General features: G+C 40.1%; 1 protein-coding gene and 34 non-coding genes across 35 annotated transcripts in view; all 35 read left to right on the top strand.

Moving 5' to 3' along the window:
* The window catches only part of LOC123726154 (trace amine-associated receptor 6-like), a 107538-nt gene extending 45797 nt beyond the window's left edge, over window positions 1–61741 (top strand). Inside the window, exons 2-3 of the mRNA XM_082970641.1 lie at window positions 6509–7078; window positions 61493–61741. Of these exons, the coding sequence (XP_082826767.1) occupies window positions 6509–7078; window positions 61493–61741 (819 nt within the window). The remainder of the gene's footprint in view (window positions 1–6508; window positions 7079–61492) is intronic.
* Window positions 61742–76083: 14342 nt separating this feature from the next.
* trnav-uac (transfer RNA valine (anticodon UAC)) lies at window positions 76084–76156 on the top strand. Its single transcript has one exon. It is a non-coding gene; the product is annotated as a tRNA-Val (tRNA).
* Window positions 76157–82423: 6267 nt separating this feature from the next.
* Window positions 82424–82496, top strand: trnav-uac (transfer RNA valine (anticodon UAC)). Its single transcript has one exon. It is a non-coding gene; the product is annotated as a tRNA-Val (tRNA).
* Window positions 82497–90020: 7524 nt separating this feature from the next.
* Window positions 90021–90093, top strand: trnai-aau (transfer RNA isoleucine (anticodon AAU)). The gene has a single exon. It is a non-coding gene; the product is annotated as a tRNA-Ile (tRNA).
* A 141-nt stretch (window positions 90094–90234) lies between these two features.
* Window positions 90235–90307, top strand: trnav-uac (transfer RNA valine (anticodon UAC)). The gene has a single exon. It is a non-coding gene; the product is annotated as a tRNA-Val (tRNA).
* Window positions 90308–91280: 973 nt separating this feature from the next.
* Window positions 91281–91353, top strand: trnav-uac (transfer RNA valine (anticodon UAC)). The gene has a single exon. It is a non-coding gene; the product is annotated as a tRNA-Val (tRNA).
* A 141-nt stretch (window positions 91354–91494) lies between these two features.
* trnai-aau (transfer RNA isoleucine (anticodon AAU)) lies at window positions 91495–91567 on the top strand. Its single transcript has one exon. It is a non-coding gene; the product is annotated as a tRNA-Ile (tRNA).
* Window positions 91568–91708: 141 nt separating this feature from the next.
* Window positions 91709–91781, top strand: trnav-uac (transfer RNA valine (anticodon UAC)). Its single transcript has one exon. It is a non-coding gene; the product is annotated as a tRNA-Val (tRNA).
* A 973-nt stretch (window positions 91782–92754) lies between these two features.
* On the top strand, window positions 92755–92827 carry trnav-uac (transfer RNA valine (anticodon UAC)). The gene has a single exon. It is a non-coding gene; the product is annotated as a tRNA-Val (tRNA).
* Window positions 92828–92968: 141 nt separating this feature from the next.
* Window positions 92969–93041, top strand: trnav-uac (transfer RNA valine (anticodon UAC)). Its single transcript has one exon. It is a non-coding gene; the product is annotated as a tRNA-Val (tRNA).
* A 6545-nt stretch (window positions 93042–99586) lies between these two features.
* On the top strand, window positions 99587–99659 carry trnae-cuc (transfer RNA glutamic acid (anticodon CUC)). Its single transcript has one exon. It is a non-coding gene; the product is annotated as a tRNA-Glu (tRNA).
* A 981-nt stretch (window positions 99660–100640) lies between these two features.
* trnav-aac (transfer RNA valine (anticodon AAC)) lies at window positions 100641–100713 on the top strand. Its single transcript has one exon. It is a non-coding gene; the product is annotated as a tRNA-Val (tRNA).
* A 141-nt stretch (window positions 100714–100854) lies between these two features.
* Window positions 100855–100927, top strand: trnav-cac (transfer RNA valine (anticodon CAC)). The gene has a single exon. It is a non-coding gene; the product is annotated as a tRNA-Val (tRNA).
* A 347-nt stretch (window positions 100928–101274) lies between these two features.
* On the top strand, window positions 101275–101347 carry trnav-cac (transfer RNA valine (anticodon CAC)). Its single transcript has one exon. It is a non-coding gene; the product is annotated as a tRNA-Val (tRNA).
* Window positions 101348–103592: 2245 nt separating this feature from the next.
* trnav-uac (transfer RNA valine (anticodon UAC)) lies at window positions 103593–103665 on the top strand. Its single transcript has one exon. It is a non-coding gene; the product is annotated as a tRNA-Val (tRNA).
* An 802-nt stretch (window positions 103666–104467) lies between these two features.
* trnav-cac (transfer RNA valine (anticodon CAC)) lies at window positions 104468–104540 on the top strand. The gene has a single exon. It is a non-coding gene; the product is annotated as a tRNA-Val (tRNA).
* Window positions 104541–104887: 347 nt separating this feature from the next.
* trnav-cac (transfer RNA valine (anticodon CAC)) lies at window positions 104888–104960 on the top strand. The gene has a single exon. It is a non-coding gene; the product is annotated as a tRNA-Val (tRNA).
* Window positions 104961–105693: 733 nt separating this feature from the next.
* On the top strand, window positions 105694–105766 carry trnav-aac (transfer RNA valine (anticodon AAC)). The gene has a single exon. It is a non-coding gene; the product is annotated as a tRNA-Val (tRNA).
* A 141-nt stretch (window positions 105767–105907) lies between these two features.
* trnav-cac (transfer RNA valine (anticodon CAC)) lies at window positions 105908–105980 on the top strand. The gene has a single exon. It is a non-coding gene; the product is annotated as a tRNA-Val (tRNA).
* Window positions 105981–106268: 288 nt separating this feature from the next.
* trnav-aac (transfer RNA valine (anticodon AAC)) lies at window positions 106269–106341 on the top strand. Its single transcript has one exon. It is a non-coding gene; the product is annotated as a tRNA-Val (tRNA).
* Window positions 106342–107124: 783 nt separating this feature from the next.
* trnav-cac (transfer RNA valine (anticodon CAC)) lies at window positions 107125–107197 on the top strand. Its single transcript has one exon. It is a non-coding gene; the product is annotated as a tRNA-Val (tRNA).
* A 347-nt stretch (window positions 107198–107544) lies between these two features.
* trnav-aac (transfer RNA valine (anticodon AAC)) lies at window positions 107545–107617 on the top strand. Its single transcript has one exon. It is a non-coding gene; the product is annotated as a tRNA-Val (tRNA).
* A 141-nt stretch (window positions 107618–107758) lies between these two features.
* Window positions 107759–107831, top strand: trnav-cac (transfer RNA valine (anticodon CAC)). Its single transcript has one exon. It is a non-coding gene; the product is annotated as a tRNA-Val (tRNA).
* A 561-nt stretch (window positions 107832–108392) lies between these two features.
* trnav-aac (transfer RNA valine (anticodon AAC)) lies at window positions 108393–108465 on the top strand. The gene has a single exon. It is a non-coding gene; the product is annotated as a tRNA-Val (tRNA).
* Window positions 108466–110265: 1800 nt separating this feature from the next.
* Window positions 110266–110338, top strand: trnav-aac (transfer RNA valine (anticodon AAC)). Its single transcript has one exon. It is a non-coding gene; the product is annotated as a tRNA-Val (tRNA).
* A 561-nt stretch (window positions 110339–110899) lies between these two features.
* Window positions 110900–110972, top strand: trnav-aac (transfer RNA valine (anticodon AAC)). Its single transcript has one exon. It is a non-coding gene; the product is annotated as a tRNA-Val (tRNA).
* A 5828-nt stretch (window positions 110973–116800) lies between these two features.
* On the top strand, window positions 116801–116873 carry trnav-uac (transfer RNA valine (anticodon UAC)). The gene has a single exon. It is a non-coding gene; the product is annotated as a tRNA-Val (tRNA).
* A 140-nt stretch (window positions 116874–117013) lies between these two features.
* trnav-cac (transfer RNA valine (anticodon CAC)) lies at window positions 117014–117086 on the top strand. Its single transcript has one exon. It is a non-coding gene; the product is annotated as a tRNA-Val (tRNA).
* A 777-nt stretch (window positions 117087–117863) lies between these two features.
* On the top strand, window positions 117864–117936 carry trnav-aac (transfer RNA valine (anticodon AAC)). Its single transcript has one exon. It is a non-coding gene; the product is annotated as a tRNA-Val (tRNA).
* A 347-nt stretch (window positions 117937–118283) lies between these two features.
* Window positions 118284–118356, top strand: trnav-cac (transfer RNA valine (anticodon CAC)). Its single transcript has one exon. It is a non-coding gene; the product is annotated as a tRNA-Val (tRNA).
* Window positions 118357–118703: 347 nt separating this feature from the next.
* Window positions 118704–118776, top strand: trnav-uac (transfer RNA valine (anticodon UAC)). The gene has a single exon. It is a non-coding gene; the product is annotated as a tRNA-Val (tRNA).
* A 141-nt stretch (window positions 118777–118917) lies between these two features.
* trnav-cac (transfer RNA valine (anticodon CAC)) lies at window positions 118918–118990 on the top strand. Its single transcript has one exon. It is a non-coding gene; the product is annotated as a tRNA-Val (tRNA).
* Window positions 118991–120819: 1829 nt separating this feature from the next.
* trnav-uac (transfer RNA valine (anticodon UAC)) lies at window positions 120820–120892 on the top strand. The gene has a single exon. It is a non-coding gene; the product is annotated as a tRNA-Val (tRNA).
* A 6049-nt stretch (window positions 120893–126941) lies between these two features.
* trnav-aac (transfer RNA valine (anticodon AAC)) lies at window positions 126942–127014 on the top strand. Its single transcript has one exon. It is a non-coding gene; the product is annotated as a tRNA-Val (tRNA).
* Window positions 127015–127600: 586 nt separating this feature from the next.
* trnav-uac (transfer RNA valine (anticodon UAC)) lies at window positions 127601–127673 on the top strand. The gene has a single exon. It is a non-coding gene; the product is annotated as a tRNA-Val (tRNA).
* Window positions 127674–144179: the final 16506 nt, after the last annotated feature.

Genomic DNA, 144179 nt, shown 5'->3' with positions numbered 1-144179 from the left:
GAAAATCGTGCCACGGGATTCAACTGGCTGTTGCGTAGGTGGGACAAATTCGTCCCGCCTAGCCCAGAGAGGCTAGCTAACATTCACTTATGTGTATGAAGTGTGTGTAATGTTAGTGTAGTTTTCTCAGAATGGCATTTTGCATTGCTAGTTATAGCCTAATGTTAGCTAGCTAACATTGAACCATTGAACCTTCATTTAGTTAGCTATGACAATCGGTTTGTATTGCTAGTTAAAGCTTGCTGTTAGCTAGCCATCTGTTAGATGGCTGGTTAGCTACAGTAGCTAACATTCCCTGTATGAACTGTGTGTAGTGATATCTCAGAACTAATTAATTTGATTATACCTTTATTTAACTTGGCAAGTCAGTTAAGGATAAATTCTTATTTTCAATGACGACCTAGGAACAGTGCCTGTTCAGGGGCAAAACGACAGATTTGTAACTTGTCATCTCGGGATTCGAACTTGCAATCTTTCGGTTACTAGTACAACGCTCTAACCACTAGGCTACCCTGCCTTTTCGCAACTATTGTATAATAATGCTAAAATATTTGTATCTGGAATTTGTCTTGTAAATTATGTCTGAGTGTTGGAGTGTAGTCCTGGCTATCGTCAATAAAAAAATAATTGTGTCGTCTGGTTTAATATAAGGAATTTGAAATTATTTATACTTTTACTCTATGACAATTTAGTACTTTTTCCAACACTGGATGTTATAGCATTTATTTAACATGACCCATCAATTTAAAGAAGTGTGTCTGTGTAAGTGTGTAATATTTATTTAAAAAATATCTGGACACTATGTTTACCTGGAATTGTTCCTTATTGTAGGCTACTACCACTTTTAGTCTTTATCTTTACTATACTACTCACTGTTTAGCACATGACCTCACACGTGAATCCTTGAAGAGATGGGTGGGGCTGGCTTAAGAGGTTGTGAACAATGCTGAATGGGTATAGACAAAGGAGAGCACCCCAGTAGGTACCAAAACTTTCAAAGGCCCTTTTCTCAAAAATGAGTATACAAGTTGATCAACTTTCAAGGCAGAATTACTTTCCTATTCTTCCTCAATTGCGATGTATGATATACCATTTTCTAGAGTCGCTCCTTTTATCCAATGTAAAAAAAATATATTTCAAATGTTGCAACTTAAGACCGATTTGAGCTGGTCAGTCACAAATAAACGTTGATTTGATGTCATTTTAGGCGGAAATTTAAGGGTCTGATCCTTAAGAGGTAAATAAATATGTGAATGACCACCTTACTAGTTATAACTTATTAATACATGTGTGAATAACTAGCTTACTAACAGTTACAGATGTGGGAGTAATGATACATTTATGATGAATAAACAACTTACTAATCCATTACAAATGCTTTATTACATGGTGTTATTTTAAAGTGCTACTACTGACTCTCTATATGTGACTCATTTCAGGAAACTAGGCATATGTCGCACGTCATTACTTCCCAGAAGAGGCATTTGACCGTAAACATTTACTTTAATCAATATGCGTTTTTTGGGGTTGGCAGAAATGCGTTCTGGAACATATGTGCAACTTTCATGTGCAACTTTCATGTAACAAAAGTGTATGCTATCTGTAAATACGAAAGACAAAAAATTACGAGCTTAGTTGCTTTAGTCACGGAGAAAGACAGGAACCTTGCCGCTAGCCATGATTGGCTGAGATAATGGATTGGCTGGACATGTCGAGAGATGAGTTTGGATTGGTTTTCCATGTAGCATGCTTCTGACTATAACATGAGCTGCTCAGTATGTGTAGATAATCCTTTCTACCTCTGCTTTTTTGAAAGATATCATGAAGAATTGCAAGTGTTACTACTGCTGCCCAGTTTCTGGAGGACGATCATGCCACGTTGACTCTCTCTGATTCTGAAAATTAATCAGACTATGAGGAAATCCATGATTTATGTAAAAACATTTTCATTGAACCAGACATTGTAGAGTCTTCTGATGACAATGATGGGGAAGAAACGACAATCAACAGTGTTGTTGTCATGGAAGAAATTGACCGAGATGCCCGGTGGAAGCAGAGTATGATAGCTGAGGAGATGGAGAAAAATTGTGGCTTTGATTGCAAATATGTAGAGGGATTCAAAAAGAGAGCAGAGAAGGATGTTGTATAAAACACCTATCTCCGGATTACAACCATGGTTTCCATGACAGTGTATGCTATCTGCACTCATCCATGTACTATAAATGGGTAAGAGTCTAGCAAGTAAAATTTACAGATAGTATACATTTCTAATTTTGTCAAAAGGTAGTTTTCATTGCTGGCTTGCTAGATAACATTACATCCATGATCTTTGTAGTTATATTACTCGTATCTCAGAAAGCCATTTGCATTGCTAGTTATAGCCTAATATTAGCTAACTAATATTTTTAGCAACTCGGAAATCTCTGCCTTACAACTTCAGTGCATTGATAGGCCCAGGACTAGATAAAGAAAACTAAAGCACGAAGTACCAGTGACTCGCTCAATAAGGAAGTGGTCAGATGGCGCAGATGCTACGCTACATGACTGTTTTGCTAACACAGACTGGAATATGTACCGGCATTCATCCAAAGGCATTGAGGAGTATGTCACCTCAGTCATCGGCTTCATCAATAAGTGCATCGAAGACGTCGTCCCCACAATGACCGTACGTACATATCCCAACCAGAAGCCATGGATTACAGGCAATATCCGCATCAAGCTAAAGGCTAGAGCTGCCGCTTTTGTAAGGGGCTGCGATCTGAGCTGGACAGGAGACTTCAGACATGGCAGCTAACTTATGGCCTAGCATGGCAGGATACACTAGACCTACTTGAGGGTCAGAACATACTTGGCCTTCTGGGAAGGCAGGGGACTATAAACCTGACCCTACCAGGAAGGAAGGAACCTCTCACCCTACAAGGAAGGAAGGGAACTCTGACCTTACCAGGAAGGAGGGGAACTCTGACCCAACAGGGAAGGAGGGGAACTTTCACCCTACAAGGAAGGAAGGGAACTCTGACCTTACCAGGACGGAGGGGAATGACAAAGATCTGTTAAATAGCTGTTGTCCCATTCAGGACAGGAGGTATCTCTAGTGTCTGTCAGGGGAGTAGACTGGCGACTTGGGGAGTCCCGGCTGTGATGACGCTCCAGTGGCGGAGACGATGGCTCCAGCCGGGGAGGCCTGGAGCTGTGGTGGTCATTATCTCTGGTTAGAAGGACAACGTAAAAAAGGTTGGCTGGTATGCCCTCACCCATCTGAGCGGTCGGCTGTGAATTCCCTCACACGCTATATACTTATAACTGATTGGTCTGGTTCTGTCCTCTATGGTGCTGTCCTGTTAGAACATGATGTTTAGGCCCATCACTGTACTCTTGGTGGTCACCACCACACACACAGACACAGATGTTTCCATTTGAGGATGTTTGTATGATTTTGGTCATCCGAATGACTTAGAATCATATTGTTGTGGTTCTGTAAGGCACAAATATACACACATGTAAACAGTATAAGTTCAATCAAATATGCCGAATACTGTCAAACACTTACTTCCAAGCCCTTAACCAACAATGCGGTTCAAGAAATAGATTTAAGCAGTTGCAGTTGCCTTACCAGGTGGTGATGATAAGGGTTATGACTATGCAATATACATATATGTACATGAATAATTGGGAAATAGAATTACACTTACAACATGACTATGAAGGGCTATAAACACAGCATCAATATAAACATAAACTTAAAAATTCACCTCTTAGAGAGAGAGAAACGAATTACTTGGATTGACAAAGGGTCAAGATTCATGGCACCCTCTCTCTCCAGCCTTGTGTCAGAATCTGCCAGGCTGAGTTCTTATCAGATCTGCCCTGGCACCACGGGGTCATAAATTACTCTGCACATGCGCAAGCTCCAAGAACCGTCTGGGGTGACTCTGTGATGACTCTAGAAGCTCGCCCATGGCAGCGAAATAAAACACCTTAATAAAGGCCACTATGGAAAACGCTGTGGTAGTTGGTGCATGCAAAATACTATGTTGACCATTACAACAAGAGTGAAGGAAAAGCAGCCAACAAGTTCTCAGCATATGTGGGAATTAAGAGAACTTTGGCAGTATGTCGGTTGGACGTACTGCCAAATTCTCTAAAATGACATGGGGAGGCAGCTTATGGTAGAGAAATTAACATTACATTCTCCAACAACAGCTCTGGGGTACATGTAACAGTTTTGCTTCCGTCCCTCTCCTCGCCCATACCTGGGCTCAATCCAGGGACCCTCTGCACACATCAACAATTGTCACCCACGAAGCACCGTTACCCATCGCTCCACAAAAGCCGGGTCTCAGAGAGAGTGACATCACCGATTTAAATGCTGTTAGCGCCCACCCCGCTAACTATCTAGGCATTCCTCACCGGTTTAATACATACTTGCGGAAAGCATGCCAGCATTCCAATTCTCATGCTCCCTTAAAACTTGAGACATCTGTTGTGTTGTGTGACAACACTGCATATTTTAGAGCAGCCAGATGGAAGCCACACCACAGTAAAAGGCACATAATAGCCTTGGAGTTTGTCAGAAGGCACCTAAAGGACACTCAGACCATGAGAAACAAGATTCTCTGGTCTGATGAAACCAAGATTGAACTCTTTGGCCAGAATGCCAACCGTCATTTCTGGAGGAAACCTGGCACCATCCCTACAGTGAAGTATGGTGGTGGCAGCATCATGCTAAGGGGATGTTTTTCAGTGGCAGGGACTGAGAGACAAGTCACGATTAAGGGAGCAAAGTACAGAGAGACACTTGATGAAAACCTGTTCCAGAGAGCTCAGGATCTCAAACTGGGTCGAAGGTTCACCACCCAAGAGAACAACGACCCTAAGCACACAGCCAAGACAATGCATGATTGGCTTCAGGACCATTCTCTGAATGTGCTTGAGTGGCCCAGCCAGAGCCTGGACTAGAACCTAATCGAACATCTGTGGAGAGACCTGAAAATAGCTGCAGCAACACTTCCCATCCAACCTGACAGAGCTTGAGAGGATCTGCAGAGAAGAATGGGAGAAACTCCCCAAATACAGGTCTGCCAAGCTTGTAGCGTCATACCCTGCAATCGCTGGCAAAGATTCTTCAACAAGGTACAGAGTAAAGGGTCAAAATACTTAGGGCTCTCCAGAGGGTGGTGCGGTCTGCCCAACGCATCTCCGGGGGCACATTTCCTGCCTTCCAGGACACCTACAGTACCCAATGTTACAGGAAGGACAAAAACATCATCAAGGACATCAACCACCCGAGCCACGGTCTGTTCACCCCGCTACCATCCATAAAGCGAGGTCAGTACAGGTGCATCAAAGCTGTGACCGAGAGACTGAAAAACAGCTTCTATCTCAAATCCACCAGACTGTTAAATAGCCATCACAGGCCGACTACCACCCGGTTACTCAACCCTGCACCTTAGAGGATGCTGCCCTATGTACATATACACGGAATTACTGGTGACTTTAAATTGAACACTAATCACTCTAATAATGTTTACATACTATTTTACCCATTTCATATGTACATACTGTATTCTACTGAATTTTTTGTCAATACCACTCAGACATTGCTTGTCCTAATATTTATATATTTCTTAATTCCCTTATTTTACTTTTAGAATTGTGTGTATTATTGTGAATTGTTAGATACTACTGCACTGTTGGAGATACTGTAGGAACCAAAGCATCTCGCTTCACCCGCAATAACATCTGACAAATATGTGTATGTGACCAATAACATTTGATTTTAATTTGATTTTGTAGTGTATTAATAAAACAGTTCAGATGGACATTTTAATGTCTATGGAATGTTCCTATGAAATGTCACAATTTTGATAGCATTTGCTATACGTTTGTACACCATAAACTTATGGCTTATCAACTTCCCTACTGTCAACTTTCCTACACACTGGCCAGCTGACATGTGACGTGTCGTCATGTGTCCTGAGGTTGTGGATTTTGGTCCAAACTGAGCTTTGACATCCCATGTAAAATAGCCTTTGAGTGACAAAAACATCACCCATGTTGTATTTTCCCCATTAAAATGCTCAATTGGGTAAATGTACCTTTTCTCTCAGCTCTATCAGTAAGGCTGAAGGACAGGCTAGGTGGGCACAGCAACATCCAATCCTGTCATACATTACATCATGCTTTCACAAAAAATGTGTTTAACAAACCGTTTGTTCAATTCTGTGCTCACTTGTGTATGTTTTGTTGGTGTGTGTGTGTGTGTGTGTGTGTGTGTGTGTGTGTGTGTGTGTGTGTGTGTGTGTGTGTGTGTGTGTGTGTGTGTGTGTGTGTGTGTGTGTGTGTGTGTGTGTGTGTGTGTGTGTGTGTGTGTGTGTGTGTGTGTCTGTGTGTGTGTGTGTGTGTGTGTGTGCGTGAAGATAGATCCTGAGGAGGGGAGTTTCTGTCAGTAACTCAGGGATAAATAGAGAGGCAGAGCTCAGAGCTTGTCAGACGGTGGACCTGACAGGGTCACACACAGGACCAAGCAGGAGAAGGACCTCAGCATTTTTACCTTTTATTACAAATGGAGGAAAACAAAGATGTTCAGTACTGTTTTCAAGACGGAAACTCTTCTTGCAGAAAGGCTTTGCTAAAGACATCTATCTACATAACACTGTACATCTTCTTCTCATTGATTTCAGCAGTTACAGTATTTTTGAACATACTGGTGATCATCTCCATCTCTCACTTCAAGCAGCTCCACACTCCAACCAACCTGCTCATCCTCTCTCTGGCTGCGTCAGATCTCCTGGTGGGACTGATTGTGATACCAGCAACGACTGTAGCAATAATGGAAGCATGCTGGGGTTTTGGGGAATATTTCTGTGCGTTTCAGATCTACAGTACTTTGTTATGTACTTCTTTATCTCTAGGCAATTTGGTCTTGATATCTATTGACCGCTATGTTGCTGTGTGTGACCCCTTAATGTACCACTCTAAAATAACAACAACAAGAATGATGTGTTGTATATCCGTTACCTGGTGTTGTTCTATCATATACGATGCTGTTATTATAAAAAACGTAGTAAATGTACAGGTACCAAGTAGATGTTTGACAGAATGTTTTATTGTTGAAGGAATAACCTGGGGTAATATCATTGACGTTGTATTTACAATGGTTGTCCCGTGCTCTATTATTATAACACTTTATATGACAATCTTTGTGGTGGCCAGATCACAGGCCAGAAAGGTGTTTTCTAAAGAGGCTGCCAGTGTGTCTGGTGTTAAAACTGTACGGGCAAATAAATCTGAGAGAAAAGCAGCAAAAACTCTTTCTATTGTTGTTTTGAACTATTTCATTTGTTGGATTCCAACTCTATTTATTAACTTTTTTTCATTTTTTTTAATTGACAATTTTTTATCATATTTCATAATTTTTCTGCCACTAGTTAATTCCTTAATTAATCCAATAATTTATGCTTTCTTTTATCCATGGTTCAAAGTGACAGCTAAACTTTTATTAACTTTGAAGATAAGACGTTCATAGTTCCTAAAATTTTATTCCCTACGTTGGCAATCATAGGTTTGATAGTTTTTTTTCTACAATTGTTGTAAGTATTTATTTCATGTAGCAATACACTGACATTACTTACCTCAGTGTTGTCATCATAGATACATGTGGTGTTGATACAGATTGATTTGGATTGGAATGGAATGACTTGGAGAAGGCCCTTGTTTTATAAAGGATACTGTAGTCATTATGGATTGTGTACTCCAAATACCTAAGGCTGTGGTTGTTCCGTGTTACTTAATGATAAATAGTAAGCCTTCTAATAGTACATTTTGAGGACGTCATGAGTCATTCTATATGTTGTTTAACATCTCCCTCTAGTGGCTCAATTGTGACACAACGTCTTCATCAAGTTTATTAAAGTTGAAATGTACAACACTGCATGATATCAGATGACGTCCAGATCTAAATAAATTGTGTATTGTGTAAGTAGTTGATGGTAAAATGTAAGAATATGCAATTATGGGTAACACTTTATAATAACATTCAGTAATAAACCGTCTGTAAGGCATTTACAGTTTGCTCACCATTTAATATTAAGGCCACATTTGTGAAATGTTACTCAGCTAGGTATTATCACATTTATAAATAACTACTATAGTATATACATTAATTATTCAACACAACAGAGCAGGAGACCACAGCATACACTTGAACCTCAACATACTGGTTATGAACACTACCACTACTCTCACTACCACTACTCTCACTACCATTACTCTCACTACCATTACTCTCACTAGCACTACTCTCACTACATCACTGCTGCTAGGTCAGGGGTCACACCAGAGCAGCTCTCTCAGAAGCTGTTTACTCTGAATGAATATAGAGATTGGGCAACACACTAAATAGTTTATAATGGATTAGTAAATTGTTTATTATCATTTCTCTTATATTTATTTTAGTAAGCTAGTTATTCACACATTTATAAACAACTTTTATAGTCTGTAACAATGATTCAGAAGATCATTCGTCAGATGTTTAATAAATATTCTTATGAACCGTGATTGTTAGTGATTGTTAGTAAAGTAGTTTTGCAGTCCCTCATCTAATGTGAGGACTATTCATACTTTCTTAATACTTTATAAATGTTTTGAACAGTGACCAGTGTAATTTATCACAAAAAGATGGACATGCTATTGGTAGACATTCCAGCAGTACCTGATGCTCCTTAAGTTCCCAAAATGACCTAGAACATATCAGTGGTTAAACAATAAGCAACACAACTTGAATATGAAAAAAGATATATTGAACATTTATTTGAAAACAGTCACACTGTTGTAATAGTGTGCTGAAGGAAGTAACGTGTTTGTCTGAAAATGATAACATTCTTGTTTCTAGGAAGTGACTGATTGCACTCATTAGTATCAAATCAAATCAAATTGTATTGGTCAAAAACATGTGTTTAGGAGATGTTATTGCGAGTGTTGCTAAGTGCTATGCATCTAGTTCTGACAGTGCAGCAAATCTAACAAGTAATATCTAACAATTGCACAACAAATACCTAATACACACAAATCTAAGTAAAGGACTGGAATTAAGAATATATGAATATACGGATGAGCAATGTCAGAGTGGCATAGACTAAGAGCAGTTCATAGACTGCTCACAGGGTAAGGGAACCAATATCTAAATACATAATTTAACTTAACATTACGTTTCAAGGGTTATTACCTTTAATATACTACAAAATCAAATCAAAATCAAATTTTATTGGTCACAAACACATGCTTAGCAGATGGTATTGCGGGTGTAGTGAAATGCATTTCTTCCTAGCTCCAACAGTGCAGTAGTATCTAACAATTCACAACGATTGTCACGTCCTGACCAGTAAAGGGGTTATTTGTTATTATAGTTTGGTCAGGACGTGGCAGGGGGTATTTGTTTTATATGGTTTGGGGTGTGTGTGTATGTAGAGGGGTGTTTGATTTATGTATTCCGGGGTTTTGGTCATTGTTCTATGTTTGTATATTTCTATGTCTGTTCTAGGGTGTTTAGATCTGTGTTTAGGTAATTGGGATTGGGGCCTTCAATTGGAGGCAGCTGTCTATCGTTGCCTCAGATTGAAGGTCCTATAATTAGGAATGTGTTTGTCATGGGATTTGTGTGAGATTATTCTTTGCATAGATAGCTGTGTGTTGCCTGCAAGACTGTTTGTCGTCCGTTCATTGTTTTCGTGTTTTATTTTGTAAAATAAACATGAGCATTCACGTACCCAATGCGTCTTGGTCCATTCACTACGACGACCGTGACAACAATACACACAAATCTAAAAGTAAAAGAATGGAAATAAGAAATATATAAATATTTGGACAATCAATGTCTTAGTGGTATTGACAAAAAATACAGCAGAATACAGTATATACACATATGAGATGAGTAATGCAGTATGTAAACATTATTAAAGTGACCAGGGATTCCATGTCTATGTACAGACTGTAGGACAGCATCCTCTAAGGTGCAGGGTTCAGTAACTGGGTGGTAGTTGCCTAGCGATGGGTATTTAACAGTCTGATAGCTTTGAGATAGAAGCTGTTTTTCAGTCTCTCGGTCCCAGCTTTGATGCATCTGTACTGATCTCTCCTTCCGGATGATAGCGGGCTGAACAGGCCGTGGCTCGGGTGGTTGATGCCCTTGATGATTTTTTTGGCCTTCCTGTGACATCGGGTACTGTAGATGTCCTGGAGGGCAGGCAGAGTGCCCCCGGTGATGCGTTGGTCAGAGCGCACTACCTTCTGGACATCCCTAAGTTTTCTGACTCTTTACTCAGTACCTTGTTGAAGCATCTTTGCCAGCGAATACAGGGTATGACGCTACAAGCTTGGCACACCTGTATTTGGGGAACTTCTCCCATTCTTCTCTGCAGATCCTCTCAAGCTCTGTCAGGTTGGATGGGGAACGTCGCTGCACAGCTATTTTCAGGTCTCTCCACAGACGTTCGGTCAGGTTCTAGTCCAGTCTCTGGCTGATCCATTCAAGCACATTCAGAGACTTTTCCCGAAGCCACTCCTGCATTGCCTTGAATATGTGCTTAGGGTCGTTGTTCTGTTGGAAGGTGAACCTTTGACCCCGTCTGAGATCCTGAGAGCACTGGAGCAGGTTTTCATCAAATCATAAAATCAAATCAAATTTTATTTGCCACATATACATGGTTAGCAGATGTTAATGCGAGTGTAGCGAAATGCTTGTGATTCTATTTCCGACCATGCAGTAATATCTAACAAGTAATCTAACCTAACAATTTCACAACAACTACCTTATACACACAAGTGTAAAGGAATGAGTAAGAATATGTACATAAAAATGTATGAATGAGTGATGGCCGAACGGCATAGGCAAGATGCAGTAGATGGTATAGAGTACAGTATTTACACATGAGATGAGTATTGTAGGATATGTAAACATTATATAATGTGGCATTGTTTAAAGTGGCTAGTGATACATTTATACCATCTCCTGCATCTTGCCATCTTGATGTAATAAATGTATCACTAGCCACGTTAAACAATGCCATTTTATATAATGTTTACATACCCTACATTACTCATCTCATGTGTATATACTGTACTCTATACCATCTACTGCATCTTGCCATCTTGATGTAATAGAGTACAGTATATACACATGAGATGAGTAATGTAGGGTATGTAAACATTATATAAAATGGCATTGTTTAAAGTGGCTAGTGAATCATTTATTACATACATTTTTCCATTATTAAAGTGGTTAGAGTTGAGTCAGTATGTTGGCAGCAGCCACTCAATGTTAGTGATGGCTGTTTAACAGTCTGATGGCCTTGAGATAGAAGCTGTTTTTCAGTCTCTCGGTCCCCGCTTTGATGCCCCTGTACTGACCTCGCCTTCTGGATGATAGCGGGGTGAACAGGCAGGTGGCTCGGGTGGTTGTTGTCCTTGATGATCTTTCTGGCCTTCCTGTGACGTCGGGTGGTGTAGGTTTCCTGGAGGGCAGGTAGTTTGCCCCCGGTGATGCGTTGTGCAGACCTCACTACCCTATGGAGAGCCTTCCAGTTATGGGCGGAGCAGTTGCCATACCAGGCGGTGAAACAGCCCAACAGGATGCTCTCGATTGTGCATCTGTAAAAGTTTGTGAGTGTTTTTGGTGACAAGTCGAATTCCTTCAGCCTGCTGAGATTGAAGAGGCGCTGCTGCGCCTTCTTCACCACGCTGTCTGTGTGGGTGGACCATTTCAGTTTGTCCGTGATGTGTACGCCGAGGAACTTAACCTCTCTTAACCTCTACTCAACAGCCAGTTGAATCCCGTGGCGCGTTATTCAAATACCTTAGAAATGCTATTACTTCAATTTCTCAAACATATGACTATTTTACAGCATTTTAAAGACAAGACTCTCGTTAATCTAACCACACTGTCCGATTTCAAAAAGGCTTTACAACGAAAGAAAAACATTAGATTATGTCAACAGAGTAACCAGCCAGAAATAATCAGACACCCATTTTTCAAGCTAGCATATAATGTCACATAAACCCAAACCACAGCTAAATGCAGCACTAACCTTTGATGATCTTCATCAGATGACAATCTTAGGACATTATGTTATACAATACATGCATGTCTGTTCAATCAAGTTCATATTTATATCAAAAAACAGCTTTTTACATTAGCAGGTGACTAGCATGTGACTAGCATTCCCACCGAACACTTCCGGTGAATTTACTAAATTACTCACGATAAACGTTCACAAAAAACATAACAATTATTTTAAGAATTATAGATACAGAACTTCTCTAAGCACTCGATATGTCCGATTTTATAATAGCTTTTCGGTGAAAGCACATTTTGCAATATTCTAAGTAGATAGCGCGGCATCACAGGGCTCGCTATTTAGACACCCAGCAAGTTTAGCCCTGACCAAAGTCAGATTTACTATAAGAAAAATGTTATTACCTTTGCTGTCTTCGTCAGAATGCACTCCCAGGACTTCTACTTCAATAACAAATGTTGGTTTGGTCGCAAATAATCCATTGTAATATCCAAATAGCGCCGTTTTGTTCGTGCGTTCAAGACACTATCCGAAAGGGTAAATAAGGGTTACGAGCACGACGCATTTCGTGACAAAGAAATTCTAAATATTCCATTACCGTACTTCGAAGCATGTCAACCGCTGTTTAAAATAAATTTTTATGCCATTTTTCTCGTTAAAAAGCGATAATATTCCGACCGGGAAATCGTTTTTTATTACAAAGAGAGTGAAAGTAAAAGCATGCTATCCCCCCATGCACGAGCCTCAGTCTAATGGCCCTCTGATAGAGCACTTGCCAAACGCGCTAGTGTGTTTCAGTCTGGGCCTTGAATTACGTCATTCAGCTTTTTCCCGGGTTCTGAGAGCCTATGGGAGCCGTAGGAAGTGTCACGTCATGCCAGAGATCCCCTGTTTTTGTTAGAGATTATCAAGGAGGGAAAGAAATGGTCAGACAGGCCACTTCCTGTAAGGAATCTTCTCAGCTTTTGGCCTGCCAAATGAGTTCTGTTATACTCACAGACACCATTCAAACAGTTTTAGAAACTTTAGGGTGTTTTCTATCCAAAGCCAATAATTATATGCATATTCTAGTTACTGGGCAGGAGTAGTAACCAGATTAAATCGGGTACGTTTTTTATCCGGCAGTGCCCTCTCCACTACTGTCCCGTCAATGTGGATAGGAGGCTGCTCCCTCTGCTGTTTCCTGAAGTCCACGATCATCTCCTTTGTTTTGTTGACATTGAGTGTGAGGTTATTTTCCTGACACCAAACTCCGTGGGCCATCACCTACTCCCTGTAGGCCGTCTCGTCATTGTTGGTTATCAAGCCTACCACTGTAGTGTCGTCTGCAAACTTGATGATTCAGTTGGAGGCGTGCATGGCCAAGCAGTCGTGGGTGAACAGGCAGTACAGGAGAGGGTTGAGAACGCACCCTTGTGGGGCCACAGTGTTGAGGATCAGCAGGGTGGAGATGTTGTTACCTACCCTCACCACCTGGGGGCAGCCCGTCAGGAAGTCCAGGACTTAGTTGTACAGGGCGGGGTCGAGACCCAGGGTTTCGAGCTTAATGACGAGTTTGGAGGGTACTATGGTGTTAAGTGCTGAGCTGTAGTCGATGAACAGCATTATTACATAGGTATTCCTCTTGTCCAGATGGGTTAGGGCAGTGTGCAGTGTGATTGAGATTGCGTCGTCTGTGGACCTATTGGGGCGGTAAGCAAATTGGAGTGGGTCTAGGGTGTCAGGTAGGGTGGAGAGTATATGGTCCTTGACTAGTCTCTCAAAGCACTTCATGATGATGGAAGTGAGTGCTACGAGGCGGTAGTCATTTAGCTCAGTTACCTTAGCTTTCTTAGGGAACAGGAACAGTGGTGGCCCTCTTGAAGCATGTGGGAACAGCAGACTGGGATAAGGATTGATTGAATATGTCTGTAAACGCACCAGCCAGCTGGTCTGCGCAAGCTCTGAGGATGCGGCTGGGGATGCCATCTGGGCCTGCAGCCTTGCGATGGTTAACACGTTTAAATATTTTACTCACGTTGGCTGCAGTGAAGGAGAGCCCGCAGGTTTTGGTAGCGGCCGTGTCAGTGGCACTGTATTGTCCTCAAAGCGAGCAAAGAAGTTGTTTAGTCTGTCTGGGAGCAAGACATTGTGGTCCGCGATGGGGATGGTTTTTCTTTTGTAGTCCGTGATTGAGATCAAGGATCTCTCTGTACTTTGCTCCGTTCATCTTTTCCTTTATCCTGACTAGTCTCTCAGTCCCTTCCACTGAAAAACATCCCGACGGCATGATGCTGCCACCACCATGCTTCACCGTAGGGATGGTGCCAGGTTTCCTCCAGATGCGACGCTTGGCATTCAGGCCAAAGAGTTTAATTTTGATTTCATCAGACCAGAGAATCTTGTTTCTCATGGTCTGATAGTCCTTTTCGCAAACTCCAAGGCTGTTATGTGCCTTTTACTGTGGTGTGGCTTCAGTCTGGCCACTCTACAATAAAGGCCTCATTGTTGGAGTGCTGCAGAGATATTTGTTATTCTGAAAGGTTTTCCCTTCTCCACAGAGGAACACTGGAGCTCTCTCAGAGTTACCATCTGGTTCTTGGTCACCTCCCTGACCAAGGCCCTTCTCCCCCGATTGCTCAGTTTGGCTGGGCGGCCAGCTCTAGGAAGATTCTTTGTGGTTCCAAACTTCTTCCATTTAAGAATGATGGACGCCATTGTGTTCTTGGGGTCCTTCAATGCTGCAGAAATGTTTTGTTACCTTTCCCCAGATCGGTGCCTCGACACAATCCTGTCTAGGAGCTCTACAGACAATTCCTTCCTGTCTTGGTTCAGGCTCTGACATGAACTGTCAAATGTGGGACCTTATATAGACAGGTGTGTGACTTTTCAAATCATGTCCAATTAATTGAATCAACCACAGGTGGACTCCAATCAAGTTGTAGAAACATCTCAAGGATGATCAATGGAAACAGGATGCTCCTTAGCTCAATTTCGAGTCATAGCAAAGGGTCTGAATACTTATGTAAATGAGGTATTTCTGTTTTTATTTGCAAATACAATTGCAAGAAATTCTAAAAAACAGTTTATGGGGTATTGTGTGTGGACCGATGACAGAAAAAAATATGTTAATCAATTTTAGAATAGTGCTGTAACGTAACAAAATGTGGAAAAAGTCAAGGGGTATAAATACTTTCTGAATGTACTGTATGTATGAAAATACCCTCAAATAAAAGGTGACATTCTATCATGTCGCCTCATATTTAACATTTGATCTCATATCCAATGTGCTTGAGTAAAGACAAAAAAATGTAATTGTTTTCCTGCGGATTGAAACAGGGGCCAGGGATTATTTTCAGTATGTACAGTGACCAGAGGAAGTCACTATCAATCACAATCTGTGACAGAGGGATAACTTGACTTATTCTATACTGAACAAAAATATAAATGCAAGATTTTGCTGAGTTACAGTCATATAAGGGATTCAGTCAAATTTCTGCCCTGTTAGAGCTGTCCCGGTCAACTGTAAGCACTGTGAAGTAGAAACATCTAGGTGCCCGCACAAGCTCACAGAACTGGAAGGCTGAGTTCTGCAGCGCATACCGAGTAAAAATCCTCTGTCCTTGGTTTCACATCTCACTACCGAGATCCAAACTGCCTCTGGAAGCAACATCAGCACAATATCTGTTAGTCGGGAGCTTCATGAAATGTGTTTCCATGGCCAAGCAGCCGAACACAAGCCTAAGATCACCATGCTCAATGCCAAGTGACGGCTCGAGTGGTGTAAAGCACACCGCCATTGGACTCTGGAGCAGTGGAAACACGTTCTCTGGAGTGATGAATCACGCTTCACTATCTGGCAGTCTGACAGACGAATCTGGGTTTGGCGGATGCCAGGGGAACTCTACCTGCCCCAATGCATAGTGCCAATTGTAAAGTTTCCAGTAAGTTACTGAACATTTTACAGGAAATGTTTTACGGTGTGGTTCCAGTTGCACCTACTGGGACAGCACCAGTCTGCAGTTTGCCTCGTGGCACTATATACAAGGAAATGCTGAGGGCCTGTGGGACCAGGAGGAATCTTGGTTCCCACTGGATTTTCATTTCCAACTGAAAGAGAAAGCTGCTCCACTGGCTGCAGGACGGACACGTTGAAGAACAGATGTTTCTCTACACAGCCATGGCAGCGGCCGCATCGGATTGACAAAACCAGACATATTAGCTTCACACTCCTGAAGTAGGAACCTAGGTTTCAATTTACAATATTTGGAATGTCAAAGTCAATATAGACCTCGATCTGCATAAACAAACCAAATGTTGTCTGACTTTGTCCCTCTGGCTTTCTATTTTATTGGTCAATTTTGGCCCAAAATCAATGGGAGTGAAGGAACTCAAGATGCAACTGTTTTCAAAAAAGTATCTCTTAAATATCAAACATGTTCAAATATGGATTGTGTAGGCCCATGTAGCTCAATAATTACTTTGTCTCAAATTGTAATTCAGAAAACATAAAAAAAAACATATTCCTCTATCATTCACGAATCCTAAAGGGGCAATCTGCAGTTCAAACAACAACAAAGCGGTCACCCCACCACCTTTTTAGGTAAACATTTTAGGGATGGACTGAAGAAATGTAACTATTCTCCTGAGTGGCGCAGTGGTCTAAGGCACTGCATCTCAGTACTAGAGGTGTCACTACTGGATGGAAAAATACTGAGGATAATAGTGGATGATATTTCCACTCCTATTTGCAATATTTTCCATTTAAGCCTACTCGAATGTGTGTGCCCCCAGGCTTGGAGGGAAGCATAAGTCATTCCGCTACCTAAGAATAGTAAAGCCCCTTTTACTGGCTCAAATAGCCGACCAATCAGCCTGTTACCAACCCTTAGTAAACCTTTGGAAAAAATTGTGTTTGACCAAATACAATGCTATTTTACAGTAAAGAAATTGACAAGAAACTTTCAGCATGCTTATAGAGAAGGACATTCAACAAGCAAAGCACCTATTCAAATGACTGATGATTGGCTGAGAGAAATTGATGATAGAAAGATAGTGGGGTCTGTCTTGTTAGACTTCAGAGTGGCTTTTGACATGATCGGTCATAGTCTGCTGCTGGCAAAACGTATGTGTTACGGCTTCACACCCCCTGCTATATTGTGGATGAAGCGTTATCTGCCTAACAGAACACAGAGGGTGTTCCTTAGTGGAAGCCTCTCCAACATAATTCAGATAGAATCAGGAATTCCCCAAGGCAGCTGTCTAGGCCCATTACTTTTTTTCAATCTTTACTAATGAATTGCCACTGGCTTTGAGAAAAGCCAGAATGTCTATGTATGCGGATGACTCAACACTATACATGTCAGCTACTACAGTGACTGAAATGACTGCAATACTTAACATAGAGTTGTGGTTAGTTTCAGAGTGGGTGGCAAGGAATAAGTTAGTCCTAAATATTTCTAAAGCGAAAAGCATTGTATTTGGGACAAATCATTCACTAAACCCTAAACCTCAACTAAATCTTGTAATAAATAATGTGAAAATTGAGAAAGTTGAGGTGACTAAACTGCTTGGAGTTACCTTGGATTGTAAACTGTCATGGTCAAAACATATTGATACAACAGTAGCTAAGATGGGAAGAAGTACAGTTGAAGTCGGAAGTTTACATACACTTAGGTTGGAGTCATTAAAACTCGTTTTTCAACCAATCCACAAACTTCTTGTTAACCTGTTAGGGCTAGGGGGCAGCATTGACACGGCTGGATAAAAAACATCCCCGATTTAATCTGGTTACCACTCCTACTCAGTAACTAGAATATGCATATACTTATTACATATGGATAGAAAACACCCTAAATTTTCTAAAACTGTTTGAATGGTGTCTGTGAGTATAACAGAACTCAAATGGCAGGTCAAAACCTGAGAGATTCCTTTACAGCAAGTGGCCTGTCTGACCATTTGTTGAACTTCTTTTCCATCTCTATCATTTACTAAGGATCTCTGCTCTAACGTGACACTTCCCACGTCGTCCATAGGCGCTCAGAGCCCGGGAAAAAACAGAATGTCGTCATTCCAGCCCCAGGCTGAAACACATTATCGCCTTTCTCAAGTGGCCCATCAAGAGACACTAGCTTATGCGCGTGACCCCGACCGCCCCCGCCTTTGGGATTTTTTCCTCTGTTTGCCGAAAAGGAGATTCCCTGTCGGAATATTATCGCTTTTCTACGAGAAAAATGTCGTAAAAATTGATTTTAAACAGCGGTTGACATGCTTCGAAGTACTGTAATGGAATACTTAGAATTTTATTGTCACGAATTGCGCCAAGCGCGTGACACTTCTTTACTATTTCGGATAGTGTCTGGAACGCACGAACAAAACGCCGCTATTCGGATATAACGATGGATTATTTTGGACCAAACCAACATTTGTTATTGAAGTAGCTGTCCTGGGTGTGTATTCTGACGAAGACAACAAAAGGTAATGACATTTTTATAATAGTAAATATGATTATGGTGAGTGCTAAACTTGCCGGGTGTCTAAATAGCGAGCCCGTGATGCCTGGGCTATGTACTTAGAATATTGCAAAATGTGCTTTCACCAAAAAGCTATTTTAAAATCGGACATATCGAGTGCATAGAGGAGGTCTGTATCTATAATTCTTAAAATAATTGTTATGCTTTTTGTGAATGTTTATCGTGAGTAATTTAGTAAAATGTTAGCGAATTCCCCGGAAGTTTGCGGGGGGTATGCTAGTTCTGAACGTCACATGCTAATGTAAAAAGCTGTTTTTTGATATAAATATGAACTTGATTGAACAAAACATGCATGTATTGTATAACATAATGTCCTAGGGTTGTCATCTGATGAAGATCATCAAAGGTGAGTGCTGCATTTAGCTGTCTTCTGGGTTTTGGTGACATTATATGCTGGCTTGAAAAATGGGTGTCTGATTATTTCTGGCTTGGTACTCTGCTGACATAATCTAATGTTTTGCTTTCGTTGTAAAGCCTTTTTGAAATCGGACAGTGTGGTTAGATTAACGAGAGTCTTATCTTTAAATGGCTGTAAAATAGTCATATCTTTGAGAAATTGAAGTAATAGGATTTTTAAGGTTTTAAAAATCGCGCCACAGGATAGCCGTGGCTGTTACGTAGGTGGGACGAATTCGTCCCGCCTAGCCTAGAGAGGTTAAAACCTGTTGGGGATCTTATCCCGATATCGGGATTCATTGTCAAGAGACCACGGCGGGAAATTCAAAAACTGCAAGAATCTAATAATTTCAATTTCTCAAACAATCAACTATTTCTCACAATTTGAAAGATAAACATCTCCTAAATCCAACCACATTGTCCGATTTCAAAGAGGCTTTACGGCGAAAGCATAAAGTTAGGTTATGTTAGGAGAGTACATTGAAAATAGCTGTGTGTAATGTTTTGTCAATTCAAACACAGGCGTCACCATAAGCGGATAACCAGCTAGAATTATACACCAACCTTTGACAATCTTCCTCAGATGACACTCCTAAGACATTATGTTACACAATACATGCATTTTTTGTTCCATCAAGTTGATATTTATATCCAAAAACAGCATTTTACCGAAGCGGTGAAAATCTGATTTTTTTTTCTCTCAAATGCTTCCGGTGAACAACGTTACAAATCACAAAATTACTATTCGATAACATTGGTAAATTATATTATTGTCATTCAAATATTCATAGTTTAACATTTCGTAAATGCTACTGCAATGCCAGATTTCAAAATAACTTTACTGGGAAATCACAATTTGCAATAAACCGGGTGCTGTGCTAAGAACAATAGGCTAGGCTATACAGGTTAGCACCATATGTAACCATGTAATATCAAAATTACTATTGTCAATATTCCCTTACCTTTGATTATCTTCATCCATTGGCACTTCTAGAAATCCCAGGTCCACTACAAATGTGGTTTCTTTTGACAAAGTTCATAATTGATGTCCAAATAACTCCAAGTTGTTCCATGTTGTTAGCGCTTCGGTAGGCTACTAAAAAGTAGCGCGGGGGGGGGGGGGATTCACGGCGAAAAGTAAAAAAAATTATCTATTTACATTGTTCAAACATGTCAAACGTTGTTTAGCATCAATCTTTAGAGCCATTTTTAACGTGAAACATCAGTAATGTTTCAACCCGACCTCTCCTGTGTCTTGAAAAACGTCTTTGAAAAATGTATCGCATCACATGATTGCGCAGGTGCAGCCAATAATGAAGTGACGACATCCCAGGGAGGTCAACTTCTCTTCGTTGCCATCCGGTCTCTGTTCATCATAGACGCTTCAAACAACTTTATAAAGATCGTTGACATCTAGTGGAAGCCGTAGGAGTTGCGAAATGAATCCTTTCTCACTATGGTATCTATAAAACATTGACACTAAATAGTACAGTCACAAAATTCAAAAAATTTTTTATCTATTTTTCACAGGTTTTTGCCTGCAATATGAGTTTTGTTATACTTACAGACACCATTCAAACTGTTTTAGAAAATTCAGAGTGTTTTCTATCCGAATGTGTTAATAATATGCATATCCTAGCTTCTGAGTTGGTGTAGGAGGCAGTTAAAAATGGGCACATATTTTTTTCAAAATGTCTCAATACTGCCCCCGAGCCTCAACAGGTTAACCTGTTGGGTCTAGGGGGCAGCATTTGCACGTCTGGATAAAAAAAATGTACCCGATTTAATCTGGTTACTAATCCTACCCAGTAACTAGAATATGCATATACTTATTATATATGGATAGAAAACACTCTAAAGTTTCCAAAACTGTTTGAATGGTGTCTGTGAGTATAACAGAACTCATTTGGCAGGCAAAACCCTGAGACATTTTCTGACAGGAAGTGGATACCTGATGTGTTGTATTGAGTTTAAACCTCTCCCATTGAAAAACACAGGGGTTTAGGAATATTTTGGCACTTCCTATTGCTTCCACTAGATGTCACCAGCCTTTACAAAGTGTTTTGAGTCTTCTGGAGGGAGATCTGACCGAACAAGAGCCATGGAACGGTGATGTCCCATTAGACACCTGGCGCGCTACTTCATGTTGGGTACCCTCGTTCCAATACGTTATAAAAGGCTATGCATTCGTCCACCTTGAATATTATTCATGTTCTGGTTAAAAAAGGCCCTAATGATTTATGCTATACAACGTTTGACATGTTTGAACGAACGGAAATATATTTTTTCCCCTCGTTCATGACGAGAAGTCCGGCTGGCTTACATCATGTGCTAACGAGACGGAGATTTTTGGACATAAATGATGAGCTTTTTTGAACAAAACTACATTCGTTATGGACCTGTGATACCTGGAAGTGACATCTGATGAAGAGAATCAAAGGTAATGGATTATTTACATAGTATTTTCGATTTTAGATCTCCCCAACATGACGTCTAGTCTGTATCGCAACGCGTATTTTTCTGGGCACAGTGCTCAGATTATTGCAAAGTGTGATTTCCCAGTAAGGTTATTTTTAAATCTGGCAAGTTGATTGCGTTCAAAAGATGTAAATCTATAATTCTTTAAATGACAATATAATATTTTACCAATGTTTTCTAATTTTAATTATTTAATTTCTGACGCTGACTTGACTGCCGGTTATTGGAGGGAAACGATTTCCTCAACATCAATGCCATAGTAAAACGCTGTTTTTGTATATAAATATGAACTTGATAGAACTAAAAATGCATGCATTGTCTAACATAATGTCCTAGGAGTGTCATCTGATGGAGATTGTAAAAGGTTAGTGTATCATTTTAGCTGGTTTTATGGTTTTGGTGACCCTGTCTTTGACTTGACAAAACATTACACACAACTCTTGTAAATGTACTGTCCTAACATACTCTAAATTTATGCTTTCGCCGTAAAACCTTTTTGAAATCGTAAAACGTGGTTAGATTAAGGAGATGTTTATCTTTCAAATGGTGTAACATAGTTGTATTTTTGAAAAATTTGAATTTTGACATTTATTTGGATTCAAATTTGCCGCTCTTGAAATGCACCTGCTGTTGATGGAGTGCACCACAGGTGGCACGCTAGCGTCCCACCTAGCCCCAAGAGGTTAACAAACTATAGTTTTGGAAAGTCGGTTAGGACATCTATTTTGTGCATGACACAAGTAATTTTTCCAACAATTGTTTACAGACACATTATTTCACTTAATCACAATTCCAGTAGGTCAGAAGTTTACATACACTAAGTTGACTGTGCTTTTGAACAGCTTGGAAAATTCCAGAAAATTATGTCATGGCTTTAGAAGCTTCTGATAGGCTAATTGACATCATTTTTGTCAATTGGAGGTGTACCTGTGCATGTATTTCAAGGCCCTACTTCAAACTCAGTGCCTCTTTGCTTGACATCATGGGAAAATCAAAAGATATCATCCAAGACCTCAGAAAAGAAAATTGGTGACCTCCACAAGTCTGGTTCATCCTTGAGAGCAATTTCCAAACACCTGAAGGTACCATGTTCATCTGTACAAACTATAGTAGGCAAGCATAAACACCATGGGACCACGCAGCCGTCATATCGCTCAGGAAGGAGACGCGTTCTGTCTCCTTCTTGCAAAAAGTGCAAATCAATCTCAGAACAAGAGCAAAAGACCTTGTGAAGATGCTGGAGGAAACTGTAACGGTTGTCTTCATAAATGGACCAAGGCGCAGCAGGTATGTGAATACTCATGGTTATTTATTACCAAAAAAGAGTAAAGCATCCACTTGAAAAAACAATGAAGGTGACAACAGTAACAGTTTTACAGGCTATAAACGCAGTGTAAAAACAACCACCCACAAACCCCAGTGACAAACATACTCCTACATATATGACTCCCAATCAGCAACAACGATCCCCAGCTGTTCCTGATCAGGAGTCACAAGACACACAGAACATTCAAACACACACACAAGACTGCCACGTCCTGACCCCCAAACTACTACAACAGCTCCATCTGCTGGTCAGGACGTGACAGTACCCCCCCTCAAGGTGCAGACCCCGGAATGCACCTAACCACAAAAAAAAAAACACCAACAAACAAAAATCCCCAACAAAACCCATAAACACTAACCCTTAAACAAGAAGGGAGGGAAGGGAGGGTGGCTGCCATCACCGACGGCACTGTGCTACACCCTCCCTCCCCAACCCACCTATCCTGGAGGTGGCTCAGGTGCAGGACGTGGACCTCGCTCCACCTTCGGCGTCGCCCACTTTGATGGCGCCCATAGCTGCGCCAGGCAGACGGGCCACTCGGGCTGACCCTGGCAGACGGACCACTCGGGCTGGACCGGGGGACAGGAGGGCCCCTCGGGCTGGGCCGGGGGACAGGAGGGCCACTCGGGCTGGGCCGGAGGGCCCCTCGGGCTGGGCAGGAGGGCCCCTCGGGCTGGGCCGGAGGGCAGGAGGGCCACTCGGGCTGGGCCGGAGGGCAGGAGGGCCACTCGGGCTGGGCCGGAGGGCAGGAGGGCCACTCGGGCTGGGCCGGAGGGCAGGAGGGCCACTTGGGCAGTTCAGGGCAGTCTGGCCACTCTGGCAGTTCAGGGCAGTCTGGCCACTCTGGCAGTTCCGGGCAGTCTGGCCACTCTGGCAGTTCCGGGCAGTCTGGCCACTCTGGCAGTTCCGGGCAGTCTGGCCACTCTGGCAGTTCCGGGCAGTCTGGCCACTCTGGCAGAACCGGGCAGTCTGGCCACTCTGGCAGAACCGGGCAGTCTGGCCACTCTGGCAGCTTCTGACTAGCGGGCAGCTCTGGCGACTTACGACTGGCGGGCAGCTCTGGCGACTGTTGACTGGCGGGCAGCTCTGGTGACTGTTGACTGGCGGGCAGCTCTGGTGACTGTTGACTGGCGGGCAGCTCTGGTGACTGTTGACTGGCGGGCAGCTCTGGTGACTGTTGACTGGCGGGCATCTCTGGTGACTGTTGACTGGCGGGCAGCTCTGGTGACTGTTGACTGGCGGGCAGCTCTGGTGACTGTTGACTGGCGAGGCTGGGCTGACACACTAGACTCCTGATACGTGGGGCTGGTATTGGACGTGCCAGCCTGGAGACACGCACCTCCATGCTAGTGCGTCTAGCGGGAAACACCAGACCGAAACGGCGCACTGGCGGTCTTGAGTGCAGGGTTGGCATCACCCCTTCCGGCTCGATGCTCCCCTAGCCCTGGCACCTCCGGGGCGCTGGTACTGGGCGAACTGGGCTGTGCTTCCGTATAGGCGAGATGGTGCGTACCACAGCGTAACATGGCGCCCTCCACCTCATATGCACCTCCCTGTAGTCACGGGTAGCTGGCTTACGGATCTTCCCTGGCCTGGCCAAGCTACCCGTGTGCCCCCCAAAAAAAATTTATTGGGGGTGCCTCTCGGGTTTCCTTAGCTCCCTTAACTTGTCCGCCCAGAATTTTCTTTCGTCCTGCCAGGTCCATTCCTCCATTTTCTTCTCCTGTGGCTTCCTCCTCTTCTGCTGCTTGGTCCTTTGGTGGGTGGTTCTGTAACGGTTGTCTTCATAAATGGACCAAGGCGCAGCAGGTATGTGAATACTCATGGTTATTTATTACCAAAAAAGAGTAAAGCATCCACTTGAAAAAACAATGAAGGTGACAACAGTAACAGTTTTACAGGCTATAAACGCAGTGTAAAAACAACCACCCACAAACCCCAGTGACAAACATACTCCTACATATATGACTCCCAAACTCACACTTTGCCAAATTGATAGTCAACCTGGCCCACACCAGTCTTTCGAACAGGGCTTGCACTCTCCAGACATGCTTCTCCCAGGAGTCTGAGTAGACGACCACGTCGTCCAAATACACGGCACACCCTTCCAGACCTGAGACCACCCGATTCATCAGCCTCAGGAAGGTGGCTGGACCATTCCGCAAGCCGAAAGGCATCACTGTATAAGAGAACAAACCAGATGGAGTTATAAAGGCAGCAATCGCACAAGCTCTTTTGGTAAGGGGTACTTGCCAATATCCCTTTAAAAGATCAAATTTGCTGACATACTTTGCTGACCCAACTTGATCAATACAGTCCTCCATCCTAGGAAGAGGGTAAAGGTCTGCTTTAGTAACATTGTTAACTTTTCTATAATCAGTGCAAGGTCTGAAAGTGGAATCAGACTTTTTGACCAGAAGACAGGGTGAAGCCCAATTTGAATAACATGGCTCCGCAATACTATTGTCCAACATATACTGCACCTCTGTTTCCAATTGCAGTCTCTTCTTCTGAGATGCACGATAACATCTCTGTTTGATAGGCTTAGCATTTCCGATGTCGATGTCATGCTCAATTAAATGGGTTTTCGATAGAGTGTCAGAAAACACAACAGGGTAGCTTCTAATAAGAGCTACCAATTCATCACGTTTCTCAGAGTCTAAATGATCTACCAAAAAAAAAAAGATCTTTGCAAAGTCTGGGAGTTTTTCAACCGACCTTGTAAGATCTCATCCGAAACCCTAACTTCCTTCTCTTCTCAACCCTCCACAAAGTTAAAGCCACAAGATGCAGTGACTGGAGCAGCAGTCAACGCTGACCTCACCGCTGGAGTGCCTTCCACTTTGCTTAGACCACTGGAGTGATAACATTTTAACAGGTTCACATGGCATAATTTAGAGGACTTCCTATGACCAGGGGTTTCAATAAGATAGTTCAAATCTGACACTGCGCAACACAGTGAAAGGACCACAGTATTTTGCCTGAAAAGGTGAACTTACAAGAGGCAAAAGAGCAAGTACACAATCACCGGGACTAAACTCACGCAGCTCAGCCTGTCCGTCAGATTTCAGTTTCATTTTCTGTTGAGAACATATTTGTTTTTCTTTCGCCAGTTCACCAGCCCTATACAACTTCAGCCTAAAACCATTTACATAGTCAATAAGGTTCCGAGGTGGTTCTTCAGGCAAACTACCATCCTGCAGCACTGCTAAAGGCCCACGCACCTTATGCCCAAACATTAAGTCATTTGGGCTAAACCCTGTGCTTTCCTGCACTACTTCACGAGCAGCTAGTAACAACCAAGGTAACCTCTCCTCCCAATCTGCAGACAGTTCTGTACAGTATGCACGAAGCAAGGATTTTAATGTTTGATGAAAACGTTCCAAAGCTCCCTGACTCTGAGCATGGAACGCAGTAGACTTATTGTGTTTAACTTTAAGCTGTTTGAGAACCTGAGCAAATAAATGGGAGGTAAAGTTAGACCCCTGATCTGACTGGATGATTTTTGGAATCCCAAATGTTGAAATAAATTTAGTTAACACTTTAACTACTGATTCGAAGTGATGGAACGCAAGGAAAAAGCTGCCAGATATCTAGTTGCTTGACACATAACAGTTAATAAGTAGCTATGACCTGACTTGGACCGTGGTAAAGATCCAACACAATCGATAATAAGATGCTCAAAAGGTTGCCCTATGGCTGGTATTGGTTACAAAGGTAATGGCTTTACAACCTGGTTTGGCTTGCTTGTGCGCTGACACGTATGACAACACAGTATGTATCTATAATGACAACACTGAGATGAATAATGTCACTATGTTGTTACATGAAATAAGCATCTACAACAATTTTATAATGTACCTATATCAAAACTATGTTTGTCAAACAAATACAAATACAGGAACTATGAACACCTTAACTTCAGAATTAAAATATGTTGCACTGTCATTTTGAACCATGGATAAAAGAATGCAACAATTATTGGATTAATTAAGGAATTAACAAGAGGAAGAAAGCTGATGAATGATACTAAATTGTCACCAACATAGCGGTCAATAGATATCAAGACCAAATTATCTTTTCCTCGATCCTGACTAGTCTCCCTGTCCTGCTGCTGAAAATCATCCCCACAGCACGATGCTGCCACCACCATGCTTCATCGTAGGGATGGTGCTAGGTTTCCTCCAGACGTGACTCTTGACATCTCGGCCAAAGAGTTCAATCTTGGTTTCTTCAGGCCACAGAATCTTGTTTCTCATGGTCTGAGAGTCATTTAGGTGTTTTTGGCAAACTCCATGCGTGCTGTCATGTGCCTTTTACTGAGGATTGGCTTCCGTTGGGACACTCTACCATAAAGGCCTGATTGGTGGAGTGCTGCTGAGATGTTTGTCCTTTTGGAAGGTTATCCCATCCCTGGCCAAGGCCCTTCTCCACCGATTGATCAGTTTGGCCGTGCGGCCAGCTCCAGGAAGAGTCTTGGTGGTTACAAACTTCTTCCATTTAAGAATGATAGAGGCCAATGTGTTCTTGGAGACCTTCAATGCAGCATCATTTTTTGTTACCCTTCCCCAGATCTGTGCCTCGACACAATCCTGTCTCGGAGGAATATGACAATAAATAGTTCAAATGTAAAAAGGCTATAAAACACGATTTTTGTAAAAATGTTCTTAACCAGGTGGTTGATATGTCAGTAAAAAATATGGTGGACTAAGAGTAGATAACATTTTTTTTTAATATAATTATTTTTGGTGTAAAAATTGATTGAATTGTTGACAACCACGTTTCATGACCCACGGGATTAATGAATCAATATTCAGACATAACGTTGCCAATAAAATAAGGCCTATAATTGTAATAAAAATGCATTTTGTCATATCATAGCTCAAATCTTACTTATGTAGCAAAATTTGAAATTGTGTTTGTTACATTGGACAAAAGTAGAGATTCTGAGCTACAAATGGCCTTTGAGAAAATGGCCTTTGAATGTCCTGGTACTTCTACTGGAGGGCTCTCTTTGTCTACACCCATTCAGCATCGTTCACACCCTCTTAAGGGTTGATCCGAGCATTCTGTATTAACAACAGCAGTCAAGCACCCCTATAAAGAGTTATTATACACAGATTCAAAAAAGCTATTGATAACAAATGTGTATGTTGTGGTAGTGACCAAGAGACTCTTGACCATTTATTTTGGGACTGTTCTCATGTCAGAAGATTTTGGAGTGAGTTAGAAGATTTTATTACAAAATCAACTACTATTAATGTTAATTTGAAACACTGATATTGTGTTTTATTTTGATCAAAATTATATGAACCGTGATTTAACCTGTTGGGGCTAGGGGGCAGAATTTGCACGGCCGGATAAATAAAGTACCCGATTTAAACTGGTTACTACTCTTGCCCAGAAACGAGAATATGCATATAATTAGTAGATTTGAATAGAAAACACTCTAAAGTTTCTAAAACTGTTTGAATGGTGTCTGTGAGTATAACAGAACTCATATGGCAGGCCAAAACCTGAGAAGATTCCATACAGGAAGTGCCCTGTCTGACAATTTGTTCTCCTTCTGTGGCATCTCTATCAAAAATACAGCATCTCTGCTGTAACGTCACATTTTCTAAGGCTTCCATTGGCTCTCAGAAGGCGCCAGAAAGTGGAATGGGGTCTCTGCAGTCTCTGGGCGAAAAACAGCAGGAGTTTTTGTGAGTGGTCAGACAGGGAACAATGACACTGGAGATGCGCGTCCACGAGACGACTGCATGTTTTTCTTTCAGTCTTTGAATGAATACAACGTTGCCCGGTTGGAATATTATCGCTATTTTACGAGAAAAATAGCATAAAAATTGATTTTAAATAGCGTTTGACATGCTTCGAAGTACGGTAATGGAATATTTTGAATTTTTTTGTCACGACATGCGCTCGTGCGTCACCCTTCGGATACTGACCTGAGCACACGAACAAAACGGAGCAATTTGAATATAACTATGGATTATTTGGAACCAAAACAACATTTATTGTTGAAGTAGAAGTCTTGGGAGTGCAGTCTGACGAAGAACAGCAAAGGTAATCCAATTTTTCTTATAGTAAATCTGAGTTTGGTGAGGGCCAAACTTGGTGGGTGTCAAATTAGCTAGCCATGATGGCCGGGCTATCTACTCAGAATATTGCAAAATGTGCTTTCGCCGAAAAGCTATTTTAAAATCTGACACCGCGATTGCATAAAGGAGTTCAAAAAGGCTGTGTGATTATTTTTGACAGGGTACTCTCCTGACATAATCTAATGTTTTGCTTTCGCTGTAAAGCTTTTTTGAAATTGGACAGTGTGGTTAGATTAACGAGAGTCTTGTCTTTAAAATGGTGTAAAATAGTCATATGTTTGAGAAATTGAAGTTATAGCATTTATGAGGTATTTGTATTTCGCGAAATACAAATACCTCATAAATTCTATAACTTCAATATATATATATATTTAAAATATATTTAAAAGCAGTCAGGCAACCAAGCTAACTTGCTAGCTCCTTCCAAACACAAGTGAGAGAACAGCTCACTGAACATTACTCACCCTAGCAGAGCTGGTTAGGCTGTTATGTTATCCAAAGCGTTGGTGACTGGAATCCAGGCTGTATCACAACCGGCCGTGATTGGGAGTCCCATAAGGCGGTGCACAATTGGCCCAGTGTCGTCTGGGTTTGGCCGGTGTAGGCTGTCATTGTAATTAAGAATTTGTCTAAACTGACTTGCCTAGTTAAATAAAGGTTACATTTTAAAAAAAGTAAAAAAACTGTGCAGTCAGATTGTCTATTTGTAAATTCAGAACGTTTCGCTTTCGGAGCTTTCAAGCGCACACTGGACACTGGAGTATGGTTGATCCGAGATTCTGACCTCACAATGGCAGTCAAGCACCCAATCTAACTGGCTAATATTGGCTAGCTTGCTAGCTACTTCCAGAAACATAATGAGAGAACACCACACTCTGACCATTTTACTCGCCCTAGCAGAGCTGGTTAGCCTGTTTTCATGTTATCCAGAGCAGGGGTGCCAGGTAGCCTAGTGGTTAGAGAGTTGGGCCTGTAACCGAAAGGTTGCTAGAACGAATCCCCAAGCTGACAAGGTAAAAATCTGTCGTTCTGCCCCTGAACAAAGAAGTTAGCCAACTGTTCTTAGGTCGCCATTGTAAATAAGATAGTGTTCTTAACTGACTTGCCTAGTTAAATAAAAACTGTGCTAATAGTAAAAACATTATTACGCTTTTATGCAACATTTATTGACACCGGCCATATTTCACAGGTTTTGAGCATTCGTAAATTCATCAGTTATTCTGCGCTCTGGCACACTCAGACGAGAGACTTTTGTTAAGACATGTAGCTAGCTAGCTAGCTAGTTAGGTAAACAATGAACCATAATCCCAACTCATGGTGATACTACCCTGCATGAATCTGCAGGTAGCTAACCAACCAGGCTCAATGTTAGCTAGCTAACATTAGGCTATAACTAGTCAAGCAAATGGGTCTAAGGTGCGAATAATAAGATCATACACGTAATGTTAGCTCCCGAGCCAGCCAGTTAATGTTAGCTAGCTAGCTAACAGTACACTTAACCCTCCTGCTGTGTTCCGGACAAATTGGACCAACTTACATGTTTTCTCTCAGAAGATGTAGTTAATTTAATCTGATTGTCATAAGGTTGCATGACTTTGTCGACACAGGGCATCTGAACAGACAAAATACATTTTGATGATTTTCGTTACATTTTGGGTGTTTCTTTTTAAACTTTTGTACACTTGTGGTGTTCCTGGTAAAAAATGACCGGTCATTAGAAATGAATGGGTGAGAGTACAATTAGTGTATAAAATTGAATTCAGGCACATGCCCATTCATCAGATGGACACACTTCATCTCCCAGACCTCCACATGCATTTGAGCACATACACACTCACACACACACACACACACACACACACACACACACTTCACTCCCCGTCTTGGCTTCCATGGCAACCCCCACAAGAACCTTTCCCAATAGAATCTTTCCCCCACGGGAACCACACCTGTTGGCATTCTCCCATACAATGGCAACATTGTTTCAATAATATTTAGAACTTTTCTCACAGCTCTGGTATATAAAGCTTTTTTGAAGCCTTGCTCACAATTCATTCTGTGGCAGCACAATGACCAAACTGTCACGTCCAGACCAGCAGAGGGAGTAATTGTATTAGTTTTGGTCAGGACGTGGCAGAGGGTTTGTGTTTTGTATGTATTTCTACGTTCTGTCTAGTTTAGGTTTTCTATGTTTAGGTTTGGGTGTTGGACTCTCAATTGGAGGCAGGTGTTTCTAGTTGCCTCTGATTGAGAGTCCTATTTTTACCTTGTCAGCTTGGGGATTCGTTCTAGCAACCTTTCGGTTACAGGCCCAACTCTCTAACCACTAGGCTACCTGGCACCCCTGCTCTGGATAACATGAAAACAGGCTAACCAGAGCCTCACATAGTATATTGTTTGTGTAAGGGCTGTCGTCGGAGAGAGACCAAGGTGCAGCGGAGTTAGTGTTCATCATAAAAGGTTTTAATTAAAAAACAAGAGAACACTACCAACATGAACAAAAACGACAGCAAACAGATTTGCAGGCTAAACAAACAGCAGTGCAAATACAACTACCCACAAAAACCCAAACCAAACACACACCTATATATAGGACTCTCAATCAGAGGCAACTAGAAACACCTGCCTCCAAAAACCACCTCAAGCTGAACCTCGACAAGACGGAGCTGCTCTTCCTCCCGGGGAAGGACTGCCCGTTCCATGATCTCGCCATCACGGTTGACAACTCCCTTGTGTCCTCCTCCCAGAGTGCTAAGAGCCTCGGCGTGACCCTGGACAACAACCTGTCGTTCTCCACTAACATCAAGGCGGTGACCCGATCCTGTAGGTTCATGTTCTACAACATTCGCAGAGTACGACCCTGCCTCACACAGGAAGCGGCGCAGGTCCTAATCCAGGCACTTGTCATCTCCCGTCTGGATTACTGCAACTCGCTGTTAGCTGGGATCCCTGCCTGTGCCATTAAACCCCTACAACTCATCCAGAACGCCGCAGCCCGTCTGGTGTTCAACCTTCCCAAGTTCTCTCACGTCACCCCGCTCCTCCGCTCTCTCCACTGGCTTCCAGTCGAAGCTCGCATCCGCTACAAGACCATGGTGCTTGCCTACGGAGCTGTGATGGGAACGGCACCTCCGTACCTTCAGGCTCTGATCAGGCCCTACACCCAAACAAGGGCACTCCGTTCATCCACCTCTGGCCTGCTCGCCTCCCTACCTCTGAGGAAGCACAGTTCCCGCTCAGCCCAGTCAAAACTGTTCGCTGCTCTGGCACCCCAATGGTGGAACAAGCTCCCTCACGACGCCAGGACAGCGGAGTCAATCACCACCTTCCGGAGACACCTGAAACCCCACCTCTTTAAGGAATACCTGGGATAGGATAAAGTAATCCTTCTAACCCCCCCTTAAAAGATTTAGATGCACTATTGTAAAGTGGTTGTTCCACTGGATATTATAAGGTGAATGCACCAATTTGTAAGTCGCGTCTGCTAAATGACTTAAATGTTAAATGTAAAATATCTTTGATCATGACACTGGTGAGGAGGAGAGAGTCCTTGTTCAACTTTGACACAAAGTAGTCTGTGATAAATAGTACAATACGTTTCAACTGAGCATTTGTTATAGTCAAAATAATCCATACATTATGCTTTTTTTACTCAAAAACGAGTTGTATGAGCTCAGGTCAATGAGGCCTACAGGCCATAAATAGCAAATAGAAGTTCAAAACTTGTAATGTTCACAAGAACTTAAGTTGATAAAAAGATCTAACACAGTATTAGGTGATAATAAATTAATTATTATGGATTTATAATCAGCTATAATGGGGTGGTCCTTTTGGACCGGGAACACAGAATAAATTAACATGAAACAGGAGGGTTAAATTTGAAATGAAAGCGCTTTCTGTCAAAATTAGACAGGTGTAATATCTGAAAATGTAGCTAGCTAGACTATCTTACCCGTGGTCTGAAATCTGAGTAGACACCAAGAGTGAATTTACCAGCTAGTACGTCTATCAACAGTTGTTGCGATGACATTCTATTGAAATGAATACTTGCATAGTGTAGTCTTTTATTAAGACATGTAGCTAGCTAGCTAAAATTTTTTACCATAATCCCAACTCATGACAATACTACTCTGCATGAATCTGCAGGTAGCTAACCAACCAGGTTCAATGTTAGCTAGCTAACATTAGGCAATAACTGGTTAAGCAAATGGGTCTGAGATATGAATAATAAGATAGTACACGTAATGTTAGCTAGCTGTCACAGCGGTCATATTGAGTGGACCAAAACGCAGCGGGTAAAGTGCTCATCTTCTTATTTTATTAAAGAAAAAACACTTAAACATAACAAACGACGAAAACAGTCCAGGAAGGTGCACAGACTATACTAGAAACAACCACCCCATAAAACACAATAAAAAAAACCCTACTGAAATATGATCTCTAATCAGAGGCAATGAGGATCAGCTGCCTCCAATTAGAGATCAACCCCAAACAATCCCAACATAGAAATAGACAAACTAGATTTAAACATAGAATTAGAAAACATAGATAGTAAACCAAAAACCCCAATACACACAAAACAAACACCCCCTGCCACGCCCTGACCATACTATCAATACAAATAACCCCTTTTACTGGTCAGGACGTGACACTAGCGAGCCAGCCAGCTAACGTTAGCTAGCTAACAGTACACTTTAACTTGAAATGAAACCACTTTATGTAAAAATTTGGTAGGTGTAATATCTGAAATTGTAGCTAGCTAGACTATCCTACCCGTATACATCATTAATGGACACGTCTCCTGTCGGATGCCATGGTTGCCCTTAGTTTGAACATGTAATCCAGAGACAGGTGTTTTCTCCATCTCATTAGCTATCATACTCGAAATCCACTGATTTCAAAACTCAGTCCTCCAGAAAGTGGAGCGCTTACACATAACGAGCGAGCCAGCCAGCTAACGTTAGCTAACTAACAGTACACTTTAACTTGACAATAGGCTTATGCAATTTCACTACGCGATAAACAAAAATAAAAGCCGCCATAGGGATATTACCTAGACATACAGACCAGCTCAAATATAGGCTTTATATACCCTCGCCATCCTTTCGGCAAATTTGACCACGACTCCATTTTGTTGCTCCCAGCCTATAGACAGAAACTAAAACAGGAAACGCCTGTGCTCAGGTCTGTTCAATGCTGGTCTGACCAATCTGATTCCACGCTTCAAGATTGCTTTAATCACGTGGACTGGGATATGTTCTGGATAGCGTTGAACGACAACATGGATGTATACGCTGATTCGGTGAGCGAATTTATTAGCAAGTGCATTGGTGATGTTGTACGAACAGCGACTTTTAAAACCTTCCCCAACCAGAAACTGTGGATTGATGGCAGCATTTGTGCAAAACTGAAAGCGCGAACCACTGCTTTTAATCAGGGCAAGGCGACTGGAAACATGACCGAATACAAACAGTGTAGCTATTCCCTCCGCAAGGCAATCAAACAAGCTAAGCATCAGTATGGAGACAAAGTAGAGTCGCAATTCAACGGCTCAGACACGAGAGGAATGTGGCAGGGTCTACAGTCAATAATGGACTACAAAATGAAAACCAGCCCATGTGGACAAACTAAACAACTTCTTCGAGGGCTTTGAGGACAATACAGTGCCACCGACAGGGCCAGCTACCAAAACCTGCAGACTCTCCTTCATCGCAGCCAACATGAGTAAAACATTTAAACGTCTTAACCCTCGCAAGGCTGCCAGCCCAGACGGCAGCCCTAGCGTGTCCTCAGAGCATGCGCAGACCAGCTGGCTGGTGTAAAGTATTCAATCAATCTCTATCCCAGTCTGCTGTTCCCACATGCTTCAAGAGGACCACCATTGTTCCTGTTCCCAAGAAAGCGAAGGTAACTGTGCTAAACAACTATCATCCCCGTAGCACTCACTTCTGTCATCATGAAATGCTTTGAGAGACTAGTCAAAGATCATATCACTTTCACCCTACCTGACACCCTAGACCCACTCCAATTTGCTTACCGCCCCAATAAGTCCACAGACGACGCAATCGCAATCTCACTGCACACTGCCCTAACCCATCTGGCCAAGATGAATACCTATGTAAGAATGCTGTTAATCGACTACAGCTCAGCATTTAACACCATAGTGCCCTCCAAACTTGTCATTAACCTCGAGACCCTGGGTCTTGACCCTGCTCTGTGCAACTGGGTCCTGGACTTTCTGACGGGCCGCCCCCAGGTGGTGAGTTTAGGAAACAACATCTCCACCCCGCTGATCCTCAACACTGGGGCCCCACAAGGGTGCATTCTCAGCCCTCTCCTGTACTCCCTGTTCACCCATGTCTGTGGCCATGCACGTCTCCAACTCAATTATCAAGTTTGCAGACGACACTACAGTAGTAGGCTTGATTACCAACAACGACGAGACGGCCTACAGGGAGGAGCTGAGGGTTTTCGGAGTATGGTGTCAGGAAAACAACCTCACATTCAACGTCAACAAAACAAAGGAGATGATCGTGGACTTTAGGAAACAGCAGAGGGAGCACCCCCCTATCAACATCGACAGGACAGTAGTGGAGAAGGAGGAAAGTTTTAAGTTCCTCGGCATACACATCACAAACAAACTGACGTGGTCCACCAACACGGACAGCGTGGTGAAGAGGGCGCAGCAGCGCCTCTTCCACCTCCGGAGGCTGAAGAAATTTGTCTTGTCACCAAAAACAGTCAAACTTTTATAGATGCGCAGTCGGCGGTGCGGCAACTGCTCCGCCCACAGCCGCGGGGCTCTCAAGAGGGTAGTAAGTTCTGCACAACGCATCGCCGGGGACGGGCTACCTGCCCTCAAGGACACCTACACCATCCAATGTCCCAGGAAGGCCAAAAAGATCATCGGGGACCGCAATCACCCAATAGGGGGGCCTGTTCACCCCGCTATCATCCAGAGGGCGAGGTCAGTGCAGGTGCATCAAAGCTGGGACCGAAAGACTGAGGGACAGCTTCTATCTCAAGGCCATCAGACTGTTAAACAGCCATCACTAACATTGAGTGGCTGCTGCCAACATACTGACTCAAATCTCTAGCCACTTTAATAATAAAAATTGGATGTAATACATGTATCACTATTCACTTTAGACAATGCCACTTTATATAATGTTTACCCTACATTACTCATCTCATATGTATATACTGTACTCTATACCATCTACTGCATCCTGCCTATGCCATTCGGCCATCGCTCATCCATATATTTATGTGTACATATTCTTATTCATTCCTTTACACTTACTTCTGTGTATAAGGTAGTTGTTGTGAAATTGTTAGATTACTTGTTAGATATTACGGCATGGTCGGAACTAGAAGCACAAGCATTTCGCTACACTTGCATTAACATCTGCTAACCATGTGTATGTGGCAAATACATTTGATTTGATTTGATTTGAAATAGACAGAAGCGTGCTATATGGCAGACCAATCCAAACACATCTCTCGGCATGTCCAGCCCACTCATTATCTCAGCCAATCATGGCTAGCGGGAAGGTTGTGGACTTTTCTGTGGCTAAACCAACTAGGCTCCTAATTGAACAATATTATTAGTATTTACAGATGACATACAGGTCTGTTAATAAGGCACATGAAAGTTCACATGTTTGAGAACGCATTTGGTAGAAAAACAAGTTTACGTTCAAACGGCTCTCCTGTGTAGTACTGACCCGCGACATACGCCTAGTTTCCTGAAACATGTCACATATATTAACTCCAAATGTAGTCTGAACATTGTAATATGGCATAGCTGGTATGACTCTCTTGACATTAGTTAACTGCCTGGTAGAGTTCGGTTATTTCCAAAATATAAAGTGGAATAAAAAAAATATATACTTTTGGAAATTCATTTTTGAGTTGTAAGTAATAGGAATTTAAGATGAAATCATTTTTTCAACATGTTTTTCAAGAAGAGACAGTTAAAGGTGTAAAGAACCATGATCGTAAGGTTCTAATTGAAACCTTTCATGGTGCCATAAAGAACCCTTTCATAAGGTTCTATAAAGGTTCTGGGAACTGGTGACAGGTTGCCGCTTATCAAACCAATCAACTTTTTTGCATAGGTGGAGCTCCAAACAGAGGTTTTGTTTCTGAAAAATGTTCAGCATCAAGCTAGGTATCACAAGATAAGAAACTAATGGTGAGTGTTATATGCAAGCCCTGCCACTCAAACACAAACTCTCCTACTGAAGTTCTTTAGACTTCCAATAGTCAAGACAACGAAATGACATTTGGAAGGATGGCCTTGTGAAACTACATCACGGCATATGTCCTTTTGCCAGTGCATATGAAAATTGACAGTTGGGCAGTTGATAAGATGGTATATCTTCATGCAGTATGCGCTAATGGCATACCATAGGAACATTCCATAGACTTGTACAAATGTCCATCTGAACTGAATTATGAAATAATTATTCAAGTTGAGGGAGACAGTTACATCATTGGGACACATAATATTTGTCAGACATCACCTTGCAGTATTCTGACCCAATCATATTGTTTGTATAGTTTGTTATTGTCTCAGATTCCAGAGAGACCTGTTAGCACTAACATGCAAGGCTCTGTAATAATGACACGTCACTCTAACAATTAAAGGTATCAAACAAGATCACACACACACACACACACACGCACACACACACACACACACACACACACACACACACACACACACACACACAATCACACACACACACACAATCACACACACACACACACACACACACACACACACACACACACACACACACATCTAGTATACTGTGATTTCATATTACATCAGCAAAACTCAACCTGTGCTCTGTGAATGACGTTCAAAACTCTAAGGAATTCTACCAATTTAAGGTGTTGGAGACACACAAATGCTTTACTCCAGGGACCTAATAAGGCCCTAAAACAGCATAAACATTCAAAGTGAACGTGAGTACAGCTCTATTGTTATTTGTGTGAGTACAACTTCCATTAGGCCTCAGCCACAGTACAACCCTCACCCCTAAACTAGTCTTCCCTGCACAGGTCAAGAATCATGACTCTGTCACAGGTGGGATCTGAACCGTGGTTTCCTGAGTGGAAAACCAACATCTTAACCAATAGTCCTAGAGGAAAGTCCCTCTTGGACTGAGGGTGACACTGATTTAGAAGTACCTCTGCTACACATTTTAGAAGTACCTCTGACTCACCTCTGCTACACGTTTTCCATTTAAGTCATTTAGCAGATGGGCGGGTGGCATTAATTATTAAAAGTCTCAGCCTTTGGGGGTTGGGGGGGGGGTTGTTTTAAGATAAACAATTTGAAGTCAGTTCCAAAAGATATTTGATTTGGCCTTTACTACTATAGCCCATAGAAACACATTGAATAACACATTCATAAATGGCAAAAAAGACAGTCAAATAAAAATCATAAGGAATACGTTTTTGAAGTGTCTGTCCTATATAAGAAAGTTCAGGAAATATATATAGATAATTTATTTACACTTTTATTGGGGTAGGCACAAAACCTCCATACTTTCATCCATTTTTTAAACCGGTTACCTTTAGATGAGTCCCGTGACACTTGTGGGGGTTGTAGAGTAAAACGGAGAACGCCATGGTGTTCATGAGAATCCTCCCTTTTCACAACAGTTTGTAGCCAACTGGTTTTCACTGTCATTTTACAGTTTTTTTTATTTTGTATTTCCTTATCTGTTGTTTCCCTAATAACTATTTTTTTTACTTAAAAATTGCACTGTCGTTGGCCTGTAAGTAAGCATTTCACTGTAAGGTCTACACCTGTTGTATTCGGCGCACGTGACAAATGTGACCCGATTTCAGGAAACTAGGCGTATGTTGCAAGTCACGACTTCACAGGAGAGCCTTATGAACGTACATTTTTGTAGCTTATGAAAATGCAATTTTTTATAAATTTTTGCTGAAATTCCTTCTCGAACATGTGAACTTTCATGTGCCTTTATATCAAACTTGTACGTCATCTGTAAATACGAATAAAATGGTTAAATTACAAGCCTAGTTGGTTTAGCCACAAAGAAAGTCAGCAACCTTCCCGCAAGCCATGATTGGCTGAGATAATGAGTGGGCTGGACATGCCGAGAGACGAGTTTGGATTGGTCTGCAGTCTATAAAATGAGCTGCTTGTAATGCAGTCTTTTATATATATAACTTTAGCCATGGAGAACTGCAAATATGTTGCTACTACTCTCAATAATATTGCTGCCCTGAATTTATCAGGTGCTATTGACAAAGGTCAGTGGGAAAAAGTTGTGATGGACTACTTTCTAGATGACTATCGTGCCATACAATGCTGACTCTCTCACTCTGAAAATAACACGTTTTGAAATCAGTGAAACACTACCGTACATTCAAGCTATGCAAACTAAACGGAAACAACACAGGAGGTCTTATAAAAGGGGTTGCAGTCTCTCATGAAGCTTCCATGTATACAGGTAAGAATCTAGCTACAGATTCAGATATTAAACATTTCTATTTTTGTCAAAGTTGTTTTCATTGCAAGCTAAAGCTTGCTGTAAGCTAACCAGCTGGAGTTCGATGGCTGGCTTGCTAACTATCAATGAACCTAACATTATTTGGTTGACTTTAGCTTGCTATGACAATTGGTTTGTATTGCTAGTAACATTACTGTCACGACTTCTGCCGAAGTCGGGTCCTCTCCTTGTTCGGGCGGCGCTCGGCGGTCGGCGTCGCCGGTCTTCTAGCCATCGTCGATCCACTTTTCATTTTCCATTTGTTTTGTCTCGTTTTTCCACACACCTGGTTTCAATTCCCTCATTTACTTGTTGTGTATTTAACCCTCTGTTCCCCCCATGTCTTTGTGTGGGATTGTTTGTTGTAAGTGCTTGTGCCCATGTTTACTGGTGCGCATGAGGTTTTGTACCCATGTTGATTATTTTCTTGATGCCGTTGGTTTTGATATTAACCTGTTAGTGCTAGGGGGCAGTATTGACACGGCTGGATAAAAAACATACCCGATTTAATCTGATTACTACTCCTGCCCAGTAACTAGAATATGCATATAATTATTGGCTTTGGATAGAAAACACTCCAAAGATTCTAAAACTGCTTGAATGGTGTCTGTGAGTATAACAGAACTCAAATGGCAGGTCAAAACCTGAGAAGATTCTGTACAGGATGTACCCTGTCTGACCATTTCTTGGCCTTCTTTGCCATCTCTATCCATTACAAAGGATCTCTGCTGTTACGTGACACTTCCTACGGCTGCCATAGGCTCTCAGAAGGTGGCAAAAAGCTGAATCGTGGCTTTGCAGGCTCTGGCTGAAAAAAAGTAGCGCGTTTGGGTAGTGGCTGGTTACAGTACTGTGAGACTCAGGCTCGTGCCCGTGTCGACCGAATGCTTTGTTTTCTTTCCTCTGTTTACCTAAACGGAGATTCCCGGTCGGAATATTATCGCTTTTTTACGAGAAAAATGGCATAGAAATGGATTTTAAACAGCGGTTGAAATGCTTCGAAGTACGGTAATGGAATATTTCGAATTTTTTTGTCACGAATTGCGCCATGCTCATAACCCTGATTTACCATTTCGGATAGTGTCTGGAACGCACGAACAAAACGCCGCTATTTGGATATAACGATGGATTATTTTGGACCAAACCAACATTTGTTATTGAAGTAGCAGTCCTGGGAGTGCATTCTGACAAAGACAACAAAGGTAATCAAACTTTTGTAATAGTGAATCTGACTTTGGTCAGGGCTAAACTTGGTGGGTGTCTAAATGGCTAGCCGTGATGGCTGGGCTATCTACTGAGAATATTGCAAAATGTGCTTTCACCGAAAAGCTATTTTAAAATCGGACACCTCGATTGCACAAAGGAGTTCTGTATCTATAATTCTTAAAATAATTGTTATGCTTTTTGTGAACGTTTATCGTGAGTAATTTAGTAAATTTTTAGTAAATTCCCCGGAAGTTTGCGGGGGTATGCTAGTTCTGAACGTCACATGCTAATGTAAAAAGCAGTTTTTTGATATAAATATGAACTTGATTGAACAAAACATGCATGTATTGTATAACATAATGTCCTAGGTGTGTCATCTGATGAAGATCAAAGGTTAGTGCTGCATTTAGCTGTCTTCTGGGTTTTTGTGACATTATATGCTAGCTTGAAAAATGGGTGTCTGATTATTTCTGGCTGGGTACTCTGCTGACATAATCTAATGTTTTGCTTTCGTTGTAAAGCCTTTTTGAAATCGGACAGTGTGGTTAGATTAACGAGAGTCTTGTCTTTAAAATGCTGTAAAATAGTCATATGTTTGAGAAATTGAAGTAATAGCATTTCTAAGGTATTTGAAAATCGTGCCACGGGATTCAACTGGCTGTTGCGTAGGTGGGACAAATTCGTCCCGCCTAGCCCAGAGAGGCTAGCTAACATTCACTTATGTGTATGAAGTGTGTGTAATGTTAGTGTAGTTTTCTCAGAATGGCATTTTGCATTGCTAGTTATAGCCTAATGTTAGCTAGCTAACATTGAACCATTGAACCTTCATTTAGTTAGCTATGACAATCGGTTTGTATTGCTAGTTAAAGCTTGCTGTTAGCTAGCCATCTGTTAGATGGCTGGTTAGCTACAGTAGCTAACATTCCCTGTATGAACTGTGTGTAGTGATATCTCAGAACTAATTAATTTGATTATACCTTTATTTAACTTGGCAAGTCAGTTAAGGATAAATTCTTATTTTCAATGACGACCTAGGAACAGTGCCTGTTCAGGGGCAAAACGACAGATTTGTAACTTGTCATCTCGGGATTCGAACTTGCAATCTTTCGGTTACTAGTACAACGCTCTAACCACTAGGCTACACTGCCTTTTCGCAACTATTGTATAATAATGCTAAAATATTTGTATCTGGAATTTGTCTTGTAAATTATGTCTGAGTGTTGGAGTGTAGTCCTGGCTATCGTCAATAAAAAAATAATTGTGTCGTCTGGTTTAATATAAGGAATTTGAAATTATTTATACTTTTACTCTATGACAATTTAGTACTTTTTCCAACACTGGATGTTATAGCATTTATTTAACATGACCCATCAAGTGTGTAATATTTATTTAAAAAATATCTGGACACTATGTTTACCTGGAATTGTTCCTTATTGTAGCCTACTACCACTTTTAGTCTTAATCTTTACTATACTACTCACTGTTTAGCACATGACCTCACACGTGAATCCTTGAAGAGATGGGTGGGGCTGGCTTAAGAGGTTGTGAACAATGCTGAATGGGTATAGACAAAGGAGAGCACCCCAGTAGGTACCAAAGGCCCTTTTCTCAAAAATGAGTATACAAGTTGATCAACTTTCAAGGCAGAATTACTTTCCTATTCTTCCTCAATTGCGATGTATGATATACCATTTTCTAGAGTCGCTCCTTTTGTCCAATGTAAAAAAAATATATTTCAAATGTTGCAACTTAAGACCGATTTGAGCTGGTCAGTCACAAATAAACGTTGATTTGATGTCATTTTAGGCGGAAATTTAAGGGTCTGATCCTTAAGAGGTAAATAAATATGTGAATGACCACCTTACTAGTTATAACTTATTAATACATGTGTGAATAACTAGCTTACTAACAGTTACAGATGTGGGAGAAATGATACATTTATGATGAATAAACAACTTACTAATCCATTACAAATGCTTTATTACATGGTGTTATTTTAAAGTGCTACTACTGACTCTCTATATGTGACTCATTTCAGGAAACTAGGCATATGTCGCACGTCATTACTTCCCAGAAGAGGCATTTGACCGTAAACATTTACTTTAATCAATATGCGTTTTTTTGGGTTGGCAGAAATGCGTTCTGGAACATATGTGCAACTTTCATGTGCAACTTTCATGTAACAAAAGTGTATGCTATCTGTAAATACGAAAGACCAAAAATTACGAGCTTAGTTGCTTTAGTCACGGAGAAAGACAGGAACCTTGCCGCTAGCCATGATTGGCTGAGATAATGGATTGGCTGGACATGTCGAGAGATGAGTTTGGATTGGTTTTCCATGTAGCATGCTTCTGACTATAACATGAGCTGCTCAGTATGTGTAGATAATCCTTTCTACCTCTGCTTTTCTGAAAGATATCATGAAGAATTGCAAGTGTTACTACTGCTGCCCAGTTTCTGGAGGACGATCATGCCACGTTGACTCTCTCTGATTCTGAAAATTAATCAGACTATGAGGAAATCCATGATTTATGTAAAAACATTTTCATTGAACCAGACATTGTAGAGTCTTCTGATGACAATGATGGGGAAGAAACGACAATCAACAGTGTTGTTGTCATGGAAGAAATTGACCGAGATGCCCGGTGGAAGCAGAGTATGATAGCTGAGGAGATGGAGAAAAATTGTGGCTTTGATTGCAAATATGTAGAGGGATTCAAAAAGAGAGCAGAGAAGGATGTTGTATAAAACACCTATCTCCGGATTACAACCATGGTTTCCATGACAGTGTATGCTATCTGCACTCATCCATGTACTATAAATGGGTAAGAGTCTAGCAAGTAAAATTTACAGATAGTATACATTTCTAATTTTGTCAAAAGGTAGTTTTCATTGCTGGCTTGCTAGATAACATTACATCCATGATCTTTGTAGTTATATTACTCGTATCTCAGAAAGCCATTTGCATTGCTAGTTATAGCCTAATATTAGCTAACTAATATTTTTAGCAACTCGGAAATCTCTGCCTTACAACTTCAGTGCATTGATAGGCCCAGGACTAGATAAAGAAAACTAAAGCACGAAGTACCAGTGACTCGCTCAATAAGGAAGTGGTCAGATGGCGCAGATGCTACGCTACATGACTGTTTTGCTAACACAGACTGGAATATGTACCGGCATTCATCCAAAGGCATTGAGGAGTATGTCACCTCAGTCATCGGCTTCATCAATAAGTGCATCGAAGACGTCGTCCCCACAATGACCGTACGTACATATCCCAACCAGAAGCCATGGATTACAGGCAATATCCGCATCAAGCTAAAGGCTAGAGCTGCCGCTTTTGTAAGGGGCTGCGATCTGAGCTGGACAGGAGACTTCAGACATGGCAGCTAACTTATGGCCTAGCATGGCAGGATACACTAGACCTACTTGAGGGTCAGAACATACTTGGCCTTCTGGGAAGGCAGGGGACTATAAACCTGACCCTACCAGGAAGGAAGGAACCTCTCACCCTACAAGGAAGGAAGGGAACTCTGACCTTACCAGGAAGGAGGGGAACTCTGACCCAACAGGGAAGGAGGGGAACTTTCACCCTACAAGGAAGGAAGGGAACTCTGACCTTACCAGGACGGAGGGGAATGACAAAGATCTGTTAAATAGCTGTTGTCCCATTCAGGACAGGAGGTATCTCTAGTGTCTGTCAGGGGAGTAGACTGGCGACTTGGGGAGTCCCGGCTGTGATGACGCTCCAGTGGCGGAGACGATGGCTCCAGCCGGGGAGGCCTGGAGCTGTGGTGGTCATTATCTCTGGTTAGAAGGACAACGTAAAAAAGGTTGGCTGGTATGCCCTCACCCATCTGAGCGGTCGGCTGTGAATTCCCTCACACGCTATATAGTTATAACTGATTGGTCTGGTTCTGTCCTCTATGGTGCTGTCCTGTTAGAACATGATGTTTAGGCCCATCACTGTACTCTTGGTGGTCACCACCACACACACAGACACAGATGTTTCCATTTGAGGATGTTTGTATGATTTTGGTCATCCGAATGACTTAGAATCATATTTTTGTGGTTCTGTAAGGCACAAATATACACACATGTAAACAGTATTAGTTCAATCAAATATGCCGAATACTGTCAAACACTTACTTCTAAGCCCTTAACCAACAATGCGGTTCAAGAAATAGATTTAAGCAGTTGCAGTTGCCTTACCAGGTGGTGATGATAAGGGTTATGACTATGCAATATACATATATGTACATGAATAATTGGGAAATAGAATTACACTTACAACATGACTATGAAGGGCTATAAACACAGCATCAATATAAACATAAACTTAAAAATTCACCTCTTAGAGAGAGAGAAACGAATTACTTGGATTGACAAAGGGTCAAGATTCATGGCACCCTCTCTCTCCAGCCTTGTGTCAGAATCTGCCAGGCTGAGTTCTTATCAGATCTGCCCTGGCACCACGGGGTCATAAATTACTCTGCACATGCGCAAGCTCCAAGAACCGTCTGGGGTGACTCTGTGATGACTCTAGAAGCTCGCCCATGGCAGCGAAATAAAACACCTTAATAAAGGCCACTATGGAAAACGCTGTGGTAGTTGGTGCATGCAAAATACAATGTTGACCATTAAAAAAAGAGTGAAGGAAAAGCAGCCAACAAGTTCTCAGCATATGTGGGAATTAAGAGAACTTTGGCAGTATGTCGGTTGGACGTACTGCCAAATTCTCTAAAATGACATGGGGAGGCAGCTTATGGTAGAGAAATTAACATTACATTCTCCAACAACAGCTCTGGGGTACATGTAACAGTTTTGCTTCCGTCCCTCTCCTCGCCCATACCTGGGCTCAATCCAGGGACCCTCTGCACACATCAACAATTGTCACCCACGAAGCACCGTTACCCATCGCTCCACAAAAGCCGGGTCTCAGAGAGAGTGACATCACCGATTTAAATGCTGTTAGCGCCCACCCCGCTAACTATCTAGGCATTCCTCACCGGTTTAATACATACTTGCGGAAAGCATGCCAGCATTCCAATTCTCATGCTCCCTTAAAACTTGAGACATCTGTTGTGTTGTGTGACAACACTGCATATTTTAGAGCAGCCAGATGGAAGCCACACCACAGTAAAAGGCACATAATAGCCTTGGAGTTTGTCAGAAGGCACCTAAAGGACACTCAGACCATGAGAAACAAGATTCTCTGGTCTGATGAAACCAAGATTGAACTCTTTGGCCAGAATGCCAACCGTCATTTCTGGAGGAAACCTGGCACCATCCCTACAGTGAAGTATGGTGGTGGCAGCATCATGCTAAGGGGATGTTTTTCAGTGGCAGGGACTGAGAGACAAGTCACGATTAAGGGAGCAAAGTACAGAGAGACACTTGATGAAAACCTGTTCCAGAGAGCTCAGGATCTCAAACTGGGTCGAAGGTTCACCACCCAAGAGAACAACGACCCTAAGCACACAGCCAAGACAATGCATGATTGGCTTCAGGACCAGTCTCTGAATGTGCTTGAGTGGCCCAGCCAGAGCCTGGACTAGAACCTAATCGAACATCTGTGGAGAGACCTGAAAATAGCTGCAGCAACACTTCCCATCCAACCTGACAGAGCTTGAGAGGATCTGCAGAGAAGAATGGGAGAAACTCCCCAAATACAGGTCTGCCAAGCTTGTAGCGTCATACCCTGCAATCGCTGGCAAAGATTCTTCAACAAGGTACAGAGTAAAGGGTCAAAATACTTAGGGCTCTCCAGAGGGTGGTGCGGTCTGCCCAACGCATCTCCGGGGGCACATTTCCTGCCTTCCAGGACACCTACAGTACCCAATGTTACAGGAAGGACAAAAACATCATCAAGGACATCAACCACCCGAGCCACGGTCTGTTCACCCTGCTACCATCCATAAAGCGAGGTCAGTACAGGTGCATCAAAGCTGTGACCGAGAGACTGAAAAACAGCTTCTATCTCAAAGCCATCAGACTGTTAAATAGCCATCACAGGCCGACTACCACCCGGTTACTCAACCCTGCACCTTAGAGGATGCTGCCCTATGTACATATACACGGAATTACTGGTGACTTTAAATTGAACACTAATCACTCTAATAATGTTTACATACTATTTTACCCATTTCATATGTACATACTGTATTCTACTGAATTTTTTGTCAATACCACTCAGACATTGCTTGTCCTAATATTTATATATTTCTTAATTCCCTTCTTTTACTTTTAGAATTGTGTGTATTATTGTGAATTGTTAGATACTACTGCACTGTTGGAGATACTGTAGGAACCAAAGCATCTCGCTTCACCCGCAATAACATCTGACAAATATGTGTATGTGACCAATAACATTTGATTTTAATTTGATTTTGTAGTGTATTAATAAAACAGTTCAGATGGACATTTTAATGTCTATGGAATGTTCCTATGAAATGTCACAATTTTGATAGCATTTGCTATACGTTTGTACACCATAAACTTATGGCTTATCAACTTCCCTACTGTCAACTTTCCTACACACTGGCCAGCTGACATGTGACGTGTCGTCATGTGTCCTGAGGTTGTGGATTTTGGTCCAAACTGAGCTTTGACATCCCATGTAAAATAGCCTTTGAGTGACAAAAACATCACCCATGTTGTATTTTCCCCATTAAAATGCTCAATTGTGTAAATGTACCTTTTCTCTCAGCTCTATCAGTAAGGCTGAAGGACAGGCTAGGTGGGCACAGCAACATCCAATCCTGTCATACATTACATCATGCTTTCACAAAAAATGTGTTTAACAAACCGTTTGTTCAATTCTGTGCTCACTTGTGTATGTTTTGTTGGTGTGTGTGTGTGTGTGTGTGTGTGTGTGTGTGTGTGTGTGTGTGTGTGTGTGTGTGTGTGTGTGTGTGTGTGTGTGTGTCTGTGTGTGTGTGTGTGTGTGTGTGTGCGTGTGTGCGTGAAGATAGATCCTGAGGAGGGGAGTTTCTGTCAGTAACTCAGGGATAAATAGAGAGGCAGAGCTCAGAGCTTGTCAGACGGTGGACCTGACAGGGTCACACACAGGACCAAGCAGGAGAAGGACCTCAGCATTTTTACCTTTTATTACAAATGGAGGAAAACAAAGATGTTCAGTACTGTTTTCAAGACGGAAACTCTTCTTGCAGAAAGGCTTTGCTAAAGACATCTATCTACATAACACTGTACATCTTCTTCTCATTGATTTCAGCAGTTACAGTATTTTTGAACATACTGGTGATCATCTCCATCTCTCACTTCAAGCAGCTCCACACTCCAACCAACCTGCTCATCCTCTCTCTGGCTGCGTCAGATCTCCTGGTGGGACTGATTGTGATACCAGCAACGACTGTAGCAATAATGGAAGCATGCTGGGGTTTTGGGGAATATTTCTGTGCGTTTCAGATCTACAGTACTTTGTTATGTACTTCTTTATCTCTAGGCAATTTGGTCTTGATATCTATTGACCGCTATGTTGCTGTGTCTGATCCCTTATTGTACCACTCTAAAATAACAACAACAAGAATGATGTGTTGTATATCCGTTACCTGGTGTTGTTCTATCATATACGATGCTGTTATTATAAAAAACGTAGTAAATGTACAGGTACCAAGTAGATGTTTGACAGAATGTTTTATTGTTGAAGGAATAACCTGGGGTAATATCATTGACGTTGTATTTACAATGGTTGTCCCGTGCTCTATTATTATAACACTTTATATGACAATCTTTGTGGTGGCCAGATCACAGGCCAGAAAGGTGTTTTCTAAAGAGGCTGCCAGTGTGTCTGGTGTTAAAACTGTACGGGCAAATAAATCTGAGAGAAAAGCAGCAAAAACTCTTTCTATTGTTGTTTTGAACTATTTCATTTGTTGGATTCCAACTCTATTTATTAACTTTTTTTCATTTTTTTTAATTGACAATTTTTTATCATATTTCATAATTTTTCTGCCACTAGTTAATTCCTTAATTAATCCAATAATTTATGCTTTCTTTTATCCATGGTTCAAAGTGACAGCTAAACTTTTATTAACTTTGAAGATAAGACGTTCATAGTTCCTAAAATTTTATTCCCTACGTTGGCAATCATAGGTTTGATAGTTTATTTTCTACAATTGTTGTAAGTATTTATTTCATGTAGCAATACACTGACATTACTTACCTCAGTGTTGTCATCATAGATACATGTGGTGTTGATACAGATTGATTTGGATTGGAATGGAATGGAATGACTTGGAGAAGGCCCTTGTTTTATAAAGGATACTGTAGTCATTATGGATTGTGTACTCCAAATACCTAAGGCTGTGGTTGTTCCGTGTTACTTAATGATAAATAGTAAGCCTTCTAATAGTACATTTTGAGGACGTCATGAGTCATTCTATATGTTGTTTAACAGCTCCCTCTAGTGGCTCAATTGTGACACAACGTCTTCATCAAGTTTATTAAAGTTGAAATGTACAACACTGCATGATATCAGATGACGTCCAGATCTAAATAAATTGTGTATTGTGTAAGTAGTTGATGGTAAAATGTAAGAATATGCAATTATGGGTAACACTTTATAATAACATTCAGTAATAAACCATCTGTAAGGCATTTACAGTTTGCTCACCATTTAATATTAAGGCCACATTTGTGAAATGTTACTCAGCTAGGTATTATCACATTTATAAATAACTACTATAGTATATACATTAATTATTCAACACAACAGAGCAGGAGACCACAGCATACACTTGAACCTCAACATACTGGTTATGAACACTACCACTACTCTCACTACCACTACTCTCACTACCATTACTCTCACTACCATTACTCTCACTAGCACTACTCTCACTACATCACTGCTGCTAGGTCAGGGGTCACACCAGAGCAGCTCTCTCAGAAGCTGTTTACTCTGAATGAATATAGAGATTGGGCAACACACTAAATAGTTTATAATGGATTAGTAAATTGTTTATTATCATTTCTCTTATATTTATTTTAGTAAGCTAGTTATTCACACATTTATAAACAACTTTTATAGTCTGTAACAATGATTCAGAAGATCATTCGTCAGATGTTTAATAAATATTCTTATGAACCGTGATTGTTAGTGATTGTTAGTAAAGTAGTTTTGCAGTCCCTCATCTAATGTGAGGACTATTCATACTTTCTTAATACTTTATAAATGTTTTGAACAGTGACCAGTGTAATTTATCACAAAAAGATGGACATGCTATTGGTAGACATTCCAGCAGTACCTGATGCTCCTTAAGTTCCCAAAATGACCTAGAACATATCAGTGGTTAAACAATAAGCAACACAACTTGAATATGAAAAAAGATATATTGAACATTTATTTGAAAACAGTCACACTGTTGTAATAGTGTGCTGAAGGAAGTAACGTGTTTGTCTGAAAATGATAACATTCTTGTTTCTAGGAAGTGACTGATTGCACTCATTAGTATCAAATCAAATCAAATTGTATTGGTCAAAAACATGTGTTTAGGAGATGTTATTGCGAGTGTTGCTAAGTGCTATGCATCTAGTTCTGACAGTGCAGCAAATCTAACAAGTAATATCTAACAATTGCACAACAAATACCTAATACACACAAATCTAAGTAAAGGACTGGAATTAAGAATATATGAATATACGGATGAGCAATGTCAGAGTGGCATAGACTAAGAGCAGTTCATAGACTGCTGACAGGGTAAGGGAACCAATATCTAAATACATAATTTAACTTAACATTACGTTTCAAGGGTTATTACCTTTAATATACTACAAAATCAAATCAAAATCAAATTTTATTGGTCACAAACACATGCTTAGCAGATGGTATTGCGGGTGTAGTGAAATGCATTTCTTCCTAGCTCCAACAGTGCAGTAGTATCTAACAATTCACAACGATTGTCACGTCCTGACCAGTAAAGGGGTTATTTGTTATTATAGTTTGGTCAGGACGTGGCAGGGGGTATTTGTTTTATATGGTTTGGGGTGTGTGTGTATGTAGAGGGGTGTTTGATTTATGTATTCCGGGGTTTTGGTCATTGTTCTATGTTTGTATATTTCTATGTCTGTTCTAGGGTGTTTAGATCTGTGTTTAGGTAATTGGGATTGGGGCCTTCAATTGGAGGCAGCTGTCTATCGTTGCCTCAGATTGAAGGTCCTATAATTAGGAATGTGTTTGTCATGGGATTTGTGTGAGATTATTCTTTGCATAGATAGCTGTGTGTTGCCTGCAAGACTGTTTGTCGTCCGTTCATTGTTTTCGTGTTTTATTTTGTAAAATAAACATGAGCATTCACGTACCCAATGCGTCTTGGTCCATTCACTACGACGACCGTGACAACAATACACACAAATCTAAAAGTAAAAGAATGGAAATAAGAAATATATAAATATTTGGACAATCAATGTCTTAGTGGTATTGACAAAAAATACAGCAGAATACAGTATATACACATATGAGATGAGTAATGCAGTATGTAAACATTATTAAAGTGACCAGGGATTCCATGTCTATGTACAGACTGTAGGACAGCATCCTCTAAGGTGCAGGGTTCAGTAACTGGGTGGTAGTTGCCTAGCGATGGGTATTTAACAGTCTGATAGCTTTGAGATAGAAGCTGTTTTTCAGTCTCTCGGTCCCAGCTTTGATGCATCTGTACTGATCTCTCCTTCCGGATGATAGCGGGCTGAACAGGCCGTGGCTCGGGTGGTTGATGCCCTTGATGATTTTTTTGGCCTTCCTGTGACATCGGGTACTGTAGATGTCCTGGAGGGCAGGCAGAGTGCCCCCGGTGATGCGTTGGTCAGAGCGCACTACCTTCTGGACATCCCTAAGTTTTCTGACTCTTTACTCAGTACCTTGTTGAAGCATCTTTGCCAGCGAATACAGGGTATGACGCTACAAGCTTGGCACACCTGTATTTGGGGAACTTCTCCCATTCTTCTCTGCAGATCCTCTCAAGCTCTGTCAGGTTGGATGGGGAACGTCGCTGCACAGCTATTTTCAGGTCTCTCCACAGACGTTCGGTCAGGTTCTAGTCCAGTCTCTGGCTGATCCATTCAAGCACATTCAGAGACTTTTCCCGAAGCCACTCCTGCATTGCCTTGAATATGTGCTTAGGGTCGTTGTTCTGTTGGAAGGTGAACCTTTGACCCCGTCTGAGATCCTGAGAGCACTGGAGCAGGTTTTCATCAAATCATAAAATCAAATCAAATTTTATTTGCCACATATACATGGTTAGCAGATGTTAATGCGAGTGTAGCGAAATGCTTGTGATTCTATTTCCGACCATGCAGTAATATCTAACAAGTAATCTAACCTAACAATTTCACAACAACTACCTTATACACACAAGTGTAAAGGAATGAGTAAGAATATGTACATAAAAATGTATGAATGAGTGATGGCCGAACGGCATAGGCAAGATGCAGTAGATGGTATAGAGTACAGTATTTACACATGAGATGAGTATTGTAGGATATGTAAACATTATATAATGTGGCATTGTTTAAAGTGGCTAGTGATACATTTATACCATCTCCTGCATCTTGCCATCTTGATGTAATAAATGTATCACTAGCCACGTTAAACAATGCCATTTTATATAATGTTTACATACCCTACATTACTCATCTCATGTGTATATACTGTACTCTATACCATCTACTGCATCTTGCCATCTTGATGTAATAGAGTACAGTATATACACATGAGATGAGTAATGTAGGGTATGTAAACATTATATAAAATGGCATTGTTTAAAGTGGCTAGTGAATCATTTATTACATACATTTTTCCATTATTAAAGTGGTTAGAGTTGAGTCAGTATGTTGGCAGCAGCCACTCAATGTTAGTGATGGCTGTTTAACAGTCTGATGGCCTTGAGATAGAAGCTGTTTTTCAGTCTCTCGGTCCCCGCTTTGATGCCCCTGTACTGACCTCGCCTTCTGGATGATAGCGGGGTGAACAGGCAGGTGGCTCGGGTGGTTGTTGTCCTTGATGATCTTTCTGGCCTTCCTGTGACGTCGGGTGGTGTAGGTTTCCTGGAGGGCAGGTAGTTTGCCCCCGGTGATGCGTTGTGCAGACCTCACTACCCTATGGAGAGCCTTCCAGTTATGGGCGGAGCAGTTGCCATACCAGGCAGTGAAACAGCCCAACAGGATGCTCTCGATTGTGCATCTGTAAAAGTTTGTGAGTGTTTTTGGTGACAAGTCGAATTCCTTCAGCCTGCTGAGATTGAAGAGGCGCTGCTGCGCCTTCTTCACCACGCTGTCTGTGTGGGTGGACCATTTCAGTTTGTCCGTGATGTGTACGCCGAGGAACATAACCTCTCTTAACCTCTACTCAACAGCCAGTTGAATCCCGTGGCGCGTTATTCAAATACCTTAGAAATGCTATTACTTCAATTTCTCAAACATATGACTATTTTACAGCATTTTAAAGACAAGACTCTCGTTAATCTAACCACACTGTCCGATTTCAAAAAGGCTTTACAACGAAAGAAAAACATTAGATTATGTCAACAGAGTAACCAGCCAGAAATAATCAGACACCCATTTTTCAAGCTAGCATATAATGTCACATAAACCCAAACCACAGCTAAATGCAGCACTAACCTTTGATGATCTTCATCAGATGACAATCTTAGGACATTATGTTATACAATACATGCATGTCTGTTCAATCAAGTCATATTTATATCAAAAAACAGCTTTTTACATTAGCAGGTGACTAGCATGTGACTAGCATTCCCACCGAACACTTCCGGTGAATTTACTAAATTACTCACGATAAACGTTCACAAAAAACATAACAATTATTTTAAGAATTATAGATACAGAACTTCTCTAAGCACTCGATATGTCCGATTTTATAATAGCTTTTCGGTGAAAGCACATTTTGCAATATTCTAAGTAGATAGCGCGGCATCACAGGGCTCGCTATTTAGACACCCAGCAAGTTTAGCCCTGACCAAAGTCAGATTTACTATAAGAAAAATGTTATTACCTTTGCTGTCTTCGTCAGAATGCACTCCCAGGACTTCTACTTCAATAACAAATGTTGGTTTGGTCGCAAATAATCCATTGTAATATCCAAATAGCGCCGTTTTGTTCGTGCGTTCAAGACACTATCCGAAAGGGTAAATAAGGGTTACGAGCACGACGCATTTCGTGACAAAGAAATTCTAAATATTCCATTACCGTACTTCGAAGCATGTCAACCGCTGTTTAAAATAAATTTTTATGCCATTTTTCTCGTTAAAAAGCGATAATATTCCGACCGGGAAATCGTTTTTTATTACAAAGAGAGTGAAAGTAAAAGCATGCTATCCCCCCATGCACGAGCCTCAGTCTAATGGCCCTCTGATAGAGCACTTGCCAAACGCGCTAGTGTGTTTCAGTCTGGGCCTTGAATTACGTCATTCAGCTTTTTCCCGGGTTCTGAGAGCCTATGGGAGCCGTAGGAAGTGTCACGTCATGCCAGAGATCCCCTGTTTTTGTTAGAGATTATCAAGGAGGGAAAGAAATGGTCAGACAGGCCACTTCCTGTAAGGAATCTTCTCAGCTTTTGGCCTGCCAAATGAGTTCTGTTATACTCACAGACACCATTCAAACAGTTTTAGAAACTTTAGGGTGTTTTCTATCCAAAGCCAATAATTATATGCATATTCTAGTTACTGGGCAGGAGTAGTAACCAGATTAAATCGGGTACGTTTTTTATCCGGCAGTGCCCTCTCCACTACTGTCCCGTCAATGTGGATAGGAGGCTGCTCCCTCTGCTGTTTCCTGAAGTCCACGATCATCTCCTTTGTTTTGTTGACATTGAGTGTGAGGTTATTTTCCTGACACCAAACTCCGTGGGCCATCACCTACTCCCTGTAGGCCGTCTCGTCATTGTTGGTTATCAAGCCTACCACTGTAGTGTCGTCTGCAAACTTGATGATTCAGTTGGAGGCGTGCATGGCCAAGCAGTCGTGGGTGAACAGGCAGTACAGGAGAGGGTTGAGAACGCACCCTTGTGGGGCCACAGTGTTGAGGATCAGCAGGGTGGAGATGTTGTTACCTACCCTCACCACCTGGGGGCAGCCCGTCAGGAAGTCCAGGACTTAGTTGTACAGGGCGGGGTCGAGACCCAGGGTTTCGAGCTTAATGACGAGTTTGGAGGGTACTATGGTGTTAAGTGCTGAGCTGTAGTCGATGAACAGCATTATTACATAGGTATTCCTCTTGTCCAGATGGGTTAGGGCAGTGTGCAGTGTGATTGAGATTGCGTCGTCTGTGGACCTATTGGGGCGGTAAGCAAATTGGAGTGGGTCTAGGGTGTCAGGTAGGGTGGAGAGTATATGGTCCTTGACTAGTCTCTCAAAGCACTTCATGATGATGGAAGTGAGTGCTACGAGGCGGTAGTCATTTAGCTCAGTTACCTTAGCTTTCTTAGGGAACAGGAACAGTGGTGGCCCTCTTGAAGCATGTGGGAACAGCAGACTGGGATAAGGATTGATTGAATATGTCTGTAAACGCACCAGCCAGCTGGTCTGCGCAAGCTCTGAGGATGCGGCTGGGGATGCCATCTGGGCCTGCAGCCTTGCGATGGTTAACACGTTTAAATATTTTACTCACGTTGGCTGCAGTGAAGGAGAGCCCGCAGGTTTTGGTAGCGGCCGTGTCAGTGGCACTGTATTGTCCTCAAAGCGAGCAAAGAAGTTGTTTAGTCTGTCTGGGAGCAAGACATTGTGGTCCGCGATGGGGATGGTTTTTCTTTTGTAGTCCGTGATTGAGATCAAGGATCTCTCTGTACTTTGCTCCGTTCATCTTTTCCTTTATCCTGACTAGTCTCTCAGTCCCTTCCACTGAAAAACATCCCGACGGCATGATGCTGCCACCACCATGCTTCACCGTAGGGATGGTGCCAGGTTTCCTCCAGATGCGACGCTTGGCATTCAGGCCAAAGAGTTTAATTTTGATTTCATCAGACCAGAGAATCTTGTTTCTCATGGTCTGATAGTCCTTTTCGCAAACTCCAAGGCTGTTATGTGCCTTTTACTGTGGTGTGGCTTCAGTCTGGCCACTCTACAATAAAGGCCTCATTGTTGGAGTGCTGCAGAGATATTTGTTATTCTGAAAGGTTTTCCCTTCTCCACAGAGGAACACTGGAGCTCTCTCAGAGTTACCATCTGGTTCTTGGTCACCTCCCTGACCAAGGCCCTTCTCCCCCGATTGCTCAGTTTGGCTGGGCGGCCAGCTCTAGGAAGATTCTTTGTGGTTCCAAACTTCTTCCATTTAAGAATGATGGACGCCATTGTGTTCTTGGGGTCCTTCAATGCTGCAGAAATGTTTTGTTACCTTTCCCCAGATCGGTGCCTCGACACAATCCTGTCTAGGAGCTCTACAGACAATTCCTTCCTGTCTTGGTTCAGGCTCTGACATGAACTGTCAAATGTGGGACCTTATATAGACAGGTGTGTGACTTTTCAAATCATGTCCAATTAATTGAATCAACCACAGGTGGACTCCAATCAAGTTGTAGAAACATCTCAAGGATGATCAATGGAAACAGGATGCTCCTTAGCTCAATTTCGAGTCATAGCAAAGGGTCTGAATACTTATGTAAATGAGGTATTTCTGTTTTTATTTGCAAATACAATTGCAAGAAATTCTAAAAAACAGTTTATGGGGTATTGTGTGTGGACCGATGACAGAAAAAAATATGTTAATCAATTTTAGAATAGTGCTGTAACGTAACAAAATGTGGAAAAAGTCAAGGGGTATAAATACTTTCTGAATGTACTGTATGTATGAAAATACCCTCAAATAAAAGGTGACATTCTATCATGTCGCCTCATATTTAACATTTGATCTCATATCCAATGTGCTTGAGTAAAGACAAAAAAATGTAATTGTTTTCCTGCGGATTGAAACAGGGGCCAGGGATTATTTTCAGTATGTACAGTGACCAGAGGAAGTCACTATCAATCACAATCTGTGACAGAGGGATAACTTGACTTATTCTATACTGAACAAAAATATAAATGCAAGATTTTGCTGAGTTACAGTCATATAAGGGATTCAGTCAAATTTCTGCCCTGTTAGAGCTGTCCCGGTCAACTGTAAGCACTGTGAAGTAGAAACATCTAGGTGCCCGCACAAGCTCACAGAACTGGAAGGCTGAGTTCTGCAGCGCATACCGAGTAAAAATCCTCTGTCCTTGGTTTCACATCTCACTACCGAGATCCAAACTGCCTCTGGAAGCAACATCAGCACAATATCTGTTAGTCGGGAGCTTCATGAAATGTGTTTCCATGGCCAAGCAGCCGAACACAAGCCTAAGATCACCATGCTCAATGCCAAGTGACGGCTCGAGTGGTGTAAAGCACACCGCCATTGGACTCTGGAGCAGTGGAAACACGTTCTCTGGAGTGATGAATCACGCTTCACTATCTGGCAGTCTGACAGACGAATCTGGGTTTGGCGGATGCCAGGGGAACTCTACCTGCCCCAATGCATAGTGCCAATTGTAAAGTTTCCAGTAAGTTACTGAACATTTTACAGGAAATGTTTTACGGTGTGGTTCCAGTTGCACCTACTGGGACAGCACCAGTCTGCAGTTTGCCTCGTGGCACCATATACAGGGAAATGCTGAGGGCCTGTTGGACCAGGAGGAATCTTGGTTCCCACTGGATTTTCATTTCCAACTGAAAGAGAAAGCTGCTCCACTGGCTGTAGGACGGACATGTTGAAGAACAGCTGTTTCTCTACACAGACGTGGCAGCTGCCGCTTCAGATTGACAAAACCAGACATATTAGCTTCACACTCCTGAAGTAGGAACCTAGGTTTCAATTTACAATATTTGGAATGTCAAAGTCAATATAGACCTCGATCTGCATAAACAAACCAAATGTTGTCTGACTTTGTCCCTCTGGCTTTCTATTTTATTGGTCAATTTTGGCCCAAAATCAATGGGAGTGAAGGAACTCAAGATGCAACTGTTTTCAAAATGGTATCTCTTAAATATCAAACATGTTATAATATGGATTGTGTACGCCCATGTAGCTCAATAATTACTTTGTCTCAAATTGTAATTCAGAAAACATAAAAAAAAACATATTCCTCTATCATTCACGAATCCTAAAGGGGCAATCTGCAGTTCAAACAACAACAAAGCGGCCACCCCACCACCTTTTTAGGTAAACATTTTAGGGATGGACTGAAGAAATGTAACTATTCTCCTGAGTGGCGCAGTGGTCTAAGGCACTGCATCTCAGTACTAGAGGCGTCACTACTGGATGGAAAAATACTGAGGATAATAGCGGTCGATATTTCCACTCCTATTTGCAATATTTTCAATTTAAGCCTACTCGAATGTGTGTGCCCCCAGGCTTGGAGGGAAGCATAAGTCATTCCGCTACCTAAGAATAGTAAAGCCCCCTTTACTGGCTCAAATAGCCGACCAATCAGCCTGTTACCAACCCTTAGTAAACCTTTGGAAAAAATTGTGTTTGACCAAATACAATGCTATTTTACAGTAAAGAAATTGACAAGAAACTTTCATTATGCTTATAGAGAAGGACATTCAACAAGCAAAGCACCTACTCAAATGACTGATGATTGGCTGAGAGAAATTGATGATAAAAAGATAGTGGGGTCTGTCTTGTTAGACTTCAGAGTGGCTTTTGACATTATCGGTCATAGTCTGCTGCTGGCAAAACGTATGTGTTACGGCTTCACACCCCCTGCTATATTGTGGATGAAGCGTTATCTGCCTAACAGAACACAGAGGGTGTTCCTTAGTGGAAGCCTCTCCAACATAATTCAGATAGAATCAGGAATTCCCCAAGGCAGCTGTCTAGGCCCATTACTTTTTTTCAATCTTTACTAATGAATTGCCACTGGCTTTGAGAAAAGCCAGAATGTCTATGTATGCGGATGACTCAACACTATACATGTCAGCTACTACAGTGACTGAAATGACTGCAACACTTAACATAGAGTTGTGGTTAGTTTCAGAGTGGGTGGCAAGGAATAAGTTAGTCCTAAATATTTCTAAAGCGAAAAGCATTGTATTTGGGACAAATCATTCACTAAACCCTAAACCTCAACTAAATCTTGTAATAAATAATGTGAAAATTGAGAAAGTTGAGGTGACTAAACTGCTTGGAGTTACCTTGGATTGTAAACTGTCATGGTCAAAACATATTGATACAACAGTAGCTAAGATGGGAAGAAGTACAGTTGAAGTCGGAAGTTTACATACACTTAGGTTGGAGTCATTAAAACTCGTTTTTCAACCAATCCACAAACTTCTTGTTAACAAACTATAGTTTTGGCAAGTCGGTTAGGACATCTATTTTGTGCATGACACAAGTAATTTTTCCAACAATTGTTTACAGACACATTATTTCACTTATAATTCACTGTATCACAATTCCAGTAGGTCAGAAGTTTACATACACTAAGTTGACTGTGCTATTGAACAGCTTGGAAAATTCCAGAAAATTATGTCATGGCTTTAGAAGCTTCTGATAGGCTAATTGACATCATTTTTGTCAATTGGAGGTGTACCTGTGCATGTATTTCAAGGCCCTACTTCAAACTCAGTGCCTCTTTGCTTGACATCATGGGAAAATCAAAAGATATCATCCAAGACCTCAGAAAAGAAAATTGGTGACCTCCACAAGTCTGGTTCATCCTTGAGAGCAATTTCCAAACACCTGAAGGTACCATGTTCATCTGTACAAACTATAGTAGGCAAGCATAAACACCATGGGACCACGCAGCCGTCATATCGCTCAGGAAGGAGACGCGTTCTGTCTCCTTCTTGCAAAAAGTGCAAATCAATCTCAGAACAAGAGCAAAAGACCTTGTGAAGATGCTGGAGGAAACTGTAACGGTTGTCTTCATAAATGGACCAAGGCGCAGCAGGTATGTGAATACTCATGGTTATTTATTACCAAAAAAGAGTAAAGCATCCACTTGAAAAAACAATGAAGGTGACAACAGTAACAGTTTTACAGGCTATAAACGCAGTGTAAAAACAACCACCCACAAACCCCAGTGACAAACATACTCCTACATATATGACTCCCAATCAGCAACAACGATCCCCAGCTGTTCCTGATCAGGAGTCACAAGACACACAGAACATTCAAACACACACACAAGACTGCCACGTCCTGACCCCCAAACTACTACAACAGCTCCATCTGCTGGTCAGGACGTGACAGAAACAGGTACAAAAGTATCTGTATCCACAGACATAACCTGAAAGGCCACTCAGCAGGGAAGAAGCCACTGCTCCAAAACCGCCATGAAAAAGCCAGACTACAGTTTGCAACATGGGGACAAAAATCGTACATTTTGGAGAAATGTCCTCTGGTCTGATGAAACAAAAATAGAACTGTTTGGCCATAATGACCATTGTTATATTTGGAGGAAAAAGGGGGAGACTTGCGAGCCGAAAAACACCATCCCAACCGTGAAGCACAGGGGTGGCAGCTTCATGTTGTGGGGGTGCTTTGCTGCAGGAGGGACTGATGCACTTCACAAAAAAGATGGCATCATGAGGATGGGAAATTATGTAGATATCTTGAAGCAACATCTCAAGACATCAGTCAGGAAGTTAAAGCTTGGTCGCAAATGGGTCTTCCAAATGGACAATGACCCCAAGCATACTTCCAAAGTTGTGGCAAAATGGCTTAAGGACAACAAGGTCAAGGTATTGGAGTAGCCATCACAAAGCCCTGCCCTCAATCCTATCGAAAATTTGTGGCAGAACTGAAAAATTGTGTGTGAACAAGGAGGCCTACAAACCTGTCTTAGTTACACCAGCTCTGTCAGGAGGAATGGGCCAAAATGCACCCAACTTATTGTGGGAAGCTTTTGGAAGGCTACCCGAAACATTTAACCCAAGTTAAACAATTTAAAGGCAACGCTACCAAATACTTATTGAGTGTATGTAAACTTCTGACCCACTGGGAATGTGATGGAAGAAATTAAAGCTGAAATAAATCATTCTCTCTACTATTATTCTGATATTTCACGTTCTTAAAATAAAGTGGTAATCCAAACTGACCTAAGAAAGGGGATTTTTACTCGGATTAAATGTCAGGAATTGTGAAAAACTGAGTTTAAATGTATTTGACTAAGGTGTATGTAAACTTCTGATTTCAACTGTACGTTTATAATAAAGCACTGCTCTACCTTCTTAACAGCAAAACCTAGTTTTGTCGCACCTGGACTACTTTTCAGTCGTGTGGTCAGGTGCCACAAAAAAGCACTTAGGAAATGTTGCAATTGGTTCAGAACATGGCAGCACGGCTGGCTCTTGAATGTACACCGAGAGCTAATATTAACAATATTCATGTCAGTCTCTTCTGGCTCCAAGTGGAGGAGAGATTGACTTCATCACTACAGTACTTGTATTTATGAGAGGTATTGACATGTTGAATGCACCCGAGCTGTCTGTTTGAACTACTGGTGCACAGCTCTAACACCCATACATAACCCACAAGACATGCCACAAGAGGTCTCTTCACAGCCCCCAAGTCCTGAACAGACTATGGGAGGTGATCCAGCCTCTCTCCTGACTGACGTCCCTCTAGGCCCCCCCGGCCAGAGGCACAGGAGCGTCGGGATCACTTCTGTTCCCCAGAGCATCCTAACTCCCAAGTATATGAAATCAAGAGTGCACATTCCACAACACCATGGTCTGCACCCTCCTCAGCCAGCGTCTTGACTAGCCAGAGTCAAGGAGACTCCCGCTCCAGTCGTGGAACCACAGCTAGCCTCTGTCAAGGGCCTGTTCTGGTTGCCGTCGCAGTTGTCTTTTCCTCCCTGTGTGGCTGACAGTCGGGTGCCCGAGGTTCGACTGTCTGCTACCCTGGAAACTTCAGCCACAAAGACTCCACCTGCTCTCCCTCAGGAGCCCCTCACTGCTCCTGGCCCAGAGTCCAAGCCCGCACTGAAGTCATTACCTGCTCCTTTGTTGGAGCTACAGCCTGCAGCTACAGCAGAGGTCAAGCACAGGGGTCTCTCCAGTCACAGCCTGATGGGACCGGCCAGTCCCAGGCCTGGAGTCCTGCTGGCCCAACCTTCTAGGACTGTGATAGTTCCGGCCTCCGAGGGTTCTAGCCCATGTGGGTCATCAGGCTCTTGCCCAGCTAGGTTCAAAGATACCAGTTGCTCTAGTAGGGCCAGCGCTCTACTATTCTCCAAGTCCAGCGACAGTATCCCTGGTAGGTCCAGAGTCGTTCTCTCTGTCAGGTCCAGAGTCATTCTCCCTGTCAGTTTCAGAGTCATTCTCACTGTCAGGTTCAGAGTTGTTCTCACTGTCAGGTTCAGAGTTGTTCTCCCTGTCAGGTTCAGAGTCGTTCTCCTTGTCAGGTTCAGAGTCGTTCTCCCTGTCAGTTTCAGATTCATACTCCCTGTCAGTTTCAGAGTCGTTCTCCCTGGCAGGTCTAGCGTCGTTCTCCCTGTCAAGTTCATAGCATTTTTCCCTGTCAGATTCAGAGTTGTTCTCACTGTCTCCAGCTCTAGTCGGCCCTCAGTCCGCTGCTCTGCCAGGCTTTAGGTTATCTGCCCCACTAGGTTTGCAGCATCTGCCCTCAGTTGGTCGGCAGCACACAGCCTCAGTCAGCAAGCAGTCAGCTACCTCTGTGTTACATGCCAAACCACCTGCTCTAGTTCTAGGCCCTGGGTCTCCCGTCCCGCTAGACCCAGAGTTATCTGCTCCTCTAGGTGTGCAGTTAGACAGTTCACAGCCCTCAGCCTGCACCCAGTCACCTATACTAGCACTAGGCTATATACGTTCCCTGCTTGGCTAGATTTGCGGCCTCCCACTATACCTGGCTTGCAGTCCTCAGATTTAGTAGTGTGTTCCAAGTCCTCTGCCCTGCTAGGCCCTCAGCTCCCTGACATACATGAAGGGACCTCACGTGCGCAAGCCGTATGGTTAGTGAGAAAGTCCATATTGCAAATGTACGCTCCCTTACTAGACGTCCGACTACGTCCGATAAATCCGCGGACGGCGTCGGGGCCGGATCTTCCAGGAAGTCATCGAACGGAGTCTCTCGGACCTTCCATTTCCGTTTAACCTCTATGGGCTATGTGGGACGCAAGCGTCCCACCCCTGGTACACCCTATCAACAACAGGTGAAATATCAAGAGCGCCAAATTTGAAAACAATTAAATGTCATAATTCAAATTTCTCAAACATACAACTATCTTACACCCTTTGAAAGATAAACATCACCTTAATCTAACCACGTTGTCCGATTTCAAAAAGGCTTTACGGCGAAAGCATAAAGTTAGATTATGTTAGGACAGTACATTGAAAATAGCTGTGTGTAATGTTTTGTCAATGCAAAGACACGTGTCACCAAAAGCAGAAAACCAGCTAAAATTATGCACTAACCTTTGACAATCTCCATCAGATGACACTCCTAGGACATTATGTTAGACAATACATGCATTTTTTGTTCTATCAAGTTCATATTTATATCCAAAAACAGCGTTTTACTATGGCGTTGATGTTGAGGAAATCTTTTCCCTCCAATAACCGCCAGTCAATCAGCACAACAAATTAAATAATTACTATTCGAAAACATTGGTAAAATATTATATTGTCATTCAAAGAATTATAGATTTACATCTCTTGAACGCAACCGGATTGCCAGATTTAAAAATAACCTTACTGGGAAATCACACTTTGCAATAATCTGAGCACTGCGCCCAGAAAAATACGCTTTGCGATACAGACTAACCGCCATGTTGGAGAGATCTAAAATCGAAAATACTATGTAAATAATCCATTACCTTTGATTCTCTTCATCAGATGTCACTTCCAGGAATCCCAGGTCTATAACAGATGTAGTTTTGTTCGAAAAAGCTCATTATTTATGTCCAAAAAGCTCCGTGTCGTTAGCACAAGAACTAAGCCCGCCGGACTTGTCTTCATGAAAGACGGGAAAAAAAATATTTACGTTCGTTCAAACATGTCAAACGTTGTATAGCATAAATCATTAGTGCCTTTTTCAACCAGAACATGAATAATATTCAAGGCGGACGATTGCATTCTCTTTTAAAACGTATTGGAACGAGAGTACCCAACATGAACTCGCGCGCCAGAGTCTTATCGGCCACCACCGTTCCAAGGCTCTTGTTCGGTCAGATCTCACAGTAGCAGATTCAAACCACTTTGTAAAGACTGGTGACATCTAGTGGAAGCCATAGGAAGTGCTCAACGATTAATAAGCCCCTGTATGTTTCAACGGCATAGGCTTAAAGGTAATTCAACACATCAGGTATCCACTTCCTGTCAGAATTTGTCTCAGGGTTTTGACTGCCATATGAGTTCTGTTATACTTACAGACACCATTCAAACAGTTTTAGAAAATTCAGAGTGTTTTCTATCCAAACCTGATAATATGCATATTCTAGCTTCTGAGTTGGTGTAGGAGGCAGTTAAAAATGGGCACATCTTTTTTTCAAAATTCTCAATACTGCCCCCTAGCCCCAACAGGTTAATAAAATGTTCAAATTTTGGTCATTTCTCTGCAGTTCAGGATTATTCCACAAGAGGGCGAATGGAATCATATTGCAAATGTAACATATATCACCAATCACGACACGGCTTTTTCTCCTAAATGGAAAATAATTTGAAGACGAAACTCGGTCTGCGTGGGTTTGGCATAATGGGCAGTTGGCCCCGAACAGGATGGAGTCGAGGCCTCAACGCTTTTCGAGTTAAGGCTATTTTTCTGGGATTGAAAGTCAAACAGGAAAATAGAGTGCTGATTTGACCGCTTCACATCAAAATACATGAGCCTACGGTGTCAGGAGAAAAGGAACCATGCATTTACCAATGTTCATTTCAGAGAAATTGTACAATGACACATTGGTGATATTCAACAACAGGAAGTTTTCTTTCCCAAAAAGTTACATATCCAGTTGCAGCGTGTTCAGATGAGTGCGTTAAGGCAGGTTTCGGAGCTCTGCGAGATTCCTGTGATTTTCTGAAACAACACACACTTGTTCAACCCTCTGTAAATAAGTCAGTTCTTAACAGAAAGACTTAAAACTCAATATTCTATAAGAGCCTAACGTTCAGATTCCTGTGTCAACCAGAAGTGCCTTAAAATGGTGTCATAGGGGCTGTTTTGAAGGGTTAAAAAGGTCAGATCTTTCCACAACTTCATATGTGTGACTAGGCAACCCTCATGAACTGTAAATCAGTCATTTAACCTATCAGATGTCAAAGAAAAGCTCTCTCACACACACAGCAAGGACGGAGTGACACAGTGCGGTGCTTAAAGACACAAAGAGCCTGCAATGGCATTACCATTATCTCTAGGCTGAGACGAGTTCAACGAGATGCCCCGCTTGACCGTAGCTCGCTCGGTCTGAGCGCAGCGACCGTGAGAAAACTAGGCCCAAAATGATGCCTGCACCAATATGTCAAGTGCTTTTGGGTGACAGTGAGAGAACCGTTAGGGTTAGAAGCACAATTCAACCTCAGGAGCGTTCCTGAGGTCCTCCCGATCTGTGCAAGCATAACCTTGACCCTGTGGCATTAACCCTTCACAGTGAAAAGAAGGTGTTTAGATCAAAACGTGTGCAATGACTTCTCTCCCCATAGGAATACATTGACTATTCTGCTAAATTCAACCTGAAGTCTATGTGGGTTATGAATGCCTTATGAACCTGTCTTCTATAACAATCCATCAGGCTAATGTGAGGTCTACCTGTGTCGATTCTAAGGTTCCTGGAGCAACCGGAAGTTGTTAAAATCACCCTAGAGCTATTGTCATATAACCTGCACATAGTGAAAATCACGCAACTCAACCATCTGTCATTCAGTCAATTCTTAAGGTAGAGACTTCATATTCAGGATTCTGTTTATGTGTACCCCAAAGACAACGTGTGTGGAGCAAGAGCTTCCTGTGACAACCGGAAGTGGTTAAAAACAGCCTAGAGCTATTGTCATATAACCTGCACATAGTGAAAATCACGCAACTCAACCATCTGTCATTCAGTCAATTCTTAAGGTAGAGACTTCATATTCAGGATTCTGTTTATGTGTACCCCAAAGACAGCGTGTGTGGAGCAAGAGCTTCCTGTGACAACCGGAAGTGGTTAAAAACAGCCTAGAGCTATTGTCATATAACCTGCACATAGTGAAAATCACGCAACTCAACCATCTGTCATTCAGTCAATTCTTAAGGTAGAGACTTCATATTCAGGATTCCGTTTATGCCTACCCCAAAGACAACGTGTGTTGAGTATGAACTTCCTGTGACAACCGGAAGTGGTTAAAAACACCCTAGAGCTATTGTCATATAACCTGCACATAGTGAAAATCATGCAACTCAACCCTGTGTCATTCAGTCAATTCTTAAGGTAGAGACTTCATATTCAGGATTCTGTTTATCCTTACCCCAAAGACAACGTGTGTCTATTCTTTTTGCAAAAAAAACTAAAACACACACACACAGCTTGGCCATAGGGACATAGTGTGGGGCTTAGAGGCTTATACCGCCTTCAATAGTTACTTTCGTTCAAACGATTCAAGAACCGTCAGACCTAGAGCTCCGAAATTTTAGAAACCTGTTCTAGAGCTCAAGTCGATAGTGCACGGTGATTTATGTGGCTCTAGAAGGTTCTCAGACTGAGAAACCGCCTCGTGCATTTGCAATATGTTCAATTCATTTTGAATATCACGGACATGGCGACATGTAGAAATGTCCCAGAGTCGCAAGACTAGGTGCATTGAAACCGCCTCGGCCCATAGAGACGGACCCCAATGTCTCTGTCCGATAGCTCATTCAGGGACCCCGTAGTAACGCCCTGAAAAAGTGGATTTTCAGCACCAATTAAGGCCATTGCTCGGGCACCGAATGACCTATCGAGCCGAAACTTGGGATTCGGGGTCGCCTCACATAGGCCTACACATATTGTCAGAGCTGGACCCGCAGCTATAACGTAACTATGTGTTTTATGTTTTTTTATGGTTAAAATTGAAAGCACTGTGAATTATGGGCCTTCTCTGACATATGTGATAGTTGGCTTCTATACGAGTTGGTAAAAGTGGATTTGGTGTCAGATGGTATCAGTTTGGTGTCAAAATGACATCTAATTGACTGATGGACGCTGACTGCTGGGTGACGAGCAATGGAGAGGAACCACAGTCACTGCCCGGCCATCCCGAGTTCATCGGGCCAGTCAATTATGCATTTCTGCAGTATTTTTGAGCATGCCTAAATTCGTGATGCTAAATGCCCATTGAATCATATTGCAAACGTAACGTGCAATATTGCAAATGTAACGCGCATTTGCAATATGATTCAACAGCAAAAAATATCACCAAAGTTGACATGATGAAATCAACACAACGAGCGATGGAGAGGAACCACAGTCACTGCACGGCCATCCTGAGATCATCGGGCCAGTCAATTATGCATTCTGAGCATGTCAAATTCGTTAAAAATGTTAAAAGCAACAGAGTCCCACTTCTCCCTCATCATACATGACAAGTAGACCGTCTGCGTTGATTAATGGCTTAACATAGGGCTATATATCATTTGAGCAGTATAAATGCCATTTGGACCATGGTTCACTGACTTTTGGGTTTGGAAACTGACTTCCTATGATCGTACATGGCAAACGGACAAACATCCTGATTTGGCACATCCAATACTTTCATACATGTATAATTGACAAAAAAAGAATTGGACATTTCATTTGCACATTTCTAATGGCATTTGGCAAAAAAAAGAAAAAAAAATGTCACTTTTGACTTCCTATGAAATCATATTCCAAATGCACAAATCATATGCCTTATGCACAAGCAAATATGTCACTTTTGACTTCCTATGAAATCATATTCCAAATGCACAAAACATATGCCTTATGCACAAGCAAATATGTCACTTTTAACTTCCTATGAAATCATATTCCAAATGCACAAAACATATGCCTTATGCACAAGCAAAAACAACCCAAACAATTATGTCAATAAAATATGTCAAAAGTATGTCCATACAGCTCTTATACATGTGTAATTGACATAAAAAACGGTCCAGAAACCACTTTTTAAGGGGTTGAAAAGTTTTCCAAAAATATGTCATTTTTTCAAAATTTGACTCTTGGGTCTTGAATTGTGTTACATTTGCAATATGAAAATTCACTGCGGAGAGCTCTAGCTATCTATTGGATATTTGCTGTGATTTGGCACATGCAATACTTTCACAATTGACAAAAAAAAGCATTGGACAATGCATTGGACAATGTCACTTTTTTCCTATGAAATCATTTTCAAAATGCACAAAACATATGCCTTGTGCACAAGCAAAAGCAACCCAAAAAACGATGTCAATAAAAAACGTCATAAGCATGTTCATACAGCTCTTATACATGTGTAATTGACATAACAATCGGGAAAAAAATCGAAAAACGGTCCAGAAACCACTTTTTTAAGAGGTGATAAGTTTTCAAAAAAAATTTCATTTTATCAAAATCTGACCCTTGGGTGTAGACTTGGGTATCATTTGCTGTATGACAATCCACGGTGGAGCGCGCTCGCCATCTAAAGGAAATTTGGGGTGTTACAATTGGCAATTGCCATCGCAAAATTGCCATATGATTGGCCCGGAGATGGGCCGCTTTCGGTGGTATTTACAATCGTGTGTATGATTCGTGCTATGACAATATGTTCCCATGTTATTTTGTCCAAATCAGGGGGGTTTTCCCTTACATAGGCTTCCAGGGCTATACACACTTGTCAATATGCCTGAAAAGAGGCACTCTGATACGGATTCAGAGATTAGTGTACTGCCCTTGAAGGCCCAAACCCATAGGCCCTAATGCCCTTTGACGGCCCAAATCCTTAGGGCATAATGCCAAAGCCAGACAGCCATGCCCTGGTACTTTCATAGGCTTCCAGGGCTATACACACTTGTCAATATGCCTGAAAAGAGGCACTCTGATACGGATTCAGAGATTAGTGTACTACCCTTGAAGGCATTTGGTTAAGTAACCACCAATCGGGCGCCGAAGGGATATGGACCAAAGGAACCATGGTTCTGAGGGGCAAGCAACCCTCAAAAGTGTCCATAAAGCACTCCCTATTCGGCCTGAGTAGTAACGACCAATCAGGCGCCGAAGGGATATGGACCAAAGGAACCATGGTTCTGAGGGGCAAGCAACCCTCAAAAATGTCCATAAAGCACTCCCTATTCGGCCTGAGTAGCAACCACCTATCGGTCACCGACGGAATGTGGTTCTCCAGTTGTCAAAAACCAGGTTTCTGAAATTGCGCCGGTACTACTGTCACTCACACCGTTTCAAGGCTTTTCCGATGTCACGGTAGGACACTTTAAACTTGAATAAATCGAAAAGTACAACTCCAATCAGGATGGGGTTTTTTTTTGCACGAAAGGGCACACACAGACGAACATTTCCATCTAATTTAAACCGTTTTTCCATAACAATTTATAATAGAAAATCGAGTTTTAAGTTTGCGAAAAAAAGTTCCGTTTACCGAAGGTTAGATAATGGGCTAATTGTTGCCCATCACGAGAGAGGGTATGAGCCAAAATTTGGGACCTCTAGCCCCCCGGGGAAGTATTTTTAATCATTATTTGAAATTTTGACAAATTGGTCAAAAAAATGACAGTGCCCACTTTTCATTTCGCTACAGAGACAAAGTCCAACTGTGGGCCTGGTATTATTTTGGGTTATCAGGACTCATTTTTTAAAACGGTTTTAAAGACATATAGTGTGTATACAGATGTCCACGCCCGGTATAGGATGGCACCAGTACAGGAAAAAGTCACTTGAGGGCGCCATAGGACAACTTATGGAGCTTTCAAAAAACGACTCAGAGAAACGACTATGTTCAAACTGGTCAGAAAATCGGCTATGTTTTTCTTCTCAGAAATTGCACTATGTTTTATTTTTGGGTTACCAGGGGTGACATTTTTAAAAGGGTCTGAAATACTTTTAAAGGGTATAGGGACCTACATACCCACCCTTAGAGCACCATCCTAAGGGCCCAACTCAATGGGATACAGCAAGAGGGAATTATATAGCTTTTCAAAAAATGCTATATATTTCACCCCTGGTAACCCATTTATTTTTGGGTTACCAGGGGTGAAATTTTTTAAAGGCTCTAAAATACTTGTAAAGGCCATCACCACCCCCAGGACCCCTGTTTCAGGACCCCACTGCTGTCCCATGTCAGTGGGATAAAGAATGAGTGTTTTATGGAAGTTTTAAGGTTTGGTGGGGACGTGTCCGTAGCATATATGCACCTGGTTTTATTTTGGGTTACCAGGGGTGAAATTTGAAAAACGGTTTTAAATACTTATAAAGGGTATACAGACCTACATACCCACCCCTAGAGCACCATCCTGCGGGCCCAGTCAATGGGATACAGCAAGAGGGAATTATATAGCTTTTCAAAAAAGTTACCAGGTGTGACATTTTTAAAGGGTATACAGACCTACATGCCCACTCTGAGACCACCATAGGGGGGTTAGGGAGACCCCATAGGGGGGCCCCACACCCCCCACCTAGGTCACCTGGTAACCCAATATAATTCAATGACAGAGTCATACTTCTCTCTCATTGCACTAAGTCCAGCATGTGTACCTGGTGATTGAACTGGTTACCAAGGGAGCTCCATATCTCCATTCCTCTGGGCTTACTCTCTCTACCCTGCCTGCCCACCTGCATGCCCTCTATCTCGGCCTGTCTCTTCAGCTCAGTGCACCTGGTACCCCATAACACCCTGGTATTTCAGACCCTCAGGCCTCCATACATTCTCAACCGTGACCAAATGACACACAAAGACATGGGTGAATTTCAAATAAATGTTCTTTATTTATCAGTGAATCATGGGTTGATTTGTCCCTCAATTAGTGACCGCGCTCGGCTGGCGTTACGAGGCAAATCATGGTACCGGTAGTACCGTGCCTGCGTTTCCAGAAAATGACACATGGTCAGCCACAGTTCCCCGGTCTGTAACCGAGCCTTGATTAAAGTTCAATGTAGCAACGCTTCGTCGAATTGTACCGAAGGTGACTTTACTTCCAATGCCAAACTCTGCAAATATCTGGCCCACATACTCACAGAGATTGCCGTACGGTTGACCGCAGGACGTGAAAAAGAAGAGTGTTGTGTCTGAGGTGATTCCACTCAGATTAGGCCTGATCTGATGGAATCGTTTAAGCCAAGTGTATTCCTGCTCAGATAGAACAACTCTGCACTCACCGAAGCTATAGTTCGTTTTGTGGCTTGAAATGCACATCTGATAACCCCCACTTTCCGGGGTTACTTCAGTAAATTCCCTCTCACTGAAGGTGGTGACTGGGGATCGTCGAGTGCCATTAAAGATGGCCAACCGGCTGGACATGAGAGCCGCAAACCTACGTCTATCAGCGCAGGTGGCTCGGACCTCCAGCCTACTGAGAACCGAAGGAATAGCTTGATTACTTAGCTCAACAAACCGGCTTAACTCCGCAGCGCTGAGCACCTCGTCCCTGCACCGTTTGCGGAATTTTGCCCTGTGTGTTGCCTGGCTCTGCCGCGAATCCCTGTCCATCTTTGCCAAGCAGAGTAACACCTTTCGAATTCCACTGGCTTTAGCCTGCAGACCTTTTGGTCGGAACTGAATAAGATAATTCAGGAAACTTCGAACATCAGCTCGGTACATTTTTAATGTGGATGGTGCCAAACAACGGTCTTCACATTCACCATACCACTCAGACACACGTCTGTAGTTATCCAGAGAACACAGTCCTTCATCGGCCTTGCCCTCTGACATATAGCGGAGGAATTGTCGTACTCTGGATAGACTGGTGCGACTATTGTCAATTTGTTTAACCTGTTGGGTCTAGGGGGCAGCATTTGCACGTCTGGATAAAAAAAATGTACCCGATTTAATCTGGTTACTAATCCTACCCAGTAACTAGAATATGCATATACTTATTATATATGGATAGAAAACACTCTAAAGTTTCCAAAACTGTTTGAATGGTGTCTGTGAGTATAACAGAACTCATTTGGCAGGCAAAACCCTGAGACATTTTCTGACAGGAAGTGGATACCTGATGTGTTGTATTGATTTTAAACCTATCCCATTGAAAAACACAGGGGTTTAGGAATATTTTGGCACTTCCTATTGCTTCCACTAGATGTCACCAGCCTTTACAAAGTGTTTTGAGTCTTCTGGAGGGAGATCTGACCGAACAAGAGCCATGGAACGGTGATGTCCCATTAGACACCTGGCGCGCTACTTCATGTTGGGTACCCTCGTTCCAATACGTTATAAAAGGCTATGCATTCGTCCACCTTGAATATTATTCATGTTCTGGTTAAAAAAGGCCCTAATGATTTATGCTATACAACGTTTGACATGTTTGAACGAACGGAAATATATTTTTTCCCCTCGTTCATGACGAGAAGTCCGGCTGGCTTACATCATGTGCTAACGAGACGGAGATTTTTGGACATAAATGATGAGCTTTTTTGAACAAAACTACATTCGTTATGGACCTGTGATACCTGGAAGTGACATCTGATGAAGAGAATCAAAGGTAATGGATTATTTACATAGTATTTTCGATTTTAGATCTCCCCAACATGACGTCTAGTCTGTATCGCAACGCGTATTTTTCTGGGCACAGTGCTCAGATTATTGCAAAGTGTGATTTCCCAGTAAGGTTATTTTTAAATCTGGCAAGTTGATTGCGTTCAAAAGATGTAAATCTATAATTCTTTAAATGACAATATAATATTTTACCAATGTTTTCTAATTTTAATTATTTAATTTGTGACGCTGACTTGACTGCCGGTTATTGGAGGGAAACGATTTCCTCAACATCAATGCCATAGTAAAACGCTGTTTTTGTATATAAATATGAACTTGATAGAACTAAAAATGCATGCATTGTCTAACATAATGTCCTAGGAGTGTCATCTGATGGAGATTGTAAAAGGTTAGTGTATCATTTTAGCTGGTTTTATGGTTTTGGTGACCCTGTCTTTGACTTGACAAAACATTACACACAACTCTTGTAAATGTACTGTCCTAACATACTCTAAATTTATGCTTTCGCCGTAAAACCTTTTTGAAATCGTAAAACGTGGTTAGATTAAGGAGATGTTTATCTTTCAAATGGTGTAACATAGTTGTATTTTTGAAAAATTTGAATTTTGACATTTATTTGGATTCAAATTTGCCGCTCTTGAAATGCACCTGCTGTTGATGGAGTGCACCACAGGTGGCACGCTAGCGTCCCACCTAGCCCCAAGAGGTTAACTGAAGGGTTTTTACCCATAGCAAAGTGTTCATATTCAGTCAAAATTCCATTCCTCCAACCTTCAATTCTGGAGGACACACCGCCGCCTTCATCACTCTCGCTCTCCGTGGAAGTCACCATGACGCAGACTTGCTCCCTCGGTTCCGAGCATGGTTCACCACCGATCTGACTGGTTGACTGCACCGGCGCAGTCGCCGCCGCCTGCTCACTCTCGTCCCACAGCTGCTGATCCACCACCGCGGACTGCTCACCCTTGTCTACCAGCTGCTGCTCCACGGACAACTCACTTTCAACACACTGGAAATACCCAGGGTTCTCCCAGGGCTCCAGCTGCGGTGCAACACCGTTGTTAGGCTGCATACACTGCCATGATTCGGGCTGCTGTCTCTCAGTTGAACGCCGGCTAGATTGCATAGCACGCTTCCATTCTGTAGTAGCAGGCTTAAGTGCATGGACAGACTTGAAATGTCGGTCTATCCGCACAATATTCCGCTTGGAACAAAGCCCACAATCACGTTTTAGTCTGCTGTTCATAGCTTCTCCCTCCTGCCTTCCTGCGTGCGTGTATGTCTCTTTGTTTGCTCCACCAAACAACAACCTAACCCTAACCCTAACCTCTAACCCTAACCCTAACCCCAACCCCAACCCCAACCCTAACCCTAACCTCAACCCTAACCCCTAACCCTAACCCTCTAACCCTAACCCTAACCCTCTAACCCTAACCCTCTAACCCTAACCCCTAACCTAACCCTAACCCTAACCTAACCCTAAACCCTAACCCTAACCCCTAACCCTAACCCTTAACCCCTAACCCTAACCCTACCCCTAACCCTACCCCTAACCCTAACCCTACCCTAACCCTAACCCTAACCCCTAACCCCAACCCCAACCCTAACCCTAACCCTAACCCTAACCCTATCCCCAAGAGGTAAAATATATAGTGAAGACAATAGTGGTCCTAAAACGGAACCTTGAGGAACACTGAAATTTACAATTGATTTGTCAGAGGACAAACCATTCACAGAGACAAACTGATATCTTTCCGACAGATAAGATCTAAACCAGGCCAGAACTTGTCCATGTAGACCAATTTGGGTTTCCAATCTCTCCAAAAGAATGTGGTGATCGATGGTATCAAAAGCGGCACTAAGATCTAGGAGCACGAGGACAGATGCAGGGCCTCGGTCTGACGTCATTAAAAGGTCATTTACCACCTTCACAAGTGCAGTCTCAGTGCTATGATGGGGTCTAAAACCAGACTGAAGCGTTTCGTATACATTGTTTGTCTTCAGGAAGAAAGTGAGTTGCTGTGCAACAGCTTTTTCTAAAATTTTTGAGAGGAATGGAAGATTCGATATAGGCCGATAGTTTTTTATAATTTCTGGATCAAGATTCGGCTTTTTCAAGAGAGGCTTTATTACTGCCACTTTTAGTGAGCTTGGTACACATCCGGTGGATAGAGAGCCATTTATTATGTTCAACATAGGAGGGCCAAGCACAGGAAGCAGCTCTTTCAGTAGTTTAGTTGGAATAGGGTCCAGTATGCAGCTTGAGGGTTTGGAGGCCATGATTATTTTCATCATTGTGTCAAGAGATATAGTACTAAAACACTTTAGTATCTCCCTTGATCCTAGGTCCTGGCAGAGTTGTGCAGACTCAGGACAATGGAGCTTTGGAGGAATACCCAGATTTAAAGAGGAGTCTGTAATTTGCTTTCTAATGATCATGATCTTTTCCTCAAAGAAGTTCATAAATTTATTACTGCTGAAGTGAAAGCCATCCTCCATTTGCGAAGGCTGCTTTTTAGTTAGCTTTGCGACAGTATCAAAAAGAAATTTCGGATTGTTCTTATTTTCCTCAATTAAGTTGCAAAAATAGGATGATCGAGCAGCAGTGAGGGCTCTTCGATACTGCACGGTACTGTCTTTCCAAGCTAGTCGGAAGACTTCCAGTTTGGTGTGGCGCCATTTCCGTTCCAATTTTCTGGAAGCTTGCTTCAGAGCTCGTGTATTTTCTGTATACCAGGGAGCTAGTTTCTTATGACAGATGTTTTTAATTTTTAGGGGTGCAACTGCATCTAGGGTATTGCGCAAGGTTAAATTGAGTTCCTCGGTTAGGTGGTTAACTGATTTTTGTCCTCTGACATCCTTGGGTAGGCAGAGGCAGTCTGGAAGGGCATCAAGGAATCTTTGGGTTGTCTGAGAATTTATAGCATGACTTTTAATGCTCCTTGGTTGGGGTCTGAGCAGATTATTTGTTGCAATTGCAAACGTAATAAAATGGTGGTCCGATAGTCCAGGATTATGAGGAAAAATATTAAGATCCACAACATTTATTCCATGGGACAAAACTAGGTCCAGAGTATGACTGTGGCAGTGAGTAGGTCCAGAGACATGTTGGACAAAACCCACTGAGTCGATGATGGCTCCGAAAGCCTTTTGGAGTGGGTCTGTGGACTTTTCCATGTAAATGTTAAAGTCACCAAAAATTAGAATATTATCTGCTATGACTACAAGATCCGATAGGAATTCAGGGAACTCAGTGAGGAACACTGCATATGGCCCAGGAGGCCTGTAAACAGTAGCTATAAAAAGTGAGTGAGTAGGCTGCATAGATTTCATGACTAGAAGCTCAAAAGACGAAAACGTCATTGTTTTTTTTTTTTGTAAATTGAAATTTGCTATCGTAAATGTTAGCAACACCTCCGCCTTTGCCGGATGCACGGGGGGTATGGTCACTAGTGTAACCAGGGGGTGAGGCCTCATTTAACACAGGAAACAACGCTCATTGACACATTCAAGAAGTACCATAGTGTTAACAAAGAATTTCATTAATCCCTTATTTTGGAAATTCGGATACGTGCCATGAATATTTTTTACATTTGGTTTACTCCTTGCAGCCAATTGTAGCAGTAGTTTCTGTGGTGTAGTGGTTATCACCTTCGCTTCACACGCGAAAGGTCCCTGTTTCGAAACCGGGCGGAAACAACGCTCATTGACACATTCTGGAGTACCATAGTGGTAACAGAAAATTTCTTGAATTGTTTATTTTGGAAATTCGAATACGTTCCATGAATATTTTTTAAATTCGGTTTACTCCTTGCAGAAAAATCAAGCAGCAGTTTCTGGAGTGTAGTGGTTATCATGTTCGCTTTACACGCGAAAGGTCCTCGGTTCAAAACCGGGCGGAAACAGTGCTCTTTGACACGTGCAGTAGGTACTGTACTTTCAACAAAGAATTGTTATTTTCATAAATTCTGTATTTTGGAAATTCGAATACGTTCCCTGAATATCTGTAAAATTCGGTTTACTTCTTGCAGGAAAATCAAGCAGCAGTTTCTGTAGTGTAGTGGTTATCACGTTCGCTTCACACGCCCCTTTTTGGAGTTTCAGGAAGTGGAAGAGAAGCAGGTGTCTGAGTGCTTGAGAGAGAATATCGTTTTTTTTGGAGGTCTAGTTGACTTATAAGTTTGAAAGTTTGTGAGTGACTGTAGTGAAGTTTCTGTGAAACGTTTTTGCTATTGTCCCCCATCAGCATGAGCTGTTTGGGGGATATTGCTTAAAATAACCGGACGGACAACATGGCTTCGACATCAAGAATACAAACGACGACGAGAAAGGACAACAGTGAAATCAGAATGTTAAACGAAGAACTGAAAAAAAGAACATATGAGAAGGAACTGACGGTGAACGTGGAAATAAGTGGAGAAGGGAAAATAACAACGATGGAATTGCTGAGAGGAATAAAGGAAGTTTGCGGAACAATACTGGGATGTCGAATGAAAGACGGGAATAAGTATGAAGTAACAATGTCTCATGTAAATGGAAAAGAAAGACTAATAGACGGGCTAAAGATAAAGAACTGTCAAATCATGGCTAAAGAACTAGGGAACGATGAGCTGGTGGTGTCCTTTTTGAACTTGCCCGCATACATTACGGATGAGGAGATAGAAGAGAAACTAAAAGGCTGGAAGGTGAAGGCGACCACGCCAATCAAGAGGAGGATGTGGCCAGGAACGGACATTGTAGATGGGACAAGATTTTGCAAGGTAAAGTTTACAGACAATGTGCAATCCTTGCCATATTCTACTAAATTTAACACTGTCGAGGGATTTGAATATTTTCGTGTAATCCACGACAATCAAGTGAAGGTATGTAGATTATGTATTCAGCCGGGGCACATACTTAAGGAATGTCCGGAATTCACATGCCACAAATGTAGTGAACAAGGGCATTATGCCAGAGAATGTCGGAACATAGGAAATGTGTGCAAAATGTGTGACAGACCTAAAGTTAGATGTAGCTGTAATAAGGGAGAAAATCACTTACTTTTGCAAACAATGGACCTCACTTCTGAGGAAGAGGGGAGTGTGCCTATGGAGAGGGAGGATGAGAGTGACATGGAGAGTGTGACTCCAGAGACAGTGGCAGATAAGCTTGAAGAGCCTGTAATGTCTCCTGGCAAAGCACGAGACGCCGTTTTAGTCTCTGCTGCTGACAAGGTGGAACAGCAGCACATGATGGGTGAAAGACATACACAGGTGGAGATGGTGCAAGGTGCTTCTCAGGTGCCTGAGCCAGCTTTAAGCCTGTGTAAAAATTACACCAAAGAGTGGGCTGGGTCCACTGAAGTCACGGGCACTGTTAAAGCGCACTTTTCAAAAGGCTTCCCCGCCGATCCCCCCAAAAATCAAAATAAAGAGACGGATGATGAAATAGATAGTGAGGATCTTCAGTTGTTTGTAAAAAATAAGAGGTCATTGTCGAAAACCAGGGAGATGATGGGTTTTGGAAAAAAGAAAAAGTAGGATTTTTAAGGACTTGTTTGGCTCTGATTATACTTCTGCACACATTCATAATGATTACAGTCGCATCCCTAAATGGTAACAGTTTGAGAAACATGAGCAAATTTGAGCAGGTATTAGTGTCTGTTAAGGCAGACATGTTGTGTTTTCAAGAGACCAATTGGACAGACTCCAAAATGCAGGAGATTAAGAGTAAATGGTCAGATTTAATTTTTTGTAGTCATGGAGGGGATAAAACATGTGGTGTGGCTATTTTGATAAAAAATGATGTGGTGCAAAATGTAAAAGAAATATATGCTGACAATGATGGCAGACTTATTGTAATTGAATTTGAAGTTCAAAATGTAGTTTTTCGTTTAATTAATGTTTATGCTTCAAACATTGAATCTGAAAGGAGAGAAATGTTTCACAAATTAAAAACACTGTGCTCAGAAAACTGTATACTGATAGGAGATTTTAATGTGAGGTGTAGTAGAATGGATGCCTCTAGTTGTGCTAAATTCAGATATGACTCTTCTAGAAATGCATTATGGAAACTTATGAATGAGGAGAATCTAGTAGATATATGGAGGGCTGAAAATCCAAACAGAAGAGTATTCTCTAGAAGGCAGGTGGTTCTAAAGGAATTAAAACAAAGCAGAATTGATTTATGTCTAGCAAAACAAGAATTGGTGCAGAATGTTAAGAAGGTGTCATATACCTTTACAGCATATAGTGATCATGCAGTAATGTCATTTCAAATGGGTTTTGGTGTGGAGAGGAGAGGGGGAGGTGTCTGGTGTTTAAATGCCAGTCTGTTAAAGGAGGAAGGATATAGAAATGAAATTGTTGAATGTATTAATGATGAAATGTCTAATGTACTGTTAAAAGAGAATGTGTGTTTATGGTGGGAGGAAGTGAAAGTAAAAGTAAAAAATAGGAGTATTAGGTACGCAAAAAATCATAACCGTTTAGATAAGCAGAAAGAAATAATGCTTAGGAATAGGATGTTGCATGAACTTGAAAAGGCTGATACGGATCCAGACTATGATGTTGTGAATTATTTGAAAATCCATGCAGAGCTGGGTCGTTATGAAAAAAATAAATGTTTGGGTGCTATTGTTAGGAGCAGGGCACAGTACGCTTTGGAGGGAGAGAAATGTACATCCTTTTTTTGGGGTCTGGAAAAAAGAAAACAAACTAAGAGTTACATTGTAGAGTTGGAAGATGAAAGAGGTGTAAAGGGAAACGATTTTGTTGGGATCTTAGAGACAGTTGAAACCTTTTACAGAAATCTTTACAAAAAGAATGATGTAGATAAAGTGTGTGTTGTAAAAGTGTTGGATACAATTAGTGCCAAAGTATCGCAGGCAGATAGAATGATGTGTGATGAAGAGATTTCGATTATGGAAATCAAGGAAGCAATTGTTAGCACGCAAGGTAATAAAAGTCCGGGTTTGGATGGTTTAACAAATGAGTTCTATAAAGTCTTTGTAGATATTTTGGCACCCATTTTAGTGAGGGTGTTTCATTATATGGAAGAGAATAAGGAAATCCCTGAGTCTATGTCAACTGGAATGTTAACGATCTTATTCAAAAATAGGGGCAGTAGATTAAAGTTAGAAAATTATAGGCCTATTAGCCTTCTAAATTCGGATTATAAGATACTGACTAAAGTGTTAGCGAATAGGATGAAAAAGGTGATTGGGAGTATTATTGAATCAACACAAGCCTACGGCATACCTGGAAGAGATATTGCAGATGTAATTTGTACAATTAGGGATGTTGTTAATCAAATGAAAAATGAAGGTGGTATAGTTTTAAGTTTGGACTTTAACAAAGCTTTCGATAGAGTGGAGCACAGCTTTTTATTACAGACTTTGGAGAGGTTTGGGTTTGGGCCAAAGTTTGTATCTTGGATCAACCTGTTGTATAGTGGGGCTAAAAGTTGTGTTAAATGTAACGGAGTGTTAACAGATACTTTCCCTGTGGAGAGGTCAGTAAGGCAGGGCTGTCCTTTGTCAGCTCTGCTGTACAGTGTTTCTACAGAACCGTTAGCTACATTGATAAATAGTAATAAAGAAGTAAGGGGTGTTGGAATCCCAGGTGGTGGTGTCAGTGTTGTACATCAGTACGCTGATGACACTACTTGTACTGTGAAGGATATAGAAAGTATTGGAAGCATTATGGGGATCATAGATATATATGGCAAGGCATCGGGTGCTAAAGTTAATATAGAGAAGACTGAAATAATGTTTGTTGGGTATATCAATGTAAACGGGTGTGAGATTCCATTCAAGAGCGCAAAGGATTTTATTAAAGTGCTGGGAGTAAACATTGGTGTAAAGGAGAAAGAGGCAAAAGATATAACTTGGACTGGGATCCTTAATAAAGTCAAGCTAACGTTGAATTTCTGGAAAAATAGAAAACTAAAGTTACAAGGGAAAGTAATTGTTGCAAATGCTTTGGTATTATCCAAATTTGTGTATGTTTTGGGAGTCCTGGACATGCCGGAGTGGGTCCTAAATGAATTGAATAATGTGGTGTCAAATTTTATATGGGATGGTAAAGGAGTGAGAATATCTCAGAAAACATTGATTGCTGACTATGTGGAGGGAGGTTTAAAACTTGTAGATTTAGGTGTCAAAAGAAAAGCTATTAGGATAAAAACAGTAAAGAAATATTTGTATGACAGTGAAGATTATGGCTGGAAACACTTCTTTAGAGTCTACTTAGAGGAGAGTGGTGGTTGAGAGGATAATGGTTTATTGATGGGGCTTAAAAGGGCAATGTTTGAAAAGGTACCAGATTTTTATAAAGAGGTGCTAAATGCATGGGCAGAGTTGTTGCCTAATGTATATTATGAATGTGGACATATTGACCTGATTATGAATCAACCTATATTTCTGAATGAGAAAATCAAGAACAAAGAAAAAGTTTTGTATAATAAAGTATTTATGAGTGCAGGTCTACGGCAAATAAAAGATTATACATATGAGGTAATTCCAGGGTTTTTACCTGGGGAAGCTTTTTTTGACATAATCAATGAATGGGATGAAGAGGTGGGAAGGGGAACAGTGAATAATATGTATGACAAGATAAACAATAGTATACCAAGAGCATGGGTTGATTTAATAAATAGTGAAGTTGAAAGAAGATTTATTTGTATTTCTTAATTTGTTCATTGGTAGCAGTAAGAAGAAAGTACATTTATCTAGTATACCAGTGAAAAGATTGTATAGAATAATGGTAGGAAAAGTGTGTAGAAGGCCGACTGCTGAGAAATTTTGGAAAGAAGTTTTTCCGGAATTGGATGAAAAAAAGATATGGGGAAATTTAAATGTAAAATATAATAGTAAGGAGTGTGAAAATAATGATTTCAAACTAAGACATAATAGAATATTTACAAAGGTGGTGCTAAAGAAAATTAATTGTGAGATAGAAAGGGAATGCGACGTATGTGGACGTTTCCCGGAAACTCTTATGCATTTGTTTCTAGAATGTGAGGATTTAAAATATTTTTTTTGTAAAGTTAAGGAAATGTTATGTAGAAACTGGGGGGGAGATTTCGTGAAAAAGTATGCGTGGGAGAAACTTTTGTTATTTGGAGTGTCTGGTAAATGTGAGGGTGCTAATGTGTGTTTGTTGAATATGGTTTTGAGTTTTGTGAGGTATGCTATTTTTTGTAGGAGGAATTATGTTTCTTTTGACAGAAAGAGGGTTCAGGTGTGGAGTATCTTTATAGCACTGTTCAGTAAACACATAGATATGTTGTTTAATTATGGGATGGAACATTTTGATGAGTCTTTTGTTGAAGGGAGTGGGTTAATTTCACGAGAGGAGATTGGAGGTATCACTTATAATTTTTGAAAGCACTGTTTTGATATTTTCTTTGTTGATAATTTGATAGGGGGTGAATTGATCACCTGCCTCTGTTAGTCTAGTGTCTTCTGTATTGTTCTCTGTGGATTGTACTGTAAACAGTAGATTGTACTGTAAATATTGTAAACAAACATTTTTGATAATAAAAAAAATAATAATAAAAAAAAATAAAAATCACGTTCGCTTTACACGCGAAAGGTCCTCGGTTCGAAACCGGGCGGAAACAGTGCTCTTTGACACGTGCAGTAGGTACAGTACTTTTAAAAGAGAATAGTTATTTTCATAAATGCCTAAATGTGGAAATTTCAACACGTGCCATAAATATCTGTAAAATTCAGTTTACTCCTTGCAGATAATTGTAGAAGCAGTTTCTGTAGTGTAGCGGTTATCACGTTTGCTTAACACGCGAAAGGTCCTCGGTTCGAAACTTGGCGGAAACAGATCTCTTTGACACGTGCAGTAGGTACTGTACTTTTAAAAGAGAATAGTTATTTTCATAAATGCCTAAATTTGGAAATTTCAACACGTGCCATAAATATCTGTAAAATTCGGTTTACTCCTTGCAGATAATTGTAGAAGCAGTTTCTGTAGTGTAGCGGTTATCACGTTTGCTTAACACGCGAAAGGTCCTCGGTTCGAAACTGGGCGGAAACAGATCTCTTTGACACGTGCAGTAGGTACTGTACTTTCAACAAAGAATTGTTATTTTCATAAATTCTGTATTTTGGAAATTCGAATACGTGCCCTGAATATCTGTAAAATTCGGTTTACTTCTTGCAGGAAAATCAAGCAGCAGTTTCTGTAGTGTAGTGGTTATCACGTTCGCTTTACACGCGAAAGGTCCTCGGTTCGAAACCGGGCGGAAACAGTGCTCTTTGACACGTGCAGTAGGTACAGTACTTTTAAAAGAGAATAGTTATTTTCATAAATGCCTAAATTTGGAAATTTCAACACGTGCCATAAATATCTGTAAAATTCGGTTTACTCCTAGCAGATAATTTCAGAAGCAGTTTCTGTAGTGTAGTGGTTATCACGTTCGCTTCACATGCCCCTTTTTGGAGTTTCAGGAAGTGGAAGAGAAGCAGGTGTCTGAGTGCTTGAGAGAGAATATCGTTTTTTTTGGAGGTCTAGTTGACTTATAAGTTTGAAAGTTTGTGAGTGACTGTAGTGAAGTTTCTGTGAAACGTTTTTGCTATTGTCCCCCATCAGCGTGAGCTGTTTGGGGGATATTGCTTAAAATAACCGGACGGACAACATGGCTTCGACATCAAGAATACAAACGACGACGAGAAAGGACAACAGTGAAATCAGAATGTTAAACGAAGAACTGAAAAAAAGAACATATGAGAAGGAACTGACGGTGAACGTGGAAATAAGTGGAGAAGGGAAAATAACAACGATGGAATTGCTGAGAGGAATAAAGGAAGTTTGCGGAACAATACTGGGATGTCGAATGAAAGACGGGAATAAGTATGAAGTAACAATGTCTCATGTAAATGGAAAAGAAAGACTAATAGACGGGCTAAAGATAAAGAACTGTCAAATCATGGCTAAAGAACTAGGGAACGATGAGCTGGTGGTGTCCTTTTTGAACTTGCCCGCATACATTACGGATGAGGAGATAGAAGAGAAACTAAAAGGCTGGAAGGTGAAGGCGACCACGCCAATCAAGAGGAGGATGTGGCCAGGAACGGACATTGTAGATGGGACAAGATTTTGCAAGGTAAAGTTTACAGACAATGTGCAATCCTTGCCATATTCTACTAAATTTAACACTGTCGAGGGATTTGAATATTTTCGTGTAATCCACGACAATCAAGTGAAGGTATGTAGATTATGTATTCAGCCGGGGCACATACTTAAGGAATGTCCGGAATTCACATGCCACAAATGTAGTGAACAAGGGCATTATGTCAGAGAATGTCGGAACATAGGAAATGTGTGCAAAATGTGTGACAGACCTAAAGTTAGATGTAGCTGTAATAAGGGAGAAAATCACTTACTTTTGCAAACAATGGACCTCACGTCTGAGGAAGAGGGGAGTGTGCCTATGGAGAGGGAGGATGAGAGTGACATGGAGAGTGTGACTCCAGAGACAGTGGCAGATAAGCTTGAAGAGCCTGTAATGTCTCCTGGCAAAGCACGAGACGCCGTTTTAGTCTCTGCTGCTGACAAGGTGGAACAGCAGCACATGATGGGTGAAAGACATACACAGGTAGAGATGGTGCAAGGTGCTTCTCAGGTGCCTGAGCCAGCTTTAAGCCTGTGTAAAAATTACACCAAAGAGTGGGCTGGGTCCACTGAAGTCACGGGCACTGTTAAAGCGCACTTTTCAAAAGGCTTCCCCGCCGCTCCCCCCAAAAATCCAAATAAAGAGACGGATGATGAAATAGATAGTGAGGATCTTCAGTTGTTTGTAAAAAATAAGAGGTCATTGTCGAAAACCAGGGAGATGATGGGTTTTGGAAAAAAGAAAAAGTAGGATTTTTAAGGACTTGTTTGGCTCTGATTATACTTCTGCACACATTCATAATGATTACAGTCGCATCCCTAAATGGTAACAGTTTGAGAAACATGAGCAAATTTGAGCAGGTATTAGTGTCTGTTAAGGCAGACATGTTGTGTTTTCAAGAGACCAATTGGACAGACTCCAAAATGCAGGAGATTAAGAGTAAATGGTCAGATTTAATTTTTTGTAGTCATGGAGGGGATAAAACATGTGGTGTGGCTATTTTGATAAAAAATGATGTGGTGCAAAGTGTAAAAGAAATATATGCTGACAATGATGGCAGACTTATTGTAATTGAATTTGAAGTTCAAAATGTAGTTTTTCGTTTAATTAATGTTTATGCTTCAAACATTGAATCTGAAAGGAGAGAAATGTTTCACAAATTAAAAACACTGTGCTCAGAAAACTGTATACTGATAGGAGATTTTAATGTGAGGTGTAGTAGAATGGATGCCTCTAGTTGTGCTAAATTCAGATATGACTCTTCTAGAAATGCATTATGGAATCTTATGAATGAGGAGAATCTAGTAGATATATGGAGGGCTGAAAATCCAAACAGAAGAGTATTCTCTAGAAGGCAGGTGGTTCTAAAGGAATTAAAACAAAGCAGAATTGATTTATGTCTAGCAAAACAAGAATTGGTGCAGAATGTTAAGAAGGTGTCATATACCTTTACAGCATATAGTGATCATGCAGTAATGTCATTTCAAATGGGTTTTGGTGTGGAGAGGAGAGGGGGAGGTGTCTGGTGTTTAAATGCCAGTCAGTTAAAGGAGGAAGGATATAGAAATGAAATTGTTGAATGTATTAATGATGAAATGTCTAATGTACTGTTAAAAGAGAATGTGTGTTTATGGTGGGAGGAAGTGAAAGTAAAAAATAGGAGTATTAGGTACGCAAAAAATCATAACCGTTTAGATAAGCAGAAAGAAATAATGCTTAGGAATAGGATGTTGCATGAACTTGAAAAGGCTGATACGGATCCAGACTATGATGTTGTGAATTATTTGAAAATCCATGCAGAGCTGGGTCGTTATGAAAAAAATAAATGTTTGGGTGCTATTGTTAGGAGCAGGGCACAGTACGCTTTGGAGGGAGAGAAATGTACATCCTTTTTTTTGGGTCTGGAAAAAAGAAAACAAACTAAGAGTTACATTGTAGAGTTGGAAGATGAAAGAGGTGTAAAGGTAAACGATTTTGTTGGGATCTTAGAGACAGTTGAAACCTTTTACAGAAATCTTTACAAAAAGAATGATGTAGATAAAGTGTGTGTTGTAAAAGTGTTGGATACAATTAGTGCCAAAGTATCGCAGGCAGATAGAATGATGTGTGATGAAGAGATTTAGATTATGGAAATCAAGGAAGCAATTGTTAGCACGCAAGGTAATAAAAGTCCGGGTTTGGATGGTTTAACAAATGAGTTCTATAAAGTCTTTGTAGATATTTTGGCACCCATTTTAGTGAGGGTGTTTCATTATATGGAAGAGAATAAGGAAATCCCTGAGTCTATGTCAACTGGAATGTTAACGATCTTATTCAAAAATAGGGGCAGTAGATTAAAGTTAGAAAATTATAGGCCTATTAGCCTTCTAAATTCGGATTATAAGATACTGACTAAAGTGTTAGCGAATAGGATGAAAAAGGTGATTGGGAGTATTATTGAATCAACACAAGCCTACGGCATACCTGGAAGAGATATTGCAGATGTAATTTGTACAATTAGGGATGTTGTTAATCAAATGAAAAATGAAGGTGGTATAGTTTTAAGTTTGGACTTTAACAAAGCTTTCGATAGAGTGGAGCACAGCTTTTTATTACAGACTTTGGAGAGGTTTGGGTTTGGGCCAAAGTTTGTATCTTGGATCAACCTGTTGTATAGTGGGGCTAAAAGTTGTGTTAAATGTAACGGAGTGTTAACAGATACTTTCCCTGTGGAGAGGTCAGTAAGGCAGGGCTGTCCTTTGTCAGCTCTGCTGTACAGTGTTTCTACAGAACCGTTAGCTACATTGATAAATAGTAATAAAGAAGTAAGGGGTGTTGGAATCCCAGGTGGTGGTGTCAGTGTTGTACATCAGTACGCTGATGACACTACTTGTACTGTGAAGGATATAGAAAGTATTGGAAGCATTATGGGGATCATAGATATATATGGCAAGGCATCGGGTGCTAAAGTTAATATAGAGAAGACTGAAATAATGTTTGTTGGGGATATCAATGTAAACGGGTGTGAGATTCCATTCAAGAGCGCAAAGGATTTTATTAAAGTGCTGGGAGTAAACATTGGTGTAAAGGAGAAAGAGGCAAAAGATATAACTTGGACTGGGATCCTTAATAAAGTCAAGCTAACGTTGAATTTCTGGAAAAATAGAAAACTAAAGTTACAAGGGAAAGTAATTGTTGCAAATGCTTTGGTATTATCCAAATTTGTGTATGTTTTGGGAGTCCTGGACATGCCGGAGTGGGTCCTAAATGAATTGAATAATGTGGTGTCAAATTTTATTTGGGATGGTAAAGGAGTGAGAATATCTCAGAAAACATTGATTGCTGACTATGTGGATGGAGGTTTAAAACTTGTAGATTTAGATGTCAAAAGAAAAGCTATTAGGATAAAAACAGTAAAGAAATATTTGTATGACAGTGAAGATTATGGCTGGAAACACTTCTTTAGAGTCTACTTAGAGGAGAGTGGTGGTTGTGAGGATAATGGTTTATTGATGGGGCTTAAAAGGGCAATGTTTGAAAAGGTACCAGATTTTTATAAAGAGGTGCTAAATGCATGGGCAGAGTTGTTGCCTAATGTATATTATGAATGTGGACATATTGACCTGATTATGAATCAACCTATATTTCTGAATGAGAAAATCAAGAACAAAGAAAAAGTTTTGTATAATAAAGTATTTATGAGTGCAGGTCTACGGCAAATAAAAGATTATACTTATGAGGTAATTCCAGGGTTTTTACCTGGGGAAGCTATTTTTGACATAATCAATGAATGGGATGAAGAGGTGGGAAGGGGAACAGTGAATAATATGTATGACAAGATAAAGAATAGTATACCAAGAGCATGGGTTGATTTAATAAATAGTGAAGTTGAAAGAGAAGATTTATTTGTATTTCCTCATTTGTTCATTGGTAGCAGTAAGAAGAAAGTACATTTATCTAGTATACCAGTGAAAAGATTGTATAGAATAATGGTAGGAAAAGTGTGTAGAAGGCCGGCTGCTGAGAAATTTTGGAAAGTAGTTTTTCCGGAATTGGATGAAAAAAAGATATGGGGAAATTTAAATGTAAAATATAATAGTAAGGAGTGTGAAAATAATGATTTCAAACTAAGACATAATAGAATATTTACAAAGGTGGTGCTAAAGAAAATTAATTGTGAGATAGAAAGGGAATGCGACGTATGTGGACGTTTCCCGGAAACTCTTATGCATTTGTTTATAGAATGTGAGGATTTAAAATATTTTTTTTGTAAAGTTAAGGAAATGTTATGTAGAAACTGGGGGGGAGATTTCGTGAAAAAGTATGCGTGGGAGGAACTTTTGTTATTTGGAGTGTCTGGTAAATGTGAGGGTGCTAATGTGTGTTTGTTGAATATGGTTTTGAGTTTTGTGAGGTATGCTATTTTTTGTAGGAGGAATTATGTTTCTTTTGACAGAAAGAGGGTTCAGGTGTGGAGTATCTTTATAGCACTGTTCAGTAAACACATAGATATGTTGTTTAATTATGGGATGGAACATTTTGATGAGTCTTTTGTTGAAGGGAGTGGGTTAATTTCACGAGAGGAGAGTGGAGGTATCACTTATAATTTTTGAAAGCACTGTTTTGATATTTTCTTTGTTGATAATTTGATAGGGGGTGAATTGTTCACCTGCCTCTGTTAGTCTAGTGTCTTCTGTATTGTTCTCTGTGGATTGTACTGTAAACAGTAGATTGTACTGTAAACATTGTAAACAAACATTTTTGATAATAAAAAAAAAATAAAAAATAAAAATAATAAATCACGTTCGCTTAACACGCGAAAGGTCCTCGGTTTGAAACCGGCCGGAAACAGAGCTCTTTGATACGTGCAGTAGGTACTGTACTTTCAACAAAGAATTGTTATTTTCATGAATTCTGTATTTTGGAAATTCGAATACGTGCCATGAATATCTGTAAAATTCGGTTTACTCCTCGCAGCTAAATGTAGCAGCAGTTTCTGTAGTGTAGTGGTTATCACGTTCGCTTTACACGTGAAAGGTCCTCAGTTTGAAACCGGGAGGAAACAGTGCTCTTTGACATGTGCAGTAGGTACTGTACTATTAACAGAGAATAGTTATTTTCATAAATGCCTAATTTTGGAAATTTGAACACGTGCCATGAATATCTGTAAAATTCGGTTTACTCCTTGCAGATAATTGTTGAAGCAGTTTCTGTAGTGTAGCGGTTATCACGTTCGCTTAACACGCGAAAGGTACTCGGTTCGAAACCGGGCGGAAACAGAGCTCTTTGACACGTGCAGTAGGTACTGTACTTTCAACAAAGAATTGTTATTTTCATGAATTCTGTATTCTGGAAATGCGAATACGTGCCATGAATATCTGTAAAATTTGGTTTACTCCTCGCAGCTAAATGTAGCAGCAGTTTCTGTAGTGTAGTGGTTATCACATTTGTTCACACGCGAAAGGTCCCTGGTTTGAAACCAGGCCGAAACAACGCTCATCGACACATTCAAGAAGTACCATAGTGTTAACAAAGAATTTCATTATTCTCTTATTTTGGAAATTTGAATACGTGCCATGAATATTTTTAAAATTCGGTTTACTCCTTGCAGCTAATTGTAGCAGTAGTTTCTGTGGTGTAGTGGTTATCACTTTCGCTTCATACGCGAAAGGTCCCTTGTTCGAAACCTGGGCGGAAACAACGCTCATTGACACATTCTGAAGTACCATAGTGGTAACAGAAAATTTCATGAATTCTTTATTTTGGAAATTCGAATACGTGCCATGAATATTTTTAAAATTCGGTTTACTCCTTGCAGATAAATCAAGCAGCAGTTTCTGTAGTGTAGTGGTTATCACGTTAGCTTTACACGTGAAATGTCCTCAGTTTGAAACCGGGAGGAAACAGTGCTCTTTGACATGTGCAGTAGGTACTGTACTATTAACAGAGAATAGTTATTTTCATAAATGCCTAATTTTGGAAATTTGAACACGTGCCATGAATATCTGTAAAATTCGGTTTACTCCTTGCAGATAATTGTTGAAGCAGTTTCTGTAGTGTAGCGGTTATCGCGTTCGCTTAACACGCGAAAGGTCCTCGGTTCGAAACCGGGCGGAAACAGAGCTCTTTGACACGTGCAGTAGGTACTGTACTTTCAACAAAGAATTGTTATTTTCATGAATTCTGTATTTTGGAAATTCGAATACGTGCCATGAATATCTGTAAAATTCGGTTTCCTCCTCGCAGCTAATTGTACCAGTAGTTTCTGTGGTGTAGTGGTTATCACGTTTGCTTCACACGCGAAAGGTCCCTGGTTCGAAACCGGGCGGAAAAAACGCTCATTGACACATTCTGAAGTACCATAGTGGTAACAGAAAATTTCATGAATTCTTTATTTTGGAAATTCGAATACGTGCCATGAATATTTTTAAAATTCGGTTTACTCCTTGCAGAAAAATCAAGCAGCAGTTTCTGTAGTGTTGTGGTTATCACGTTAGCTTTACACGTGAAAGGTCCTCATTTTGAAACCGGGAGGAAACACTGCTCTTTGACATGTGCAGTAGGTACTGTACTATTAACAGACAATAGTTATTTTCATAAATGCCTAATTTTGGAAATTTGAACACGTGCCATGAATATCTGTAAAATTCGGTTTAATCCTTGCAGATAATTGTTGAAGAAGATTCTGTAGTGTAGTGGTTATCACGTTTGCTTAATACGCGAAAGGTCCTCGGTTCGAACCCGGGCGGAAACAGAGCTCTTTGACACGTGCAGTAGGTACTGTACTTTCAACAAAGAATTGTTATTTTCATAAATTCTGTATTTTGGAAATTCGAATACGTGCCCTGAATATCTGTAAAATTCGGTTTACTTCTTGCAGGAAAATCAAGCAGCAGTTTCTGTAGTGTAGTGGTTATCGCGTTCGCTTTACACGCGAAAGGTCCTCGGTTCGAAACCGGGTGGAAACAGAGCTCTTTGACAAGTGCAGTAGGTACTGTACTTTAAACAAAGAATTGTTATTTTCATGAATTCTGTATTTTGGAAATTCGAATATGTGCCATGAATATCTGCAAAATTCGGTTTACTCCTTGCAGCTAAATGTAGCAGCAGTTTCTGTAGTGCAGTGGTTATCACGTTTGTTCACACGCGAAAGGTCCCTGGTTCGAAACCAGGCGGAAACAACGCTCATCGACACATTCAAGAAGTACCATAGTGTTAACAAAGAATTTCATTATTCTCTTATTTTGGAAATTCGAATACGTGCCATGAATATTTTTAAAATTCGGTTTACTCCTTGCAGCTAATTGTAGCAGTAGTTTCTGTGGTGTAGTGGTTATCACTTTAGCTTCATACACGAAAGTTACCTGGTTCGAAACCGGGCGGAAACAACGCTTATTGACACATTCTGAAGTACCATAGTGGTAACAGAAAATTTCATGAATTCTTTATTTTGGAAATTTGAATACGTGCCATGAATATTTTTAAAATTCGGTTTACTCCTTGCAGCTAATTGTAGCAGTAGTTTCTGTGGTGTACTGGTTATCACGTTCGCTTCACACGCGAAAGGTCCCTGTTTCGAAACCGGGCGGAAACTACGCTCATTAACACATTCTGTAGTACCATAGTGGTAATAGAAAATTTCATGAATTCTTTATTTTGGAAATTCGAATACGTGCCATGAATATTTTTAAAATTCGGTTTACTCTTTGCAGATAATTGTGGAAGAACTTTCTGTAGTGTAGTGGTTATCACGTTCGCTTAACCCGCGAAAGGTCCTCGGTTCGAAACCGGGCGGAAACAGAGCTCTTTGCCAAGTGCAGTAGGTACTGTACTTTCAACAAAGAATTGTTATTTTCATGAGTTCTGTATTTTGGAAATTCGAATATGTGACATGAATATCTGTAAAATTCGGTTTACTCCTTGCAGCTAAATGTAGCAGCAGTTTCTGTAGTGTCGTGGTTATCACGTTCGCTTTACACGCGAAAGGTCCTCGGTTCGAAACCGGGTGGAAACAGTGCTCTTTGACATGTGCAGTAGGTACTCTACTATTAACAGAGAATAGTTATTTTCATAAATGCCTAATTTTGGAAATTTGAACACGTGCCATGAATATCTGTAAAATTCGGTTTAATCCTTGCAGATAATTGTTGAAGAAGATTCTGTAGTGTAGTGGTTATCACGTTTGCTTAATACGCGAAAGGTCCTCGGTTCGAACCCGGGCGGAAACAGAGCTCTTTGACACGTGCAGTAGGTACTGTACTTTCAACAAAGAATTGTTATTTTCATAAATTCTGTATTTTGGAAATTCGAATACGTGCCCTGAATATCTGTAAAATTCGGTTTACTTCTTGCAGGAAAATCAAGCAGCAGTTTCTGTAGTGTAGTGGTTATCGCGTTCGCTTTACACGCGAAAGGTCCTCGGTTCGAAACCGGGTGGAAACAGAGCTCTTTGACAAGTGCAGTAGGTACTGTACTTTAAACAAAGAATTGTTATTTTCATGAATTCTGTATTTTGGAAATTCGAATATGTGCCATGAATATCTGCAAAATTCGGTTTACTCCTTGCAGCTAAATGTAGCAGCAGTTTCTGTAGTGCAGTGGTTATCACGTTTGTTCACACGCGAAAGGTCCCTGGTTCGAAACCAGGCGGAAACAACGCTCATCGACACATTCAAGAAGTACCATAGTGTTAACAAAGAATTTCATTATTCTCTTATTTTGGAAATTCGAATACGTGCCATGAATATTTTTAAAATTCGGTTTACTCCTTGCAGCTAATTGTAGCAGTAGTTTCTGTGGTGTAGTGGTTATCACTTTAGCTTCATACACGAAAGTTCCCTGGTTCGAAACCGGGCGGAAACAACGCTTATTGACACATTCTGAAGTACCATAGTGGTAACAGAAAATTTCATGAATTCTTTATTTTGGAAATTTGAATACGTGCCATGAATATTTTTTAAATTCGGTTTACTCCTTGCAGCTAATTGTAGCAGTAGTTTCTGTGGTGTACTGGTTATCACGTTCGCTTCACACGCGAAAGGTCCCTGTTTCGAAACCGGGCGGAAACTACGCTCATTAACACATTCTGTAGTACCATAGTGGTAATAGAAAATTTCATGAATTCTTTATTTTGGAAATTCGAATACGTGCCATGAATATTTTTAAAATTCGGTTTACTCTTTGCAGATAATTGTGGAAGAACTTTCTGTAGTGTAGTGGTTATCACGTTCGCTTAACCCGCGAAAGGTCCTCGGTTCGAAACCGGGCGGAAACAGAGCTCTTTGACAAGTGCAGTAGGTACTGTACTTTCAACAAAGAATTGTTATTTTCATGAGTTCTGTATTTTGGAAATTCGAATATGTGACATGAATATCTGTAAAATTCGGTTTACTCCTTGCAGCTAAATGTAGCAGCAGTTTCTGTAGTGTAGTGGTTATCACGTTCGCTTTACACGCGAAAGGTCCTCGGTTCGAAACCGGGTGGAAACAGTGCTCTTTGACATGTGCAGTAGGTACTCTACTATTAACAGAGAATAGTTATTTTCATAAATGCCTAATTTTGGAAATTTGAACACGTGCCATGAATATCTGTAAAATTCAGTTTACTCCTTGCAGATAATTGTTGAAGCAGTTTCTGTAGTGTAGTGGTTATCACGTTCGCTTTACACGCGAAAGGTCCTCGGTTCGAAACCGGGTGGAAACAGAGCTCTTTGACACGTGCAGTAGGTACTGTACTTTCAACAAAGAATTGTTATATTCATGAATTCTGTATTTTGGAAATTCGAATACGTGCCATGAATATCTGTAAAATTAGGTTTACTCCTCACAGCTAAATGTAGCAGCAGTTTCTGTAGTGTAGTGGTTATCACCTTTGTTCACACACGAAAGGTCCCTGGTTCGAAACCAGGCGGAAACAACGCTCATCGACTCGTTCAAGAAGTACCATAGTGTTAACAAAGAATTTCATTATTCTGTTATTTTGGAAATTCGAATACGTGCCATGAATATTTTTAAAATTCGGTTTACTTCTTGCAGCTAATTGTAGCAGTAGTTTCTGTGGTGTAGTGTTTATCACGTTTGCTTCACACGCGAAAGGTCCCTGTTTCGAAACCGGGCGGAAACAACGCTCATTGACACATTCTGAAGTACCATAGTGGTAACAGAAAATTTCATGAATTCTTTATTTTGGAAATTCGAATACGTGCCATGAATATTTTTAAAATTCGGTTTACTCCTTGCAGCTAATTGTAGCAGTAGATTCTGTGGTGTAGTGGTTATCACGTTCGCTTCACACGCCCCTTTTTGGAGTTTCAGGAAGTGGAAGAGAAGCAGGTGTCTGAGTGCTTGAGAGAGAATATCGTTTTTTTTGGAGGTCTAGTTGACTTATAAGTTTGAAAGTTTGTGAGTGACTGTAGTGAAGTTTCTGTGAAACGTTTTTGCTATTGTCCCCCATCAGTGTGAGCTGTTTGGGGGATATTGCTTAAAATAACCGGACGGACAACATGGCTTCGACATCAAGAATACAAACGACGACGAGAAAGGACAACAGTGAAATCAGAATGTTAAACGAAGAACTGAAAAAAAGAACATATGAGAAGGAACTGACGGTGAACGTGGAAATAAGTGGAGAAGGGAAAATAACAACGATGGAATTGCTGAGAGGAATAAAGGAAGTTTGCGGAACAATACTGGGATGTCGAATGAAAGACGGGAATAAGTATGAAGTAACAATGTCTCATGTAAATGGAAAAGAAAGACTAATAGACGGGCTAAAGATAAAGAACTGTCAAATCATGGCTAAAGAACTAGGGAACGATGAGCTGGTGGTGTCCTTTTTGAACTTGCCCGCATACATTACGGATGAGGAGATAGAAGAGAAACTAAAAGGCTGGAAGGTGAAGGCGACCACGCCAATCAAGAGGAGGATGTGGCCAGGAACGGACATTGTAGATGGGACAAGATTTTGCAAGGTAAAGTTTACAGACAATGTGCAATCCTTGCCATATTCTACTAAATTTAACACTGTCGAGGGATTTGAATATTTTCGTGTAATCCACGACAATCAAGTGAAGGTATGTAGATTATGTATTCAGCCGGGGCACATACTTAAGGAATGTCCGGAATTCACATGCCACAAATGTAGTGAACAAGGGCATTATGCCAGAGAATGTCGGAACATAGGAAATGTGTGCAAAATGTGTGACAGACCTAAAGTTAGATGTAGCTGTAATAAGGGAGAAAATCACTTACTTTTGCAAACAATGGACCTCACGTCTGAGGAAGAGGGGAGTGTGCCTATGGAGAGGGAGGATGAGAGTGACATGGAGAGTGTGACTCCAGAGACAGTGGCAGATAAGCTTGAAGAGCCTGTAATATCTCCTTGCAAAGCACGAGACGCCGTTTTAGTCTCTGCTGCTGACAAGGTGGAACAGCAGCACATGATGGGTGAAAGACATACACAGGTAGAGATGGTGCAAGGTGCTTCTCAGGTGCCTGAGCCAGCTTTAAGCCTGTGTAAAAATTACACCAAAGAGTGGGCTGGGTCCACTGAAATCACGGGCACTGTTAAAGCGCACTTTTCAAAAGTCTTCCCCGCCGCTCCCCCCAAAAATCCAAATAAAGAGACGGATGATGAAATAGATAGTGAGGATCTTCAGTTGTTTGTAAAAAATAAGAGGTCATTGTCGAAAACCAGGGAGATGATGGGTTTTGGAAAAAAGAAAAAGTAGGATTTTTAAGGACTTGTTTGGCTCTGATTATACTTCTGCACACATTCATAATGATTACAGTCGCATCCCTAAATGGTAACAGTTTGAGAAACATGAGCAAATTTGAGCAGGTATTAGTGTCTGTTAAGGCAGACATGTTGTGTTTTCAAGAGACCAATTGGACAGACTCCAAAATGCAGGAGATTAAGAGTAAATGGTCAGATTAAATTTTTTGTAGTCATGGAGGGGATAAAACATGTGGTGTGGCTATTTTGATAAAAAATGATGTGGTGCAAAATGTAAAAGAAATATATGCTGACAATGATGGCAGACTTATTGTAATTGAATTTGAAGTTCAAAATGTAGTTTTTCGTTTAATTAATGTTTATGCTTCAAACATTGAATCTGAAAGGAGAGAAATGTTTCACAAATTAAAAACACTGTGCTCAGAAAACTGTATACTGATAGGAGATTTTAATGTGAGGTGTAGTAGAATGGATGCCTCTAGTTGCGCTAAATTCAGATATGACTCTTCTAGAAATGCATTATGGAAACTTATGAATGAGGAGAATCTAGTAGATATATGGAGGGCTGAAAATCCAAACAGAAGAGTATTCTCTAGAAGGCAGGTGGTTCTAAAGGAATTAAAACAAAGCAGAATTGATTTATGTCTAGCAAAACAAGAATTGGTGCAGAATGTTAAGAAGGTGTCATATACCTTTACAGCATATAGTGATCATGCAGTAATGTCATTTCAAATGGGTTTTGGTGTGGAGAGGAGAGGGGGAGGTGTCTGGTGTTTAAATGCCAATCTGTTAAAGGAGGAAGGATATAGAAATGAAATTGTTGAATGTATTAATGATGAAATGTCTAATGTACTGTTAAAAGAGAATGTGTGTTTATGGTGGGAGGAAGTGAAAGTAAAAGTAAAAAATAGGAGTATTAGGTACGCAAAAAATCATAACCGTTTAGATAAGCAGAAAGAAATAATGCTTAGGAATAGGATGTTGCATGAACTTGAAAAGGCTGATACGGATCCAGACTATGATGTTGTGAATTATTTGAAAATCCATGCAGAGCTGGGTCGTTATGAAAAAAATAAATGTTTGGGTGCTATTGTTAGGAGCAGGGCACAGTACGCTTTGGAGGGAGAGAAATGTACATCCTTTTTTTGGGGTCTGGAAAAAAGAAAACAAACTAAGAGTTACATTGTAGAGTTGGAAGATGAAAGAGGTGTAAAGGTAAACGATTTTGTTGGGATCTTAGAGACAGTTGAAACCTTTTACAGAAATCTTTACAAAAAGAATGATGTAGATAAAGTGTGTGTTGTAAAAGTGTTGGATACAATTAGTGCCAAAGTATCGCAGGCAGATAGAATGATGTGTGATGAAGAGATTTCGATTATGGAAATCAAGGAAGCAATTGTTAGCACGCAAGGTAATAAAAGTCCGGGTTTGGATGGTTTAACAAATGAGTTCTATAAAGTCTTTGTAGATATTTTGGCACCCATTTTAGTGAGGGTGTTTCATTATATGGAAGAGAATAAGGAAATCCCTGAGTCTATGTCAACTGGAATGTTAACGATCTTATTCAAAAATAGGGGCAGTAGATTAAAGTTAGAAAATTATAGGCCTATTAGCCTTCTAAATTCGGATTATAAGATACTGACTAAAGTGTTAGCGAATAGGATGAAAAAGGTGATTGGGAGTATTATTGAATCAACACAAGCCTACGGCATACCTGGAAGAGATATTGCAGATGTCATTTGTACAATTAGGGATGTTGTTAATCAAATGAAAAATGAAGGTGGTATAGTTTTAAGTTTGGACTTTAACAAAGCTTTCGATAGAGTGGAGCACAGCTTTTTATTACAGACTTTGGAGAGGTTTGGGTTTGGGCCAAAGTTTGTATCTTGGATCAACCTGTTGTATAGTGGGGCTAAAAGTTGTGTTAAATGTAACGGAGTGTTAACAGATACTTTCCCTGTGGAGAGGTCAGTAAGGCAGGGCTGTCCTTTGTCAGCTCTGCTGTACAGTGTTTCTACAGAACCGTTAGCTACATTGATAAATAGTAATAAAGAAGTAAGGGGTGTTGGAATCCCAGGTGGTGGTGTCAGTGTTGTACATCAGTACGCTGATGACACTACTTGTACTGTGAAGGATATAGAAAGTATTGGAAGCATTATGGGGATCATAGATATATATGGCAAGGCATCGGGTGCTAAAGTTAATATAGAGAAGACTGAAATAATGTTTGTTGGGGATATCAATGTAAACGGGTGTGAGATTCCATTCAAGAGCGCAAAGGATTTTATTAAAGTGCTGGGAGTAAACATTGGTGTAAAGGAGAAAGAGGCAAAAGATATAACTTGGACTGGGATCCTTAATAAAGTCAAGCTAACGTTGAATTTCTGGAAAAATAGAAAACTAAAGTTACAAGGGAAAGTAATTGTTGCAAATGCTTTGGTATTATCCAAATTTGTGTATGTTTTGGGAGTCCTGGACATGCCGGAGTGGGTCCTAAATGAATTGAATAATGTGGTGTCAAATTTTATATGGGATGGTAAAGGAGTGAGAATATCTCAGAAAACATTGATTGCTGACTATGTGGATGGAGGTTTAAAACTTGTAGATTTAGATGTCAAAAGAAAAGCTATTAGGATAAAAACAGTAAAGAAATATTTGTATGACAGTGAAGATTATGGCTGGAAACACTTCTTTAGAGTCTACTTAGAGGAGAGTGGTGGTTGTGAGGATAATGGTTTATTGATGGGGCTTAAAAGGGCAATGTTTGAAAAGGTACCAGATTTTTATAAAGAGGTGCTAAATGCATGGGCAGAGTTGTTGCCTAATGTATATTATGAATGTGGACATATTGACCTGATTATGAATCAACCTATATTTCTGAATGAGAAAATCAAGAACAAAGAAAAAGTTTTGTATAATAAAGTATTTATGAGTGCAGGTCTACGGCAAATAAAAGATTATACTTATGAGGTAATTCCAGGGTTTTTACCTGGGGAAGCTATTTTTGACATAATCAATGAATGGGATGAAGAGGTGGGAAGGGGAACAGTGAATAATATGTATGACAAGATAAAGAATAGTATACCAAGAGCATGGGTTGATTTAATAAATAGTGAAGTTGAAAGAGAAGATTTATTTGTATTTCCTAATTTGTTCATTGGTAGCAGTAAGAAGAAAGTACATTTATCTAGTATACCAGTGAAAAGATTGTATAGAATAATGGTAGGAAAAGTGTGTAGAAGGCCGGCTGCTGAGAAATTTTGGAAAGTAGTTTTTCCGGAATTGGATGAAAAAAAGATATGGGGAAATTTAAATGTAAAATATAATAGTAAGGAGTGTGAAAATAATGATTTCAAACTAAGACATAATAGAATATTTACAAAGGTGGTGCTAAAGAAAATTAATTGTGAGATAGAAAGGGAATGCGACGTATGTGGACGTTTCCCGGAAACTCTTATGCATTTGTTTATAGAATGTGAGGATTTAAAATATTTTTTTTGTAAAGTTAAGGAAATGTTATGTAGAAACTGGGGGGGAGATTTCGTGAAAAAGTATGCGTGGGAGGAACTTTTGTTATTTGGAGTGTCTGGTAAATGTGAGGGTGCTAATGTGTGTTTGTTGAATATGGTTTTGAGTTTTGTGAGGTATGCTATTTTTTGTAGGAGGAATTATGTTTCTTTTGACAGAAAGAGGGTTCAGGTGTGGAGTATCTTTATAGCACTGTTCAGTAAACACATAGATATGTTGTTTAATTATGGGATGGAACATTTTGATGAGTCTTTTGTTGAAGGGAGTGGGTTAATTTCACGAGAGGAGAGTGGAGGTATCACTTATAATTTTTGAAAGCACTGTTTTGATATTTTCTTTGTTGATAATTTGATAGGGGGTGAATTGTTCACCTGCCTCTGTTAGTCTAGTGTCTTCTGTATTGTTCTCTGTGGATTGTACTGTAAACAGTAGATTGTACTGTAAATATTGTAAACAAACATTTTTGATAATAAAAAAAAAAAAAAAAAAAAAAAATCACGTTTGCTTCACACGCGAAAGGTCCCTGGTTCGAAACCGGGCGGAAACAACACTCATTGACACTTTCTGAAGTACCATAGTGGTAACAGAAAATTTCATGAATTCTTTATTTTGGAAATTCGAATACGTGCCATGAATATTTTTAACATTCGGTTTACTCCTTGCAGAAAAATCAAGCAGCAGTTTCTGTAGTGTAGTGGTTATCGCGTTTGCTTTACTCGGCCATGAATATCTGTAAAATTCGATTTACTCCTTGCAGATAATCTTTGAAGAAGTTTCTGTAGTGTTGTGGTTATCACGTTCGCTGAACACGCGAAAGGTCCTCGGTTCGAAACCGGGCGGAAACAGTGCTCTTTGACAAGTGCAGTAGGTACTGTACTTTCAACAAAGAATTGTTATTTTCATGAATTCTGTATTTTGGAAATTCGAATACGTGCCATGAATATTTTTAAAATTCGGTTTACTCCTTGCAGGTAATTGTAGCAGTAGTTTCTGTGGTGTAGTGCTTATCACGTTTGCTTCTCACGCGAAAGGTCCCAGGTTCGAAACCGGGCGGAAACAACACTCATTGACACATTCTGAAGTACCATAGTGGTAACAGAAAATTTCATGAATTCTTTATTTTGGAAATTCGAATACGTGCCATGAATATTTTTAAAATTCGGTTTACTCCTTGCAGAAAAATCAAGCAGCAGTTTCTGTAGTGTAGTGGTTATCACGTTAGCTTTACACGTGAAAGGTCCTCAGTTTGAAACCAGGAGGAAACACTGCTCTTTGACATGTGCAGTAGGTACTGTACTATTAACAGAGAATAGTTATTTTCATAAATGCCTACTTTTGGAAATTTGAACACGTGCCATGAATATCTGTAAAATTCGGTTTACTCCTTGCAGCTGAATGTAGCAGCAGTGTCTGTAGTGTAGTGGTTATCACGTTTGCTTAACACGCGAAAGGTCCTCGGGTTGAAACCGGGCGGAAACAGAGCTCTTTGACACGTGCAGTAGGTACTGTACTTTCAACAAAGAATTGTTATTTTCATGAATTCTGTATTTTGGAAATTCGAATACGTGCCATGAATATCTGTAAAATTCGATTTACTCCTCGCAGCTAATTGTAGCAGTAGTTTCTGTGGTCTAGTGGTTATCACATTTGCTTCACACGCGAAAGGTCCCTGGTTCGAAACCGGGCGGAAACAACGCTCATTGACACATTCTGAAGTACCATAGTGGTAACAGAAAATTTCATGAATTCTTTATTTTGGAAATTCGAATACGTGCCATGAATATTTTTAAAATTCGGTTTACTCCTTGCAGAAAAATCAAGCAGCAGTTTCTGTAGTGTAGTGGTTATCACGTTCTCTTTACACGTGAAAGGTCCTCAGTTTGAAACTGGGAGGAAACAGTGCTCTTTGACACGTGCAGTAGGTACTGTACTATTAACAGAGAATAGTTATTTTCATAAATGCCTAATTTTGGAAATTTGAACGCGTGCCATGAATATCTGTAAAATTCGGTTTACTCCTTGCAGATAATTGTTGCAGCAGTTTCTGTAGTGTAGTGGTTATCACGTTCGCTTAACACGCGAAAGGTCCTCGGTTCGAAACCGGGCGGAAACAGTGCTCTTTGACAAGTGCAGTAGGTACTGTACTTTCAACAAAGAATTGTTATTTTCATGAATTCTCTATTTTGGAAATTCGAATACGTGCCATGAATATTTTTAAAATTCGGTTTACTCCTTGCAGCTAATTGTAGCAGTAGTTTCTGTGGTGTAGTGGTTATCACGTTTGCTTCACACGCGAAAGGTCCCTGGTTCGAAACCGGGCGGAAACAACACTCATTGACACATTCTGAAGTACCATAGTGGTAACAGAAAATTTCATGAATTCTTTATTTTGGAAATTCGAATACGTGCCATGAATATTTTTAACATTCGGTTTACTCCTTGCAGAAAAATCAAGCAGCAGTTTCTGTAGTGTAGTGGTTATCGCGTTTGCTTTACTCGCGAAAGGTCCTCGGTTCGAAACCGGGCGGAAACAGTGCTCTTTGACAAGTGCAGTAGGTACTGTACTTTCAACAAAGAATTGTTATTTTCATGAATTCTCTATTTTGGAAATTCGAATACGTGCCATGAATATCTGTAAAATTCGGTTTACTCCTCGCAGCTAATTGTAGCAGTAGTTTCTGTGGTGTAGTGGTTATCACGTTTGCTTCACACGCGAAAGGTCCCTGGTTCGAAACCGGGCGGAAACAACACTCATTGACACATTCTGAAGTACCATAGTGGTAACAGAAAATTTCTTGAATTCTTTATTTTGGAAATTCGAATACGTGCCATGAATATTTTTAACATTCGGTTTACTCCTTGCAGAAAAATCAAGCAGCAGTTTCTGTAGTGTAGTGGTTATCACGTTCGCTTTACACGTGAAAGGTCCTCAGTTTGAAACCAAGAGGAAACACTGCTCTTTGACATGTGCAGTAGGTACTGTACTATTAACAGAGAATAGTTATTTTCATAAATGCCTAATTTTGGAAATTTGAACACGTGCCATGAATATCTGTAAAATTCGATTTACTCCTTGCAGATAATCTTTGAAGAAGTTTCTGTAGTGTTGTGGTTATCACGTTCGCTGAACACGCGAAAGGTCCTCGGTTCGAAACCGGGCGGAAACAGTGCTCTTTGACAAGTGCAGTAGGTACTGTACTTTCAACAAAGAATTGTTATTTTCATGAATTCTGTATTTTGGAAATTCGAATACGTGCCATGAATATTTTTAAAATTCGGTTTACTCCTTGCAGGTAATTGTAGCAGTAGTTTCTGTGGTGTAGTGCTTATCACGTTTGCTTCACACGCGAAAGGTCCCAGGTTCGAAACCGGGCGGAAACAACACTCATTGACACATTCTGAAGTACCATAGTGGTAACAGAAAATTTCATGAATTCTTTATTTTGGAAATTCGAATACGTGCCATGAATATTTTTAAAATTCGGTTTACTCCTTGCAGAAAAATCAAGCAGCAGTTTCTGTAGTGTAGTGGTTATCACGTTAGCTTTACACGTGAAAGGTCCTCAGTTTGAAACCAGGAGGAAACACTGCTCTTTGACATGTGCAGTAGGTACTGTACTATTAACAGAGAATAGTTATTTTCATAAATGCCTACTTTTGGAAATTTGAACACGTGCCATGAATATCTGTAAAATTCGGTTTACTCCTTGCAGCTGAATGTAGCAGCAGTGTCTGTAGTGTAGTGGTTATCAAGTTCGCTTTACACGTGAAAGGTCCTCAGTTTGAAACCGGGAGGAAACAGTGCTCTTTGACATGTGCAGTAGGTACTGTACTATTAACAGAGAATAGTTATTTTCATAAATGCCTAATTTTGGAAATTTGAACACGTGCCATGAATATCTGTAAAATTCGGTTTACTCCTTGCAGATAATTGTTGAAGCAGTTTCTGTAGTGTAGCGGTTATCACGTTTGCTTAACACGCGAAAGGTCCTCGGGTTGAAACCGGGCGGAAACAGAGCTCTTTGACACGTGCAGTAGGTACTGTACTTTCAACAAAGAATTGTTATTTTCATGAATTCTGTATTTTGGAAATTCGAATACGTGCCATGAATATCTGTAAAATTCGATTTACTCCTCGCAGCTAATTGTAGCAGTAGTTTCTGTGGTCTAGTGGTTATCACATTTGCTTCACACGCGAAAGGTCCCTGGTTCGAAACCGCGCGGAAACAACGCTCATTGACACATTCTGAAGTACCATAGTGGTAACAGAAAATTTCATGAATTCTTTATTTTGGAAATTCGAATACGTGCCATGAATATTTTTAAAATTCGGTTTACTCCTTGCAGAAAAATCAAGCAGTTTCTGTAGTGTAGTGGTTATCACGTTCGCTTTACACGTGAAAGGTCCTCAGTTTGAAACCGGGAGGAAACAGTGCTCTTTGACACGTGCAGTAGGTACTGTACTATTAACAGAGAATAGTTATTTTCATAAATGCCTAATTTTGGAAATTTGAACACGTGCCATGAATATCTGTAAAATTCGGTTTACTCCTCACAGCTAAATGTAGCAGCAGTTTCTGTAGTGTAGTGGTTATCACGTTTGTTCACACGCGAAAGGTCCCTGGTTCGAAACCGGGCGGAAACAACGCTCATTGACACATACTGAAGTGCCATAGTGGTAACAGAAAATTTCATGAGTTCTTTATTTTGGAAATTCGAATACGTGCCATGAATATTTTTAAAATTCGGTTTACTCCTTGCAGAAAAATCAAGCAGCAGTTTCTGTAGTGTAGTGGTTATCACGTTAGCTTTACACGTGAAAGGTCCTCAGTTTGAAACTGGGAGGAAACAGTGCTCTTTGACACGTGCAGTAGGTACTGTACTATTAACAGAGAATAGTTATTTTCATAAATGCCTACTTTTGGAAATTTGAACACGTGCCATGAATATCTGTAAAATTCGGTTTACTTCTTGCAGGAAAATCAAGCAGCAGTTTCTGTAGTGTAGTGGTTATCGCATTCGCTTTACACGCGAAAGGTCCTCGGTTCGAAACCGGGCGGAAACAGTGCTCTTTGACAAGTGCAGTAGGTACTGTACTTTCAACAAAGAATTGTTATTTTCATGAATTCTCTATTTTGGAAATTCGAATACGTGCCATGAATATTTTTAAAATTCGGTTTACTCCTTGCAGCTAATTGTAGCAGTAGTTTCTGTGGTGTAGTGCTTATCACGTTTGCTTCACACGCGAAAGGTCCCAGGTTCGAAACCGGGCGGAAACAACACTCATTGACACATTCTGAAGTACCATAGTGGTAACAGAAAATTTCATGAATTCTTTATTTTGGAAATTCGAATACGTGCCATGAATATTTTTAAAATTCGGTTTACTCCTTGCAGAAAAATCAAGCAGCAGTTTCTGTAGTGTAGTGGTTATCACGTTAGCTTTACACGTGAAAGGTCCTCAGTTTGAAACCAGGAGGAAACACTGCTCTTTGACATGTGCAGTAGGTACTGTACTATTAACAGAGAATAGTTATTTTCATAAATGCCTACTTTTGGAAATTTGAACACGTGCCATGAATATTTTTAAATTTCGGTTTACTCCTTGCAGCTAATCGAAAGGTCCTCGGTTCGAAACCGGGCGGAAACAGTTTACTCCTTGCAGAAAAATCAAGCAGCAGTTTCTGTAGTGTAGTGGTTATCACGTTCTCTTTACACGTGAAAGGTCCTCAGTTTGAAACTGGGAGGAAACAGTGCTCTTTGACACGTGCAGTAGGTACTGTACTATTAACAGAGAATAGTTATTTTCATAAATGCCTAATTTTGGAAATTTGAAGGTTTACTCCTTGCAGCTAATTGTAGCAGTAGTTTCTGTGGTGTAGTGGTTATCACGTTTGCTTCACACGCGAAAGGTCCCTGGTTCGAAACCGGGCGGAAACAACACTCATTGACACTTTCTGAAGTACCATAGTGGTAACAGAAAATTTCATGAATTCTTTATTTTGGAAATTCGAATACGTGCCATGAATATTTTTAACATTCGGTTTACTCCTTGCAGAAAAATCAAGCAGCAGTTTCTGTAGTGTAGTGGTTATCGCGTTTGCTTTACTCGCGAAAGGTCCTCGGTTCGAAACCGGGCGGAAACAGTGCTCTTTGACAAGTGCAGTAGGTACTGTACTTTCAACAAAGAATTGTTATTTTCATGAATTCTGTATTTTGGAAATTCGAATACGTGCCATGAATATCTGTAAAATTCGGTTTATTCCTCGCAGCTAAATGTAGCAGCAGTTTCTGTAGTGTAGTGGTTATCACGTTTGCTTCACACGCGAAAGGTCCCTGGTTCGAAACCGGGCGGAAACAACGCTCATTGACACATTCTGATTTACCGTAGTGGTAACAGAAAAATTTCATGAATTCTTTATTTTGGAAATTCGAATACGTGCCATGAATATTTTTAAATTCGGTTTACTCCTTGCAGAAAAATCAAGCAGCAGTTTCTGTAGTGTAGTGGTTATCACGTTCTCTTTACACGTGAAAGGTCCTCAGTTTGAAACTGGGAGGAAACAGTGCTCTTTGACACGTGCAGTAGGTACTGTACTATTAACAGAGAATAGTTATTTTCATAAATGCCTACTTTTGGAAATTTGAACACGTGCCATGAATATCTGTAAAATTCGGTTTACTCCTTGCAGAAAAACATTTGCTTCACACGCGAAAGGTCCCTGGTTCGAAACTGGGCGGAAACAACGCTCATTGACACATTCTGAAGTACCATAGTGGTAACAGAAAATTTCATGAATTCTTTATTTTGGAAATTCGAATACGTGCCATGAATATTTTTAAAATTCGGTTTACTCCTTGCAGAAAAATCAAGCAGCAGTTTCTGTAGTGTAGTGGTTATCACGTTCTCTTTACACGTGAAAGGTCCTCAGTTTGAAACTGGGAGGAAACAGTGCTCTTTGACACGTGCAGTAGGTACTGTACTATTAACAGAGAATAGTTATTTTCATAAATGCCTAATTTTGGAAATTTGAACGCGTGCCATGAATATCTGTAAAATTCGGTTTACTCCTTGCAGATAATTGTTGCAGAAGTTTCTGTAGTGTAGTGGTTATCACGTTCGCTTAACACGCGAAAGGTCCTCGGTTCGAAACCGGGCGGAAACAGAGCTCTTTGACACGTGCAGTAGGTACTGTACTTTCAACAAAGAATTGTTATTTTCATGAATTCTGTATTTTGGAAATTCGAATACGTGCCATGAATATCTGTAAAATTCGGTTTATTCCTCGCAGCTAAATGTAGCAGCAGTTTCTGTAGTGTAGTGGTTATCACGTTTGCTTCACACGCGAAAGGTCCCTGGTTCGAAACCGGGCGGAAACAACGCTTATTGACACATTCTGATTTACCGTAGTGGTAACAGAAAATTTCATGAATTCTTTATTTTGGAAATTCGAATACGTGCCATGAATATTTTTAAACGTTAGCTTTACACGTGAAAGGTCCTCAGTTTGAAACCGGGAGGAAACAGTGCTCTTTGACATGTGCAGTAGGTACTGTACTATTAACAGAGAATAGTTATTTTCATAAATGCCTAATTTTGGAAATTTGAACACGTGCCATGAATATCTGTAAAATTCGGTTTACTCCTTGCAGATAATTGTAGCAGCAGTTTCTGTAGTGTAGTGGTTATCACGTTCGCTTAACACGCGAAAGGTCCTCGGTTCGAAACCGGGCGGAAACAGAGCTCTTTGACACGTGCAGTAGGTACTGTACTTTCAACAAAGAATTGTTATTTTCATGAATTCTGTATTTTGGAAATTCGAATACGTGCCATGAATATCTGTAAAATTCGGTTTATTCCTCGCAGCTAAATGTAGCAGCAGTTTCTGTAGTGTAGTGGTTATCACGTTCGCTTTACACGTGAAAGGTCCTCAGTTTGAAACCAGGAGGAAACACTGCTCTTTGACATGTGCAGTAGGTACTGTACTATTAACAGAGAATAGTTATTTTCATAAATGCCTACTTTTGGAAATTTGAACACGTGCCATGAATATCTGTAAAATTCGGTTTACTCCTTGCAGCTGAATGTAGCAGCAGTGTCTGTAGTGTAGTGGTTATCAAGTTCGCTTTACACGTGAAAGGTCCTCAGTTTGAAACCGGGAGGAAACAGTGCTCTTTGACATGTGCAGTAGGTACTGTACTATTAACAGAGAATAGTTATTTTCATAAATGCCTAATTTTGGAAATTTGAACACGTGCCATGAATATCTGTAAAATTCGGTTTACTCCTTGCAGATAATTGTTGAAGCAGTTTCTGTAGTGTAGCGGTTATCACGTTTGCTTAACACGCGAAAGGTCCTCGGGTTGAAACCGGGCGGAAACAGAGCTCTTTGACACGTGCAGTAGGTACTGTACTTTCAACAAAGAATTGTTATTTTCATGAATTCTGTATTTTGGAAATTCGAATACGTGCCATGAATATCTGTAAAATTCGATTTACTCCTCGCAGCTAATTGTAGCAGTAGTTTCTGTGGTGTAGTGGTTATCACATTTGCTTCACACGCGAAAGGTCCCTGGTTCGAAACCGGGCGGAAACAACGCTCATTGACACATTCTGAAGTACCATAGTGGTAACAGAAAATTTCATGAATTCTTTATTTTGGAAATTCGAATACGTGCCATGAATATTTTTAAAATTCGGTTTACTCCTTGCAGAAAAATCAAGCAGCAGTTTCTGTAGTGTAGTGGTTATCACGTTCTCTTTACACGTGAAAGGTCCTCAGTTTGAAACTGGGAGGAAACAGTGCTCTTTGACACGTGCAGTAGGTACTGTACTATTAACAGAGAATAGTTATTTTCATAAATGCCTAATTTTGGAAATTTGAACGCGTGCCATGAATATCTGTAAAATTCGGTTTACTCCTTGCAGATAATTGTTGCAGAAGTTTCTGTAGTGTAGTGGTTATCACGTTCGCTTAACACGCGAAAGGTCCTCGGTTCGAAACCGGGCGGAAACAGAGCTCTTTGACACGTGCAGTAGGTACTGTACTTTCAACAAAGAATTGTTACTTTCATGAATTCTGTATTTTGGAAATTCGAATACGTGCCATGAATATCTGTAAAATTCGGTTTATTCCTCGCAGCTAAATGTAGCAGCAGTTTCTGTAGTGTAGTGGTTATCACGTTTGCTTCACACGCGAAAGGTCCCTGGTTCGAAACCGGGCGGAAACAACGCTTATTGACACATTCTGATTTACCGTAGTGGTAACAGAAAATTTCATGAATTCTTTACTTTGGAAATTCGAATACGTGCCATGAATATTTTTAAAATTCGGTTTACTCCTTGCAGAAAAATCAAGCAGCAGTTTCTGTAGTGTAGTGGTTATCACGTTAGCTTTACACGTGAAAGGTCCTCAGTTTGAAACTGGGAGGAAACAGTGCTCTTTGACACGTGCAGTAGGTACTGTACTATTAACAGAGAATAGTTATTTTCATAAATGCCTACTTTTGGAAATTTGAACACGTGCCATGAATATCTGTAAAATTCGGTTTACTCCTTGCAGAAAAATCAAGCAGCAGTTTCTGTAGTGTAGTGGTTATCACGTTCTCTTTACACGTGAAAGGTCCTCAGTTTGAAAATGGGAGGAAAGAGTGCTCTTTGACACGTGCAGTAGGTACTGTACTATTAACAGAGAATAGTTATTTTCATAAATGCCTAATTTTGGAAATTTGAATGCGCGCCATGAATATCTGTAAAATTCGGTTTACTCCTTGCAGATAATTGTAGCAGCAGTTTCTGTAGTGTAGTGGTTATCACGTTCGCTTAACACGCGAAAGGTCCTCGGTTCGAAACCGGGCGGAAACAGAGCTCTTTGACACGTGCAGTAGGTACTGTACTTTCAACAAAGAATTGTTATTTTCATGAATTCTGTATTTTGGAAATTCGAATACGTGCCATGAATATCTGTAAAATTCGGTTTATTCCTCGCAGCTAAATGTAGCAGCAGTTTCTGTAGTGTAGTGGTTATCACGTTCGCTTTACACGTGAAAGGTCCTCAGTTTGAAACCGGGAGGAAACAGTGCTCTTTGACATGTGCAGTAGGTACTGTACTATTAACAGAGAATAGTTATTTTCATAAATGCCTAATTTTGGAAATTTGAACACGTGCCATGAATATCTGTAAAATTCGGTTTACTCCTCACAGCTAAATGTAGCAGCAGTTTCTGTAGTGTAGTGGTTATCACGTTTGTTCACACGCGAAAGGTCTCTGGTTCGAAACCAGGCGGAAACAACGCTCATTGACACATACTGAAGTGCCATAGTGGTAACAGAAAATTTCATGAGTTCTTTATTTTGGAAATTCGAATACGTGCCATGAATATTTTTAAAATTCGGTTTACTCCTTGCAGAAAAATCAAGCAGCAGTTTCTGTAGTGTAGTGGTTATCACGTTAGCTTTACACGTGAAAGGTCCTCAGTTTGAAACTGGGAGGAAACAGTGCTCTTTGACACGTGCAGTAGGTACTGTACTATTAACAGAGAATAGTTATTTTCATAAATGCCTACTTTTGGAAATTTGAACACGTGCCATGAATATCTGTAAAATTCGGTTTACTTCTTGCAGGAAAATTAAGCAGCAGTTTCTGTAGTGTAGTGGTTATTGCATTCGCTTTACACGCGAAAGGTCCTCAGTTCGAAACCGGGCGGAAACAGTGCTCTTTGACAAGTGCAGTAGGTACTGTACTTTCAACAAAGAATTGTTATTTTCATGAATTCTCTATTTTGGAAATTCGAATACGTGCCATGAATATTTTTAAAATTCGGTTTACTCCTTGCAGTGCTTCACACGCGAAAGGTCCCTGGTTCGAAACCGGGCGGAAACAACGCTCATTGACACATACTGAAGTGCCATAGTGGTAACAGAAAATTTCATGAGTTCTTTATTTTGGAAATTCGAATACGTGCCATGAATATTTTTAAAATTCGGTTTACTCCTTGCAGAAAAATCAAGCAGCAGTTTCTGTAGTGTAGTGGTTATCACGTTAGCTTTACACGTGAAAGGTCCTCAGTTTGAAACCAGGAGGAAACACTGCTCTTTGACATGTGCAGTAGGTACTGTACTATTAACAGAGAATAGTTATTTTCATAAATGCCTACTTTTGGAAATTTGAACACGGTGCCATGAATATCTGTAAAATTCGGTTTACTCCTTGCAGGATAATTGTTGCAGCAGTTTCTGTAGTGTAGCGGTTATTGCACGTTCGCTTTACACGCGAAAGGTCCTCGGGTTCGAAACCGGGCGGAAACAGTGCTCTTTGACACGTGCAGTAGGTACTGTTACTTTCAACAAAGAATTGTTATTTTCATGAATTCCTGTATTTTGGAAATTCGAATACGTGCCATGAATATCTGTAAAATTCGGTTTACTCCTTGCAGAAAAATCAAGCAGCAGTTTCTGTAGTGTAGTGGTTATCACGTTCTCTTTACACGTGAAAGGTCCTCAGTTTGAAACTGGGAGGAAACAGTGCTCTTTGACACGTGCAGTAGGTACTGTACTATTAACAGAGAATAGTTATTTTCATAAATGCCTAATTTTGGAAATTTGAACGCGTGCCATGAATATCTGTAAAATTCGGTTTACTCCTTGCAGATAACTGTTGCAGAAGTTTCTGTAGTGTAGTGGTTATCACGTTCGCTTAACACGCGAAAGGTCCTCGGTTCGAAACCGGGCGGAAACAGAGCTCTTTGACACGTGCAGTAGGTACTGTACTTTCAACAAAGAATTGTTATTTTCATGAATTCTGTATTTTGGAAATTCGAATACGTGCCATGAATATCTGTAAAATTCGATTTACTCCTCGCAGCTAATTGTAGCAGTAGTTTCTGTGGTCTAGTGGTTATCACATTTGCTTCACACGCGAAAGGTCCCTGGTTCAAAACCGGGCGGAAACAACGCTCATTGACACATTCTGAAGTACCATAGTGGTAACAGAAAATTTCATGAATTCTTTATTTTGGAAATTCGAATACGTGCCATGAATATTTTTAAAATTCGGTTTACTCCTTGCAGAAAAATCAAGCAGCAGTTTCTGTAGTGTAGTGGTTATCACGTTCTCTTTACACGTGAAAGGTCCTCAGTTTGAAACTGGGAGGAAACAGTGCTCTTTGACACGTGCAGTAGGTACTGTACTATTAACAGAGAATAGTTATTTTCATAAATGCCTAATTTTGGAAATTTGAACGCGTGCCATGAATATCTGTAAAATTCGGTTTACTCCTTGCAGATAACTGTTGCAGAAGTTTCTGTAGTGTAGTGGTTATCACGTTCGCTTAACACGCGAAAGGTCCTCGGTTCGAAACCGGGCGGAAACAGAGCTCTTTGACACGTGCAGTAGGTACTGTACTTTCAACAAAGAATTGTTATTTTCATGAATTCTGTATTTTGGAAATTCGAATACGTGCCATGAATATCTGTAAAATTCGGTTTATTCCTCGCAGCTAAATGTAGCAGCAGTTTCTGTAGTGTAGTGGTTATCACGTTCGCTTCACACGCCCCTTTTTGGAGTTTCAGGAAGTGGAAGAGAAGCAGGTGTCTGAGTGCTTGAGAGAGAATATCGTTTTTTTTGGAGGTCTAGTTGACTTATAAGTTTGAAAGTTTGTGAGTGACTGTAGTGAAGTTTCTGTGAAACGTTTTTGCTATTGTCCCCCATCAGCGTGAGCTGTTTGGGGGATATTGCTTAAAATAACCGGACGGACAACATGGCTTCGACATCAAGAATACAAACGACGACGAGAAAGGACAACAGTGAAATCAGAATGTTAAACGAAGAACTGAAAAAAAGAACATATGAGAAGGAACTGACGGTGAACGTGGAAATAAGTGGAGAAGGGAAAATAACAACGATGGAATTGCTGAGAGGAATAAAGGAAGTTTGCGGAACAATACTGGGATGTCGAATGAAAGACGGGAATAAGTATGAAGTAACAATGTCTCATGTAAATGGAAAAGAAAGACTAATAGACGGGCTAAAGATAAAGAACTGTCAAATCATGGCTAAAGAACTAGGGAACGATGAGCTGGTGGTGTCCTTTTTGAACTTGCCCGCATACATTACGGATGAGGAGATAGAAGAGAAACTAAAAGGCTGGAAGGTGAAGGCGACCACGCCAATCAAGAGGAGGATGTGGCCAGGAACGGACATTGTAGATGGGACAAGATTTTGCAAGGTAAAGTTTACAGACAATGTGCAATCCTTGCCATATTCTACTAAATTTAACACTGTCGAGGGATTTGAATATTTTCGTGTAATCCACGACAATCAAGTGAAGGTATGTAGATTATGTATTCAGCCGGGGCACATACTTAAGGAATGTCCGGAATTCACATGCCACAAATGTAGTGAACAAGGGCATTATGCCAGAGAATGTCGGAACATAGGAAATGTGTGCAAAATGTGTGACAGACCTAAAGTTAGATGTAGCTGTAATAAGGGAGAAAATCACTTACTTTTGCAAACAATGGACCTCACGTCTGAGGAAGAGGGGAGTGTGCCTATGGAGAGGGAGGATGAGAGTGACATGGAGAGTGTGACTCCAGAGACAGTGGCAGATAAGCTTGAAGAGCCTGTAATGTCTCCTGGCAAAGCACGAGACGCCGTTTTAGTCTCTGCTGCTGACAAGGTGGAACAGCAGCACATGATGGGTGAAAGACATACACAGGTAGAGATGGTGCAAGGTGCTTCTCAGGTGCCTGAGCCAGCTTTAAGCCTGTGTAAAAATTACACCAAAGAGTGGGCTGGGTCCACTGAAGTCACGGGCACTGTTAAAGCGCACTTTTCAAAAGGCTTCCCCGCCGATCCCCCCAAAAATCCAAATAAAGAGACGGATGATGAAATAGATAGTGAGGATCTTCAGTTGTTTGTAAAAAATAAGAGGTCATTGTCGAAAACCAGGGAGATGATGGGTTTTGGAAAAAAGAAAAAGTAGGATTTTTAAGGACTTGTTTGGCTCTGATTATACTTCTGCACACATTCATAATGATTACAGTCGCATCCCTAAATGGTAACAGTTTGAGAAACATGAGCAAATTTGAGCAGGTATTAGTGTCTGTTAAGGCAGACATGTTGTGTTTTCAAGAGACCAATTGGACAGACTCCAAAATGCAGGAGATTAAGAGTAAATGGTCAGATTTAATTTTTTGTAGTCATGGAGGGGATAAAACATGTGGTGTGGCTATTTTGATAAAAAATGATGTGGTGCAAAATGTAAAAGAAATATATGCTGACAATGATGGCAGACTTATTGTAATTGAATTTGAAGTTCAAAATGTAGTTTTTCGTTTAATTAATGTTTATGCTTCAAACATTGAATCTGAAAGGAGAGAAATGTTTCACAAATTAAAAACACTGTGCTCAGAAAACTGTATACTGATAGGAGATTTTAATGTGAGGTGTAGTAGAATGGATGCCTCTAGTTGTGCTAAATTCAGATATGACTCTTCTAGAAATGCATTATGGAAACTTATGAATGAGGAGAATCTAGTAGATATATGGAGGGCTGAAAATCCAAACAGAAGAGTATTCTCTAGAAGGCAGGTGGTTCTAAAGGAATTAAAACAAAGCAGAATTGATTTATGTCTAGCAAAACAAGAATTGGTGCAGAATGTTAAGAAGGTGTCATATACCTTTACAGCATATAGTGATCATGCAGTAATGTCATTTCAAATGGGTTTTGGTGTGGAGAGGAGAGGGGGAGGTGTCTGGTGTTTAAATGCCAGTCTGTTAAAGGAGGAAGGATATAGAAATGAAATTGTTGAATGTATTAATGATGAAATGTCTAATGTACTGTTAAAAGAGAATGTGTGTTTATGGTGGGAGGAAGTGAAAGTAAAAGTAAAAAATAGGAGTATTAGGTACGCAAAAAATCATAACCGTTTAGATAAGCAGAAAGAAATAATGCTTAGGAATAGGATGTTGCATGAACTTGAAAAGGCTGATACGGATCCAGACTATGATGTTGTGAATTATTTGAAAATCCATGCAGAGCTGGGTCGTTATGAAAAAAATAAATGTTTGGGTGCTATTGTTAGGAGCAGGGCACAGTACGCTTTGGAGGGAGAGAAATGTACATCCTTTTTTTTGGGTCTGGAAAAAAGAAAACAAACTAAGAGTTACATTGTAGAGTTGGAAGATGAAAGAGGTGTAAAGGTAAACGATTTTGTTGGGATCTTAGAGACAGTTGAAACCTTTTACAGAAATCTTTACAAAAAGAATGATGTAGATAAAGTGTGTGTTGTAAAAGTGTTGGATACAATTAGTGCCAAAGTATCGCAGGCAGATAGAATGATGTGTGATGAAGAGATTTCGATTATGGAAATCAAGGAAGCAATTGTTAGCACGCAAGGTAATAAAAGTCCGGGTTTGGATGGTTTAACAAATGAGTTCTATAAAGTCTTTGTAGATATTTTGGCACCCATTTTAGTGAGGGTGTTTCATTATATGGAAGAGAATAAGGAAATCCCTGAGTCTATGTCAACTGGAATGTTAACGATCTTATTCAAAAATAGGGGCAGTAGATTAAAGTTAGAAAATTATAGGCCTATTAGCCTTCTAAATTCGGATTATAAGATACTGACTAAAGTGTTAGCGAATAGGATGAAAAAGGTGATTGGGAGTATTATTGAATCAACACAAGCCTACGGCATACCTGGAAGAGATATTTCAGATGTAATTTGTACAATTAGGGATGTTGTTAATCAAATGAAAAATGAAGGTGGTATAGTTTTAAGTTTGGACTTTAACAAAGCTTTCGATAGAGTGGAGCACAGCTTTTTATTACAGACTTTGGAGAGGTTTGGGTTTGGGCCAAAGTTTGTATCTTGGATCAACCTGTTGTATAGTGGGGCTAAAAGTTGTGTTAAATGTAACGGAGTGTTAACAGATACTTTCCCTGTGGAGAGGTCAGTAAGGCAGGGCTGTCCTTTGTCAGCTCTGCTGTACAGTGTTTCTACAGAACCGTTAGCTACATTGATAAATAGTAATAAAGAAGTAAGGGGTGTTGGAATCCCAGGTGGTGGTGTCAGTGTTGTACATCAGTACGCTGATGACACTACTTGTACTGTGAAGGATATAGAAAGTATTGGAAGCATTATGGGGATCATAGATATATATGGCAAGGCATCGGGTGCTAAAGTTAATATAGAGAAGACTGAAATAATGTTTGTTGGGGATATCAATGTAAACGGGTGTGAGATTCCATTCAAGAGCGCAAAGGATTTTATTAAAGTGCTGGGAGTAAACATTGGTGTAAAGGAGAAAGAGGCAAAAGATATAACTTGGACTGGGATCCTTAATAAAGTCAAGCTAACGTTGAATTTCTGGAAAAATAGAAAACTAAAGTTACAAGGGAAAGTAATTGTTGCAAATGCTTTGGTATTATCCAAATTTGTGTATGTTTTGGGAGTCCTGGACATGCCGGAGTGGGTCCTAAATGAATTGAATAATGTGGTGTCAAATTTTATATGGGATGGTAAAGGAGTGAGAATATCTCAGAAAACATTGATTGCTGACTATGTGGATGGAGGTTTAAAACTTGTAGATTTAGATGTCAAAAGAAAAGCTATTAGGATAAAAACAGTAAAGAAATATTTGTATGACAGTGAAGATTATGGCTGGAAACACTTCTTTAGAGTCTACTTAGAGGAGAGTGGTGGTTGTGAGGATAATGGTTTATTGATGGGGCTTAAAAGGGCAATGTTTGAAAAGGTACCAGATTTTTATAAAGAGGTGCTAAATGCATGGGCAGAGTTGTTGCCTAATGTATATTATGAATGTGGACATATTGACCTGATTATGAATCAACCTATATTTCTGAATGAGAAAATCAAGAACAAAGAAAAAGTTTTGTATAATAAAGTATTTATGAGTGCAGGTCTACGGCAAATAAAAGATTATACATATGAGGTAATTCCAGGGTTTTTACCTGGGGAAGCTATTTTTGACATAATCAATGAATGGGATGAAGAGGTGGGAAGGGGAACAGTGAATAATATGTATGACAAGATAAAGAATAGTATACCAAGAGCATGGGTTGATTTAATAAATAGTGAAGTTGAAAGAGAAGATTTATTTGTATTTCCTAATTTGTTCATTGGTAGCAGTAAGAAGAAAGTACATTTATCTAGTATACCAGTGAAAAGATTGTATAGAATAATGGTAGGAAAAGTGTGTAGAAGGCCGGCTGCTGAGAAATTTTGGAAAGTAGTTTTTCCGGAATTGGATGAAAAAAAGATATGGGGAAATTTAAATGTAAAATATAATAGTAAGGAGTGTGAAAATAATGATTTCAAACTAAGACATAATAGAATATTTACAAAGGTGGTGCTAAAGAAAATTAATTGTGAGATAGAAAGGGAATGCGACGTATGTGGACGTTTCCCGGAAACTCTTATGCATTTGTTTATAGAATGTGAGGATTTAAAATATTTTTTTTGTAAAGTTAAGGAAATGTTATGTAGAAACTGGGGGGGAGATTTCGTGAAAAAGTATGCGTGGGAGGAACTTTTGTTATTTGGAGTGTCTGGTAAATGTGAGGGTGCTAATGTGTGTTTGTTGAATATGGTTTTGAGTTTTGTGAGGTATGCTATTTTTTGTAGGAGGAATTATGTTTCTTTTGACAGAAAGAGGGTTCAGGTGTGGAGTATCTTTATAGCACTGTTCAGTAAACACATAGATATGTTGTTTAATTATGGGATGGAACATTTTGATGAGTCTTTTGTTGAAGGGAGTGGGTTAATTTCACGAGAGGAGAGTGGAGGTATCACTTATAATTTTTGAAAGCACTGTTTTGATATTTTCTTTGTTGATAATTTGATAGGGGGTGAATTGTTCACCTGCCTCTGTTAGTCTAGTGTCTTCTGTATTGTTCTCTGTGGATTGTACTGTAAACAGTAGATTGTACTGTAAATATTGTAAACAAACATTTTTGATAATAAAAAAAAAAAAAAAAAAAAAAAAATCACGTTTGCTTCACACGCGAAAGGTCCCTGGTTCGAAACCGGGCGGAAACAACACTCATTGACACATTCTGAAGTACCATAGTGGTAACAGAAAATTTCATGAATTCTTTATTTTGGAAATTCGAATACGTGCCATGAATATTTTTAACATTCGGTTTACTCCTTGCAGAAAAATCAAGCAGCAGTTTCTGTAGTGTAGTGGTTATCACGTTTGCTTTACTCGCGAAAGGTCCTCGGTTCGAAACCGGGCGGAAACAGTGCTCTTTGACAAGTGCAGTAGGTACTGTACTTTCAACAAAGAATTGTTATTTTCATGAATTCTGTATTTTGGAAATTCGAATACGTGCCATGAATATCTGTAAAATTCGGTTTATTCCTTGCAGCTAATTGTAGCAGAGTTTCTGTGGTGTAGTGGTTATCACGTTTGCTTCACACGCGAAAGGTCCCTGGTTCGAAACCGGGCGGAAACAACCTCATTGACACATTCTGAAGTACCATAGTGGTAACAGAAAATTTCTTGAATTCTTTATTTTGGAAATTCGAATACGTGCCATGAATATTTTTAACATTCGGTTTACTCCTTGCAGAAAAATCAAGCAGCAGTTTCTGTAGTGTAGTGGTTATCACGTTAGCTTTACACGTGAAAGGTCCTCAGTTTGAAACTGGGAGGAAACAGTGCTCTTTGACACGTGCAGTAGGTACTGTACTATTAACAGAGAATAGTTATTTTCATAAATGCCTAATTTTGGAAATTTGAACACGTGCCATGAATATCTGTAAATTCAGTTTACTCCTTGCAGATAATTGCCGAAGCAGTTTCTGTAGTGTAGCGGTTATCACGTTCGCTTCACACGCGAAAGGTCCCTCGGTTCGAAACCGGGCGGAAACAGACGCTCTTTGACACAGTGCTGTAGGTACCGTAGTGGTCAACAGAGAATTGTTATTTTCATGAATTCTGTATTTTGGAAATTCGAATACGTGCCATGAATATTTTTAAAATTCGGTTTACTCCTTGCAGAAAAATCAAGCAGCAGTTTCTGTAGTGTAGTGGTTATCACGTTCTCTTTACACGTGAAAGGTCCTCAGTTTGAAACTGGGAGGAAACAGTGCTCTTTGACACGTGCAGTAGGTACTGTACTATTAACAGAGAATAGTTATTTTCATAAATGCCTAATTTTGGAAATTTGAACGCGTGCCATGAATATCTGTAAAATTCGGTTTACTCCTTGCAGATAATTGTAGCAGCAGTTTCTGTAGTGTAGTGGTTATCACGTTCGCTTAACACGCGAAAGGTCCTCGGTTCGAAACCGGGCGGAAACAGAGCTCTTTGACACGTGCAGTAGGTACTGTACTTTCAACAAAGAATTGTTATTTTCATGAATTCTGTATTTTGGAAATTCGAATACGTGCCATGAATATCTGTAAAATTCGGTTTACTCCTCGCAGCTAAATGTAGCAGCAGTTTCTGTAGTGTAGTGGTTATCACGTTTGTTCACACGCGAAAGGTCCCTGGTTCGAAACCAGGCGGAAACAACGCTCATTGACACATGCAGAAGTACCATAGTGTTAACAGAAGAATTTCATGATTCTCTTATTTTGGAAATTCGAATACGTGCCATGAATATCTGTAAAATTCGGTTTACTCCTCGCAGCTAAATGTAGCAGCAGTTTCTGTAGTGTAGTGGTTATCACGTTTGCTTCACACGCGAAAGGTCCCTGGTTCGAAACCGGGCGGAAACAACGCTCATTGACACATTCTGAAGTACCATAGTGGTAACAGAAAATTTCATGAATTCTTTATTTTGGAAATTCGAATACGTGCCATGAATATTTTTAAAATTCGGTTTACTCCTTGCAGAAAAATCAAGCAGCAGTTTCTGTAGTGTAGTGGTTATCACGTTAGCTTTACACGTGAAAGGTCCTCAGTTTGAAACTGGGAGGAAACAGTGCTCTTTGACACGTGCAGTAGGTACTGTACTATTAACAGAGAATAGTTATTTTCATAAATGCCTACTTTTGGAAATTTGAACACGTGCCATGAATATCTGTAAAATTCGGTTTACTTCTTGCAGGAAAATCAAGCAGCAGTTTCTGTAGTGTAGTGGTTATCGCATTCGCTTTACACGCGAAAGGTCCTCGGTTCGAAACCGGGCGGAAACAGTGCTCTTTGACAAGTGCAGTAGGTACTGTACTTTCAACAAAGAATTGTTATTTTCATGAATTCTCTATTTTGGAAATTCGAATACGTGCCATGAATATTTTTAAAATTCGGTTTACTCCTTGCAGCTAATTGTAGCAGTAGTTTCTGTGGTGTAGTGGTTATCACGTTTGCTTCACACGCGAAAGGTCCCTGGTTCGAAACCGGGCGGAAACAACACTCATTGACACATTCTGAAGTACCATAGTGGTAACAGAAAATTTCATGAATTCTTTATTTTGGAAATTCGAATACGTGCCATGAATATTTTTAACATTCGGTTTACTCCTTGCAGAAAAATCAAGCAGCAGTTTCTGTAGTGTAGTGGTTATCACGTTAGCTTTACACGTGAAAGGTCCTCAGTTTGAAACCAGAAGGAAACACTGCTCTTTGACATGTGCAGTAGGTACTGTACTATTAACAGAGAATAGTTATTTTCATAAATGCCTAATTTTGGAAATTTGAACACGTGCCATGAATATCTGTAAAATTCGATTTACTCCTTGCAGATAATCTTTGAAGAAGTTTCTGTAGTGTTGTGGTTATCACGTTCGCTGAACACGCGAAAGGTCCTCGGTTCGAAACCGGGCGGAAACAGTGCTCTTTGACAAGTGCAGTAGGTACTGTACTTTCAACAAAGAATTGTTATTTTCATGAATTCTGTATTTTGGAAATTCGAATACGTGCCATGAATATTTTTAAAATTCGGTTTACTCCTTGCAGCTAATTGTAGCAGTAGTTTCTGTGGTGTAGTGCTTATCACGTTTGCTTCACACGCGAAAGGTCCCAGGTTCGAAACCGGGCGGAAACAACACTCATTGACACATTCTGAAGTACCATAGTGGTAACAGAAAATTTCATGAATTCTTTATTTTGGAAATTCGAATACGTGCCATGAATATTTTTAAAATTCGGTTTACTCCTTGCAGAAAAATCAAGCAGCAGTTTCTGTAGTGTAGTGGTTATCACGTTAGCTTTACACGTGAAAGGTCCTCAGTTTGAAACCAGGAGGAAACACTGCTCTTTGACATGTGCAGTAGGTACTGTACTATTAACAGAGAATAGTTATTTTCATAAATGCCTACTTTTGGAAATTTGAACACGTGCCATGAATATCTGTAAAATTCGGTTTACTCCTTGCAGCTGAATGTAGCAGCAGTGTCTGTAGTGTAGTGGTTATCAAGTTCGCTTTACACGTGAAAGGTCCTCAGTTTGAAACCGGGAGGAAACAGTGCTCTTTGACATGTGCAGTAGGTACTGTACTATTAACAGAGAATAGTTATTTTCATAAATGCCTAATTTTGGAAATTTGAACACGTGCCATGAATATCTGTAAAATTCGGTTTACTCCTTGCAGATAATTGTTGAAGCAGTTTCTGTAGTGTAGCGGTTATCACGTTTGCTTAACACGCGAAAGGTCCTCGGTTTGAAACCGGGCGGAAACAGAGCTCTTTGACACGTGCAGTAGGTACTGTACTTTCAACAAAGAATTGTTATTTTCATGAATTCTGTATTTTGGAAATTCGAATACGTGCCATGAATATCTGTAAAATTCGATTTACTCCTCGCAGCTAATTGTAGCAGTAGTTTCTGTGGTCTAGTGGTTATCACATTTGCTTCACACGCGAAAGGTCCCTGGTTCGAAACCGGGCGGAAACAACGCTCATTGACACATTCTGAAGTACCATAGTGGTAACAGAAAATTTCATGAATTCTTTATTTTGGAAATTCGAATACGTGCCATGAATATTTTTAAAATTCGGTTTACTCCTTGCAGAAAAATCAAGCAGCAGTTTCTGTAGTGTAGTGGTTATCACGTTCGCTTTACACGTGAAAGGTCCTCAGTTTGAAACTGGGAGGAAACAGTGCTCTTTGACACGTGCAGTAGGTACTGTACTATTAACAGAGAATAGTTATTTTCATAAATGCCTAATTTTGGAAATTTGAACACGTGCCATGAATATCTGTAAAATTCGGTTTACTTCTTGCAGGAAAATCAAGCAGCAGTTTCTGTAGTGTAGTGGTTATCGCATTCGCTTTACACGCGAAAGGTCCTCGGTTCGAAACCGGGCGGAAACAGTGCTCTTTGACAAGTGCAGTAGGTACTGTACTTTCAACAAAGAATTGTTATTTTCATGAATTCTGTATTTTGGAAATTCGAATACGTGCCATGAATATCTGTAAAATTCGGTTTACTCCTCGCAGCTAAATGTAGCAGCAGTTTCTGTAGTGTAGTGGTTATCACGTTTGCTTCACACGCCCCTTTTTGGAGTTTCAGGAAGTGGAAGAGAAGCAGGTGTCTGAGTGCTTGAGAGAGAATATCGTTTTTTTTGGAGGTCTAGTTGACTTATAAGTTTGAAAGTTTGTGAGTGACTGTAGTGAAGTTTCTGTGAAACGTTTTTGCTATTGTCCCCCATCAGCGTGAGCTGTTTGGGGGATATTGCTTAAAATAACCGGACGGACAACATGGCTTCGACATCAAGAATACAAACGACGACGAGAAAGGACAACAGTGAAATCAGAATGTTAAACGAAGAACTGAAAAAAAGAACATATGAGAAGGAACTGACGGTGAACGTGGAAATAAGTGGAGAAGGGAAAATAACAACGATGGAATTGCTGAGAGGAATAAAGGAAGTTTGCGGAACAATACTGGGATGTCGAATGAAAGACGGGAATAAGTATGAAGTAACAATGTCTCATGTAAATGGAAAAGAAAGACTAATAGACGGGCTAAAGATAAAGAACTGTCAAATCATGGCTAAAGAACTAGGGAACGATGAGCTGGTGGTGTCCTTTTTGAACTTGCCCGCATACATTACGGATGAGGAGATAGAAGAGAAACTAAAAGGCTGGAAGGTGAAGGCGACCACGCCAATCAAGAGGAGGATGTGGCCAGGAACGGACATTGTAGATGGGACAAGATTTTGCAAGGTAAAGTTTACAGACAATGTGCAATCCTTGCCATATTCTACAAAATTTAACACTGTCGAGGGATTTGAATATTTTCGTGTAATCCACGACAATCAAGTGAAGGTATGTAGATTATGTATTCAGCCGGGGCACATACTTAAGGAATGTCCGGAATTCACATGCCACAAATGTAGTGAACAAGGGCATTATGCCAGAGAATGTCGGAACATAGGAAATGTGTGCAAAATGTGTGACAGACCTAAAGTTAGATGTAGCTGTAATAAGGGAGAAAATCACTTACTTTTGCAAACAATGGACCTCACGTCTGAGGAAGAGGGGAGTGTGCCTATGGAGAGGGAGGATGAGAGTGACATGGAGAGTGTGACTCCAGAGACAGTGGCAGATAAGCTTGAAGAGCCTGTAATGTCTCCTGGCAAAGCACGAGACGCCGTTTTAGTCTCTGCTGCTGACAAGGTGGAACAGCAGCACATGATGGGTGAAAGACATACACAGGTAGAGATGGTGCAAGGTGCTTCTCAGGTGCCTGAGCCAGCTTTAAGCCTGTGTAAAAATTACACCAAAGAGTGGGCTGGGTCCACTGAAGTCACGGGCACTGTTAAAGCGCACTTTTCAAAAGGCTTCCCCGCCGATCCCCCCAAAAATCCAAATAAAGAGACGGATGATGAAATAGATAGTGAGGATCTTCAGTTGTTTGTAAAAAATAAGAGGTCATTGTCGAAAACCAGGGAGATGATGGGTTTTGGAAAAAAGAAAAAGTAGGATTTTTAAGGACTTGTTTGGCTCTGATTATACTTCTGCACACATTCATAATGATTACAGTCGCATCCCTAAATGGTAACAGTTTGAGAAACATGAGCAAATTTGAGCAGGTATTAGTGTCTGTTAAGGCAGACATGTTGTGTTTTCAAGAGACCAATTGGACAGACTCCAAAATGCAGGAGATTAAGAGTAAATGGTCAGATTTAATTTTTTGTAGTCATGGAGGGGATAAAACATGTGGTGTGGCTATTTTGATAAAAAATGATGTGGTGCAAAATGTAAAAGAAATATATGCTGACAATGATGGCAGACTTATTGTAATTGAATTTGAAGTTCAAAATGTAGTTTTTCGTTTAATTAATGTTTATGCTTCAAACATTGAATCTGAAAGGAGAGAAATGTTTCACAAATTAAAAACACTGTGCTCAGAAAACTGTATACTGATAGGAGATTTTAATGTGAGGTGTAGTAGAATGGATGCCTCTAGTTGTGCTAAATTCAGATATGACTCTTCTAGAAATGCATTATGGAAACTTATGAATGAGGAGAATCTAGTAGATATATGGAGGGCTGAAAATCCAAACAGAAGAGTATTCTCTAGAAGGCAGGTGGTTCTAAAGGAATTAAAACAAAGCAGAATTGATTTATGTCTAGCAAAACAAGAATTGGTGCAGAATGTTAAGAAGGTGTCATATACCTTTACAGCATATAGTGATCATGCAGTAATGTCATTTCAAATGGGTTTTGGTGTGGAGAGGAGAGGGGGAGGTGTCTGGTGTTTAAATGCCAGTCTGTTAAAGGAGGAAGGATATAGAAATGAAATTGTTGAATGTATTAATGATGAAATGTCTAATGTACTGTTAAAAGAGAATGTGTGTTTATGGTGGGAGGAAGTGAAAGTAAAAGTAAAAAATAGGAGTATTAGGTACGCAAAAAATCATAACCGTTTAGATAAGCAGAAAGAAATAATGCTTAGGAATAGGATGTTGCATGAACTTGAAAAGGCTGATACGGATCCAGACTATGATGTTGTGAATTATTTGAAAATCCATGCAGAGCTGGGTCGTTATGAAAAAAATAAATGTTTGGGTGCTATTGTTAGGAGCAGGGCACAGTACGCTTTGGAGGGAGAGAAATGTACATCCTTTTTTTTGGGTCTGGAAAAAAGAAAACAAACTAAGAGTTACATTGTAGAGTTGGAAGATGAAAGAGGTGTAAAGGTAAACGATTTTGTTGGGATCTTAGAGACAGTTGAAACCTTTTACAGAAATCTTTACAAAAAGAATGATGTAGATAAAGTGTGTGTTGTAAAAGTGTTGGATACAATTAGTGCCAAAGTATCGCAGGCAGATAGAATGATGTGTGATGAAGAGATTTCGATTATGGAAATCAAGGAAGCAATTGTTAGCACGCAAGGTAATAAAAGTCCGGGTTTGGATGGTTTAACAAATGAGTTCTATAAAGTCTTTGTAGATATTTTGGCACCCATTTTAGTGAGGGTGTTTCATTATATGGAAGAGAATAAGGAAATCCCTGAGTCTATGTCAACTGGAATGTTAACGATCTTATTCAAAAATAGGGGCAGTAGATTAAAGTTAGAAAATTATAGGCCTATTAGCCTTCTAAATTCGGATTATAAGATACTGACTAAAGTGTTAGCGAATAGGATGAAAAAGGTGATTGGGAGTATTATTGAATCAACACAAGCCTACGGCATACCTGGAAGAGATATTTCAGATGTAATTTGTACAATTAGGGATGTTGTTAATCAAATGAAAAATGAAGGTGGTATAGTTTTAAGTTTGGACTTTAACAAAGCTTTCGATAGAGTGGAGCACAGCTTTTTATTACAGACTTTGGAGAGGTTTGGGTTTGGGCCAAAGTTTGTATCTTGGATCAACCTGTTGTATAGTGGGGCTAAAAGTTGTGTTAAATGTAACGGAGTGTTAACAGATACTTTCCCTGTGGAGAGGTCAGTAAGGCAGGGCTGTCCTTTGTCAGCTCTGCTGTACAGTGTTTCTACAGAACCGTTAGCTACATTGATAAATAGTAATAAAGAAGTAAGGGGTGTTGGAATCCCAGGTGGTGGTGTCAGTGTTGTACATCAGTACGCTGATGACACTACTTGTACTGTGAAGGATATAGAAAGTATTGGAAGCATTATGGGGATCATAGATATATATGGCAAGGCATCGGGTGCTAAAGTTAATATAGAGAAGACTGAAATAATGTTTGTTGGGGATATCAATGTAAACGGGTGTGAGATTCCATTCAAGAGCGCAAAGGATTTTATTAAAGTGCTGGGAGTAAACATTGGTGTAAAGGAGAAAGAGGCAAAAGATATAACTTGGACTGGGATCCTTAATAAAGTCAAGCTAACGTTGAATTTCTGGAAAAATAGAAAACTAAAGTTACAAGGGAAAGTAATTGTTGCAAATGCTTTGGTATTATCCAAATTTGTGTATGTTTTGGGAGTCCTGGACATGCCGGAGTGGGTCCTAAATGAATTGAATAATGTGGTGTCAAATTTTATATGGGATGGTAAAGGAGTGAGAATATCTCAGAAAACATTGATTGCTGACTATGTGGATGGAGGTTTAAAACTTGTAGATTTAGATGTCAAAAGAAAAGCTATTAGGATAAAAACAGTAAAGAAATATTTGTATGACAGTGAAGATTATGGCTGGAAACACTTCTTTAGAGTCTACTTAGAGGAGAGTGGTGGTTGTGAGGATAATGGTTTATTGATGGGGCTTAAAAGGGCAATGTTTGAAAAGGTACCAGATTTTTATAAAGAGGTGCTAAATGCATGGGCAGAGTTGTTGCCTAATGTATATTATGAATGTGGACATATTGACCTGATTATGAATCAACCTATATTTCTGAATGAGAAAATCAAGAACAAAGAAAAAGTTTTGTATAATAAAGTATTTATGAGTGCAGGTCTACGGCAAATAAAAGATTATACTTATGAGGTAATTCCAGGGTTTTTACCTGGGGAAGCTATTTTTGACATAATCAATGAATGGGATGAAGAGGTGGGAAGGGGAACAGTGAATAATATGTATGACAAGATAAAGAATAGTATACCAAGAGCATGGGTTGATTTAATAAATAGTGAAGTTGAAAGAGAAGATTTATTTGTATTTCCTAATTTGTTCATTGGTAGCAGTAAGAAGAAAGTACATTTATCTAGTATACCAGTGAAAAGATTGTATAGAATAATGGTAGGAAAAGTGTGTAGAAGGCCGGCTGCTGAGAAATTTTGGAAAGTAGTTTTTCCGGAATTGGATGAAAAAAAGATATGGGGAAATTTAAATGTAAAATATAATAGTAAGGAGTGTGAAAATAATGATTTCAAACTAAGACATAATAGAATATTTACAAAGGTGGTGCTAAAGAAAATTAATTGTGAGATAGAAAGGGAATGCGACGTATGTGGACGTTTCCCGGAAACTCTTATGCATTTGTTTATAGAATGTGAGGATTTAAAATATTTTTTTTGTAAAGTTAAGGAAATGTTATGTAGAAACTGGGGGGGAGATTTCGTGAAAAAGTATGCGTGGGAGGAACTTTTGTTATTTGGAGTGTCTGGTAAATGTGAGGGTGCTAATGTGTGTTTGTTGAATATGGTTTTGAGTTTTGTGAGGTATGCTATTTTTTGTAGGAGGAATTATGTTTCTTTTGACAGAAAGAGGGTTCAGGTGTGGAGTATCTTTATAGCACTGTTCAGTAAACACATAGATATGTTGTTTAATTATGGGATGGAACATTTTGATGAGTCTTTTGTTGAAGGGAGTGGGTTAATTTCACGAGAGGAGAGTGGAGGTATCACTTATAATTTTTGAAAGCACTGTTTTGATATTTTCTTTGTTGATAATTTGATAGGGGGTGAATTGTTCACCTGCCTCTGTTAGTCTAGTGTCTTCTGTATTGTTCTCTGTGGATTGTACTGTAAACAGTAGATTGTACTGTAAATATTGTAAACAAACATTTTTGATAATAAAAAAAAAAAAAAAAAAAAAAAATCACGTTCGCTTAACTCGCGAAAGGTCCTCGGTTCGAAACCGGGCGGAAACAGAGCTCTTTGACAAGTGCAGTAGGTACTGTACTTTCAACAAAGAATTGTTATTTTCTTGAATTCTGTATTTTGGAAATTCGAATACGTGCCATGAATATCTGTAAAATTCGGTTTACTCCTTGCAGCTAAATGTAGCAGCAGTTTCTGTAGTGTAGTGGTTATCACGTTCGCTTTACACGTGAAAGGTCCTCAGTTTGAAACCGGGAGGAAACAGTGCTCTTTGACATGTGCAGTAGGTACTGTACTATTAACAGAGAATAGTTATTTTTATAAATGCCTAATTTTGGAAATTTGAACACGTGCCATGAATATCTGTAAAATTCGGTTTACTCCTTGCAGATAATTGTTGAAGCAGTTTCTGTAGTGTAGCGGTTATCACGTTCGCTTAACACGCGAAAGGTCCCCGGTTCGAAACCGGGCGGAAACAGATCTCTTTGCCATGTCAGTAGGTACTGTACTTTCAACAAAGAATTGTTATTTCATGAATTCTGTATTTTGGAAATTCGAATACGTGCCATGAATATCTGTAAAATTCGATTTACTCCTCGCAGCTAATTGTAGCAGTAGTTTCTGTGGTCTAGTGGTTATCACGTTTTCTTCACACGCGAAAGGTCCCTGGTTCGAAACCGGGCGGAAACAACGCTCATTGACACATTCTGAAGTACCATAGTGGTAACAGAAAATTTCATGAATTCTTTATTTTGGAAATTCGAATACGTGCCATGAATATTTTTAAAATTCGGTTTACTCCTTGCAGAAAAATCAAGCAGCAGTTTCTGTAGTGTAGTGGTTATCACCAGTTTCTGTAGTGTAGTGGTTATCACGTTCGCTTTACACGTGAAAGGTCCTCAGTTTGAAACTGGGAGGAAACAGTGCTCTTTGACACGTGCAGTAGGTACTGTACTATTAACAGAGAATAGTTATTTTCATAAATGCCTAATTTTGGAAATTTGAACACGTGCCATGAATATCTGTAAAATTCGGTTTACTTCTTGCAGGAAAATCAAGCAGCAGTTTCTGTAGTGTAGTTGTTATCGCGTTCGCTTTACACGCGAAAGGTCCTCGGTTCGAAACCGGGCGGAAACAGTGCTCTTTGACAAGTGCAGTAGGTACTGTACTTTCAACAAAGAATTGTTATTTTCATGAATTCTGTATTTTGGAAATTCGAATACGTGCCATGAATATTTTTAAAATTCGGTTTACTCCTTGCAGCTAATTGTAGCAGTAGTTTCTGTGGTGTAGTGGTTATCACGTTCGCTTCACACGCCCCTTTTTGGAGTTTCAGGAAGTGGAAGAGAAGCAGGTGTCTGAGTGCTTGAGAGAGAATATCGGTTTTTTTGGAGGTCTAGTTGACTTATAAGTTTGAAAGTTTGTGAGTGACTGTAGTGAAGTTTCTGTGAAACGTTTTTGCTTTTGTCCCCCATCAGCGTGAGCTGTTTGGGGGATATTGCTTAAAATAACCGGACGGACAACATGGCTTCGACATCAAGAATACAAACGACGACGAGAAAGGACAACAGTGAAATCAGAATGTTAAACGAAGAACTGAAAAAAAGAACATATGAGAAGGAACTGACGGTGAACGTGGAAATAAGTGGAGAAGGGAAAATAACAACGATGGAATTGCTGAGAGGAATAAAGGAAGTTTGCGGAACAATACTGGGATGTCGAATGAAAGACGGGAATAAGTATGAAGTAACAATGTCTCATGTAAATGGAAAAGAAAGACTAATAGACGGGCTAAAGATAAAGAACTGTCAAATCATGGCTAAAGAACTAGGGAACGATGAGCTGGTGGTGTCCTTTTTGAACTTGCCCGCATACATTACGGATGAGGAGATAGAAGAGAAACTAAAAGGCTGGAAGGTGAAGGCGACCACGCCAATCAAGAGGAGGATGTGGCCAGGAACGGACATTGTAGATGGGACAAGATTTTGCAAGGTAAAGTTTACAGACAATGTGCAATCCTTGCCATATTCTACTAAATTTAACACTGTCGAGGGATTTGAATATTTTCGTGTAATCCACGACAATCAAGTGAAGGTATGTAGATTATGTATTCAGCCGGGGCACATACTTAAGGAATGTCCGGAATTCACATGCCACAAATGTAGTGAACAAGGGCATTATGCCAGAGAATGTCGGAACATAGGAAATGTGTGCAAAATGTGTGACAGACCTAAAGTTAGATGTAGCTGTAATAAGGGAGAAAATCACTTACTTTTGCAAACAATGGACCTCACGTCTGAGGAAGAGGGGAGTGTGCCTATGGAGAGGGAGGATGAGAGTGACATGGAGGTGTGACTCCAGAGACAGTGGCAGATAAGCTTGAAGAGCCTGTAATGTCTCCTGGCAAAGCACGAGACGCCGTTTTAGTCTCTGCTGCTGACAAGGTGGAACAGCAGCACATGATGGGTGAAAGACATACACAGGTAGAGATGGTGCAAGGTGCTTCTCAGGTGCCTGAGCCAGCTTTAAGCCTGTGTAAAAATTACACCAAAGAGTGGGCTGGGTCCACTGAAGTCACGGGCACTGTTAAAGCGCACTTTTCAAAAGGCTTCCCCGCCGATCCCCCCAAAAATCCAAATAAAGAGACGGATGATGAAATAGATAGTGAGGATCTTCAGTTGTTTGTAAAAAATAAGAGGTCATTGTCGAAAACCAGGGAGATGATGGGTTTTGGAAAAAAGAAAAAGTAGGATTTTTAAGGACTTGTTTGGCTCTGATTATACTTCTGCACACATTCATAATGATTACAGTCGCATCCCTAAATGGTAACAGTTTGAGAAACATGAGCAAATTTGAGCAGGTATTAGTGTCTGTTAAGGCAGACATGTTGTGTTTTCAAGAGACCAATTGGACAGACTCCAAAATGCAGGAGATTAAGAGTAAATGGTCAGATTTAATTTTTTGTAGTCATGGAGGGGATAAAACATGTGGTGTGGCTATTTTGATAAAAAATGATGTGGTGCAAAATGTAAAAGAAATATATGCTGACAATGATGGCAGACTTATTGTAATTGAATTTGAAGTTCAAAATGTAGTTTTTCGTTTAATTAATGTTTATGCTTCAAACATTGAATCTGAAAGGAGAGAAATGTTTCACAAATTAAAAACACTGTGCTCAGAAAACTGTATACTGATAGGAGATTTTAATGTGAGGTGTAGTAGAATGGATGCCTCTAGTTGTGCTAAATTCAGATATGACTCTTCTAGAAATGCATTATGGAAACTTATGAATGAGGAGAATCTAGTAGATATATGGAGGGCTGAAAATCCAAACAGAAGAGTATTCTCTAGAAGGCAGGTGGTTCTAAAGGAATTAAAACAAAGCAGAATTGATTTATGTCTAGCAAAACAAGAATTGGTGCAGAATGTTAAGAAGGTGTCATATACCTTTACAGCATATAGTGATCATGCAGTAATGTCATTTCAAATGGGTTTTGGTGTGGAGAGGAGAGGGGGAGGTGTCTGGTGTTTAAATGCCAGTCTGTTAAAGGAGGAAGGATATAGAAATGAAATTGTTGAATGTATTAATGATGAAATGTCTAATGTACTGTTAAAAGAGAATGTGTGTTTATGGTGGGAGGAAGTGAAAGTAAAAGTAAAAAATAGGAGTATTAGGTACGCAAAAAATCATAACCGTTTAGATAAGCAGAAAGAAATAATGCTTAGGAATAGGATGTTGCATGAACTTGAAAAGGCTGATACGGATCCAGACTATGATGTTGTGAATTATTTGAAAATCCATGCAGAGCTGGGTCGTTATGAAAAAAATAAATGTTTGGGTGCTATTGTTAGGAGCAGGGCACAGTACGCTTTGGAGGGAGAGAAATGTACATCCTTTTTTTTGGGTCTGGAAAAAAGAAAACAAACTAAGAGTTACATTGTAGAGTTGGAAGATGAAAGAGGTGTAAAGGTAAACGATTTTGTTGGGATCTTAGAGACAGTTGAAACCTTTTACAGAAATCTTTACAAAAAGAATGATGTAGATAAAGTGTGTGTTGTAAAAGTGTTGGATACAATTAGTGCCAAAGTATCGCAGGCAGATAGAATGATGTGTGATGAAGAGATTTCGATTATGGAAATCAAGGAAGCAATTGTTAGCACGCAAGGTAATAAAAGTCCGGGTTTGGATGGTTTAACAAATGAGTTCTATAAAGTCTTTGTAGATATTTTGGCACCCATTTTAGTGAGGGTGTTTCATTATATGGAAGAGAATAAGGAAATCCCTGAGTCTATGTCAACTGGAATGTTAACGATCTTATTCAAAAATAGGGGCAGTAGATTAAAGTTAGAAAATTATAGGCCTATTAGCCTTCTAAATTCGGATTATAAGATACTGACTAAAGTGTTAGCGAATAGGATGAAAAAGGTGATTGGGAGTATTATTGAATCAACACAAGCCTACGGCATACCTGGAAGAGATATTGCAGATGTAATTTGTACAATTAGGGATGTTGTTAATCAAATGAAAAATGAAGGTGGTATAGTTTTAAGTTTGGACTTTAACAAAGCTTTCGATAGAGTGGAGCACAGCTTTTTATTACAGACTTTGGAGAGGTTTGGGTTTGGGCCAAAGTTTGTATCTTGGATCAACCTGTTGTATAGTGGGGCTAAAAGTTGTGTTAAATGTAACGGAGTGTTAACAGATACTTTCCCTGTGGAGAGGTCAGTAAGGCAGGGCTGTCCTTTGTCAGCTCTGCTGTACAGTGTTTCTACAGAACCGTTAGCTACATTGATAAATAGTAATAAAGAAGTAAGGGGTGTTGGAATCCCAGGTGGTGGTGTCAGTGTTGTACATCAGTACGCTGATGACACTACTTGTACTGTGAAGGATATAGAAAGTATTGGAAGCATTATGGGGATCATAGATATATATGGCAAGGCATCGGGTGCTAAAGTTAATATAGAGAAGACTGAAATAATGTTTGTTGGGGATATCAATGTAAACGGGTGTGAGATTCCATTCAAGAGCGCAAAGGATTTTATTAAAGTGCTGGGAGTAAACATTGGTGTAAAGGAGAAAGAGGCAAAAGATATAACTTGGACTGGGATCCTTAATAAAGTCAAGCTAACGTTGAATTTCTGGAAAAATAGAAAACTAAAGTTACAAGGGAAAGTAATTGTTGCAAATGCTTTGGTATTATCCAAATTTGTGTATGTTTTGGGAGTCCTGGACATGCCGGAGTGGGTCCTAAATGAATTGAATAATGTGGTGTCAAATTTTATATGGGATGGTAAAGGAGTGAGAATATCTCAGAAAACATTGATTGCTGACTATGTGGATGGAGGTTTAAAACTTGTAGATTTAGATGTCAAAAGAAAAGCTATTAGGATAAAAACAGTAAAGAAATATTTGTATGACAGTGAAGATTATGGCTGGAAACACTTCTTTAGAGTCTACTTAGAGGAGAGTGGTGGTTGTGAGGATAATGGTTTATTGATGGGGCTTAAAAGGGCAATGTTTGAAAAGGTACCAGATTTTTATAAAGAGGTGCTAAATGCATGGGCAGAGTTGTTGCCTAATGTATATTATGAATGTGGACATATTGACCTGATTATGAATCAACCTATATTTCTGAATGAGAAAATCAAGAACAAAGAAAAAGTTTTGTATAATAAAGTATTTATGAGTGCAGGTCTACGGCAAATAAAAGATTATACATATGAGGTAATTCCAGGGTTTTTACCTGGGGAAGCTATTTTTGACATAATCAATGAATGGGATGAAGAGGTGGGAAGGGGAACAGTGAATAATATGTATGACAAGATAAAGAATAGTATACCAAGAGCATGGGTTGATTTAATAAATAGTGAAGTTGAAAGAGAAGATTTATTTGTATTTCCTAATTTGTTCATTGGTAGCAGTAAGAAGAAAGTACATTTATCTAGTATACCAGTGAAAAGATTGTATAGAATAATGGTAGGAAAAGTGTGTAGAAGGCCGGCTGCTGAGAAATTTTGGAAAGTAGTTTTTCCGGAATTGGATGAAAAAAAGATATGGGGAAATTTAAATGTAAAATATAATAGTAAGGAGTGTGAAAATAATGATTTCAAACTAAGACATAATAGAATATTTACAAAGGTGGTGCTAAAGAAAATTAATTGTGAGATAGAAAGGGAATGCGACGTATGTGGACGTTTCCCGGAAACTCTTATGCATTTGTTTATAGAATGTGAGGATTTAAAATATTTTTTTTGTAAAGTTAAGGAAATGTTATGTAGAAACTGGGGGGGAGATTTCGTGAAAAAGTATGCGTGGGAGGAACTTTTGTTATTTGGAGTGTCTGGTAAATGTGAGGGTGCTAATGTGTGTTTGTTGAATATGGTTTTGAGTTTTGTGAGGTATGCTATTTTTTGTAGGAGGAATTATGTTTCTTTTGACAGAAAGAGGGTTCAGGTGTGGAGTATCTTTATAGCACTGTTCAGTAAACACATAGATATGTTGTTTAATTATGGGATGGAACATTTTGATGAGTCTTTTGTTGAAGGGAGTGGGTTAATTTCACGAGAGGAGAGTGGAGGTATCACTTATAATTTTTGAAAGCACTGTTTTGATATTTTCTTTGTTGATAATTTGATAGGGGGTGAATTGTTCACCTGCCTCTGTTAGTCTAGTGTCTTCTGTATTGTTCTCTGTGGATTGTACTGTAAACAGTAGATTGTACTGTAAATACTGTAAACAAACATTTTTGATAATAAAAAAAAAAAAAAAAAAAATAAAAAAAAATCACGTTCGCTTAACACGCGAAAGGTCCTCGGTTCGAAACCGGGCGGAAACAGAGCTCTTTGACACGTGCAGTAGGTACTGTACTTTCAACAAAGAATTGTTATTTCATGAATTCTGTATTTTGGAAATTCGAATACGTGCCATGAATATCTGTAAAATTCGGTTTACTCCTCGCAGCTAAATGTAGCAGCAGTTTCTGTAGTGTAGTTGTTATCACGTTTGTTCACACGCTAAAGGTCCCTGGTTCGAAACCAGGCGGGAACAACGCTCATCGACACATTCAAGAAGTACCATAGTGTTAACAAAGAATTTCATTAATCCCTTATTTTGGAAATTCGAATACGTGCCATGAATATTTTTAAAATTCGGTTTACTCCTTGCAGCTAATTGTAGCAGTAGTTTCTGTGTTGTAGTGGTTATCACGTTCGCTTCACACGCGAAATGTCCCTGGTTCGAAACCGGGCGGAAACAACGCTCATTGACACATTCTGTAGTACCATAGTGGTAACAGAAAATTTCATGAATTCTTTATTTTGGAAATTCGAATACGTGCCATGAATATTTTTAAAATTCGGGTTACTCCTTGCAGAAAAATCAAGCCGCAGTTTCTGTAGTGTAGTGGTTATCACGTTAGCTTTACACGTGAAAGGTCCTCAGTTTGAAACCGGGAGGAAACACTGCTCTTTGACATGTGCAGTAGGTACTGTACTATTAACAGACAATAGTTATTTTCATAAATGCCTAATTTTGGAAATTTGAACACGTGCCATGAATATCTGTAAAATTCGGTTTACTCCTTGCAGATAATTGCTGAAGCAGTTTCTGTAGTGTAGTGGTTATCACGTTCGCTTTACACGCCCCTTTTTGGAGTTTCAGGAAGTGGAAGAGAAGCAGGTGTCTGAGTGCTTGAGAGAGAATATCGTTTTTTTTGGAGGTCTAGTTGACTTATAAGTTTGAAAGTTTGTGAGTGACTGTAGTGAAGTTTCTGTGAAACGTTTTTGCTATTGTCCCCCATCAGCGTGAGCTGTTTGGGGGATATTGCTTAAAATAACCGGACGGACAACATGGCTTCGACATCAAGAATACAAACGACGACGAGAAAGGATAACAGTGAAATCAGAATGTTAAACGAAGAACTGATAAAAAGAACATATGAGAAGGAACTGACGGTGAACGTGGAAATAAGTGGAGAAGGGAAAATAACAACGATGGAATTGCTGAGAGGAATAAAGGAAGTTTGCGGAACAATACTGGGATGTCGAATGAAAGACGGGAATAAGTATGAAGTAACAATGTCTCATGTAAATGGAAAAGAAAGACTAATAGACGGGCTAAAGATAAAGAACTGTCAAATCATGGCTAAAGAACTAGGGAACGATGAGCTGGTGGTGTCCTTTTTGAACTTGCCCGCATACATTACGGATGAGGAGATAGAAGAGAAACTAAAAGGCTGGAAGGTGAAGGCGACCACGCCAATCAAGAGGAGGATGTGGCCAGGAACGGACATTGTAGATGGGACAAGATTTTGCAAGGTAAAGTTTACAGACAATGTGCAATCCTTGCCATATTCTACTAAATTTAACACTGTCGAGGGATTTGAATATTTTCGTGTAATCCACGACAATCAAGTGAAGGTATGTAGATTATGTATTCAGCCGGGGCACATACTTAAGGAATGTCCGGAATTCACATGCCACAAATGTAGTGAACAAGGGCATTATGCCAGAGAATGTCGGAACATAGGAAATGTGTGCAAAATGTGTGACAGACCTAAAGTTAGATGTAGCTGTAATAAGGGAGAAAATCACTTACTTTTGCAAACAATGGACCTCACGTCTGAGGAAGAGGGGAGTGTGCCTATGGAGAGGGAGGATGAGAGTGACATGGAGAGTGTGACTCCAGAGACAGTGGCAGATAAGCTTGAAGAGCCTGTAATGTCTCCTGGCAAAGCACGAGACGCCGTTTTAGTCTCTGCTGCTGACAAGGTGGAACAGCAGCACATGATGGGTGAAAGACATACACAGGTAGAGATGGTGCAAGGTGCTTCTCAGGTGCCTGAGCCAGCTTTAAGCCTGTGTAAAAATTACACCAAAGAGTGGGCTGGGTCCACTGAAGTCACGGGCACTGTTAAAGCGCACTTTTCAAAAGGCTTCCCCGCCGATCCCCCCAAAAATCCAAATAAAGAGACGGATGATGAAATAGATAGTGAGGATCTTCAGTTGTTTGTAAAAAATAAGAGGTCATTGTCGAAAACCAGGGAGATGATGGGTTTTGGAAAAAAGAAAAAGTAGGATTTTTAAGGACTTGTTTGGCTCTGATTATACTTCTGCACACATTCATAATGATTACAGTCGCATCCCTAAATGGTAACAGTTTGAGAAACATGAGCAAATTTGAGCAGGTATTAGTGTCTGTTAAGGCAGACATGTTGTGTTTTCAAGAGACCAATTGGACAGACTCCAAAATGCAGGAGATTAAGAGTAAATGGTCAGATTTAATTTTTTGTAGTCATGGAGGGGATAAAACATGTGGTGTGGCTATTTTGATAAAAAATGATGTGGTGCAAAATGTAAAAGAAATATATGCTGACAATGATGGCAGACTTATTGTAATTGAATTTGAAGTTCAAAATGTAGTTTTTCGTTTAATTAATGTTTATGCTTCAAACATTGAATCTGAAAGGAGAGAAATGTTTCACAAATTAAAAACACTGTGCTCAGAAAACTGTATACTGATAGGAGATTTTAATGTGAGGTGTAGTAGAATGGATGCCTCTAGTTGTGCTAAATTCAGATATGACTCTTCTAGAAATGCATTATGGAAACTTATGAATGAGGAGAATCTAGTAGATATATGGAGGGCTGAAAATCCAAACAGAAGAGTATTCTCTAGAAGGCAGGTGGTTCTAAAGGAATTAAAACAAAGCAGAATTGATTTATGTCTAGCAAAACAAGAATTGGTGCAGAATGTTAAGAAGGTGTCATATACCTTTACAGCATATAGTGATCATGCAGTAATGTCATTTCAAATGGGTTTTGGTGTGGAGAGGAGAGGGGGAGGTGTCTGGTGTTTAAATGCCAGTCTGTTAAAGGAGGAAGGATATAGAAATGAAATTGTTGAATGTATTAATGATGAAATGTCTAATGTACTGTTAAAAGAGAATGTGTGTTTATGGTGGGAGGAAGTGAAAGTAAAAGTAAAAAATAGGAGTATTAGGTACGCAAAAAATCATAACCGTTTAGATAAGCAGAAAGAAATAATGCTTAGGAATAGGATGTTGCATGAACTTGAAAAGGCTGATACGGATCCAGACTATGATGTTGTGAATTATTTGAAAATCCATGCAGAGCTGGGTCGTTATGAAAAAAATAAATGTTTGGGTGCTATTGTTAGGAGCAGGGCACAGTACGCTTTGGAGGGAGAGAAATGTACATCCTTTTTTTGGGGTCTGGAAAAAAGAAAACAAACTAAGAGTTACATTGTAGAGTTGGAAGATGAAAGAGGTGTAAAGGTAAACGATTTTGTTGGGATCTTAGAGACAGTTGAAACCTTTTACAGAAATCTTTACAAAAAGAATGATGTAGATAAAGTGTGTGTTGTAAAAGTGTTGGATACAATTAGTGCCAAAGTATCGCAGGCAGATAGAATGATGTGTGATGAAGAGATTTCGATTATGGAAATCAAGGAAGCAATTGTTAGCACGCAATGTAATAAAAGTCCGGGTTTGGATGGTTTAACAAATGAGTTCTATAAAGTCTTTGTAGATATTTTGGCACCCATTTTAGTGAGGGTGTTTCATTATATGGAAGAGAATAAGGAAATCCCTGAGTCTATGTCAACTGGAATGTTAACGATCTTATTCAAAAATAGGGGCAGTAGATTAAAGTTAGAAAATTATAGGCCTATTAGCCTTCTAAATTCGGATTATAAGATACTGACTAAAGTGTTAGCGAATAGGATGAAAAAGGTGATTGGGAGTATTATTGAATCAACACAAGCCTACAGCATACCTGGAAGAGATATTGCAGATGTAATTTGTACAATTAGGGATGTTGTTAATCAAATGAAAAATGAAGGTGGTATAGTTTTAAGTTTGGACTTTAACAAAGCTTTCGATAGAGTGGAGCACAGCTTTTTATTACAGACTTTGGAGAGGTTTGGGTTTGGGCCAAAGTTTGTATCTTGGATCAACCTGTTGTATAGTGGGGCTAAAAGTTGTGTTAAATGTAACGGAGTGTTAACAGATACTTTCCCTGTGGAGAGGTCAGTAAGGCAGGGCTGTCCTTTGTCAGCTCTGCTGTACAGTGTTTCTACAGAACCGTTAGCTACATTGATAAATAGTAATAAAGAAGTAAGGGGTGTTGGAATCCCAGGTGGTGGTGTCAGTGTTGTACATCAGTACGCTGATGACACTACTTGTACTGTGAAGGATATAGAAAGTATTGGAAGCATTATGGGGATCATAGATATATATGGCAAGGCATCGGGTGCTAAAGTTAATATAGAGAAGACTGAAATAATGTTTGTTGGGGATATCAATGTAAACGGGTGTGAGATTCCATTCAAGAGCGCAAAGGATTTTATTAAAGTGCTGGGAGTAAACATTGGTGTAAAGGAGAAAGAGGCAAAAGATATAACTTGGACTGGGATCCTTAATAAAGTCAAGCTAACGTTGAATTTCTGGAAAAATAGAAAACTAAAGTTACAAGGGAAAGTAATTGTTGCAAATGCTTTGGTATTATCCAAATTTGTGTATGTTTTGGGAGTCCTGGACATGCCGGAGTGGGTCCTAAATGAATTGAATAATGTGGTGTCAAATTTTATATGGGATGGTAAAGGAGTGAGAATATCTCAGAAAACATTGATTGCTGACTATGTGGATGGAGGTTTAAAAATTGTAGATTTAGGTGTCAAAAGAAAAGCTATTAGGATAAAAACAGTAAAGAAATATTTGTATGACAGTGAAGATTATGGCTGGAAACACTTCTTTAGAGTCTACTTAGAGGAGAGTGGTGGTTGTGAGGATAATGCTTTATTGATGGGGCTTAAAAGGGCAATGTTTGAAAAGGTACCAGATTTTTATAAAGAGGTGCTAAATGCATGGGCAGAGTTGTTGCCTAATGTATATTATGAATGTGGACATATTGACCTGATTATGAATCAACCTATATTTCTGAATGAGAAAATCAAGAACAAAGAAAAAGTTTTGTATAATAAAGTATTTATGAGTGCAGGTCTACGGCAAATAAAAGATTATACATATGAGGTAATTCCAGGGTTTTTACCTGGGGAAGCTATTTTTGACATAATCAATGAATGGGATGAAGAGGTGGGAAGGGGAACAGTGAATAATATGTATGACAAGATAAAGAATAGTATACCAAGAGCATGGGTTGATTTAATAAATAGTGAAGTTGAAAGAGAAGATTTATTTGTATTTCCTAATTTGTTCATTGGTAGCAGTAAGAAGAAAGTACATTTATCTAGTATACCAGTGAAAAGATTGTATAGAATAATGGTAGGAAAAGTGTGTAGAAGGCCGGCTGCTGAGAAATTTTGGAAAGTAGTTTTTCCGGAATTGGATGAAAAAAAGATATGGGGAAATTTAAATGTAAAATATAATAGTAAGGAGTGTGAAAATAATGATTTCAAACTAAGACATAATAGAATATTTACAAAGGTGGTGCTAAAGAAAATTAATTGTGAGATAGAAAGGGAATGCGACGTATGTGGACGTTTCCCGGAAACTCTTATGCATTTGTTTATAGAATGTGAGGATTTAAAATATTTTTTTTGTAAAGTTAAGGAAATGTTATGTAGAAACTGGGGGGGAGATTTCGTGAAAAAGTATGCGTGGGAGGAACTTTTGTTATTTGGAGTGTCTGGTAAATGTGAGGGTGCTAATGTGTGTTTGTTTAATATGGTTTTGAGTTTTGTGAGGTATGCTATTTTTTGTAGGAGGAATTATGTTTCTTTTGACAGAAAGAGGGTTCAGGTGTGGAGTATCTTTATAGCACTGTTCAGTAAACACATAGATATGTTGTTTAATTATGGGATGGAACATTTTGATGAGTCTTTTGTTGAAGGGAGTGGGTTAATTTCACGAGAGGAGAGTGGAGGTATCACTTATAATTTTTGAAAGCACTGTTTTGATAATTTGATAGGGGGTGAATTGTTCACCTGCCTCTGTTAGTCTAGTGTCTTCTGTATTGTTCTCTGTGGATTGTACTGTAAACAGTAGATTGTACTGTAAATATTGTAAACAAACATTTTTGATAATAAAAAAAAAAAAAAAAAAAAAAAAAATCACGTTCGCTTCACACGCGAAAGGTCCCTGGTTCGAAACCGGGCGGAAACAACGCTCATTGACACATTCTGAAGTACCATAGTGGTAACAGAAAATTTCATGCATTCTTTATTTTGGAAATTCGAATACGTGCCATGAATATTTTTAAAATTCGGTTTACTCCTTGCAGAAAAATCAAGCAGCAGTTTCTGTAGTGTAGTGGTTATCACATTAGCTTTACACGTGAAAGGTCCTCAGTTTGAAACCGGGAGGAAACACTGCTCTTTGACATGTGCAGTAGGTACTGTACTATTAACAGAGAATAGTTATTTTCATAAATGCCTAATTTTGGAAATTTCAACACGTGCCATGAATATCTGTAAAATTCGGTTTACTCCTTGCAGATAATTGTTAAAGCAGTTTCTGTAGTGTAGCGGTTATCACGATCGCTTAACACGCGAAAGGTCCTCGGTTAGAAACCGGGCGGAAACAGAGTTCTTTGACAAGTGCAGTAGGTACTGTACTTTCAACAAAGAATAGTTATTTTCATAAATTCTGTATTTTGGAAATTCGAATACGTGCCCTGAATATCTGTAAAATTCGGTTTACTTCTTGCAGGAAAATCAAGCAGCAGTTTCTGTACTGTAGTGGTTATCACGTTCGCTTTACACGCGAAAGGTCCTCGGTTCGAAACTGGGCGGAAACAGAGCTCTTTGACAAGTGCAGTAGGTACTGTACTTTCAACAAAGAATTGTTATTTTCATGAATTCTGTATTTTGGAAATTCGAATACGTGCCATGAATATCTGTAAAATTCGGTTTACTCCTTGCAGCTAAATGTAGCAGCAGTTTCTGTAGTGTAGTGGTTATCACGTTCGCTTTAAACGTGAAAGGTCCTCAGTTTGAAACCGGGAGGAAACAGTGCTCTTTGACATGTGCAGTAGGTACTGTACTATTAACAGAGAATAGTTATTTTCATAAATGCCTAATTTTGGAAATTTGAACACGTGCCATGAATATCTGTAAAATTCGGTTTACTCCTTGCAGATAATTGTTAAAGCAGTTTCTGTAGTGTAGCGGTTATCACTTTCGCTTAACACGCGAAAGGTCCTCGGTTCGAAACCGGGTGGAAACAGAGCTCTTTGACACGTGCAGTAGGTACTGTACTTTTAACAAAGAATCGTTATTTTCCTGAATTCTGTATTTTGGAAATTTGAATACGTGCCATGAATATCTGTAAAATTCGGTTTACTCCTCGCAGCTAAATGTAGCAGCAGTTTCTGTAGTGTAGTGGTTATCACGTTTGTTCACACGCGAAAGGTCCCTGGTTCGAAACCAGGCGGAAACAACGCTCATCGACACATTCAAGAAGTACCATAGTGTTAACAAAGAATTTCATTATTCTCTTATTTTGGAAATTCCAATACGTGCCATGAATATTTTTAAAATTCGGTTTACTCCTTGCAGCTAATTGTAGAAGTAGTTTCTGTGGTGTAGTGGTTATCACATTCGCTTCACACGCCCCTTTTTGGAGTTTCAGGAAGTGGAAGAGAAGCAGGTGTCTGAGTGCTTGAGAGAGAATATCGTTTTTTTTGGAGGTCTAGTTGACTTATAAGTTTGAAAGTTTGTGAGTGACTGTAGTGAAGTTTCTGTGAAACGTTTTTGCTATTGTCCCCCATCAGCGTGAGCTGTTTGGGGGATATTGCTTAAAATAACCGGACGGACAACATGGCTTCGACATCAAGAATACAAACGACGACGAGAAAGGACAACAGTGAAATCAGAATGTTAAACGAAGAACTGAAAAAAAGAACATATGAGAAGGAACTGACGGTGAACGTGGAAATAAGTGGAGAAGGGAAAATAACAACGATGGAATTGCTGAGAGGAATAAAGGAAGTTTGCGGAACAATACTGGGATGTCGAATGAAAGACGGGAATAAGTACGAAGTAACAATGTCTCATGTAAATGGAAAAGAAAGACTAATAGACGGGCTAAAGATAAAGAACTGTCAAATCATGGCTAAAGAACTAGGGAACGATGAGCTGGTGGTGTCCTTTTTGAACTTGCCCGCATACATTACGGATGAGGAGATAGAAGAGAAACTAAAAGGCTGGAAGGTGAAGGCGACCACGCCAATCAAGAGGAGGATGTGGCCAGGAACGGACATTGTAGATGGGACAAGATTTTGCAAGGTAAAGTTTACAGACAATGTGCAATCCTTGCCATATTCTACTAAATTTAACACTGTCGAGGGATTTGAATATTTTCGTGTAATCCACGACAATCAAGTGAAGGTATGTAGATTATGTATTCAGCCGGGGCACATACTTAAGGAATGTCCGGAATTCACATGCCACAAATGTAGTGAACAAGGGCATTATGCCAGAGAATGTCGGAACATAGGAAATGTGTGCAAAATGTGTGACAGACCTAAAGTTAGATGTAGCTGTAATAAGGGAGAAAATCACTTACTTTTGCAAACAATGGACCTCACGTCTGAGGAAGAGGGGAGTGTGCCTATGGAGAGGGAGGATGAGAGTGACATGGAGAGTGTGACTCCAGAGACAGTGGCAGATAAGCTTGAAGAGCCTGTAATGTCTCCTGGCAAAGCACGAGACGCCGTTTTAGTCTCTGCTGCTGACAAGGTGGAACAGCAGCACATGATGGGTGAAAGACATACACAGGTAGAGATGGTGCAAGGTGCTTCTCAGGTGCCTGAGCCAGCTTTAAGCCTGTGTAAAAATTACACCGAAGAGTGGGCTGGGTCCACTGAAGTCACGGGCACTGTTAAAGCGCACTTTTCAAAAGGCTTCCCCGCCGATCCCCCCAAAAATCCAAATAAAGAGACGGATGATGAAATAGATAGTGAGGATCTTCAGTTGTTTGTAAAAAATAAGAGGTCATTGTCGAAAACCAGGGAGATGATGGGTTTTGGAAAAAAGAAAAAGTAGGATTTTTAAGGACTTGTTTGGCTCTGATTATACTTCTGCACACATTCATAATGATTACAGTCGCATCCCTAAATGGTAACAGTTTGAGAAACATGAGCAAATTTGAGCAGCTATTAGTGTCTGTTAAGGCAGACATGTTGTGTTTTCAAGAGACCAATTGGACAGACTCCAAAATGCAGGAGATTAAGAGTAAATGGTCAGATTTAATTTTTTGTAGTCATGGAGGGGATAAAACATGTGGTGTGGCTATTTTGATAAAAAATGATGTGGTGCAAAATGTAAAAGAAATATATGCTGACAATGATGGCAGACTTATTGTAATTGAATTTGAAGTTCAAAATGTAGTTTTTCGTTTAATTAATGTTTATGCTTCAAACATTGAATCTGAAAGGAGAGAAATGTTTCACAAATTAAAAACACTGTGCTCAGAAAACTGTATACTGATAGGAGATTTTAATGTGAGGTGTAGTAGAATGGATGCCTCTAGTTGTGCTAAATTCAGATATGACTCTTCTAGAAATGCATTATGGAAACTTATGAATGAGGAGAATCTAGTAGATATATGGAGGGCTGAAAATCCAAACAGAAGAGTATTCTCTAGAAGGCAGGTGGTTCTAAAGGAATTAAAACAAAGCAGAATTGATTTATGTCTAGCAAAACAAGAATTGGTGCAGAATGTTAAGAAGGTGTCATATACCTTTACAGCATATAGTGATCATGCAGTAATGTCATTTCAAATGGGTTTTGGTGTGGAGAGGAGAGGGGGAGGTGTCTGGTGTTTAAATGCCAGTCTGTTAAAGGAGGAAGGATATAGAAATGAAATTGTTGAATGTATTAATGATGAAATGTCTAATGTACTGTTAAAAGAGAATGTGTGTTTATGGTGGGAGGAAGTGAAAGTAAAAGTAAAAAATAGGAGTATTAGGTACGCAAAAAATCATAACCGTTTAGATAAGCAGAAAGAAATAATGCTTAGGAATAGGATGTTGCATGAACTTGAAAAGGCTGATACGGATCCAGACTATGATGTTGTGAATTATTTGAAAATCCATGCAGAGCTGGGTCGTTATGAAAAAAATAAATGTTTGGGTGCTATTGTTAGGAGCAGGGCACAGTACGCTTTGGAGGGAGAGAAATGTACATCCTTTTTTTGGGGTCTGGAAAAAAGAAAACAAACTAAGAGTTACATTGTAGAGTTGGAAGATGAAAGAGGTGTAAAGGTAAACGATTTTGTTGGGATCTTAGAGACAGTTGAAACCTTTTACAGAAATCTTTACAAAAAGAATGATGTAGATAAAGTGTGTGTTGTCAAAGTGTTGGATACAATTAGTGCCAAAGTATCGCAGGCAGATAGAATGATGTGTGATGAAGAGATTTCGATTATGGAAATCAAGGAAGCAATTGTTAGCACGCAAGGTAATAAAAGTCCGGGTTTGGATGGTTTAACAAATGAGTTCTATAAAGTCTTTGTAGATATTTTGGCACCCATTTTAGTGAGGGTGTTTCATTATATGGAAGAGAATAAGGAAATCCCTGAGTCTATGTCAACTGGAATGTTAACGATCTTATTCAAAAATAGGGGCAGTAGATTAAAGTTAGAAAATTATAGGCCTATTAGC

The sequence above is a fragment of the Salmo salar genome, chromosome 29 (assembly GCF_965601325.2).
Source record: "Salmo salar chromosome 29, fSalSal1, whole genome shotgun sequence".
Classification (NCBI taxonomy): domain Eukaryota; kingdom Metazoa; phylum Chordata; class Actinopteri; order Salmoniformes; family Salmonidae; genus Salmo; species Salmo salar.
This window is presented reverse-complemented; position numbering and strand designations above follow the sequence as displayed.